This window comes from Ricinus communis, chromosome 8, assembly GCF_019578655.1.
Source record: "Ricinus communis isolate WT05 ecotype wild-type chromosome 8, ASM1957865v1, whole genome shotgun sequence".
NCBI lineage: Eukaryota > Viridiplantae > Streptophyta > Magnoliopsida > Malpighiales > Euphorbiaceae > Ricinus > Ricinus communis.
This window is the reverse complement of record NC_063263.1, coordinates 19712050-19856228: the sequence shown is the minus strand read 5'-3', so window position 1 is coordinate 19856228 and position 144179 is coordinate 19712050. Positions and strand designations below refer to the sequence as shown.

The following is a 144179-nucleotide window of genomic DNA, read 5'->3' as shown; positions in this document are numbered from 1 at the left end:
TTTCATTTTGATGGTTATGTTGACTCTTTTCTTTAAAACTGGTCATGTTCTAGAGAGTTACTGATGCTGACCTGATAGCATTGGTGTCAGATGAAGTTTTCCAGCCAGAAATTGTTTGGAAGCTTGGTGATTTGCAGGTAAATTTGAATTTGTTCGTCATGCTATTTTATTTCTGATTCAAAAATACGATCTACATTCAGTTGACATCAATTTGGCACCCAGGTCACATGTGGAACACTTGGTCTATCCACTGCAACAGTTAAGCTCATTAATGCTGATGGTGAAGAGCACATAGCATGTTCGGTTGGTTCTGGGCCTGTAGATGCAGGATACAAGGCTGTTGATCTCATTGTGAAGGTTCAATGTCAATATAATTTACTTGCAAGAATTTGCATTTGGCACAATACAGAAAAATTCACGTGGAAATCCTTGTCTGATAGTAAAGTTGATAATATTTATGCTCTAAGGGTTAGTCTGTTACATAGGATTGAATTTAAAAGCTTAGATATGTAACCTTGAGGTAATTTCTGTTACAATGAAAGTGAAAGTAGAATAAAGTTGAATAAAGTTGAATTGCACTTAAAAAAAAAAAAAGAGAAGAGAATTAATCCATGGCTTCTTTTGCGGAGGGAGGGGGCTGTAAATTTGAACAGATAGAAGTGAGTGTAGCCCCAAGTGGAACTGAATGGAGAAGGATCTATAGAGATGCAATTAGATTTAAATGGAGGTTAAGTAGAGGTAGTTACTCCCAGTTGTCATAGATCAGAGTTGTTGGGTAGTGGAGATTTCTGTGGTCTGACTGATGTGGACATAGCTAAATTTGAAAGAAAAGGTCTTAACTGAAGGTTTAATGGTTTCTGTAGGGGAACCTGGCTTTCTTTATGGTTTTGGATGAATGGGATCAGGACTACTCTTATGCAGAAAACTAACATCTGTTAGCTGTACCACTTACATTGGTGAGAGAGAGAAGCTAAAGAAGTGCAAGGAAGGACCCGATATCAGTTAATAGAATTCCATTTAAGAACACACACATGAGCCCCTTGGCATATTTTTAAAATTTAATTATGCTGATAGGATTGCTTTATAGTTTTGTCAAATTCTTTTAGGTTTATAGGTCTGATGAATTTATAATTTGCTGAGAGTTTTTTATGTGCTTATATTTTCTTACTGCTGGTGAATATCTTGTATGCGGTATCTTTTCCCACACTGAACATTTCTTATGCTTTTTGCTGGGGTTCAAGGATTAACTAAGTGGAAATTTGGTGCTTGCAGGAACCAGTTGAACTTCTGGAATACTCCATGAACGCTGTTACAGAAGGCATTGATGCAATAGCCACCACCCGCGTTCTAATTCGTAGGGAGGACAATCACACATCTACGCATGCTTTAACAGGCGAACCATTCCAACGGACATTTAGGTACATCACATAGTCATGCACTAATCACTTACACATGTACATTTCAAAGTTGGCATATTATATTTTGGAGTTCCCTAACAGATCACTAACATTTTTAATTTCATTTAATCTATTTCTTTTCTGGATGCTAGTGGATCTGGTGCTGGAATGGATATTGTGGTTTCTAGCGTGAAGGCGTATGTTGGAGCACTAAATAAGATGTTAGCCTTAAAGCAGCAATTTCTGACGAAAAGGGTTTCTTCTACAGATAGGACCCCTGTATCCGCATGAAGAAGCGCAAGGACACCATTGTGGAGTATGTCTTATTAGCCGTGTAAAATTGGTAAGAATGTTTAATAGAAGTGTTATTTTTCTTATGTATAAGAACTAGAGGAAAAAAAAGTTGTCTATAATCATAAGCATCTCCTAATAGACACTGGTTGTAGTTTCTGCGAACAACTTTTAATTGCACTAGTAAAGAGCTATCTTGTTCTTCCAGGACTTTAGGGCATCGAATACTTCCAAGTAAGAACTGCCCTTTTTATTATTTTTACTTTTATTTTTATTGTGTGCAAGTATTTTGACCATTTTAAACTGAGAGGTAGACTAAAGTTCAGGCCTTTAGAATCTTATGGGAAACTAAAGTTCATGAAATAATTGGAGTTACAATGAGCTTCATTGTAACATCTTTTGGTTCCCATCATTTAACTTGACTTTATGATTTTTATATGCCACAATTATAATAGTAACACCTTATCTACACTTCAATTATATGGATCAAATCAGGGATGTTAGGAAGTTGCGTGTAGCATCTTTTCTCCAGGAGAAAAATATTGTAAAAGTTCTGAATATAAATATTTGATAAAATAATTTTAGATGAACAAATGAAATCTTATAAAACTACATAAATAATAATTACTTCCATATTTATTTGAAACTATAAATTCTTTTCTAGTATAAAATCAATTAACTGTGGAAAATTTTTTGCTATTAATTTAAATTTTGATATCATACTAAAGAAAAGCAGGAACAATAAAATAAATAATTTAGTGGAAAATAATATATTTATAGATGTATTCTACTGATTTCTAGCAACTTTAATAGTAAAAACGTCTCTAGTCATAGCAGATAATAACTCCCAAAAGACACCATCTAGTAAATGCTTCAAAGGCAATGTGTATATTAAGCGTTGTCCTAAAAACAGTATAATTTAATAACACTCAATATCAAATGTGCAATCTTATACATAAATGAGTGTATATTTATTTATTCAGCTATAAAAATATTATGATCACATACAATAAAATTAAAAATATCATTCTTTGTTTTCAATTTTTATAAAAAGAAAATGAGGTTTTAAAATACATTTAAAATAACTAACTTTTAATAAAAACATTTACACAATTTAGAAGAATATAAATATAAAGAAATAATACATAACTAAAAAATATGATGTTATAGGTATATTCACTCACATTGTACGAAAAATTCAACCGACTGTACCTTCACTTAATTTCTCTGCTAATTTCTTCTAGATTGTTATTCGAGCTTAGAACCTTAAAGTTTCCCGCATAAACATACTTTAGAATTAATCTTAAATCTATATCTGATAATCTTTAACCAGTCTTTTGCTGAATATCTAAAATCTAATTCTACTGTTTAAGTTCTAATCTTATTTTAGTCTAATTTTATTAATTCTCTATCTATTCTAATTAATTAATTCTACCGAAAATTCGGTAGCACTTTCTCTATAAAACGGATTAATTCCTGTAAAAATAGGTCCAGGACTTATAAGAGAACTCGCACAACACAATCCACAAAAATTTCCATTTGAGATTTCTAAAAAAAAAAAAATTATTAAATTTACTCTCTCTTGGCAGACAATTTACCATCATAATGTCAATAATTATTTTTACCCTGCCTAAATATTTTCTAGCACATGAGTTTTTTTTATAATTATTTCCTTCTATGTCAATCAATAATTATTTTAATAATAATTATTATTATTCCTATTAATTTATTTTCTAATATTAATATTTATTTACTGGCCATTATAATTAACTTCGAATTTTTAAAATTAATAACTAATCTACCTTACAGATTAAGCATCATATCCAAACTATTTATTTTATACCAATCAACATTATTTATTGATTAGTTGATATTAATTTTGTTTATTTCCTCTAATCACTTAATATATAAATTTTACTACCTTTATTTATCCAACTAAATATAATATTCTTCTGTTAGTAATATCCATTATCTACTAATAATATAATTAGATTTAATTATAGACTAATTTTTTTTAATTAAGATCTCAATCGCGAATATGTAAATAAATTACTAAAATCTCTTGCAATCAATTTAAGGTCCACTAAATTATATATTCTAATTATTTAGCTTCACATTATTATAACTAAATATGAAGTCTTATAAAATTATCCCATTGCTCAAGTTACTCAATTTCAATAGTAGATATTTAATTTTCCAAGGATACTTACATATATATACCTTAAATTATTCCTCTCCAATTAATATATAATTTTTAATTAATAATTTTTAAAATTAATAGGTTAAAAAATTTACCTAGACGCTTTATAAATCAGTCGACTCGCCTTCGGTCACTGGAGTCCGATTAACGATCCGAACGTATCTACAAACTCGAAATAATTAGTAGCGAACGAGTCCAGCATATGATTCTCTGATCATCCCGAAATCTTACCAACAGTTTCCAATCGTTGATTTTCCTACAGAGTATATGATCGCAGTGAAATTCGTGTCATCGAAAAGCTTGTGATGCGTAGGTCTCGAATACGGTCTCTGATAATTTAAAACTCAACTACATTTGCTAGAAAATCTAAAAAATCCAAAACATCTCCACTTTCTCTCTCCACCACAACTCTTAGCTTTGGTCACCATTTTTAATATCTAATGCATACGAATAAAGTAAAGAATTTTATTTTTTTCAATTAGATGAATTATAAGAGATTATTTAATGAGACCATATATTAAATGTGGATTTTTAATGAGATAAAATTTAAAAGGGTTTATAAACTATATTTGATTAGTTTGATTAAATAGCATATTAGATAAGTGATTTATATAAAAGTAAATTATTACTCTTTGAATGTCACCCAAATTTTCTTCAGTATGAATATATATTTTTTAAATATTATAATTAGATGCTAAAAAGTATTTTCTTAAAGAATTTATTTAAGAAAAGGTAAATTTTAATTAGGAAGATGGTTTTCGATTTCATCGGAAATAGTAAACAAATTGATTAATTAAGTTAATTTAGTGTTAGGATTAAATTGAAATTTATATTTGAGATAAGGGCTAAAAGTATAATTGAATCAGTATGGGATTAAAATAGAAAATATCATGATTGATACTTTTATAAATAAGTATGTCGGTGGAGATATTTTAGTAATTTCTCCATTAAAAGCAAGCAAGGATAAATAACTAAATATTTTCAGTAATTTTAATTTGGCCCAAATAAGTATCTAGAGGTTTAATTGAAATATAAAAAACAGTTGGAGGGTTAAATATGAAGTTTTAGAGGGTAATAGTTATGAACTAGAGAGAGAGCTTGGGGCTGCCTTTAGTGGCAGGCAGAGGAAGAGGGCTTGTAGGAGGTGGTGCAGCTAACTGGAGGTGCAGCGGAGTCCAGCGAGCATGATGGCGGCAGCAGCAGCAGTTCCAGCAGCCGATGAATAGCGAGAAGGTTGTATAAATGGTAACCACTTGTTAACGTCGTTTAAGGAAATTCCGGCGACCAGTGGATGTCTATTCTGCACTTTCCTTTTTCCTCTTCTTCAATAGGTAAATTATAGTTAAAAGAAAGAAACCGAAGACAATTCTTTATAAAGCTAAAAATCAATCAAACATAAACCATAACCATCTTAAAATCAACCAAACGTTAACGAAACTGATAAATTCTAAAATAAATTATTATTATTATTATTATTATTATTATAAAAATAATTATTTCTTGGCTATGTAAGTTTGCTAATTCATGGCAAGTCAGCAAGTCAACTTTCAAAGTATTCATGACCAGTCCACGATTTTATTATTTTTTTCTTTTTAATTAGTTTTTGCATTAATAAAATAAATAAAAAGCAACCATATTCAAGCACAAAACAAGGTAAATTTAAATATTGAAATATATTTTTTAATAAAAATAACTAATTTTTAATATTTTAAATTTTTTACAATATGTAAATAACAATTAAAAAAAAAGAAATTAAAAATACTTCTTCATATATCTAAAAATCAACCAAATATCAATAAAATATCAACAAAATCATTTAATTGTAAAAAAAATAACTAAAATAAAAAAAAAATATAGTTGATATAAAAGAATCATAATATAACCGTAAATATAGTTCAAAAATTAAAAGATTTCAAAACATAAATAGAATATATATGTATGTATATTATAAAGAAATCAAAATAATTTCTTTTATATAAAGTTTTAACAAAAGCTAATTGTTTACTGAGAGTAAATCTAATAAATTTTAAGAAAATTTCAAAATGAATTTTTTTTTCTTTATATAAATAAGAGAACTGAAATGATAGAAATCATAAAAAATTGAGATTAAAAAAAAAACAATTCAAGAAAGAAAATTGAAGAAAATTTTTCATATATCCAAACATCAACCAAAAATCAAATAAGCATCAATAAAAGTATTCAATTACATAAAAAAAAACTTAAATAAATAAAGGATAAATATATATTAAAACCCTAAAATATTTTTCTTATTGCTTTATCATTTTTATTTACATAAGAAATAAAATATATTCTATTTTTCAAGTTAAAAAATTAATAACAAAAAAAAAATCAAGTGTAAGATCGAATAAATATCTAAAATGGTTAGAAAATTCAAATTATTTTATTCATTCTAAGAAAATAAAAAAATTGAAGCCAAACCGAGTAAAATTATATAATATGTTGATATTTTTGTAAATTTCTTTTATTTTTAGTTTTTACTTTTAGAAACAAGCTGAAAATTAGAGAAAAGAATAAAAATAAGACTATACTTGAATACTATCGTGATTTTTTTATACTTGAATACTTGAATACTATCATGACTATACTTGAATAATTAGACATTTTTTTTGAAATTAATTAATTCCACCCATATTACTTTTTTGTAGAAATATAGACTTCATAATTCTTTTTTTAACATTTGTCACATTTATGCAATCTCTAAATATTTTGAGGCACAAAAAGAGATAATTTGACTGAAAAATAGAAAGTTTGAAGGAAAGGTTTTTTTTTATTCTTCAGTTTTATTATTGATTTATTTTATATTATAAAAGAAAAATTTGTGCCTTACATGTGTCCTTATGAGAAGATTCAACGGCAGAAAGGCAAGAAAAATCTGTGCCTTACATGTGTCCTTATGATGGGCTTACATTAACAGTTAGATAGAAGACTCTAAAACAATACTTTCTTTATAATTGGAGACATGCAAGAAAAAAGAATATCAAAATAGAAACAAAAACATAAAAAACAAAAAATAAAAAAAAATGTAAAATAAGAGATATTTTTATAACTATTTTATAAAAAGTATATATAATATAAATTTCTTTAAATAAAATAGTCAAATCTTGATTAGACTTTCAATATTAAATATTATAGACTTATTTAAAAAAATAAATTGATTTGAATAGCTCAAATTTTAAATTAAATCTAATTCAAATAGTTTTAAGTTAATATCGAATAGCTGATTTTGCTTATTTAAATTTTTAATAAAAATGAGTAAGAATTATACATGAATTAAAAAATTTACAAATATATTAATTTTTAATCAATAAATTATTAAAAAGATTTAGTTTAATTAGTAAACAAATATTTAAATTGGCTGAGAATTTATGCAAAATGCCATAATTTTCTCTTATCGTAGTTCCTTATTCAAGATGAACCAATTTTGAAGAAAACATTACCTAAAAGATTTAGAATTTGCTTTTCTAACTTAAGGAAATGGGACGAAGTAAAATCACAAATATAATAACAGGCTTTCACTAGTCTCTTTTTAATAACTTTTATTAAAATATAAAATCATAAATTTTAAAGAAATAATTACTATGTATTTTTTATATTATATTACTTATTTTTTAATATTTTAAATTATATTTTATAATATAAACTATAAAGAAAATTTTATATATTATGCCTAAAATTAAAGAATAAATAGTATAATACCAAATCTAGTTAGCCGTTGTTTAATAGAAATTTTCATAGAAGGAATTTTTTTTGTATAAAATTATAAAGTAAAAAAATATAAGTTTTAAATATTAAAGAGTGATTAGTATAATATAGAGAAATACAGAAATAAATAATAATTACTCCATTTTAAATAATATTTTATAATATTTTAGCACTCAATTTAGTCTAAATTCAATTTAATTCATATAAGAAATTATTTAATCAAATTTTTTAGAAACCGTTTAACAATACTATGATTTTAGGTTAGTAATAGAAGATTATAACTGATTTAGTCTTAAATTCATGCTCCAAACTTTAGATTGAATCAAATTGAAACAACTGATCATGTATTATGATTCATATCTAATATAAAACTTATAATTTGAAAAAAATATTTTCTTTTATTTCAATCTTTTAATAAATTAACTGAAATCAGATCAAAAGATTCAACTCATATAATTCACTATCTCAATAAATATTAGCAAATTAAATAATGTATTTTCTTTTTGCATATTTAAGTTAGGCATTCAAAATTACTTTTTGGATAAAAAAAAGTTTAGAAAGTTAATATATGAAAAATAAATGTACTCTTTGATGGTATTCGAATTGGTTGTTTGATTTAAATTATGATTTTTTCAATAAAAATATTTTGATATGAAAAGGAATTTAGCCGAAGCAATGAATAAGAAATTAATCAATCAATATCAATTATATTCAAAATCAGACATAAGCCATATATATATATATATGTAATAAGTTTTTACTGAAAACTTCAAACTGTACTTTTGACATTATATTTGGTTAAGGGTCTACTACAACTTTAGAAGCAACAAATTCCAAGCACATTGCCATGGACACTTCAGAAGACAGCCAAATAAAACTTACAGATAAGCCCTTTAATTTTGACTGAAGCACAATTCAATTTTTAAATTTTTAAATAATTTAATTATATTTTAAAATTTTAAAAATAAAATAATTATATTATTAAAAAACTAACTCTTCTAATTTCATCATGTAATGATATATGATTTAATTAGGTTTAGGTAAATATTAAAAAAAAAAACGAATGGATATGGCTTCTTGAAATTAAAAAAGAAAAATCATTTTACCGCTTGAATTTTTATTTGATTCTTCTAGCTACCTGAATTAGTTCTTTTGGATCATATAAATCTCATTTTGCTATTTCTAAGAACGTGTATAAGACAAATGCTATGATATGGAATTAATTTGTATATATATATTAAAAAGAATACGACCGAATGCATATGTAACCCTTTGAACTTTAAAAAAAAAGTCATTTGACCATTTGAACTTTTATCTAGTCCATATAGCCTCCGCTCATGTAGCCTACACTTACAACCTTTGCTCCTGCTTTCTTGACCACTGACAGGAATACCTAATCTGCTCCTTTTTTCTTCACTTTTCTTTCTTTAAAAAGATGAAAAACTTATCGCAGCACCGCTCAAACAAGAAGTTTCGGTGAACTAGTTTTTTTTTAAATTCTAAATCTTCATATTTTTATGTGCTACCAGTTTTGATTGACATGTATTCAAACGTGGGCGATTATGTGAGATGAAATTCTCTAAAAAAATATTATAAATTAGAGAGTGGATACATTTAAAATGATAATAAAATTTTATAATTATTATAAGTTTATTGAAGCTGAGAAACAAAATTTAAATTTGGAGATTTAGGATTCTAAAAAGCATTATTTTGCTTTTCTAGCTTATTTATAGTATTTTTTAACATATGTATAAGTCAATTCTATATAAGAGTTCTTGTCCTACACATAACTCAAAAGAACTAGTTCAAGTGGCTATAAGAACCAAACAAAAGTTCAAATGAGCAAGTAATAATTCTCAAAAAGTTCAAGGAGCCACGTACGCATCGGCCTTAAATATTTATATTATACTGATTTACTTTTATTTGCGTGGATATGCACAAATTTATGTAATCCAAAAGAACTAGTTCATATGGTTATAAAGATCAAACAAAAATTCAAGTGGCCAAGTAACTATTCTCAAAAGTTCAAAGGGCCACGTATGCATTCCAAAAAAAAAAATTTTTAATTCTTTATAACTCATGTTTGTATGTAAGAAAATATTAGTTCTGCCTTTTAGTGATAAGAGTTATAAAATAATAATCTCTCATTCACTTTGGTAAAAATAACCAATACTATTATCATTAGTTAAAAAATAAATTAGCTCTAAGCATATAGTTGTTTTGTTTTTTCAAATCTTACAAATGTAATTGAATTATTTTAAAGTTTAGAAATTTAATTACAATTTGTTAAAGTTTAGGAGCTTATTGGTAACTCTTATCCTAATTTTAAAGCTGCCAAAAGTTTCAATGAATGGAAGACCAGCAACAGTTTACAGGTGGATGGAACTTGGAAGTTTCCACTTTCTACCTTGTTGGACATCATTTTGGGACCCTTGCTTTTGGAAGTTAGAGAAATTTATTTAGCCAATTAAATAGTCTGATTAGAATATTATAAAAATGCTAAAAATATGACCTTTAACATTTTTTAGTTAAATTTTACTTTCCTAAATCAAATACATATGAGACATTGATAATCCTTATGGGATTGCAGCCAAAAAAATTGAAATAAGTGTAGATACCTTCTTCAATAATTTATTTTAAAAATTGGTTTTTGCAAAGAAACATATAAATCAATATCTTTTAAAAATTACACTATCTTTCTTCCCATCTAATACTAATCTAATCAGATACTAAAATAACTAAAATAACTCTACTAATTTGTTATTAGAAATAGACTTTTTATTTTTTTCTTTCTATAGAAATTATGAATTTTTTATTTATTAAAAAATAAAAAATACAACTTAATCAATAACGAAAAATCACTACAATAAGAGAAGTACAAAAGAAAAATCTCACTTGAATGGTAAGAATATGTGTTTATATCTTTTTAACTGCATTGATAGAACTTTTCTAATTTACAATTCGGCGATCTGCGCGCTCTACTTGGTGGTTATTTTAAACCATAAATAGACGATTTAGTCTTTAAATGAATCCGATTATGAAAATATGAATAACAAAGTTCTTACTATCAATATTGCAGCTCTATGAAATTTCATGAATGCATTCATAAAATAATATTCAAATCGTATAAAAGATATTAATCAAAATCTCCACAAAGAGAATAAATAAATTTCATAAAAGGAGAAATCAAGAAATTTTAATAATAATAAAGAAAAAAATAAATAAATCTGAAAAATCTGTATTTATTGATCAAAATAGTAAGATATATATATATATATATATATATATATATATATATATATATATATATATATATATATATATATATATATAAAGACTACTACTGCCGATTTAAAAGATGATCGACAGTCATAAAATTTTTTTGATAACGAACAATAAAAGAAAAAAAAAGTAGTGAGACAGTTAGGGCTTCTAACCCCAACTGAATTTCACTTGTTGTTTTTTCGATTGTTCTTAATGAAGGTTCTCCTGTTAAAAAGCCCTGTCTATTGATGCCTTTCAAAATTAGAATTGGATACTGATGGAAACTGGAAGGCCATAATTTTAAGAGTAATCTACGGTTGGTGGAGTGAACATAGGGCAGTAAAACTTTATTAAAGAAAAAATTCATGATGACCCAATTCACTTTGCCTGGACAATATTATATATGTCTTACATTTCAACGCATACCCCACTTCTGAACAATGTATCGCATCTAATAAATCCTCTTCAAGTTTAATCCAATTAAAAAGTAAATTGTTTGATTGAAATTTTCTTTTATGAATTCTTTTAAAAAAAACACTTAATTCTTTTGCATATTGCTTAGGAGGATTAAAGAGCTTTTCAAGATGTGCAGAGTGATGATCAATCATATTCGTACCTTTAAACATTTTTGAATTTTGAGGGAGCTTTAATTTTCTGTTTTATATTTCTTATATCTTTCTATTTAATTACAATAATTGTTGGATTAAATATGTTAGACTAATTTCTGTAAGTGTTTAGTTTGGCTTTTTATATATACACGAATTTAATTTATTATGATTTTAATAAATGATTTCTTTACTTTTATAACTTTATTAGTTACATCTATTATTATTAGTTGACTATCATATCAATTTAATAGTAATATTTATTATGAAATCTTTAGGTTAAAAGTATTAGAAACACTATTATTTTTTTAATCTATGTTGGTATAAGAAACCTAGGTTGCATCATTAGCTTGAGTGGTTTACAAAAAAAATACATCACTATCTCATTCATTAAATTTGGGCTTAAGGGAAAATAAGGGGATTACAAAGTATAAGCTAGACTAAATGTTTTTTTATCATATAGTTTAAATTAATCTATCCATTTGCATATTTATTTTATGGTTAATCTAAATTTTTATAAACTTTAAATTATTCTTAAAACATTGGCTTAGAGTGTTTAGATTTATTTTTAGTGTTCTTGTGTGATAGTTGGTCTTTATAGTATATGCTCTATAGTTCCTTGTGAGATCAACTTCGTGGTGGACTTGCCCATACTATTATTTGATTCGTACACTTGCGAGTACTAAGTTTGAGACATTAAGTTTTTAGCGCTGTTGCCGGAAAATTGTGTCAATATTATATTGATTAATTATCAAGTTTTATTTCTTGTGTATTGAATATGTATGTATTTTTGTTTTGACTTTAAATTTTGATTTTAAGTTTTTTTTTTCTGAGATTTTTTCTTTGCTTTTGTATGCCTAGCAGGAAAACAAGATTAGGTGATTCATTAACTCAAAACCCCTACAACTTGATATCAACTGTTAAAAAAGCAGAAAAAAAAATCAAGAAATAGAGAGTGAGTTTGTACCTTCAAGAAGAGAAGAAGAATTGAAAAAAAAGTTAGAAGAAGAATTTGAAGAAGAGGTTAAAAGAATAGCTAATAACCAAAGACAAGTAATAGCTCAAAGACAAATGGCTATAAAGGATTTTGCTCATCCCATAATTGGTAACACTATTTCATGCATAGTTGTAGGTGATACATCTAGAAATTATGAACTTAAGAATATCCATTTTAATATGCTCCCTTCATTTTATGATATGCTTAGTGAAGATGCATTAACATTTATTAGAGAATTTTATGCTATAATTCATATATTTTCATTATCTGGACTAAATAAGGACAAATTAAGAATAAGATGTTTTCCTTACTCATTAAAAGAGAAAGCAAGGGCTTGGTTAATGACATTGCCTCCTAATTCTTTGGGAACTTGGGATGTAATATATCAAATAATTTTGAGTAAATTTTACTCATATTAAAAGATCAAAGAATTAAGGGATGGAATTTCCAACTTTTATCAAAAGGATACTGAATCCTTTCATGAAGTATGGGATCGCTTCAAGTCACTTTATCATTATGCCCACACTATGGATACCCACTTCCTGTGACTAACCAATCATTTTATGATGGTTTAACACAACAATATCAATGTATGGTTGAAAATACAGCTGGAAGTTCTATGTTAGAAAAAACTGCTGATGAAGTTTATGATATCTTTAAAATATTAGGAGCCAACTCACAATAAAAGAGTATGAGAACAAAAAGAGTAGGAGTGGATGAAGTTATATCTAATAATAAGATGGCTATGCAAATAGCTGAATTAACTAAACAAGTTAAGATACTTGCTTCAACTAAGAATGTACCAAGCAATGAGGTATGTGGTATATATGGTGTTTATAGTCATGGTGCTAATGTTTGCTCATCTTATGAGACTTATGCAGAAAATGATTATGAACATGTTAATTTGATAGAATTTTGTCAGCCTAGGCAACCAAGGAATAATCCATACTCCAACATATATAACCCAGGCTGGAGAAACCACCCAAATTTTTCTTGGAGAAATAATGACCACAACCCACCATATATATTAAGGAACCAAAATCAGCCCCAATATCAAAACCAAGAGCTTCAATATCCAAGAAATAAAAACTATTCATTCTTAAATTAAGGACAAGCTCATCAAAGAAAACCAAGTTTAGAGAAAACACTCCAATCTTTTATGACAGCTACCCATGATAGAATAGAGAGGAATAAAAAGAAAACTGATTCCATAGAAGCTTCTATGAAGCGATTGAAACTCAAATTGAGCAAATTATTGAAGCTGTATAAGAAAATAAGAAAGAGAAATTGCTAAGTAAACCTGAGCAAGTTAAAGCTATCACTATTCTAAAGGATGGTGAGTTATTTGATAATAATATTAAAAATCTAATTAAGAAAGATTCTTCTTATGCAGGTACATCAAAAGAAGGTGGACTAGTTGATGTGGAAGTAACTGAAGGAGGTATACAAAATGAAAGAAGAGTAGAGTCCAATCTTGGGCAAAAGAAGAAAGACAAGGAGGACTTTTTCAGGACTTGAGTTTTATAAAGCAGCTGAGCTTTATAAGCCTCCTATTCCATTCCCTAACAAAGTGAAAGAAAGCAAACAGGATAAGTAATTTTCTGAAATCTTTGAAATGTTTTCTAAAGTTAACATTAATTTGCTTTTGTTAGATGATATTAGAAGTATGCCAGATTATGCCAAGTTCTTCAAAAAGCTTAATTCCAACAAAAGAAGATATGAGAATAATAAAAAGGTTATGATATATGAAATAGCAAGTGCCATTCTCCAATAACAATTACCTCCTAAAATGAAAGATCCTGGGAGCTTTACCGTTGATATCACAATGGGAGATAAGAAAGTTGCTAAAGCCATGTTGGATTTAGGAGCAAGCATCAACTTGATGCTATACTTGATATATGCACAAATTAGCTTGGGAGAATTGAAACTAACTATCATGTCTCTACAACTAGCTGATAGGTCAATAAATTATCCAAGAGGCATAGAGGAGGATTTACCGATTCAGGTAGGAAAACTAATAATTCCTGTTGACTTTGTGGTTCTTGACATGGAAAATACACCAGCAAGGGATAAAGAGCAAATAACACTTCTGGGTAGACCTTTCATGGAAACTACCAAAACAATTATTGATGTGCATAATGGGAAGCTGATTATGATGGTCTTAGGAGAGACTGTAGAATTTAAAGTATTTGATTCTCTAACTCTAAACGTTGCAACAAAGAAGGATCATTTTTTCTCTTCCTTTTATTGATCAAATTTTAGAGCTTTTAGCAGGACATGGATTTTACTATTTTCTTGATGGACTTTCAGCTATTATCAGGTACCCATAGCACCTAAGAATCAAGAAAAGATAACTTTCATATGTCCTTTTGAAAATTTTGCATTTAGAAGTATACCATTTGGACTTTGCAATGTACATGCAACTTTTCAAAGATGTATGCTTTTTATTTTCTCTGATATGTTAGAAGACTGCATCGAGGTATTTATGGATGATTTTTCAATTTTTAGCTCCTCATTGGATGCATGTCTAAGTAATTTGAATCGTGTTCTTAAAAGATGCATTGAGAGTAACTTGACTTTGAGTAAGGAAAAGAGTTTTTTTATGGTTACGCATGGTATTGTGTTAGGACATGTGGTTTCTAGTAAAGGTATTAAAGTTGACAAGGCAAAAATTGATTTAATTACTAAATTGCCCCCCCTCCTATTCTAGTAAAGGGCATTAGAAGTTTTTTTGGCCATGCAGGATTTTACAAGTGTTTAATTAAAGACTTTTCTAAAATTGCTCGTCATCTAACTGAATTGCTGGCTAAAGATGTTAACTTTATTTTTAATTTTTTTATACTTTAAAAAGAAAATTGACTAGTGCATTTGTTATTATAGCACCTGATTAGTCTCTTCTCTTTGAAATAATGTGTAATGCATATGATAATACTATAGGAGCAGTTATAAGCCAAAGAGTTGACAAAACTTTACATGTCATATAATATGCTAGCAAAACTCTTGATGATACCCAAATAAACTATTCAATAACTGAAAAAGAATTTCTAGCTGTTGTGTTTTCACTAGACAAATTTAGATCTTACTTGGTGGGATCTAAAGTTATTATGCATTCAGATCATGCAACTTTGAGATATCTTTTAACTAAGCCTAATACTAAACCATGCTTATTAGGTGAGTTCTCTTATTACAAGAATTTGATAAAAGATAAAAGATAAAAAGGATAGTGAAAATGTGGTTGTTGTTCATCTTTCGAGGTTGATTTCTGATTTTAAAAACTTTGATTCTAAAAAAGTAATTAATGAGACATTTCCTGATGAACAATTGTTTGTGGCAAATTACGAGCCATGGTATGCTGACATTGTAAATTATTTGACTTGTGGTATTATAAAACCTGATTCAACATAGCAAGAAAAGAAAAGAAATTTATCTATATGTAGCCATTATTATTCGGATGACCTTTATTTGTTTAAACATTGCTCGGAGCAAATGATTAGAAGATGTGTTCCTAAAGATGAGCATAAAGCATTCTTGCTTTTTGCCATGAGATGCATTCTAGGGATCATTTTGGTGGTAAGAAAATAACCTATAAAGTTCTTTAATGAGGTTTCTTTTTGGCTTCGTTATTTAAGGATACTCATATTTTTTGTGCTAAATGTGATAGATGCCAAAGGAGTTGAAATATTACCAAAAGGAATGAAATGCCTCAAGGTTTTAATCTTGTAGTTGAATTATTTGATGCGTAGGGCATTGATTTTATGTGACATTTTCCACCTTCTCATGATTATGAATATATACTTTTGCTGTTGACTATGTGTCTAAATGGGTAGAAGCAATCGCTATTCGAACTAATGATGTTAAAATTGTATGCAAATTTATAAATGGCATTATTTTAGCAGGTGTGGAATGCCTAAAGCAATCATTAGTGATGGAGGAACCCATTTTTGTAACAAGGTATTTGGCGCCTTACTTAAGAAATATGTTATAACTTATATAGTCGTAACCCCTTATCACCCACAAACATCAGGACATATAGATGTTAACAATAGACAAATTAAGTTAGTAATTGAGAAATCAGTGCATCCATCTAGAAAAGATTGGTGTACACTTAAACAATCCCTTATAGGCGTATCGCATTACTTATAAAACACTAATTGGAATGAGTGCTTATAGACTACTTTATGGGAAAACTTGCCATTTACCGGTTGAATTAGAACATAGAGCATACTAGGCTATTAAGGTGCTTAGTATGGACTCAACTAAAGCCGGTGAAGAACGCTTATTGCACTTAAACGAGCTAGAAAAAATGCATAGTAAGGCATATAAACATGCCAAATTATATAAAGAAAGGACCAAGAGGTAACACAACAAGAATTTATTTCGTAAGTATTTTGTCCATGGAATGAAAGTTCTATTATTTAATACGCATTTTAAACTTTTTCCAGAAAAGCTTAAATCAAGATGGAATGGCCCCTTCGAAGTAATAATGGTTTTTCCCCATGGTGCGATGGAAATACGCAACAGTAAGACTTAAGAACAATTCAAAGTAAATGGCCATCGTTTAAAGCCATACTATGAAGGGATGGCTTATGGACATGAAGTGGAGTGCATTGATGCACAACCAATTTGAGCTCAACTCGACAATGTCTAGTTATAGACAATAAATTTAGCACTTGTATATTACATCTTTTATATTTTTATTATTATTCTATGTTTTAAGTTTTGGATTCAAAGTAATTCTATTATTGTTTTTAGGAACCTGCAAGAGATTTGAGCATCCTAGCACCTACATGATCATCAAGTACAAAAGAGAAACTTCATATGGTAACACTAATTTACTAGTCAATATTGTGCTTCAAATGTTTATGAGATTTTGTATACTACATGAGTGTCATTTATTTTTAATTATTGAGCATACTAGCTGAGATAACTATTTAGAACTAGGATTTATGTTTTCTTGTAGGATTAAGACAAATAATGAAGGAGGAAATAATGATTTTAGTTCCTAAAGACTAGAAATAACCAAATCGTAAACAAATTAGGAGTAAGGAAAACATTTTATATAGACCTTTCCCTTCTATTAAGAGCTACTTTAAACAACTTCTTTTCTTCTTATAACTCTTAATAGTAATGAACACTAGGCAAGGAAGCGTCAAATAGGAGATAAATTCTCTATCACCTTCACTATCACCAAATCACTCTACACTAAAGTCTAAGCCACTAAACTTAAGACTAGCCTCTAAGAAATCTGAAAAAGTTAGAAGGAGTGCACCTACACCATTCTATTCACCATCAATACCATCTAGTTCAAGATGAACTTCAAGGCGTGAGGAAAGAGCTAGAAGGACCACACCTACACCATATGCCCTCCACTTGGATTTTTCAAAAATTAGCACCCAATGAAAGACTTAGGATGTAGTACGACCTCAGGCCCAAAGACCATTGCCTTTTATGCCTATCGTAGAGCTTACCCAAAATCAATGGAAGTGCCATTTACTCTTGAAAAAATAATAAAAATTGAAAATTCTGAAAGATAGTATCAAGAGAAATATTTAATTGATGAGATCTCTTCGGGAGGAGAAGATTTGGAGGAGCATAGTATGAGTAAGTATGAAAAATAAGTGTAACATAACTACCTACTCAAAAAGAAGTTATGGGCATCCAAGGAAGTATGAGCACATCATACCCAAACCAATCATGCCAAAAGAGGTCAAGGACGCTCAAGGAAGGATGACACACCACCACCAACAAAAAAGGAAGGGAACGCCCAAGAAAATATAACTAGTCTAAGAATTAGTAATTTCACTTAATTTGCATGTCTTTAGTTAAGCATTAAATTTAATTTTTAGTCATCTTAGTTAGGATTTAGGTTTTTAAAGCTTTGTTTTCTTTTTATTTTTTTCATTTACATAATTAATGAAGTTTAATTTTTAGATCAATTTGCACAATCCTTTAGTTAAAGTTAATTCATTTATGTTTTAAATTTATGGCACTCAATTATATAATTACCATTAATTTAGAACCCTTGAAAATATATAAGTAGTTAAAAATCGTTTAAAAATTACTTTGAAAATTATTTTTGAAGCGAGCCACATTGCGACAACGAAAATTTCACACGGTCCTGTAGTAGTTAAGCAACATCAGCATCTGTGAGCTGTGGGAGTCTCCGCGAGCATGGCAGAAGCGGCAGCAAGGGAAGAAAGCGTCCTCTACGAGGTTGCGGAGTAGCCGCGAGGCGCGGGCCACTCGACGCAAGTAATGCAAGGCACGATAGCTTCCGCGAGGACAACATACACGAGCAACGACGATGTAGGATGCTAGCCGCGAGGTTGCGAATCATACGTAGGAAACAATTAATGAGGCACGGACGAGGCTGCGAGGTACACAATAGCACCACCATCACGCACGCCGCGAGCTTGTGGGGGAGCCGGCAAGTGCAGGAGGGGCTACACCTTCTAAAAATGATATCTTTTTTAATTATTTCTGAAAATTAAAAACATAAATTAATAAGAATTATATTAGTACTCAATGTTATTAATTTTTAGACAAAAAAATAACAAATTAAAAGTTATTTATTATAATTCAAACACACTACTACCAAACCCTAACCCCTCACATATAAATACATTCTTTTCTCTCTCTCACATCACCTTCCTTCGTTAATATCACCTTCTATTTTCTCTCTCTATAAATAACCTCAAATTTTCTTCCAAAATTTCAAGGCTTCTACCTCATAATCTCTAATACACCTACTCTAAAAGTTAATAGTGGCTCCAAAGACAAGAGCAAGAAAAGACAAAGGAAATAAAATAGTCACAAGCGCTCATGAGGAGGAATCAAGCTTTATGACAACTCATGGAGCACCTTTTGATATCTACTCCCATGAAGAGGGCAATCAATACTTTAGCCTTGCCTCAAGAGAGCAAATTTCATATAAGTTTTTGGATGCCACTTCTCTAGTTAAGTTAAATCTTTTTGAGAGAATGATGATCCTTTTTGGATGAAAGGATTTTGCTTTCAAAGCATTACCATCATATAGTAAATTGACATTAGAGTTCTTTCATAACTCTGCAATGTGATCCTTCAAATGATAATGAGATCAAGGTACGATTATTTGGACATAATTATACTATTGCTTATGATACTCTTGTCCAAGGTTTTAGTTAAAAAAAGAAGGTATTTGTAAGTAACATCATAAGTTTGATATTGAAAAATTTTAAAAAAAACTCACAGGTCAAGGCAAACATGTTGTTAATAACATGTCAAATAATGGTTTCAATGATCTTTGTTATTTACTTATATCAAAGTTTATGTGTGGAGACATATTTAGTAGGAAAAAGAAAAATAAGGTGACGAAGCACGAGCTCAATTTCTTATAATGTTTAGATATCCATAAATCTATTTCTTCGGCATATATATTTTATTATGTAAAGTTTACTAAAGACACCGGCTAGACCTAAGAACTGTATTGGATTAGGACATTATTGTTACGGGTTTGGCTATGTATCTTTGTAGTTTTATATGGAGTTCTTCATATAAGGCATTACACTCCACGGGCAATTTAAATATCAATGCTTTGATTAGAGCTAATTTAGTTAATTGTCGTGGTTGTCCTATTACTTTTAAGCACGAATTAAGTGGAGGTAGTAGTAGTGTGGCTAGAGATAAGCCACCATAGGGAGCAGGAAGTGGAGGGCAAGAATGGGATAGTCAAAGTTGGTAACAACTATTAAATCAACTACACACTATGAACACCAACCTTAACCAATGGTTCGACAAATTTGATTCTCACTTGGCTAATGTGGAAAGGAGTCAATACTGACAAGCATAAAAGCTCTATTACTACTTTGAATCAGTTGACTTTGATGCTCCATCACCATCATCATCCCCACTTCATTATTGATTTTAGTTTTGTATTAGGTCCTTATTTTTCTATTTTTAGGGCTTAGCTATCTAGCTATCGTAGGAAATTTCTTTTGTTTTTAGGTACCTTAGGATTTCTATGCTTTATAGCCAGTTAGGATTTCTTTTATTAATTTTTTTTGTAATCATAACCTTATGATTCCGTTTTAATTTCAGCATTTTATCTTAGCTAATGTGTTGGTTATCAGTGATAATTCTTTAAGCTTATTTAGGATGTCTATGAGATGATATTACTTATGAAAGATGATGACCGAGTGGCACTCGAATTTCACAAGGAAGTATTCTATCTTTTTCTCTATTATTTGTTTATTATATGCGTAAGACATTGAAGACAATGTCTAAACTAAGTGTAGGGGAGGAGAATTAGAGTAATTCTTTTTTTATATGCCATGTATTTAGTAATTTTTGATTAATTTTTGTAAAATTTTAAATTCTTTTGCTCAGTGTTTTGTTATTATTCTATAATAAAGAATCAATGAAAGAATGCTATTATGTTAACCCTTGAGTTCTTGAATTGATTTTTAAATATATAACTTATAAGTTAATTGCACTTAAATGATCAAGTGCTTATCTTTTGCATATGAACATGATGGGTAGTTTGACAAATTTTGAAGATGGATATAATTAGAAGTGCATGATTTAGATTATTATTTTCTTGTTATTATTGTGATTTACTTAAGTTTATGAGATATGATATAGACAAGTTAAAGCTTTAAGTTTTATATTCTACTCCGCTTATTTTAGTTGTTGAGTAACCGAGGATCTTATGACCAATATTGATTTTGGCTTAAACAGACAATTAAAATTATGAGTATGCAAAGTATCTTGATTTATGTTTTGTTGAGTATCCAGGTACATTCATTACTATCCAGGTACATTCATTACTTATACTTGTATTTGCATAAAAAGACATAATATCTCAAGAAAAAAAGAAACTCCAAATATAGAAAATTAAATCCAAGGGGTGTAGAGAAAAGCAAATAAAAGTAAAAGAGCTTGAAAAGCAAGTGAAAAATATAAATACCTATTGATCTCTTTTTGTGAATGAAGGTTTTGCCTCTTGAATAAGGTTATTATAATTTGGATTATGCATCATAATTATTTTCATTGATAATGAGTTAGGCTATTTGTTGTGAAACATGTGTAGAAAATGAATGCTTAAATCTTTTGACTAATTATGATTGAGTTTACATCTTTTTAAGAAAATTTTTATGATTCAAGTTTTCTTGGGTTTGTATAATTTCTGCATTAGTGAGATTCTTTTGAGTAATATTTTTAAGCTGAGTATGAATTGCTTCATTGTTTTGCAAAGATTAACTCTTAAGTTGCTATTTACTTAAGGACAAGTAAAGGTTTAAGTGTGGGGATATTTGATTGGTTCATATTATATTTAATGTATTTTAGCGATATATATATATTACCTTACTTTAGTCTTATTGTCTAATTTCAGGTGATAATAGCCAAAGATGGAGAATATAAGCTAAATATTCATAAATGAGCTTTAATTGAACCGCTGTTGCGAAGGCTTGAAATAAGAGCATGTGGACTACTTGTAGGACTAGCCAAAAAACACAAGGCCCGCAAGAAAAAATTAATTAGTTATTATGTAATTAAGGATAATTACTTTTAAGTTATTTATTTTGTTTAGAACAATTAAGAGGATAACTATAGAAGTATTGTGCTTGGAGAAGGACTTTGAAAGAGAAATCTCTATAAATGGTGGAGATCAGTTAAACAAGGGGGACCAGTTTATCTATTCTTCTTTCTGCAAATTCTCTACAGTTCATTTTCTAAAAGCACACTTAGTTTTTTTTGCATAGTTCTTTCAAAGATTAAAGAGCTTTTCAAGATGCGGAGAGTGAAGATCAATCATCTTCATAAAAGTGTTTAGTTTGGCTTTTTACTTGTTTGTGAACCTAATTTATTAGATTTCTTTACTTTCATAACTTTATTAGTTACATTTATTATTATTAGTTTACAATCATATCAATTCAATAGCAATATTTGTTATGAAAATCTTTAAATTAAAATAGTGGTATAAGAAACCTAGGTTGCATTATTAACTTGAGTGACTTAGGAAAAAGGCACATCACTATCTCATTCATTAGATTTGAGCTTAAAGGAAAATAAAGGGATTACTAAGTATAAGCTAGACTAAATGCTATTTTATCATATAATTTACATTAATTTATCCATTTGCATATTTATTTTTTGATTAATTTAATTTATTTTATAAATTTTAAATTATCTTTAAAATATTGGCTTAGAGTGTTTAAATTTATTTCTAATGTTTCTTGTGTGATAGTTGGTTTTTATAATATATGCTCTGTAATTCTCTGTGAGATCGACCTCGTAGTAAACTTGCCAGTACTATCATTCGGTTCGTACACTCACGAGTACTAAGTTTGAGACGTCACTAAAATTATTTTCAAAATACTTTTTGTAATGCATTTGTTCCTTTTATGTAGATTAACTTCTTCAATTTCACTTGATTCTGCTGCAATTATTGAATCTATACAAATGGTTTGTGGATTTTTTTTCTAGATTTGGTAGTCCTTTCTTTCTTTACTTTCTATTTCATTATTCATCTTCTTCTTTTGATTTTTAAAGAGAAAAAAGAAAAACACAACACTCTTTATGGGTAGAATATAGTTAAATTCTTGATTTTGTATGTTACCATATATGTATTAATTATATGATGATTTATTTTAAAGATGGATCTTCTTTAATTTCTAAGAATAGCACACATTTAATTTTTAAATAATATACTTAATAGCGTCAAGTCAAAATAAATTCTTTTACAAGAGGGTTAAGATAGGAGGCTCGTGACACCATATTGTTAAATAAAAGGGTCAAATTTCACTATTTTAAACATGTGGGGCATAAGTATAAAAAAAAAGTTAAATTTTAGGGGGCCAATTAAGCTTTTTGCCACTGTAAATCTCATATATGCTTTAATTTTCTAGTGATAATGCTAGTAGTTTTTTATTTAAAAAATGTTGGTGATAGATGGAAAAGCAATTAGTAGCGTTAGTGAGTTAGTTTTGGTGTTATATTAGATTTTTGGTAATTTAAAGAATTTATAACTATTTCTTAATTTTTGACTTAAGAAAAGAATAAAGCTCAACTTGTGCCTTCATCTTGTCACTTGAGTTCAGTTTGCCCCTTGAACTTTGCATTCATGCTCAATTTGGTCATTTTCTCACGCTCTTGTTATAGCACATGCAACGAACTTGCTAAAAAACGGCTAAATTGAATCTATTCGAGATTCAGAGATTAAATCAGTCATAAAAGTAAAAAAAGGGGTCAAATTGAACCTGACTGTAATATTCAAGAGCTAAATTGAATCTTATTTCTTTAAAATATAATTTTTAAGAAATTTCTTGATTAATCTTTATGATGTTAAGTAAGTACTTTTGTCACGACCCCACCCGTGGGCCCGTGACCGGCACTAGGGAATGGGTAGGCTTAAGGCCACCGAAACCCGTAGTAAGCCTGACACTCACTGATTTAAACAAATCTCATCTCAAATTAATATTATTAAAACCACAAATTATCTTAATAGCTACATTCCACATAAATACTTGATGCCGGAAAAACTAGGCGAGACCTGAAGCTCAGAAAATTTACAACTGATACATTTACTATTACTACTGCGGAGAATCTAAGATTTACCAATTTACATACCAAATCAAATACATCACCCGATGATGAAGGAGTCGGGTTACTGAATAAGAGTAGCGGAGAACTAACAGATCACGAATCCGAAAAAACATAAATGGAGACCGGTCTAGAGTGAGTTAAAATCAAAATAATCTAGGGACTATTGCTTCTTCTCAGAAAACATAGATTATTCAAATCAGTATATCAAACCATACTATAATCATACCTTACTATTTCCTTCACATAAAATATTAATCATTCGAATCAAAATATCAACCATGCACGTAAATACAATCCATATTATAATCATACCATAATAAATAAATAAAAATATATTTTTACTTTTACGGGACGAGTGGCTCGGTAGAACCCTAAACCCCAAAATCTGGTAGCCATTCGGCTCTCTTAATCCAATAAGACTGGCGCCCAGAGAGCAAGCTCGATCAGGGTCCTTACCTCCAGCCTGAACACTTGAATTCCAAATAAGCCGGCGCCCAGAGAGCATTGCTCGATCAGGGACCTTAACTCCGGCAATCAATCGAACTCGACCAGAGAGCAAGCTCGATCAGTGCATAAATCCATAATAACCTTATATCCATGATCATTACCGGTATGACGCGTCCCGATGTAACCCATCAAAGGCATGTTCTACAAGCCACATTTTCCAATTCGCAATCATCACATATAATAAATATCATTATCTGATGAACTCAACCAACACATATCGAAATAAAGATTAAAGATTTAAGGTAAAACAACGTGCAATTTGTGAGGGGAAAAATAATAACGCTTATCTTATTATAACATACTAATAATAATATTTATATTATTTCAAATTTTAATAATCAAGTGAAATCATTTATCTTGCGATACTAATAATCATATTATGCATGAACTTTCAAAATAGCATATTAAATCAGACTTAGCAATAGTGCAATGATTAAATGACTTTAACTCACAGGATTGGGCGACCTCCTAGCTCTGCTCCGATGCCTCGGTTGGAGCGAGCCGAATGTATGATCATCTAATCACGGAAAACAATTTATCAATACGCTGAGACAATCGATCATTAATCCTAGGTCTAGACTCCTAGGACTGACTGTCTAAGAATCTCGACTCGGGAGAATTCTACCGAAAATCCGACAGAACCTCCCCTACAACACGAACATTACCCCCCGTAAAAACGGGTCCAGGACCTGCTAGAAAAACACTCCAAATATCCAACAATTTAAACAACGGGAGTCGGGTCCCCAAACTTCACTATTTCCCGACTCCGCCACACAGCACAAAAATACAAGGCAGGCAACTGACAAACAATTATTTTTGACTCACAAAATCATCAAATACTCAATACCAATTTTCTCAAAATTCTTTTATAAAAACATCCCTTACAATTTCTATCATAATTTTCCAATATATAATTTTATTTATATAAATATGCATTTGGGAAAATTTGAATAACCAAAATATAATCATTTCTCAAATAGTTTAGTTGAATAAAAATAAAGCTAAAATTAACTTAAATAAAAACTCACTATTAAATATATAAAAAAAAATTCCGGGTGTTACAACTTTTTTTTTAATCATTACACTCTTTCAACATGTTTTGCTTTACTGAGATGATTAGCATGCTTTTTTTAGATAACTGTCAATGCAATCATATACTATGTAAAATATATATACGCTTATTTGATTAAACATTCTTCCAATACTATGTCTAGAAGTACCAAGTTGTTTATACTAGGCTTTTAAATATTAAGGCATTACAATATTCTAATATAACTACCTTCCTTCACTAATGAACTTATTATGATGTTATTATAATATAGTTAATGTCAAGGCAAGAAATATCAACATAAAAATGCATGTCAATGGGCCTTTTACATTTATTACGATTAGAAAAAGATTCCTCACTTAGATTAAATTTCAGTTCTCTTAGAAAAAGTTAAAGCAAGGAGCTTAACTTCCAAAAAAACCGAATGTCGATAATATACTTTCATTAACTAAAAAAAGTTACTATAAAAGATCTAGCAATATCAAATACCTAAAAGTTATTTAGAAAATCTAGATCTTTAATGATAAATTTAGATTCTAAAATTCATTTGACTTGGGTCATATTGTTAAGAAATAAGTGCTTATAAGTAACACATCATCTATATATGACTCATAATATGTGCTCTAATGGCTTTCCCGATGTAACTCTAAAGACACTTTTCTTGAAGTCCAACCTTAGATTATACCTCTTTAAATTGTTCAAGAAACTTATCCATAGCTCGGAAATGCCCTTTCGTCGTTTCTGACTTGAGCATCATGTTATCTATATGATGTTTTACCTTCTTATGCATGATACTATAAAGTATAATTGTAGCTATTTTCTGATAAGTTGCCTCCGCATATTTCAAACTGAAAGGCATTGCCTTATAGCTATAATTTTCTCACTTCATAATGACTGTTACTTTGAGCTTATATGCAAGAACCATCATGATGTTGTTTAAGTAAGCAAATAAATTATCTAATAACATATATATGTATATTTTTAATATTTAACTCATATTTGTTAAGGTTCATAAGAAGATCTCACAATCTAACTTCTTATTTATTTTTTATTTCTCTTTTTTTTTTTCCTTTATCATTTATTGCAATGGTTAAAATCAGACTTTAAATTTAAGAATTTCAAATAAAAATTATAAGAAAAATTCTGAAATATCTACTAATGAGTTAGCAATTCTATTACTGATCCATTTTTTCCTATCTTCGAAATTATAATCATATTAGCAAAAGTTGGTCAATAATTTCATCGGATACAAAACGAAATCAATACCAAAGTACAATACTAATATTGAAAAATAAATGAGTTAAATATTATTTTTGAGGTTTAGTCTAATATATAAGTCGGTCTTTGTACTTTTTTATCATATTAAATCTCCCTTGAGTTTTAATAAAACTAACACTATTCCTCCCATATTAGCTGAAGGACTAAACTAGCAATTTAAAATTATAATTTGATTCTTAAACGTATTATCAAGTATTAAACTCATCTAAAATTAATTTTATTTTCGAACTAGAGTAAATTCTTATTTTTAGTACAAGTCAGTTCTAGTGTCTAATTAAATAATTAATTTAATATTTCTTTATTTGCTTGTATCTTTTATTTTTAGCATAATACAATCCTAAAAAATTTAAACATATTAAAAACACTTATTTTTCAAACAATATTATTAAATTGTTATCTAATTTAGTCTTAATTTTTAAATAAAATAAGAACAAGTAAAAAACATTAACTAATTATTTTAGTTAGACAGTAAAATTAATATGTTCTGAAAATAATAACATTATTTTTTCTGATTTAATAATAAAATTAATTTTAGACAAATTTGATACTTGATAATAAGTTCAAGAATTAAATTATAATCTTAAATTATCAGTGGCTAATATGAAAAATAATAGTTAATTTTATTAAAATTTTAAAAAAATTTAATATGATAAAAAATACAAAACCAACTTATATATTAGATAAATATAAAAAATAAATAAATATTTAATTCAAAATAAAATATACATGCTAAATTTCATATTAAATATACTACAACTAATATAAAAGTAATACGTATATATAAATTTTTTATATTTTAATTTTGAATGATTAAACTATATTTAATTATTTAAAACTAATAAATATATGTCAATAATCTGTCGATTTAATATTTTAAAAAATTTAACATATAACAACTGTTAATAATAAAATATATTTTTTTTTATATTTTTATATTTATTAAAAAAGAAAAAGAGAAAACATAAAGGAGGTTATAACAGGAAAATATAATATTAATACATTGTAATATTTTTGTTAAAACGGATAATCTTACAAACTTTTAAAAGCAAAATACCATCTCATATGTCACCACATCACACCGATAATATTCCATTTCCGCCTCTTTCTCTCCTCTCTGTCCACCGCCCCACACGGCCGCACCCTTTACTTTTTCTTTTTTCTATTAGTTTTCTTTTTCCAAAATAATCATTTCAAAAAATAAAAAGCCAAAGGAAAAAAGAAAACAAAACCGTTACAAGTAAATGCTATAATATTATAAATTTCTTCTCCTTTGCGCGTTGTCTATCTGTATTTTCCTTTTTCTTCTTCTCTTTCACTTCTTTTGAAAGCAAACCCATCTCTCTCTCTCTCTCTCTCTCTAACCCAAAATTCTTAAATTTAAAACCATCAGTTCTTTTTTAAGACAGAATTCCAGTGAGTTAGAGAGAGAAAAATATTAAAAATAAAATCCACTGCAGGTATATTCTTATTTTTATTATTGTTTTGTCTATTTTCGGTTTCGATCTCTTCCGTTTTAGTTTTTATTTGTTCTTTTTGCTGTTTTTTTCTTATAATTTGTTATTGAAGTTTTTTTTTTCTTTTTTTAAACTGGGTCTTTCCCTTTCATTCATTTCATTTTCACTTTCTTTTGGTTTTTTTTTTTTCCTGATTCTCTCTTTCTTTAGTTGTATTTTGGAATTTAGGGTTTGAATTCTCTATTTTCTTGATTTGTTTGTGATCTTGAATTTCTTATTCCTGGAATTTAATGGGAGATGATTATCATCAGCATAAATTTGGGGTGAGAATTAATGGGTCTCCTTTTTTTCTTTTTCTTTTGTAATTGAAAGTTTTAGATAAGAAAAGTTTTATGCATTTCCTATGGGATTTGGAAAGAAGTAATGTTTATTTGGTCCATTTTTTTGGAATAATTGGATTAATGGGTCGCTCTTATTTTTCTTAAACACGATCAATTATGCTCCATTTTGCATAAATTATAGTAAACTATGTGATTGTAAATGTTTTGTGTTCTTCCTGCAGGTTAATTACACTTCATTTAATTATAAGATGTTGTAGCAGTTTTTGAATTGTGTTTTTCTCCATTTAATAAAAAAAGCACAACATAATTTTAGATTCTATGGTTTGATAATTGCTACATTCTATAGAAGAAAGGCACTCTTATCATTTCCAGGATTTCTACTCATGGGATTGTATATGCTTCGGATGGCAACCTTCTTTTCTACATTATAATGTATTCTGGTATTTGATTGGATGTAATTTGTTAATTTCTATTAATTTAAAGATTTTATTTTGTGGGTATGATTTAGGCACATGCGCCTTCTCCTGGTTACTTTGTACTGGAGAAACCAAAATCTGTAGACGATTTATCTTTAAGGAAGAGAGACAAGATGCGGAGGTGGCTCTGTTGCACCTGTCAGGTAGAGGAGTCATATCCCTCTCGTGAGAATGATCACCTAAGGAGCCCAAAACACTATGCAGATGGTACTTTTTCTCTCTCAATCTTGTCTTATACGGAGCAAATTGTTATAATTATAATAAGTTAAGGTGAATTTGAGGTTTGGCATTGTTGGACACTTATTCATGTTTATCATTAAGATTGTAATTTTTTCAGTTCACATTCGTGATTTAGTACTTAGTTTTTAGATGCCTCAGTGTGTTGAATTGTCACTCTTGGGATTTTAATGATATGAGAAAGAAAAGTATTTAAAGTATGGGAACTTTGTAGGAAGTCTGGAAACATGCTTTTAGCAAGTTTTTCTTCAATCTAATCATATTTTATTAAAAACATTTTCAAGAATTGAGACCTAAAGTTGATTGTTTCGCCCCACAATTGAGATTTAATCCTTTGTATAAACAATTTGGATTATGCCTCAGCAGAGTCTGGAGAGTTAATAACTCCATAACATTACTCCTGTGCCCTTGAACATTACAATTACCACTACCATTGCATGCAGTTGTATTGCCAAAATGCTTAAACTGATCAATGTGTTACTCCACTGGCAACTGCTGAATTACTGCAGGCATCTTTCTGCTGCATTGGTTTCTAAATCAGTTATTGCATTACAATCCCAAGGAATTGGTACTTGAAATTTGTGGGCTGGTTTTAAAGAAAGAGAGATGGAAGTAATTAATAACTTGTATTGTAGCTTTGCTGTCTCTAACATAGAGAATGTCGAATGAAGGGCGTTATAATATATGTTCATAGGTGATTGTTTATACCTATTTTGTTTTATGTTTGCTGTTTGGCCTCATGCCTTACGACCTAATTTGACTTTTTCTTTTTCCGTTTACTAGTACGCATGGTTCTTCTCATAAATGTCAATATCTGATCATCTTAATCTACCCTTTAGGCAACCCTGTGAAAGGCTCGAAGGTGTCAGCTCCGGTCAGATCTGAAGTGCAGAAGGAAGCACCACCTATTGAAGTACCTGCATTATCTTTGGAAGAACTGAAAGAGAAGACTGACAATTTTGGTTCAAAGGCATTGATTGGTGAAGGATCATATGGAAGAGTTTATTATGCCAACTTAGACAACGGGAAAGCTGTGGCAGTAAAAAAACTTGATGTTGCATCTGAGCAAGAGTCAAATGTTGAATTTTTGACTCAGGTACGTCTGCTATTAGGGGAATGAAAATATATCTGTTATTATTTCTTTTTGTTATGATTTTAATCAAATCTCTTTTGAATGATTTTTCCTTTTCAGTCTCTTAAGATGCCTTATGATTTTTGGTTTTTGATTTCAGGTTTCCATGGTGTCCAGATTGAAGCATGATAATGTTGTGGAGTTGCTCGGTTACTGTGTTGAAGGAAATCTCCGAGTGCTTGCATATGAATTTGCGACTATGGGATCACTCCATGATATATTGCATGGTGTGAGCTCATCTTGTGTGTTTTTATTTTACATCCACTGTATCAGTGAATAGAAAATCTTATTGGAAATTTTTTTTGGTTGGCCTTCATATCTTTGTGATGACAGGTAGAAAGGGAGTTCAAGGAGCACAACCAGGTCCCACACTTGATTGGATGCAGCGTGTAAAAATTGCGGTTGATGCAGCAAGGGGGTTGGAATACTTGCATGAGAAGGTGCAACCTGCTATAATACACAGAGATATCAGATCAAGCAATGTGCTTCTATTTGAAGACTTCAAAGCCAAGATTGCAGATTTTAACCTTTCAAATCAGGCTCCTGACATGGCTGCTCGTCTTCATTCTACTCGTGTTTTGGGAACCTTTGGTTATCATGCTCCAGAGTAATCCTTCTGTGACACTTCTTCTTGTTTGGTCGTAATCATGCTTAATAGTTCGCATGTGCATATTAATGCAAATTTTGTTACTAGGTGTTGTAAAACACCAGGAACAAGCACAATGATAAAAGTTTAGTTTATAAGTGCCTTTTGACATGAAGTCACAACATGGTCAAGATACATTACATCATCGATTTTATTGATAAGAGTTGCATTAGTAAATTAATGTTTTTAATGTATTAAGAACTTGAATTTTGAGTCATGTTTGGGCATGGGAATAAGGCCTTGGATGTGGAAACTAACTGGATATCAGACAGGTCAATTTTGTTCTCTGTTGTGATGGTGATTGACTTTGTAATTATAGCATTAAATGTCTAATCTGACTAATATTGGTGTGTTTGGGATAGCTATAGATAGTGAAGAAATTGTTGTAGTAATTCCCGAACTTGTTTTAAAAATTGCTTGGTTACCTCTTAAGTATATGTAGTGAACATGAGTGCGTATGTGTGTCATGTCCTTGAGTGTGGATTATGAAATTCAATAGAATTGTTGTAGAAGGTAATCATCTGGGACTTGTTCTTCCTCTGCTTCTATTGTTCTGAAACCCTGGTATGCTATTTGTTGGTTGAACTAAGTTGTTATTTAGAAGATTTCTATTCAAATAAACTAGGAGTGTTGTTAATTGTGTTTATAGGTGGTTCTTTTTGGTGGGTGTCCATATGCGATGTGTTTCTGTCTCTGCGATGTAGTTCAAAGGAGGATTTTGCTAACTGCCTTGGCCTCTTATACTGTTGTCACATTCAGTTTTCTTTCTCCAATGCGCTACTGGCAACTGCTTATTTGAATTATAATTATCTTCCAGATATGCGCCATTGCATTTTGTCCTTGATCTGTCATTATTACTTGAGGGAAATAGTTGAGTCCTTAACTGGCCTTTCCAGGAAGGGTTATACTATGTGGAGCTTCTACTGCTCTGTGTTTTTATGATGCTAACACTTGGTGTGAGTTATGTACTTCCATATATGAACCCCCATATTTTTTCGGTTATCAACTTTTGACTTCTTTGTTTCTTTTAATGTTATACTATTGTTGTTATTGTTTTCTTCTTTAATAACTATCAGTTGTTCTGGAGTGATATAACTGATATTTGAATTGTCTAACTGATCCACAGGTATGCAATGACTGGACAATTAACACAGAAGAGTGATGTTTATAGTTTTGGGGTTGTTCTTCTAGAACTTCTAACTGGGAGGAAACCTGTTGATCATACCATGCCACGTGGGCAGCAGAGTCTTGTCACTTGGGTGAGTTGTCTGCCTTGTTTGTCCCCCTTTGCATTAGATACACATTGTGACACAAAATTACTTTTTGCTAGGCTACTCCGAGACTGAGCGAGGACAAAGTCAAACAATGCGTGGATCCAAAGTTGAAGGGAGAGTATCCCCCTAAAGCAGTGGCCAAGGTATCACCTGTCTTATAAGAGAGCTATAATGTTAATCCCTTCATGCTTCTCTCACTCTCTTTTTCTGCGGCACCTGGATGCACTTTTTGTGAGCTACTGATGTTGTGATTGTTTGGCATTTCTTCCAGCTTGCAGCCGTGGCTGCATTATGCGTGCAATATGAGGCTGAATTCCGACCGAATATGAGCATTGTTGTTAAGGCACTCCAACCCCTTTTGAAGGCTCCAGCTCCAGCTCCAGCTCCTCCTCTTCCAGAGACCTAGAAGCAAAGAAACAGTTTCTCTAGTTGGGAAGAATTACAACTTGTGCACAGTTTGATTACTTTGCTTGCGGATTTGTTCGGTTAACACTATATTTTTTGATTGTTAGTAAATGGGATTGGATGTGTAGGTTGGAATTTGGCTTATTTAACATCACTGATTATCTCCATGTCTGTTGGTTGCTGCTGGTAGGCTGCTGATGCTTCTTTTTTTTTTTTTTGAGTCATAAAAAGATCAATGTTGGGGAATGGATTATGCGGCAGAATATGTTATTATTGTTTGATTTCAATGGATATACCCTTTGTGCTCAATGGAAATGGTGTTATAATATTTATAAATAATGTTGGGTCTCACATTATATGTGCTCCAAAATTAGGTGCAAATGCTAGTTGATCATCAGGGTCCTGCAAAAGTCTGATATTGGCTCATAAGCTTTAAGGTCCTATTTGAACTAAATTTTCCATAATCAGTAACAGATTTTCTGTTTTGATCCTTTGTAAAATAAATGGTCTTTTTCTTTTTAAACAACCAAAGGGAAAATCCGAAAAAATGCTTATAGAAAAAACACCACAAAAATTACGATTTAAATCCCTCTTAATAAGACCAAAACCAAATGAAACTCTCGGAGGTTCAGCAATCAATTATAAGTGTCAAATCTGCTTCCAAATAAATTTGGCAAAAACCACTCTTTCGTATAAGAGAAATTCTGGGGACGAAATGGCATTATTAAGAGAAACCCCGTAACACGTTTGTATATCTAAAGGCATTTTTGAGAAAAAAAAAAAAACTTAAGGGGCAATGTGATAAAACGTAAAAATTTTAGGGGTGAAATTGGACATCTTCTCTAAACTTTTTTTTTAATTATATGCACATATTTTTATCCTTAAATAACTGAAGTATATTTAATTATTTAAATTAGCGAGTATGTTTCACGCATAACTTAGTATATAGGATTAGACGAGAATTTTTTTTATATAATATTGTCACATTAATAAAATATTCTTTTAGCTTCAACGTGCTAAAGCTGTTACTTTCAGAAGCAATATTATAAAATTATTATATAATCTAATTTTAAATTTTTAAATAAAATAAACAATTAAAATATATTATATTTATTAAATACTAAAATTATAATAGAAGTAGGAATACTTATTAATATATATTTTATATTAATACCCAAACTTAAATTATATAGCAATTTAATAGGTATTGTTATAATTTCACTATGTTTAGATTTTACTTAAATTAAATTGTATCGAAAATTGGAAATTGAAGAAAATAAAAAATATTAACTAACTATTTTAGTCAGATACTAAACTTAATTTATATTAATTTTTTTTACTTTAATTTAATTATAATAAACGAATTTTATTCTATAATAATAAATTTAAGAATTAAATTATATTTTTAAATTATTAATTTAATCATTTAATTAAAAAAATTAAAATAGAGAAGTAGTAATTAATATTATTAAAATTAAAAATATTTTAATATAATAAAAAAATAAATAGATTAAGCCTCTGTGTTAAAGAGCATTTAACCCTTCATAAAACGTAATCATGCCATGAAGTGAAAATTAAAAGAGGGCAAATAAAGAAAATGAAAAATACTTTTCTTTTTGAAGTTTCATTTTTTATTTTTGATTTTCATATTCAAAGCTTAGCGGTCTTATGCGACAGTCTATATAATATATAAAATAAACATTTCACATCGTCTGTAATGCAAAACCCCTCGCAAAATCCTAAACCCCAATTCTCTCTCTCTAATACTCTCACTCTCAGCTTTCAATCTCCCAAACAAAACTGACTCTAATTTCCCATAGTAATGGCGGAGGATAATATGGATTCTGATGCATGCGTTGGGTCCAAACGGAGAATTTCTGATATTGGAGAAACTCCAGTTCTTGTTATTGAGCAACAACAAGAATTTTCCAATTCTTTCTCTACTGTTTCTCCTACTGAAGAAGATAATGATTCAAAAGAATCGTCTTTTATTGCTACTTTACCTTCTCCAAAAGAAGACCAACAATTCATTCAAGATATTCCTAGTCCCTCGAAGAAAGTTAAGTCCTCTTTGACTCTACCTGAACATAATCAAGAACTATTGGATTATTGTCCTCAAGAAAAAGCTGCTTTCTGTGATTTGGATTCTGGTTCTTCTGTATCTGATGGGAACGATGAGGATTATTCAAGAAATGTCGGGAATTTGGATGTGCAGTTGCAAGAAAGTGAACAGAATCAAGAAATATTGGGTTCTTGTGGTCAAGAAAAGGCCCTCCTTTGTTATTTGGATTCTGGGTCCTTTGCATGTAATGTGAATAGCGAGGGTTCTTCAAGCAAGGTAGGGAACTTGGATGATCAGTTGCAAGAAACTAAGAATTTCGTGTTTGTTGGTGAAGATAACCATGGAGAGATTGAAGAGACTAATAATGGTGTGAACAATGAAGTGGGATTCTCCGGAATTGAAGAATCTGATAAACCTGGAGTCCTTAAGGAGTGCAAAACTGTTGAAAATGAAATAAGTTTTGTCATTGAAGAGAAAAAGGAGACTTTGTTGGAAGCCAAGAAGAAGCAATTATTGGCAAAAGTTGAGGCTGGTTCAGTCTTTAAAGACAAAATTCATGTGGAAAACTCCCTGGGTTTTGACGCTACTGCAGGAATCTTGGGGGGTCTCAAAGGACTCAATGAGTCTGTTAAAAAATCACTGAAGGTTGAAGTGATTGATGATACAGCAGTAATTGGTACTGTTGTAGTAGCAAAAACTGGCAATGATGGTGCAAACAATGCAGAAAGGAATTTAAAGAAGAATGGGAAGCAAGAAGCTGATGGAAAGAAGGCAAAACGACCAAGAAGAAAGGGGAAGGATGTGAAGAAGGGTTTGGTGATCAATGGCGGACAAAAGAAAATGGCCCAAGCTGAAAAAGATATGATCAATACAATCCAAATTGGTCAATATCACAATGGTGATCAAAAGAATGGGGATCAAATAAGAAAGTACTCAAGGGAGGAGATGGAGGCCCTGAGGTTTGTGAACATTGTACAACAGAGGAAATTATGGAGAGTTATTTACACTGGGCTTGAAGACGCTGTTATAAAGGAGTATGATGACTTGGCAAGCTCAAGGCATCATCAGAAGAATTTTCACCTGGACTTTGATCCTCGGAAGCGGGTTGGAAGGAAGGAAGATGCCTCTGGAATTCTTGGTTAGTATATTTATTTTGAAGCTAAAGATTTCAAGTTACTTTTCAGCATCTTGAATCATACTGATTATTGGACTCAGTTGTAGAGTGCTGTTGTGAATACTTTTGAACTGTTTATAGTACTTATGTCATTGAGTCATTCTGAACTCAGCTGTGTATTGTTTCTTTTCTGCTGCATTTTTGGTTTAAACCAGACCGTCTCATGTTGAGGAAATGATATGTAGACATCTTGCTATAAATTGAATGTATTCTGGCTTGAGGAAGCTTAAACAGTACAGTATAATTGCATACTATGAGAAAAGAAAGGAGAAACATATAGTCTTGCAGGCAGGAATGATTTAGGATCTTGATTGGGCACTCTAACTTGATATAAGATATAAGTAGTATCCTAAGGCTTTCAAACAGTGATAATTGGTTTTCTTCTGTAGGAACAATTAAGCTTGATACTTGTTATGATCTGATTTGACTAGCAGGTAGGTGATTTTTCATTCTTGTTTGGGTCTGCCTTTCTGTCTTTTGAAAATCTCACATTCTTTCATTTTCTGTAGTCACATAGTTTGATCGTATTCTATTCTGCTATGTCAGCCAAACATATGTCTGGGTGGCTGGTAAATTATGCCAGCTCCACATAGAGGGAAGTGGGGGCAGTGGGGTTAACAAAAAGAGCAAAAATCAAGCAACAAGAAGAATTCCTGCCACTATGGAGTAGGGGTTTACATTCTCGATAGAGCCTTGAATAAGCTATATTCACAAATTTGAATTTTTCTGAGTTTTTGATTCATGCATAAATGGTCCAGGTAGAAACTTAGGTCCTCAAGTTACTGATATTCTTTGGCAGTAACAATAAGTTAGGAAGACGGAAAGGATATTAAGCTGTTTAGGAAATTTTATCCTTCCTAGTTTTCATTATGAATTTGACTTTGCATATTGTTATTGTATGTGAAGGAGTTTCTAGTAGATTCAGATTGAAACTGATATTGGAACTAAACAGTAAAACAGTCGATTTTCATGAATTTCCTAGTCTAGTTGATTTTGAAAACTCAGTAACTTTAATGAATTTCTCTGTGTATTGCTTTCCTGGTGTAAGGCGTAAACTTAATTCTTGCATTTTTCTTAATCATGTGTAATTAATTGGGAACTTCCTATCCTGCTTGATTTTACTTCATTTATATCTGACTCCTATTTTCCTTCTGGGTTTACATTGGAACTAATGAAGTGGACCTATATGAATGAGGTCATCCTCAATTCTTGTCTGAGCTGCACTTTCTAAATGACATGATATGCTGTAGCACTAGTAAAATAGATGTTGGGGTAGGTTTATAGGAAAGTTAAAGAGCTCGGGAACGTATGTAGGAAATTAAAGTTCTTAAAAATGGCGTAAATGAATATTAACCATGTTTTTTTGCTGCAGACCTGATGAAGTTCCTATCTCTTTTATGTGTTTTGTTCTAGTGAAAACATACCAATGGAGTAAGTGAAATTTTTTACAAAGGCATATTCAAAGTGTTATCATTGTCCACAGCCCGGTTTCATGTTTGAGATTTGAAAAGTTTGTCCATTGTAGTCTTTTCTTCCTCTCTTCGGCCATTCCCTTTTGCCCCATTGTGATCTTGTAACTGGAATGCTCAATGCTTGTTCTATTTTTCCCATCTTCAGTGTTGTTTACTAGAAAATCAGTGGTTCTTTTTCTTTTCTTGGCTTTCTTTCACCTTTCTCTTTTCTCTTTTCATTTTCTCCGAGTTTGTCTTACTCTTGTTTTCTTTGTCCTTCACTTGCTTTTTCTTTTTTTCCCTTAACCTTATCTCTTTCCTTTTTTCAAAATAAACCTGTTACTTCTTTTTTTTCCTTTATGAAGTCATCAAAAGTCCATCGAGTTTTCTTTTTTCCTTATTTTCTCCATCATTTCCCTTCTCGGCTCAGCTCTGACTTTGTCAATTTGATATTTTTATTTTTTTGTTGTTGACAGGTATGGTTGCAGCAAGGGGAAGATGGAATCATATGAATATTTTTGTGCATTGAAGAATGGTCTAAAGCAATCTGCAAAGTCTTTATTTGCAACATGTGCAGCTCATACCTCTTGAACTGTATCTGTGCAAATGATTGTCGTATTTTTTTGTGCATGCTAATTGTGTACAGTCCTTGTACATGGGAAGTTTTGTTTTTGACCAACCTAGGTTTTAGCTTTTGGAATAAACTTCTGTTGTACAGTATGATCTGTGACTTTTCTTTGCAATTGAAAGCTAATGAAGTGTTCTTCGGGTAGTGCTTTGTGTGTGGATGAATACATATGATTATACCTGCTCAGTGTTACTTGCATCTCTCTCTCTCTCTCTCTCTCTTTCCTTACTTCCCCCTGGTTGAAGTACCTTCATATTTAAATTATGAAAAGAACTTTAATTTTTCTGCTTAATTTCAGGGCAAGTGTGTTGTAGAAATTTGGACAAATTAGAAAACATGGAAGATGATGAGGTAGAAAATGTACATCGACTGGATCCTAGTTGTAGTGAGAGTATTGGGGGTGAAGATGCCTATGTGGAAGGTGAGTCCAGTGAAGGAGAGGACAGCGATGATGATTATTCTAGCATCCAAAGACCCGCCTTTCTTGTAGAAGGAGAACCGGACTTTAATTCTGGACCTCCAGAAGATGGTCTAGAATATCTTAGGCGAGTCAGGTACCGTCCTGTATCCCTGCTGTTTTCTTTTACCCTAATGAATCTGCATGCTTATGTGGTCAGGGTTATTTAATCCTGCCTCTTAATCTAATCTCCTGAATTTCATGATTTGGAGAATTGCAGCTATAAGTATCTAGTGATGCCTTGCAATGCTTGTACTTTATACATAAAACTATTCTGGTGCATTTCTAAATTTTTAGGAAACATAAGTTTAGTTATCCCATAATCAAAGTGTCAATCTGCTGTTTTTTTTTTTTTTTTTTTTTTTTTTTTTTTTCCTTCAAGTTTCTTTTTCTAGGAAGAGTAATTTTCAAGACAGAATAAGCTATAAGTAGGATTATTATGTTGAAGGAAAATATGACCAAATCTTTTAGCCAATTAAGTTTCTCCTAAATTTGCTGAGTACCACACTGTGAAACTATGACTCAAGTTAATTATACTGTACGGTGGTACTTCTGAGCATTCATCAATTTCATATGTGTTTGCAATACTGGAACTTAGGACGATCGACATACCATGAGAATGCCCTCAAGAAATCTTAAATCCACAAATTGATAATGAGATTCCTTTAGAATTTCTAAGCAGCTTTGAAGCAGGCTAGCTCTTCATTTAATGAAAACAGCAAATTTTTCTTCTCTCTCTCTCTCTCTCTCTCTCTGAGGATGAAGAGTTACCTATATTGAAGACCATGAAATTTTGTAGCTTCAAACCTGTTTGTAGGTCTGCGATGATTCATATGACCAATGATGATGCCATTTCCTTCGGAAAAATTCAAACCTTATTATCCAATGCAATTTTGATGATCAAGCGAATGGGAAAAGAATATCTCATGGGGAAAATTCCTCGCTGAACCTAAATTGCTTACATTATTCTCCTTCAACCATTCTCAATGTTTTGATGATTATGCAAATCATTGCTTCCGAGCTTTAACCTGTCTTCAAAAGATTGTAGGTCACAGTGTATTCATTGTATGTTTGAAATTCTATTAGCTTAAAAAATACGGCAGTTATTCGCAATAATTTAAACCTGAGACGCTCATAAAACCACATAATTTGAGTTAAGTGAATTGAATATAAATTCATTTTCTCTAAGTGAAATATGTTTGGAAACTATAAAGGGTTTATGTGAAGTTAATTAAAAATGTAATTGACATGATTTTAAGCTAAAATATATCAGCAATTGTCTGAGTTGCCAATGCATCTGCAAAATCAAAATTCTAGTTGAACTGCTCAATTACATAATTTCTATACATACTTTTTGTTTAAATTTGCACTGTGTTAAAGATCATGTAGATGATCATTTAATTAGACATTTATTATTTCTTTTCCCCAAACAACTAAATGGCATTCCTTTTCAATTCAAGATTATTAATTAATTCCATATATATATATCTCTTTCGATTGATCCCAACGGCATATACAAATAGGAAGAACAAGGGCATCTTGTCTAACTGTGGATATTTTTTTCTATGCCTAAATAACAGGCTCTTATGGCAACTTGTACTTGTTTTGTGGTGTTATTCGTTTACTATTGCTTTATTTGTTGCTAGAGTAGAACTGTGGTGAATACAATATCTCTTGATATGGTTGGCATTTGATAATACATTGCTCAGTCCATGTTGCAAGTATGCTGAAATTTAAGATGCAAGTTAGATCCTATACTAGTGGCCATTCTTTGGGCCGCACATTCTTGAACCTTAGGTTTACAATTTTGTAATTCATGTTTTTGTGCTAGATGTGTGATGTGCTGCCATCTTGGTGACTGCTATGTAGTGGACGAAGAAAAGAGGGATATGTTCCTCTTCAATATATATATAAGCAAAATGGGATCCCTCTAAACAAATCACTGACAGAACATTTGTAACCAAAACCACTCATATCAATTAAGTTTCACAGAAGATATTCCTTGAAGATTGTTGTACCATGTTCAAATCAGATTCACCATGCCATTTCCAAAACTTCATATAGAATCTGTTGTTTTATTTTTCTTTCTGAACCCCTAATTTGAAAAGAAAAAAAGAAAAAAATCCAGAAGTTCATGAAATGTTGCTCACCGCTTAGAAGTAAAAGGCCTGTAACACATTCCATGCACAGAGCAGTCCAGAAATGCTTGCTCACAAGTATTTTTACTTTGTTGGAACACATATATCAAGAGATAAAGCTCTATATACATCTGCAGTTTACTCGATAAAATATCACTCTGCTCAGTATGTGTGACCAAGCAGGCTCCTTGTCCCTCTAGAGAATAAAGCCTCTTATATGCTTTTCTTTTGGAATTCTTAAAAATTTGTGGTACTTGATGTCCTATTTCCTAGATGGAGATTCTTTATTTAATAGATTAAACAATTTCTTAAGAATGAGAGACAAGAAGGGAATGTGATCTTATATTGCATTATGATTTTGTACAGGTGGAGACTAGATGACTGTAGTGGACTATTATAAGATGTGATATCTTTTGCAGCTACCAATTTTGTCCAGAAACCTGGTGCAAAGCCATTTTAAACCTGAAAACCATAGAACGAGAAAATCGAAGTCCAATATCTGTTGAGGCTAACAATTTCTGACTGAAAATCTAACCCAGAAGCCCGAAATGACCAAAAATAAATTTGGGATCGCCCAAAAGTGGTCTGAATCATCCATAGGTTTAATTTTTGTATTGGCAAAATTAGGAAAAACCCAACCTATAAAGAAGAGAAAAGAAAACCCTAAAACCTAAGAAATGTCAAAAGATACCCACATCTTAAAAACTGCAAAATGAGATTGAAACAATTGTAAAGTGATCTCAGAAGTAGCCTGAATGACACTGAAATGAATGTCCAAGAGATGAGCCATTGAGAAAATTTTTGCAACAATCAAAGCCAATTGCTACTCTCTTCTAATTTCCATAGTATGGATTAGAATTGGGTTAAGTTCCTTCCAGTATGACTTGCTAACATTATAACCCTGAACACATCCCATAAATGAACCTAACTATGCTAAGTATACTGCCATGCTTATGTTTATTTGCTTTTTCTAACATGGCTTTAAAGCAAACACATAGTAAGACAAACAATTAACTTGTGAATGTATGAAAGTTTTGTGCAGCTAGCATTGTGAAGCTTCTGAGTCTTTTCGCTTGTTATCTCTTGTTAAAATACCAAACATCAAATTAGAGTCCTAGCCATGTTTTCTTTAAGTTTATTACTTTGAGCTTATACAATTTATATTTAATTTACATTAGATTTAGCACTTCCAATAGGGGACTTTTAGCATAACCTTGTTGAAATGTAATTTTGGAATCAAACTGATTTAATTGCTCTCTCTATTTAGGTGGGAAGCTGATCATATTCCTAAAGTAAAGGTGGCCAAGCTTGATAAAAGTAAAGTTAATAGAGAGCAAAGCATTTATATGCCTCAGATTCCTGAGATCGCCAAGTGTCCAGAACATTTCCTGCCATTGAAGCAGTGGGAGGATGCATTTCTTACTGATTTTTCAGAGCTAAGGATGGTATAGTTCTGGCTCAAGCTCTTGGCAGAGCGTCTTTATTACTTATATTATCTTTTCAAAAATGAACTTCTGATCGCTGTTTTGATGCTTGACAAGAATGGCAGTAATACTCTGTTCAAAGTTAATTATGAAAGCTTGATCAGCATGGCTTAAATAATTTGTACACTAGTGGTGTTGTTTATGTGGAGGTATCAATGCCTGTAGAAATGGAGCTTTAATTGGTCTCAGAGTAATGAGGGGAAATGATTTATAACTTGAACATCAGAGTCAATTTTTGTTGAATTTTATCTTTATCTCTAGCTCAAACATTCTTTTTGTGTTTAGATGTTTATAGAAGTCTGAAAATATTAGAAAGCGTCTGTCTGTTTTGCCTATAAGAGCTATATCTATTATAGCCATCACCAGAAAAAAAGAGAAAAAAAAAAGAAAGGAAAAGAGGAGGATGCTGTTTTGCTGAATGTTTCCATAATCTATGGAACTAACTTCATTATCTTCTGCTTCTCTTTGTGTTTCAGTATTTGTCTCGAACTGGGGATTCCAGCAGTGAAATTTCTTATAAATTGCAATCAATTGATATTGATCATGAGCAGAATACTTCCTCCCATCAGCTCGATGAAGATATTATTGTTGAAAAATTTGCTAACCTCAGAACTGATGAAGTCCATTCCTATCGACTGCTTGAGGATTCCTGCCCTGATAACATCATTGACCAGGCATCTGTGGCAAAGACTGGGGACAGTGATTCTTCTCGCAACTACCCTACAATGTCTGCAATTTTAGCAATGGATTCTGTTGCACGAGTTTCAATGCTGAGGAAGCGCATAAGCTTGGCAGAAACCATGAACACACTATCAAAAAATGACTGCGTGTGGCTTTTTGCTCTATGTGCGGCAGTTGATACTCCGCTAGATGCTGATACATGTGCTGCTCTACGTAGTCTGCTTCGCAAGTGTGCTAGCATACGAGCTGTGAAATCTGAGCTGGATGATGAGGTTATAATGCTTAATATTCTCATTGCCATTTCAGGCAGGTACTTTGGACAGTCTGAGGTGAGATGAAGGGGGAGACCATAGGCTAAAGTTGTGGCTGAGTTTATAATTACTCACCTTGCGTTGCATTGGATTCATAGTTGCTGGAGAAATTCATTAGCTATATTATGGGTGGGGGCTTCACTTCTTAGGGATAATTACGAGTTGCCTATGAGGTTTTCCATGGATTTCACTTTTAGATATTATATACTAAATTTACTAATTTCCTTTTCTGTTAGTCTTTCCATTGATATTGTTGCTGTTGAGTTAAAATGAAAGAAAATGACTAATTACCATTTTTCCTTAAAAGTTGGTTTGTTGTATTATATTAGTTAGTTCACTTTGTAAATGTCCCTATATATACACACACACTGCTCTATTGATCTTTTTATTTAATTTGACTTTTTTCTTTTACAAAAATATCTTATTTTGACCGAGATATTTTTTTTATATTTTAATATTTATATTTTCAATTTATAACATGAAGTTTCAAGTTTAATAACTATATAGACATTTTTTAATATAATTAATAGCTTGTTGAATTAATACAAGCTATTAAATTTTGGTAATTACCTTAATAATTATTAATAATCTATTTCAAAAGTTTTAATAATTATTAATAATTTTAGTAATCACCTTAAAAATCTTATATTTTTAAACATATCGATATAATAACTACTAATTTTACATTTTTTCAATTGTTTTTATGAATTTAAATAATCCAATTGAAGTATAAAACTTAACATAATATAAATGTTAATATAAAATTCTACTTTAACAGTCTTAATATTTTAGTAATTACCTTAAAAAATTAAGTTTTTAAACATATCGATATAATGATTACTAATTTTACATTGTTTCAGTTGTTTTTGTGAATTAATTCAATTGAAGTGTAAAATCAAATTAATATAAATATTTATATTAATTAATAGCTTATATTGAATTAGTATTTTCAATTTGTAATATCCATTTTCAAGTTTAATAATTAATATAATTAAAATTTTAGTTCTCTCTTCAAAATCTTACTCTTGTTTCAACCAGGAAAATTATGTGGATATTGGTATTTGTATTTTCAAGTTATAATATTAATTCCTTAAATTAAATAATTATATTTTTTAAAATTTATTAACCTAAATAGTCAATGATATGTATTAAATTTTATAATTTAACTGAATCCCGTAGGTCTATTAAAAAAATTAGAACATATAAATAAGTAATGTTTATGTCAATAGTTTTAGAATTTTAAATAAATTACTAAAATAATTACTATATTTAAATTTATAAATCAATTTACTTTATATAATATATAAACAACATTGATATAGGCTAATAGTTAAATATATCATATTCCAATAAGAAATTTGAAATACCCACTAAAATGGTAAAAATAAATAACGAAGATTCAAATTTTATTTTATTTTTCGAAATAAATGCTACAATGCCCTATATTTATACTGGATTAAAAATTAAAGACAGATTAATCCCTTCTCAATTAAGGGAGAATAAATATTATAGTTTATTAAAATATATTATAATTAAGACTAATACTACAATTAATTAAAATATTATAGTTAACATTATAATCTTGACTAAATTGGTGTAGACTAGGCTATAAGGTGCAACAAGTCAAAAGTCATCATGGAAAAAGTCAACTTCAAATTTAGGCAATCTCTTTGAAGTTTCCTGTGAGGGCCACATGTTTGCTATTAAATTTATATATCATCACTTTAGAAGTTTTAGAATCATTTCATATGGTTTCACTTTTGGTATTAATTATGTTATGGTATTATGAAATAATGTCTACTTAATGTTATGCACACTGTAAGAAATTCATAAACTATAAAATGAACGAAATTATTTTTTTTTTCAGAAATACCCATATTTTATTTTATTTTTCAAATTTATGATTTTTATTTTTATTTTTACTGTGTTAAAATATAAAAATATTTTTTTTAATTTAATTTTTAAATTACAGATTTGGCTATTTTTTAGTTTTTCTCTTGTTGTTTTTGGATAAAATAACTGAAAAAAAAAACAGCTACAAAACAACCACACCGTAAATTTAAAAAATTAAAAAAATAATATTAAAAAAGTTAAAACAGTAAAAATAATATTTTTTATTAATTTTAATATATTTTAAAAAAATCTACTTAAAAGATAAATTCCTAGGTGGTTATCAAATTATCTACATTTATATATTGTTCTTTTCTTTTCTCCTCTTACACCTTTAAGAGAAAGAGGACAGCCCTTAAAATCTAAGATTAATTATATGCCTATATCTAACACATATCTTATTTTCGAAGTTTTCATAATTTTTGCTAAATTTTTCTTCAAAATAAAATATTCTACTTTCAGACTATTACATGAAAAAATAATTGAATAATAAATAAAATATTAAAAAATAAATGCTATAATTTTCTATGATTCGATAATTAGACTCCTTTCAATTAAGAGAAAATGATATATTGTAGCCGATAAAAATGTTATAAAATGTGTTCTCCATAAAAAAATCTTATTTTCTTTTGGTTAGTCTCAAATGAAAATTTATTTTTTCTTTTAATTATAAATTTAGTAAATAATTATTAAAAATGCCCCTCTTTAATTAATATACATTGTATTTTTTTTATTTGAGATAATTATTCTTTTACTCTCAATATAAAGATAAAATTTTCTATTATTGAAGAGAATTAATGATAAAAATTTAATAATATAAATTAAAAAATATATAAATTAACAATAAGTTTTTTTTTTTTTTAAAGCAGAGAGCATTAAAGAGATGATGTAACCTTGTGTCGGCTCCATTAATCGGTGTAGACTCTGTGATGCACCAAGTCAAAGTCGTCGTAGGAAAAACATTATCTTCAAATTTTGAAGTTACTCATGTGGTGTCATTTCTCTCAATAATCTCTGCCTCTTTTTTTTTGTTTTTTCTTCTTTTCTTTTTGTGTTTGATCATCTGTTTCTCCATTAGTTAGTGATGATTATTAGAAGAAGGAACTTCTTTGCTGAATTATATACAGCCCTTCCTCTTCTGGTGCCATTATTCCAGTTACAAGATTGCTGTGCTAGAAATAGCAAATATCATTGCATCCCTTCTTCTTGTGGCAACATCCATAACATCAGTTACCCTTTTCGATTGACCACCGATCCAAAAAAATGTGGCCACAAGAAGTATACGCTCAGTTGTGAAAATAACCAAACAGTAGTATACTTGGATACTGCAAGATACTACGTTCTGTCTATCAATTACAATAACCTCACAGTTCGAGTGGTGGATGCTGATTTCCAAAAGGATAATTGCTCTTCTGTGCCTCCCCATTCTCACAACAGATACTATAACCGTTATTGGCAGGGAAATTGGCTCTACAATCAGAGTTTAGTATTCATAAAGTGCCAAGATCGAATAGTACCGAATTCATCGCTCTTTATAGATACGTCTCCCTGCATCAACAGCACACATGATTCTGGTTATTCTTATGTCAAAATTGGGCCTACTAATGTAACGGATTTGAGGGATTCATGTCGTGTAGAGCATTTTGTACGGGCTTCTTTTATGCCAGAAGAAGTGAGAAACATTTCGTATATGGATATTCACCATATTATGGCATTTGGGTTTGAGCTTTCATGGTCTTTAGGCTGTTGTACTGACAACCTTTGCAGCGTAGATTTTAACTCGTCTTGTTATGATATTTATGGTACGTCAAATTCTTTTCCTTCTTTCCCCCTTCGTTTTTATAGATTAATTAACTGAAAGTAAAATGTCCAAGGATACACAAATATTTAATATATTACATATGCTACTACACAATACTTCACCTTACATATTTATAATTATTAATTCGAGAGATTTAAATTTGATAATTCTAATCCATTATTTAGCTATTTAATTTAAAAAAGACATAGGGACAAAGCAAAGTTTTAGAACACAACGGGATATATAATTTTTTTACTTAACTTGATTGGTAAAACTCATGAACTTATTGGTATTATTGTTGCTTTTACAATTAGGCACGACATTACAAAATTAATTTCCCACATATTACTTCTTCTTCTTCTTAACGTACTGCTTTAAAAAATAATATACCTGTCAATTAAGGACCTAATATTTTATATTCACTCTTTTATATAGTTGACATTCTATATATATATATTAATGTAGTCTTTGTCAATGCAGGGGATTGGATAACCACATGTAAGGACCTTCTTCTTTAGCCTCGTTTACTATTATTTTGGTTGATTGGAGATCTTTGGATCAGGGTAATGGGTAGTACTCCTATCCTTCTTTAAACCCCATTAACAAAATGACAAGCTTTTCTTATATACAGACATAGAATTTTGAATTAAGGGAGCAAAATGATACATAAAAAATATAGAGAAATCTTCAATTTCTTTTAATATATTAAAATAAATTATGGATAATATTTCTTTCTAGTTTCATAAAAATCTCAAATTATCTTATTTTAAAAGACATTATGGATAATATTGCTTACTAGAATCATAATTAGCAAACAAAAAATATTGTATGTGATAGACTCACTCTAACATGTTATCTATAAATAAAATAATTATATAGTAATATATGATATTATCTATTGATTGTTGTTTTTGATTATGAGCTGATAATAGTTTTATCTATGGATTCATTGAGTATATCTAAATATTTATCTTTACATTATCTAATTTTAATAATAATAATAATAATTATGTCCATAAATAATTTATAAAGATGTAACCAATGTTATTATAATTAATAAAGAGTAATAAATCTAACAATTTTTTAAAAGGCATAAGGACCAAATGCTTTAAATACATAATAGACCAACTTAATAATCTTCTGTTCTCATATATTTCCGTTATTGATTTTAACTTGTAGTTTTGATTCATGTTATTTTAAATACAAATGCTTTTAGTATTAATGTTAAAAGAATAAAATAAAATGGAACTGAAATTAATTGTATTAAATTATCAACTAAAAGAAGGAAAAATAAAAAGAATATCAAATTGGTCCTTGAACTATACTAAATATCAAATTCTATAGAAATATTTTTTAATTGAATTAGAGCAAAGTATTTAATTTACATAATTTGATCTTAATGTCTAAAAACTAATAATTACCAATTATGATAACTAACAATTATAGTATTGTGATAGTTTATTATTTTTTTAAGAATTAATTATAATTGTACATATTTAGAAAATTAATTTATTAACGTACGACATTAGAAAATTAATTTCCCACACATTATTTCTTCTTCTTCTTCTTCTTAACGTGCTGCTTTCAAAATAATAAATCTGTCAATTAAGGACCTAATATCTTATAATCACTCTTTTAGACTTTTTATGTATTTGACATTCTACATATATATTAACACTCGTGTACATATATTAGGTACCTAATGCAGGAAAAATTACTCATTAATTAGGTACTTAATAAAATTCAATCTCACTACCTCATAGTCTTGTAGCTTAAGTTATTGGTATCTATTAACTAACTGATGAGGCTCTAATTTAGTGGCCAGGCTTTAGTTTGATAATTGAGATATCAAATTTGAGATATTTCTTTTTCAAAATATGGTGGTTTATTTCCACTTTATAAAAAGAATTTTTCTATTCCCTCTAACCTAACACATTAATATACTAACTATATCCACTGTTAATTTTTTTTTATTATTAGTAATTAAAGTTAGACATAATTATTCAATAAGAAAATTTTTACAATAATGCAATTTAGAGATGAGGGTATAATTTTAAGAGGTAATTACTATTTGTCCCTATAATTTTTCATATTGTATTAGTTATCTTTTAATATTTATAATTTCTTATTAAAAAATCTTTCGTCAAAATCTACACTAAAAAATCATTAACCAAGTTTAATTTTATATTATTTGCCCTCTAATTTTTTAAAGTAATACAGACATTACCTCTTATAGTTTGTTTACTATATTAGAATTTCTTTATTTTTTCAATAAAATTAACTATTACCTTTTCATCCAAAGTCAATACAGTTAAAAGACTAAATTGATAAAAATATTTTTTTAATTTTATCATTAAATTTATTATTAAGTATCAGAATAATCTAAAATTATCTTTTATTAAATTAAGATACACTTTTTATTAAGAAAAATCAATTTCAGTATTTGTACAAAAATAATTAACTAATACTCTTTTACTTGCTCTAATTTTTAGCATAATTTAATTCTAATAAAACTTAAATATTTTTAAAATACTTAGATTTAGTAAAATATTAAAATTTCATATAATCTAACTTTAATTATCAAAATAAAATAAATATTATTCTCATTATTAATTTTATTACGCTAAAATTATAATTTGATAAAAAGTTAAAGATCAAATATTATGTTTTTTTGAAGAAACTTAATTCAATATTCACTCTTATTGAATTCATCAAGTACAAGTATTTACATAGATCCTTCTTTATGAAACTCTTATTGCAATACAAAATAGGAAGAGAATAAATACTTCTAAAAGATAGAAACATATATGGTAAGAGATAAATACAAGAGATATATATTGTTTAAGAGATAAATAATAAATCACATATTTTACACTCCCCCTCAAATTAGTCCATAGGGATTCTGCATGCTCAACTTGTCTAATGTTTTAGTAAAAGATTTTACTTGATACTGTTTTAGTAAGGATATCGGCAAGCTGATCTTTAGATCGGACATGAGAGACTTCAATTATCTTGGCTTCTAATTATTTTTTAATAAAATATTTTCTTATCTCCACTTGTTTTATCCGATCATACTGAATTGGATTATGAGCTATATCACATGTGGCTTTGTTATCACAATATAATTTCATAAGACTAATATGTGGAACTCGGAGTTCATATAGTAAATTCTTGATCTAAAGTAACTCTCAAATACCTTTTGCAATCTCTCTGTACTCGGCTTCTGCACTTGACCAAGCTACAATACTTTGTTTCTTACTTTTTCATGTAACAAGATTTTCTCTAACAAAGATTAAGTAACCTGTTGTTGATCGCCTATCATGAATAGAACCAGCCATATCGGTATTAGTATAGCACTCAACAGATAAAGTTATCCCTTTGGTGAACATAATGCCTTTTTTCGGAGAGGATTTCAAGTACTGCAAGATACGAAGAACAACTTTCATATGATCTTTACTTGGAGAATGCATGTATTGGTTCATTATACTTAGAGAGTATGCCAAATTTGATATAGTATGTGTAAGATATTTAACTGACCTACACGTCTCTAATATCTTTCTTTATTCGTAAGGACTTGATCGGAAAATATATCGAGCTTAGTATGTTCACTAACAGGATTATCAAATGGTTTACATGCTAGCATACCGACTTCCTTAAACCAGTCTAAAGTGTACATTCTTTGAAATAAGAAAATACCTTGCTCAGATCGTAATATCTCAATCCCTAAGAAATACTTGAGATCACTAATGTCTTTCATTTTAAACTTTTTTAAAAGATAGTTCTATAAGGCTATCTTTTGATCAACATCTATGATAAGAATAATTGTTTTACCCTCCTTATGTTTGATAAGAGATACAAGTGGAACTACTCTATTTATAACAAAAGTACTTCATTGAACTTATAAACCTTCTAAACCAAGCTCTCAGAGATTGTTTCAATCCATACAAAGACTTCTTTAGCTTACAAACTTGCTTACTTTTTTCAACCTGAAGTTTACATTGTAGAGGTAGTTCCATGTACATTTTCTCTTGGAAATTGCTCTGATGAAAAATATTCTTTACATCAGATTATAAAGAGACCAATTCAAATTTATAGCTAAGGGCAGAAAAATTATGTCAGTGTTTATCTTGGTCACATTATCAAAAGTCTCTGTATAATCTATCCCATACATGTGACTATATCCTTTTGTAACCAGCTGAGCTTTATATCTCTCAACATTTCTTTCTGCCTTGTATTTAATGGTATAGATCCATTTACACCCAATAAGTTTTTTTCCCATTAGTAAATCTACAACTTCATAGGTCTTATTCTTTCGAAGAGACTTCATTTCTTCATTCCTTGCTTCCTTCTACCTCTAGTCTTTTATGGCTTCCTACACATTGTTAGGTGTATATATAGAAGATAGTTGATTTTCAAATTATTCACATGTCTTTGACAATCTATGGTAAAACATATAATTATTTATTGGATATTTAGGTCCCCTAAATCATCATAAGTTCATAACTTGATTTGGGCTTTCCTCGGGTAGTTCGGCTAGGGAGTGTTCTAATAGAGGGTTCATGAGTTAATTGAGATTTAGCTCGGGATGCATCATCAAGTAAAGGTGACACTGATTGTGGTGCTTCAAGCTCACTTTTATTACATTAACCCTAAATATCAAGCTCGAAATTCTCGGTTGATTCATGATTAGGAGAATAATGCTCAGGTTGTTTTTGTTCGGGTTGTTCAAATAGGTCTGAAGTTTCTATTGGAAAGTCTAGGTCGGGAGTTTCTGTTGAAAAATCTAAGTTGGGATTTTCTGTTGGAAGATCAGGTTTTATTTATGGAAGGTAGGGTTCAAAAAAATGTGTGTTTGAAGGTTGGGTTGCAAGTCAATATTTCTTTTTCCCTGACTTGTAATGGGTATAGCAGGAAAATACATATGATGTTTATTAAATTGGATGTCCATACTAAGATATATTCATTGAGTTGAAGGGTGATAATACCTATATCCTTTCTGATGAATACTATATCCAATAAAGATACACTGAATAGCACGAGGTTGAAGTTTGTAGTGTGTATGGTGAGGTAGGTAATAAAGGCGGTGTAACCAAGGACTTTAGGAGTAAGTTTGGTAATGATGATGAAGTAAGGCTTTTATTTAATATATCACGTGGGGTGTGAGAGTCTACAGTATGAAATAGGATTTGATTTATGAGGTAAGAGGTTGAGGATAAAGTTTCTCTCCAATATTGGAGGCATATTAGCTTCAAATAGTATAGCTCGTATCATTTTCAAGATATATGTTGGTTTTTTCTTTATGCAACCCTATTTTGTTGGAGATAATAAGGTCATGTGATTTGATGGACTGCATATATTGTTGGAGAAACTGCGTGAGTTCATGATTAATGAATTCACCTCTATTATCTATCTGAAGTACTTGAACTGAAGTTTTATATTGAGTTTGCACCATCAAATAAAAATTGTTGTATAATGAGCAAACATCCTGCTTACTTTTCATCAAGCATATCCACGTCATACGACTATAATCATCAATAAAGGAGACAAAACACCGAGCTCCATTAAGATCGGCGCCTTTGCAGGTTTCTAAACATCAGATTGTATAATCATAAATAGTGTTGAATTTTTATTTAAACTTATCGAAAAAGAGACTCGATGGATTTTTTGCCAGTTCATAAGTTTCACATTTGAAGCTCAAAGTAGATATTTTTGGAAAATAACTTAAGAAACAAATACTTTAAATATCCAAATGATGTATGTCCAAAGCACTTATGCCATAACCAGATCGTATTTTCTATACTTGAGGATACCGAACTGCTATTCTCCAAACTCGATTCAGTCAATGAACTTAAGCTAGATGGTGCAAAGTCAAGATAATAGAGCTTTCCTTTTCTAATACCACAACCAATCGTCCTCTTTGTCTTGATGCCCTTAAAAATACAATAATCAAGAATTCAAAGAGGTGGTTAGTAGAGATACAGACATTAAATTGAAATTTAGAAATGGAAAAATTAAAGCAAATTCTAAATTTAGATTATTAAGAGAATGACCCTTTTACCAACTAGCTTCTGTACCATTAGCTGTAAACACAACATATTTTTTCGATGGTTTTAGCTTGGTAGGTGTATTAAAAGACATGTGATCAGTTGATCCAGGATCAATAATTCATGTGTACAACCTAATAGTAGCAGAATTACAAAAAGATTTACCTAGTGGTTTTGAAGATATGTGTAAAGTAGCAACATCTGGCGAGGAAGGTTGCTCGGCTACAACTATTGATACTGATGCAGTTTTAGACTTTTAGTTTGGGGCTTTAGAAGAATCCCACCATTCAAGATATCTGATAAGGTCATAACATATGCTTTAAGTATGTTATATTGCACTATAATATGTACATTTCCTTATTGAATGGTCTATTTAGTGCTAATATCAAAGCTCCGAGTTGTATATTTTCGAACAAACAAATTATTTCCTTTAGCGAACTATATAGTTGACTCTAAGAAAGTTTGTTCACCAGTCAAGAATTTTTTTCTGATTTGATTCTCGGTATACATTTGCATATGTTCGTTAAAAGTCCAAACTCGAATCCATTCGAAGGATTTCTCCTCTCACTTTTTCAAACTGAGCATCAAGTCCGTTTAAGAAGATGTGAATTCTCAACGTTTTTATAACTGCTTTATATATAGTGAAGTCATCAGAATTCTTAACTTTCATTCGTCGTAGTAAGTCGAAAGAGATTTGCCAGACTGCCGACTTAAGAATGCTTGTTGATTAAGAGCAAAAATTTGTATTCCGTTCGATCCATCATAAAATACTTTTGTAAGAGCATTCTGGATTTCATGTGCTGTTCGGATACAAAGATACTTTTTAATGATTTCTGGTGTCATTAATGTGGATAACCATCTTTAACTTTCTGGCTTTAAATATACCACTTGGAATAAGAAGGATTAGTTGATTCTGGTTGAGGAGAATCTCCCATAATATTATTCAATTTCTTACATCCAACAATATGCATTTTCATGATTTGAGACCAAGCGTTATAATTGGTTTCGGTAAGGATTATTCCGGCTTTAAAACCAGAATTTTCAGAAGAAACATGAATAATTTGTGATGATGATACATTAATTAATTTAGTAGGAATTTCAGATGGAGAAGAAGACATGTTTTTTCAATTGAGGATTTACGCAACCTGCTTTGATACCATGAAGAAACTTAATTCAATATTGACTCTTATTGAATTATTCAAATACAAAGACTTATATAGACTCACATTTACAAGATTCCCATTACAATACAAACTAGAAAAAGAATAAATATTCTTAAAAGATAGAAACAAGAGATACATATTGTTTAAGAGATAAATAACAAATCAAATTTTCTATATTGTTATCAACATAAAAAAAATTTAATATTCACTTTAAAATGTAAAGGAATATTTTATAATGAATAAAGTATAGAGAATAATTTACATATTGCAGTTTATGAGAATAAGAACATGTGCAGTTTATGGTATTCTAAATTTATAATTATGTATTGAAAGAACCAAAAGAGTTGAAAAAGAAACAAAGATAATTTAGTCTTTGGCTCATCAGTTACATTTTTAAAAAAAATTTAATGTTGCAAATTGTAGACTATTATTGGTTAGATTCTATTTTGAAGTTACTCCATGTGCAGATTATTACTCACAAATTTCTAATTCTTCTACATTACATCTTTTTGTCCTTTTCTGATTGCTTTTATCATCTCTGATGTAATGCAGACACGTGGAGAGACATTGTACGTCAGTATGCGATAGGTGAGAATATTTATACCCTATAAATCACATTCATATGGCCATTTATCCTTCTTTTTATCCTTTTAATACTAAGGTTAATTTTATTTATAGTTCTTGAATTTATTTTCTTTTTAATTAATATCCTTAAACTTTAATTTTTCCCAAAAAATATCCTTAGATTTAATTTTTTGTACCTTTAATGCCCTTATCACCAAATTTTAGTTATAATTTATAGAAAATCTCATATCATGAAATAGAGGCAATATTGCATCATAAAGATTATCCATTATTTCTTTCTTGTTAATATCTCACAATTTCTTGCTTTTATCGCATTGAATCTCCAATAAATATTGAACCAAATCATATAGGTCTTATTCAATTCTGAATTTTATACTTTTTAATAATTTTATCTAATTATTTTAAAGTTTAAAAATATATACTCATGTTTTGAATTTACTTTTTTAATCAACTTGCCATGTCATCCTCCTCACCTTGAAATTATAAAAATTATCACCAATATTTTAACTTTCTGATCATTTTTTTTAATGACTTGCCAAAAGTGACCAACTTACAACCGCTCAAAGTATTTAACTCATAATAAAAATTCAATTTGGTCCTTAAACTATACTAAATATCAAATTCTATAAAAATATTTTTTAATTGAGTTAGAGCAAAGTATTTAATTTACATAACTTTACCTCAATGTTTAAAATCTAATAATTACTAATTATGATAATAAATAATTATAGTTTTGTGATAATTTATTATATTTTTAAAAATTAATTATAATCTTACATATTTCATAAATAATAAATATTAGAATTATAATAAAAAAATCTTAAATAAGTTATGGCATATTAAACTACTAACCGATCATGCACTATTCCAATATCCTTACTAGATCAAGATTTAAGGATTTGAAACGACTCTGATATTGAAATATTTATTAAATTATTTTTATTAGAAATTCAGATTAAATATTATTAAAATATAATATTTAACTCTTGTTTTATAAAAGCATGACTTTATATGATTTTGGTAATTTTTTTAATTAAAGATTTTCAGTAAAAAATATAGTCTAATTATTTTTGTTAAATATTAGTATTAAATTACGTTAAAATTAAATAATTTTACTATAACTCAATAAAAATATAAAAAAATTTATTTTTATACAATTTGATATTTAGCATGAAGTTCAAGGGCCAATTAAACTTTCTTTTTATAGATTAAATACTTTAATTGAGGTGAGTTGACCACTTTTAATAGTTGCTGGATAAATTTGCTAAAAAATTAAAATTTGAATGAACTGTCCATTGACTCCAAATTCATGAGGCAAATTGACACTTTAGCCTTTGTTTTTCAAATCTTGAGACCATTGGATAAAATTGTTAAGAAATGTAAAGTTTAAAATTTAATTTATAATTAGACCAATTAGATATAAGGGACTTTTAAGATACAAAAGTTAAAATCCAAGAATTTTAAGTGACATGGAAATTTAAGGACATATATAGGATGCACATTTTTCTTCAAAATTATTCATTACCAACAACAAGTTTGAGTGGCTTTAACAACACAATGTCATTAGGATCACAATTCATTACCGAGAATCTTTTTATAGGCCACATGAGAGGGAATACTTATGAGTTACACACTATCTTAATTTGGCTAAAACCTTAAACACTTAGCTTATGTCTTTAACATCTGGGATTTAATTCACACTTGTTATCCAAATAATTGTTTCTCCAGTGGGAGTCTCTTTCATACTCGATTTGAGCTTATTCTCCCTCGAATGGAAGCATGTTGCACTTTGAGTATTATAGTGCCACTAAGAGCTCAAATACTTCATCAAGCTTCTCTTCAATGTCATAAAAAACCCATTTACACTTGGAGTCACACTTCAATCCACAACTACTATTATTCAAGAGCCTTTTAATTACTTGACAAAACATCAAGATTCACTTAGCTTTACCATCCTTGTGATTATACTTTTAACTCCTTACTCATGGGTGGGGAACCAAAAACCTAGCGCCTGAAGGACCCTAATTAACTAGAGAGAACTTTTATAAATCATAATCTATGATTTGGACAATGCATATTAACACTGAATGTATGAGTCATCCTATTTAAATATTTCTTACTTAGCTTATGTCTTTCCGATGTGAGCTTTAAATGACTCTTGTTATCCCAATACAACAATGGAGAATGAGTTAAGTATTAAGAACCTAAAAAGGTTGTAAACCAACATGATAAAACAACTTCTTCATTGCACATTAATTTGACATGCTCCAAATTATACCCAAATAAAAAAAATATAAGAATTAATAGTGATATAGTACTTGTCAAGTTTCCATTTTACCACCTTCCAAAATGTTGTGCATATCAAATCCTGATTGAAGAAAAATTATAATAATTCTTTCTAATATTATCTTTGATTGAAATCCATTAAAAAATTTATTTTATTTAAGAAAAAGTATGAGAGAGAAAGTAAAATAGAAATAATAAAATTGAAAGAGATATTTTGATGTTATAAAATATATTAATTTACTTTTATGGAATTCATTTCAAAATTCTATTTATTTCATTAGAATTTGGTTTAGCTTTAACTAATTCTACATAAATTTGATTATGTAGAATTATAACTTCATTTAAAGTACATAAATTTTAGATTTGCAATTGAATTTTACAAACATTATGAATTTCAATCAAACACAAAGTTGATGGAATTCCTTCCAAAGTGGTGACGAGTGACCATTAAGCTAAACTGCTCTGACTAGGAGAGGCTCCTAGCAAACTTATAGGATTCATAAGGATTTGAGGTTTTCAATTTAGTTGTCTTTTAAGAGGTCTTTTAAGTATTGACCTCTCCATAAGGTCTTTGCGGTTGTGCCTTTTGAGAGATCTTTCGAGGATTAGCTTTTTGGTAAAATTTGTATGAGGTTTGCCTTTTGATTAAGTCTTTTTTAAGCATTGCTTTTTGAATAAGGTCTTTTTAGGATTGCCTTCCTTTTAAGTTTTTTCTAAAAAGATGTTAAGGTCTTTTGAAGATTGTCTTTTTGGTAAGATCTTTCGAGGATTACCTTTACGATAAGATCTTTCAACATTTGGTCCTTTGGTAAGGCCTTAATGGGATGTGCCTCTTGAGTAAGGCTTTTTTGAAGATTGTCTTTTCTATAAGGTCTTAAATTTTTATAAAATGCTTTTTGCATACTATTTATATGTAAAAGAGAATATATTATTTCTCCATTTAGAATTGTAATAATTATATGCAAGAATTTTATTTGATAGTTGATTGCAAATAGGTTTATACACATATTTATATATAGAATATAGTATTAATATTATTTAAAAATATACATATATTCAGGTCAGGTATGGCATTATCCAGCTCCATCCTATTTATAAATGGATTAGTTATATTATTCAGTCATTAGGGCAAGTTGAGTATCCAATGGGTTAGATAAAATTGCCATCTCCAAGAGTGTTATAAAACATAAAATATTCTCATCATCAAGAAGATAATTTATGATTTATAATCATTTATAGTTAATATAACTAAATTTAATGAACCAATAATGTCAATATTAATCGTTATAATACATAGGAGTTCGACAAGAGAAACACCAAAAAAAGGTCACAAATAAGGCAAAGGAAAGGATAAAAGTTAACTAGAATTTAGTCATTTGAACATGAAAAGGATCAGTAGAAATTATTGAAGATTATCATGCCTATAAAAAAGAGCAGTAACCATTATAGAGGAGTTTAGCTAATACCACCGAAATAATTATTCGCGGTCTAAATTAAGAGTGAGAGTAAGTTAGAAGAAATTTTTATTGCATTTTAGAATATCTAACAACTATAAGAAAAAAAATAGGGTAGTTAAAATATGGTAGTAGAATAAATGTTGGACAATTCCCAACTGATGAATTGAGGGAGGAAGCTATTTTATTTATATACAAAAGGAGGTTGCCCTAACAAGCAACTCATTACAATAAGACATGTATACAAATAAGATGAATGAATATCAATATTGGATAATGGACCCAATCATTAACTAAAAAATAATAACATAATATAGTAATGTGACATAAGTTGTGGCCCATTAATATTGTAACAATACTCTAGGTTTTTATTATAAACATCTACTACATCCTTTTCCCCCCTTCAAACTTATGAGGGGTGAAGTCTTTGTACCACACCAAGTTTGTCCTTGAGATACTGAAAATGAGAATGAGATAATACCTTTGTCAAGCAATCTGCAATCTAATCTTTAGAAGGGAAATATCTAACTTCAAGCTACTTAGCTAAAACTTTGTATCTAATATAATGCATATCAATTTCTATATGTTGGGTCCTGGCATAATAGACAGGATTTGGAGCTAAAAATCTATCACTCATGTTAGCACACTAGGCTATAGGAATTGATTTACCTTTCAAAGATAATTCCAACAATAATGATTTAATCCAAGCTAACTCATAGGCTACTCTAACCAAGGCCCTATATTCAAATTCATCAGTAGATAAGGAGACTATTTGTTGCTTCTTTGAGGACCATGAGATCAAGGCATCAGCGAGATAGACACAATACCCTACAATTGATCTTCGATCATCTTTGTAGCTTGCCCAATAAGCATCAGAGAATGCTTGTAGAATTAGATCCCTTCTAAGGTTTTATTATAAATTCCCATATCTTTGATTCCCTTCAAGTATCTTAATATTCTTTTAGCTTTCTGCTAATGAACAGTTGAATGCATAAACTGACTAAGCATACTAATAATAAAGGTAATGTTTGGTCTTGTGTTTGTCAAGTACTAGAGACTTCCAATGACACTTTTGTAAAGAGCTAGATTTTCCATAGGGTCACCATCTATAATTGACACTTTTTTCACAATTAATGTAGGAGTAGGATAGGACTTGGTGTTAACCATTCTAACCTTTTTCAGTAATTCTTCTATGTACCTAGTCTGAGTTAAATACATGCCAGTCTTATCTCTTCTTACTTCAATGCCTAGAAAATGATGGAGCTCCCTCATGTCCTTCAGTGAGAATAACTTATGTAGCTCTTTCATAAACCTATGTACTAAACTCATATTGCTTCATGTAATAATATTATCATTTACATAAATAAGAACCAAGATGATTTGTTCCTTGTTTCTGTAAAAGAATATAGATGTATCATATTTTGAGTTCTTAAATCCTAATCCACCAAGGTAATCTTCAGTTTATCATACCAGCCCTAGGGGCCTGTTTCAGGCCATGTACAGGCTTTTGAAGCTTGCAAACAAAACTGGGCTTGCTTTTGTCTTCAAAACTAATTAGTTGCTTTATGTACACTGTCTCTTAAAATGTTCCTTTTAGGAATGCATTATCAATGTTTAGCTGCCTAACTTTCCATCCTCTAGCAATAACTATAGTAAGAATAATTCTTCCTGTATATGATTTATGATAGGAATGAAGGTTTCAGTAAAGTCAATCCCTAGAGTTTGAGTGAAACCTCTTGCCACTAGCCTTTCCTTACATTTCTGAAAAATCTCATATTCATTGTACTTCACTTTATATACGCATTTATTATCAACAAGGCTGTATGAAGGTGAATAAGGAACCAAGACCTAGTTTTTATTTCTCACTAGAGCACTTAGCTCTTTCTGCATTGCAGCATGCCATAATTTTGAGCTCAAGGCTTCTTGGACAATAGTTGGTTCTATTGATGTGGTGTTGAATGTATAGAAGGTTTGCTACTCAAAGGGATATGTCTTTAGATTATAGATACCATGCTTGGACCAAGTGATCATTTGGTTACCTATATTATATGGCCCAGGCTCAGATTCCTGTGATTGAGCTGGAGTGTTTTCAGAACTAAAAGTAGCATTTTCAAAATTAGCAGAGCATAGGGAGTAGTATCACCTGAGTGTACAGAGTGAGTGTTTGGTGAACTAGAGAATGTTGAGCGATGAGTTGCCTCCCTTAAATCAAACACTCCTCTTAATGATGATGATGGATTACTAGGTAGAAACATGAGAGGTGGCTTCTGGTGTATGATGATTGTCAAGGGGTTGATGAAAAGGAGAGATTTTTTGAGGTAGGAAGTTTTAGGAACTAGTTTAATGTGTTTATGGCAATAAGATTTTTCTCTTCTGGTATTTACGAATCCATGTTAAAAGAGGAACTCTAGCTCATTAAACACAACATGTTTGGCTATATATATCCTCCTAGTAGAATTCACACATTTATAACCTTTAAATGAGTCACTATATCCAAGAAAGATACATTTTGTGGCGTGAAACTAGAATTTTAATTTTGGTAAGGTCTTAGACAAGGGAAATAGGCACATCCAAAGGTTTTCAAGGTGTTATTCCGGATTCTTATAAAACAACATAGCTAAAGGAGTTTTTCCTTTTAATATAGGTGTAGGCAGTCGTTATGAGGTAAGTGGCTATTTGAAAAGCTTCATACTAGTACTTTAATGGCATATGAGCTTAACCAAGGAGGATTAGTCCAGTTTCTACCACATTTTTATGCTTTCTTTATGCTCTTCCATTTTGAGCAGAAGTGAGGGCACAACTATGCCTGAGTTCTATTCCTTGTTGTTTCAAATATTCATTAAAGCTTTGATACTAACCCCCCATGTCTGATTGGAGACATTTAATGTACCTTTCAAGTTGCTTTTCTACCAATTTCTTAAGCTGTACAAATGTTATAAAGGCACCTAACTTGTTTTTTAAGGGAAACATCTAAGTATATCTGTTATAATCATCAATAAAGTTAATAGAATATTTGTATCATGAGGTTGGACAACCAAAGATGGACCCCATAGATCAGTATAAATCAACTCAAGTGGTTTAAAGCAAGAGAGGAAGAAGATTGAAAAGGCAGTAAATGAGAATTTTCATATTAGCAGGCATCACAAAGTGCAACTTCTAATTAACTTCTAACTTTTGATTATAACTTTTCATAATTTGTTCAAGTACACCACTAGAAGGGTGGCCTAGTCTCTTATGCCACCTTTCACTTAGGGAATTAACAGATTGTCTAGTCTTTTCTTTGTGTAGTTCTATTGTGTTACACCTATGTTGAACGAGATAGTTAGTACTGCGGTACTTCAGGTTTGGAAGGATTGGAGAGTTTGTAAGAGGTTGAAGCTAGTACAAGCCATCTTTAGTTCTCCCCTTGAGTAGCACCATTCCCACCAACTTGTCCTTGACAACACATCATAGAGAATCAAACTCAACAGTCATATTATTACGGGAGGTAAGTTGAGATATGCTAAGTAAATTCTTCTTGATTGTAGGAACATGTAATGTATTCTTAAGCAATAGTACTTTGTTATGATTAACATGCAACACAGAGTTACCAAATACGAGCAATAGAGACTTTATTTCCATTACCAATAATGAGAGTCTTTTTACCACTGTATTCTGTCTTGTCTCCTATGTGAGTTGCATCATCTGTGACATGTGTGCTAGCTCCAATATCTGCATACCATGCTGAATCATTAACAATTTCAAGATTGTCCATATAAATTGAGTTGTAATTGTTGGTGTTGTTAGTGCCTTTGTTCTAGCTTGGTGGGTTTCTTAGTAAGATTCATCAAACCTGCAGTAGCATTTCAGAACATTATGTGCAAAATGATTAGACACTTGGCAAGTGGGCCTTGAGTTGTTTTCTCTGCCTCTGCTACCTATTCGGGGTCTACTTCCTCAGCTTGCAAATTGTCTAGGCTCTTGACCTTGATTTTGAGAGAAATAGTGAACCTAGTTTCTGTTTGCGCTATTGTATGGAGCACCTCTTCCTCTGTTGGAGCCTCTTTAGCCACTTGAGTTTTTCACTCCAGCAAAGTGAGTAGAGACTTTCCAAGATTAATTGATGCAACACCAACATTGATCTGCTCTAAGCGTTTCTTATACCCCAACAGTATTGCTTGAAGGTCAATCTAGTTAGTTGAAGTTCTTTCATTGATTCGACACACCACTAGACTCCAGTGAATCCAATACAGTAAGCACTTAGGAGATTAAATCTTCAAGAGCTACAAGTTTTCTCTTTAATAGAGACCCAAAGCCTCTTAGAAGTTTCATCACCCATTACCTCTGATGCAACATTAGGTTCCATCGAATTATACAACCAACTGAGAAGAATCTGATCCCAAACAACCCAGTCCTCATACTCTGGATTTTCTTCAACAATTTGCTCATCCTATCCTTCTTCTGATTATATTATGAACTCAGTTGGGCATTTCCTTGCTCCCATGATGCGGTCTTCCATTTGTTTCCACGAATCACAAGAAGAACAAGATTCTTCCACTATATACAGTTTTCATGATTCAACTTAATAGAGCAATAAGACCTTAAGAGTTTTCCTTCTTGTCCACCAACCTTCTGAGCGCCAAAGGAGCTTGGACCCATGTCTTATTTACTTGCATTCTTCATTGAGCTTGAGCTGTTCTCTTTAGGGACGACATTTGTTGCTTTAAGTGTGGACATTTATGAGGCTTCATCCATGACGACTCTGATACCAAGTTAAAATATGGTAGTAGAATAAATAATGGACAATTCTCAACTTATCTACTGAAGGAGGAAGCTGTTGTATTTATATACAATAAAGGAGGTTGCCCTAACAAGCAACTGATTTCAATAAGACATCTTATTAATGTTGTAATATGCTCTAGGCTTCTGTTATAAACGTATACTACATCCTTTTCCTCGGTAAGGGTGACTTTTTCTTGTTTAAGAGACATGATGGAGAGGGAAAACAGATACATAAGAAAGAGAGAGAAAAAAAAAGGAAGAGAGAAGAAAATAGCGTGTGGAAACAAATTATTTCAGCCAAGGGAATTTCTATTTTAATAAAAAGGAACTTGATGAATTTAGAGTCAACTTGAACATTTTACAAAATTTGATAGAATTTAGATTAGAATAACTTTATGAATTTAACGAGATAAATTTCAAATAAATTTTCATTTAAATAAATAGACTCATTTAAGCCAATACACTAAGAACTTGTTAATAAAATCTTATAGAATCTGTTTATACAAATCACTCAGTCCAAAACAGAAATAATATTTATACTGCCCTTGTAGTTTTTGGTTTCAATTGACATTGAAGATTTATCTTGTAACTTTATTTATTTGTCTTGCAGGTTTGCTCCCATTTGTAATCCCATTTGGTAAGTACATTTCTATATTTCTAACAAATGGATCATGAATCATAATTTTTTGCTGAATAAAGAATAATCCCGTGATAAATAAAATCTAATAATTAACAAATAAAAGGTAAGAACAAAAAGAAAAAGAGAAAATAATTCCTTATGGTACAAAGGAGTGAATCAAACTGAAAAAGCAAATTAAAAAGAAAAAATAACATCAAAGCAACACACCATCACGAAACTCTCACTAGTCTAAGTCCTCTAAGCCAAACTACTATATATTAGTTTCTTACCCGTGAGAAATTCCAAAAGGAGCTCCCTCCAATTCATGCAATGCAAATCTCATGTTTCTTGACAAAAGAATGGGTAAATTGGTATTATTACTTTAATTTTTTCTTTTAATACCCGTATTTCTATTTTTATTTAAGTTTAGAGTATTTATAACTTTTCTGATATGCTTCTATTGACATAGACATCGAAAATGAAATATTCTTAATTGATTTACCATATTAGAAATATCAAATCATTAATAACTTATTCTGCTAAACATATGGAAAAACCTCTAATTATATATAGTATGGAAAAAAAATTAAAAATGGATTTCACATGCTTAGTAGAATAAATTATTAGTTAGTTGACATTACTAATGTAGCCAATCAGTTAAGAATTTTATATTTCCAATGGCTATATCAATAAAAATAGACTAAACAATTTATAGGTATCCTAACTTAAAACAGAAATAAAAGTATTGGTATCATAAAGAAGAAAAAACTGAAATATTGATACCAATTGTATATAGATCCAAAGAAATTGGTACTAACAGTGCAATTTACCTCAAAAGAGCAGACCCAAAATGAAATACTATAGACATGTAGTTCCAGAATTTTCACTAACTACATACGTTGATTCACTTGTTTTTGTTTCTTTTAGTGCTATATCGGGCACCAATATTCATCTTTGGATCATTGGGCGTTCTCGTCTTCTTAATCTATAAATGGCGAAGGAGGCATTTGTCGATGTACGATAACATTGAAGAGTTTCTTCAGAAGTATAATAATTTCATGCCAATTAGATATTCTTATTCAGAAATTAAGAAGATGACTAAAGGTTTCAAAACCAAACTAGGTGAAGGGGGTTATGGTTCTGTGTACAAAGGGAAGCTTCGAAGTGGTCAATTTGCTGCAGTGAAAATACTGGAGAAGTCGAAAGCTAATGGACAAGAATTCATCAACGAAGTAGCTACTCTTGGGACAATTTACCATGTCAATATAGTGCGCCTCGTTGGTTTCTGTGTTGACAAATCGAAACGGGCCCTTGTATATGAGTTCATGCCTAATGGGTCTCTCGAGAAATATCTATTTGCACAAGAAGGGATCAACACGATCAGCGTCAAGAACATGTACGAGATCGCTCTTGGTGTAGCTCGGGGCATTGAGTACCTTCACGAAGGTTGCAAAATGCAAATCTTGCATTTTGATATCAAGCCACATAACATCCTTCTCGATGAGAATTTCATGCCTAAAATTTCTGACTTTGGACTTGCAAAATTGTACCCAACAGATAACAGCATTGTGGCTCTCACTGCAGCAAGGGGAACAATAGGATACATGGCTCCTGAATTGTTCTACAAGCACATCGGAGGAGTGTCTTATAAAGCTGATGTGTATAGCTTTGGGGTCTTGCTAATGGAAATGGTTGGAAGGAGGAAGTCCTTAAATGCATTTGCTGAGCATTCTAGTCAAATATACTTTCCTTCATGGGCTTATGACCAATTCAGCAAAGGGAATGACATAGATTTAGGAGCTGTTTCAGATGAGGAAAGGCAAATAGCAAAGAAGATGGTTCTGGTAGCATTGTGGTGTATACAAATGGAACCTATTTACCGTCCTTCAATGCATAAAGCTATAGAGATGCTGGAAGGAGATGTTGAAAACCTACAAATGCCTCCAAAACCTTCTCTCTCGATAAACGATAGGGCAAAAGAGAAAGTCAAAATTGAGATAAATCCACAAGGATGATATATATAAATGGTGTGCATGTCTTTTAAGTAACTGTTTTTAATTGCTTAAGCTTATAGATTCTTGTTATATATTTCTTTGACTAGTTTCATTTGAACTCTTCCAAGTTTGTATCAGATGAAATATTATTGGTGTTCAATATTATGACTATAACTTAATATCTGTGTAATATGTTGCTCTTCTATATTTTAGTCTCATCTCGTGTAACATTTTTTGAGAGTACCACTGTAGCACTAAATCAATAAGACTTACTATTGCAGATAATTAATTAATTTATGATAGTATCATTTTATTATAATTCAGCTATGAGTAGATTACATAAAGTACTCATAAAAAATATCAAATATTTTATCAATTTAGATCCTTTTCTTTTTTTAAGAAAAAAATAAATGTAAGATATGCACAAAAAAAAACTTCCTGCAACCAATTGAATGTTGGCAGAACAATGGACATGGAAATAGATCCAACATAAACAGAAGGGAAATAGATCCAACATAAACAGAAGGAGATTATGTATGATTTTCACATATAATAAGTTATACTGGGAAACTAAATGAGTGTTCTTAATATGGAAATTTGTTTGAACGGTGAAGGATATTTGATTTTAGACCTGTTAAAGCAAGTAGTACATTTGCATCTGCTATTCAGATTGGTGATCCTGCATCAATTGATAGAGTTGTTTATGCATTGAGAAAATCAAATGGGATTGTTGAGGAAGCTACTGAGGAGGAGTTAATGGATGCAATGGCACAAGCAAATTCTACTGGGATGTTTATATTTCCACATACAAGGACGGCATTGTCAGCATTGATTCAGCTCAGGAATAGTTCAGGTGCCAAATTTATCTGTATTTGATGAGAAAATAGCTTGATTACACAACTACAAAGAAAAATTAATTTCTCTTCATAGGTAAAAACAACAAAATATCAACAAACCCATTTCACCTTCAGACAATAAATAATTCAATTAAAAGAAATTTAAAAAAAAAAAAAAAAGTCTCTTCTAAGGCAAACCCAAATTCACAATCCTTGTACATGATATAATGACAACATTTTAAACTAAAAGATTGCCATGAGAAATAACAACGAAACTTGTTATATATATATATATAGCCAATACAAATTAATAGAAGATCTGTAAAAGGGCTTAAAAGAACTCAGGAAAATATAGTAGGTTATTTAAATAGCAGTGGATCCTATTTCTATTATAAATGGGCTAGACATGTAACTAATTCAATGAAAAATAGATTGCTCTAATTTACATTTGTTTGAACTTCACTTATAATATTTGTTTTATGATCTACCAATTATTTATTGATTAAAAGTTAATGTGTACCCTTATTCTTATTTTGATAATATATCAAAACAAACTGTAATTTCTTATTTTTTTCTAATAAAAGTTTTAAAAGTTTATTTGTTCCTACTTCTAAGTATATGAATGATCTATTTTTTTATGGATATGGAAGTGAAATTAATATAATGCGTAAAAAATATATATTAGTATCTAAATGTCAAATAAAAAATAGACTTATGAAAAAAAAAATAGGAATAAGTAGATAAAAGTATTTTGTGGTTTCATTATTTTACAATTTTAGTATATGATTTTTGTAAATAAAAAAAGACTTGTGGTTACAAATCGTGACAGAAAAGATATTTTATCATTAAAAAGTCTCTATTTGTAAGAATTTAACCATATTTATTTCGATCATCTATCATTATCATATTTTTCATATTTGATGATATGGGTTTAGAGCTTAACAACTCAAAATATCATTTCTTTTTACTGTTAAATCGAGATCATTGGATTAATGACTTCTTAAATCGCCATTTGACAGTCAAATATTAAAATTATGAGTTATTAAGCTTCAAATTTGTGTTATCAAACACGAACAACATAATAATGATTGCCGATCGGCGTAAAGATAGTTGATTCCTTATAAATCAAGACTTTTTAAAAGTGAGATATTTTTTTTTTATCACGATTCGTAACTTCATTTCTCTTTTTATCTAAAAGAAAAATACATATATTAAAAATTATAAAATGATGAAACCCTATAATATATTTATGTACTGATAAAATATATTCTCCAAATGAATAACATTAGCTTCGCTTTTAACTAATCTTTGGGTGTTCAAATCCCAATTCTAACACAATTTCTCAATCATCTAATGTAGCTGCAGCAAGCTTAGCTAACTTGTGAGCAGCACTGTTTACTGAACGACGAACATGACCAAGATGAAATACTTGCAAAGTTTGGGAGATGTATCGAATATCTTTTTCAATTCATATGAAACATTTGCACTAACTGCAATTAATCAGATTCTATTTGTGCCCAAACTGTCTAGCCCATAGTCATGCTTCCTTTAAACATAGCCTTTAATAAACAAGTCAATCGAAGACATATTATCAAACACCTTACGTTATCATTAAATCACAACACATCCGAATAAACAAGTCAATCAAAGAGATATTAGCAAACACCTTATATATCCATCTTTAAGATGCTCTAGGATTACCACATTGTTTTTCCTTATCCTATTTTTTTTTCTTTTTTGCAGCAAATACAAATAAATCCAACACAAGTAATAAAACTCCAACAATAATACATCCAACTAGAAACTTTAACATAGATTACATTTCCGTGTCGAACACATTTCGAACATTGATACTCTCTAAAAATTCTACGAACATAGTTTGGAGATTTTAAAAAATATTTTCTATTATTTTTATTTATTTTTAAAATATCTTGGAAATATTTTTAAAAAATCTATTTAATTGTTGAAGAAATTTTTTAATTTATTTTCTATTTATTTTACTTTTGATTTATAGATGATTCTTAATTTTTTTCTATTATTTATTAATTCTTGGTTGCTTTACATATATACATATATACATTATTTTTATCTCGGTTTATAGTAAATTACTATTTTTTAAAAATCTAGTAAATATGGAAAAATTATAAATTTTATATTTTAACTTTTTTATTTTTTTATTTTTTTTTGGTATCTAAATAATTTTTTTATTCAATTATTCTTTTTTGTGTTTTCTGCATGTTTCCAGATTGTACCTTTCTGTCATGAGGTGTCAAGCCACGTGACTTTACGTATAGTTGCACGGCTTTACGACTTTACGTATAGCTGCACGAAATTGGAGCAAAGCCGTGCAATTTTGCATATAGCCACAAGGCTATTTACCCCACAACAGACTAAGTTCTTTTGTTTATGCGTTTTCTTATAATTTTTCTTGTATTTTTACCTTTTTATCTTTGTATTATATTAGTGAATTGTTAAAATTTGGGTCAGATCGCGCATGATAATCGAACCTATTAAGCTTATCCATATTAATATCTTTTATATTAATTATTATTATTATTATTATTATTATTATTAATTATATTTATTTATCAAGAATAGTTATTTTGTGTTAATAATTACTGTCTAGTTACTAACATAAAGGAAATAATATCCACGTTAATCTGCATATATAACTCTAACTCTTCATATCGATTGAAAAATTCCCAGAAATTTATAACAATATAATTTAGTACTTTGAATTCTATAATCATATAAAATTTGAATTCTTTTGAAAATTCTATAATCATTGTTTAGGGCAGTATTTTAGGGTATTATTTTTTTTAATCTTCTATGATTTGTGCCATAAAAATTTAATATTCTCAAAATAGATATGAGATCTTTAAATCGGTATATAGAATATAATTTTTAGAGTTATGTATTGAAAGGTATGATTATGCAAATTTGAGTCCTTGAAATTTATATTATGAAATTTTTTTGTACTCTCTTCATCTCTGTAGTCTTCTCATGCTTTTAGGTATTAAAAATCAAATCTAATTGCACCATTGAACTCATAACGTTTGAAAAGGAGGGGAGGGGGGTAGAAAAAGTTTTAGAGACTAAAAGACACGGCAAGGCGGTGCGTGCATCACACGCGCCACTCACTGCGTGTGGCAGCATTTGACTGATGATTGTTGTACAGTCAGCGACATGGTTCTTCTCCACTCGCACCTAGTGGCACGTGCGGGAGCATGTGGCGCCTTCAGGAGGTGGCTTTTGACACCGCCACCACCACTGGACTCCACATTTCATGCTGGTATTTTTGTTATACTAAAATTAATATTTCCATTTTGTAAAATATCTTTTTATTTTTCTTTTGTATAGAAAACCCAAACTAGGACTCTCTTTGACTAGTATAAAAAAATAATATAAATTTATTTTGATAAGAATAAAATCTAGAAAGATATGAGGTGTATTTAATTAATATATCTAAGGATGTTGAGGTCCAGTGGTAGAATAATTATTCTACCTATGTTTTTTAGTTATTTTGATAAATTAAATGACTAGAAAAATTTTTTAATTAACTTTACTTATAAAATTCATCAAATTTGTATGTATACATGTTGGAAAATCAAAATTATTCTATTATTTCTTTAAACATCGTTAATGACCTTATGGTAATTTTTATTTGTGTGTTGAGTTCTGATTAATGCCTAAAATTGTGTTCATTTTATACTTGTATTTTGCTTTGTGATTTTTTTTCTCTTTCTTTTCGACCTTTTCCATTTGATTTTTCCTTAAATATGTTTAAGGAATCATATATCGATTGAAGAGAATACGAGAGCTCAAAGATTATAAAAATAAAAAAAGAAATAAAAATATTTGTAGTGACAAATGTTTGAAAATCACTCTTATAATGCTAACGACTCAAGCTGCAAGAGAAAGGCTTAGAAGGTTGAAAGAAGTTATCACCACATATAGAATGCATCCGATCATTAACATTTTTGGACATATTAGAGTTGTCAATAACATACTTCAAAATATAACTCACAACGGTCATGTGTTAAATAGTGAATGAAAAGTATCATGCTTTACATGTCACCTTGTCGGACCATTTTAAAGAAAAATTTAAAAGGCTTTTTTAAGAGAATTGGATGAAGATTTTTAGACAAGATGCATATATTGAATGGAGAAACTAATATCTATGAGATTCTAGTTTACCTATTTTTGGATGAATACACTTGGAAGAATTTGAACACGTCTTCTACTTTTATTTTTAGTCTCGGTCTCAGGACTACTAGATTGTCTATTCTTAATTTTCCTTAGCTTAAGAGAATGGTCCAACTATCATGGATATAGAGAAGGTGGAAAAGTCTATTCCTAAAAAAATATTATACAAATGTACTTAAGACCCATTAGCTTATTTCATTATTATTACATTAGTTATGTTTAAAAACTTTCCTTTGCATTGCAATTTGAACATTGAATATATTTTGAAGTTTGATTAGTATTTTAGAAAACTTTTTTGATTCATAATATGGCATTCTAAAGATTGGTAGAATTTCAAATAAATTCTCATCTAGAATAATGAATGGCATAATTTAAAATTAAAGTTAGAAGAAAGTTTTTTTTCATTTGAATATTGATGATGATTGGGAATTTAGTGAACTTTCGATTCTAATTTATCTAAAAAATTTCAATAACTTAATTTTGAAATTGTAATTAAGTGATGTGTATATTGACATAATAAATTGATATTACATTTAAAATGCCCTTTTGTGGTTTTTGTGACTAACATGGCTTCGAAGAACATCATAGTTGAACTTAACAAGGGTGAGATCCTGAATGGATAACTATAACATTTGGCATCTAAAAATGCACGATGTCCTGAGGAGCAAGAAATTTTGGAGGCCATCAATAATATTATGGATAAGTCTAAGACTGATGACAAAAATGTTAACAAAGTGACATGGTTGCTTACACTGCACAAAAGAAAAAGGATTCCATCGCGAGGGGAATCCTGATCAGTTATATGATTAATGATCTCGTGTGTGAGTATCAGTAGTATCCTACTACTCATGCTTTGTGGGCCACTTTGTAAGAGAAGTTTGGAGGAACAACTATCTCCAAACTTAGGCTGGCTTTTAAGTTCGATACTTTTAAGAAGGTCCCTAGCAAATCCATGAAATAGAATTTGAGGGACATATTGAACATGATAATGGAGTTGGAAGTCAGCTGAATATAACTTCACTAATGAGCAACAAGTTCAAGTTGTTATTTGGTCTCTACCTAACAATTGCAAGCACATGAAAGTGACTTACAATGAGAACATCAAGATCTTTACTGACATTGCACGCCAATTGTCTCTTGAGGATGAGTGCCTTGAGGCTGCTAAACCCAATGCTTAAGCCTGTGTAGTTGAAAGCTCCAAGCAAGCTTCTAGGCACGAGCACAAGAAGTTTCATAAAAAAATGAAAAGGTAAGGGCAAGATGCATAAGGCTGGTCTGGGACCAAATAAAGGAAACAAACAGCACAAGTGCAAAAGAGGAAAGCACGGTGGGATAAAAGATAAGATAAAAGTGACCTGCTATAATTGTGCCAAGCTAGATCATTTTGCTCGTGAATACACTGAGATTTGAAGGGTATGACTTATCTTACATCCTCATATGAATATATTATCTTTGAAATTTTTGTTTCCGTATTGTTTTACTAATTGAATCTCAACCAATATGGACTATAGACTTAGGAGCCACAGACCATGTAGCTAGAGATAAAAATGCATTTGTGGAATTTCATCACATTCCAAGAGAAACAAAATGGATATATGTAGGCAATAATAGAGCTGAAGCGAAAGGAATTTGCACATGCAAATTAGATTTGCAAGAGGGTCGAATCCTATACCTATGTGATATCCTTTATGTTCCCGATATTCGGTGAAATCTAGTCTCAGTAGTTGCTCTACTAAAATTAGGGTATGGTTTATTTTATAATGACAATTTTATTAAGATTTCTTATGATACAATTTATTATGGTTGTGGATTTATTATGGATTGTTTTATAGTGTTAAACATTATATATTATCATAGTAACCGTAATTGTTTTTCTTGTTCATCGAATCTAGCAATCATGATATGGATACTTGGCATGCTAGATTAAAACATATTTGCAAGATAGAAAGAATAAACTAGCTTGTCATAGTCTATTAGGATCAAATGCAAAATTTGCATTACCCACTTGTGAATTTTTCTTATAAGAAAAGCCACTAGAAAACCATTTGAAAAAGGCACCCTAGCTAATTATCTTTACAACTTATACACTCAAATATTTGTAGACCAATGAGCATTAAAGCAAGGCATGGAGCCTTATACTTTATTATTTTTATAGATGGCTCACTCAATATAGTCATGTTTATTTGATCTCCCAAAATTCTAAAGCATTAGATTGCTTTAAAAGATATTTAAATGAGGTTGAGAATCAACTAAACAATAAAGTGAAAGCTTTAAGAACCAATCGAGGGAAAAAGCATATATCTTACCAACTCAAGAAATTATGCCATGGAAAGGGTATTATACGACAATTAACAATCCCAAGAACTCCATAATAAAAAATGGTGTTGCCGAACGAAGGAACAGAATCTTGCTAAAAACGTTTAGGTCCATGATGACTCAAGCTAATCTCCTAGTACAATACTGGGGCGATGCTTTATTAACAACAGTCTATATACTTAACCGTATATCTTCAAAATTAGTTTCTTCAGCGCCTTATGAGTTATGGATAAATAATAAATCTAATTTGAATGAGTTACATCCATAAGGATCCGCAATATATTTTATCAACTTTTTCTATAAATTTAGTAAATTAGGACCAAGAGGGAAGAATTGTATCTTTATAAGATACTCTAAAAACTCAAAAGATTATATATTTATTGGCGATGATTCTGATGGAAGGATTATAGAAATTGAGTCTCGAGATATCACTTTTCTTGAGGATAATTTTTCTGAAAAGGAAGATATGGATAAAGACTATCATCTATATAAGATGGAAGAAAAAGGAGAAGCTAACACAATTCAACAAAGAATTTTTCTTAAAGAAAAAGAACCTAGCCCTATTCTTGAAAATGGGAATGCACCATAACTACTTCCCCCATTTCAATTGAGTGGAAAAGTTGATGTTGAGTCCAAGCTAATTTCAATTATTGAAGACAATAATCCTGAATTATGAAGGAGTACACATTTTAAAACTCTTACAAGGCTCTTTCAAATAGAGAATGAGGCATGCATTATCACTCACAATGATGAAGAACCTAGAACAGTTAAAGAATCACTTGAATGACCTGCAAAAGAAAAGTGAAAAGTTGCATTGGAAGAAGAAATGAAATATATGAAAGTCAATCAAGTTTGAAACTTAGTTGACTTACCGCCAAAATGCAAAGCCATTGAAAACAAATGGATTCTTAAAATAAAATGTAAGGTGAATAGTTCCATTGATAGATATAAAGGTCACTTAGTGGCAAAAGGTTATACCTAACAAAAAAGTATAGACTATGACTAAACTTTTTCACCCGTTGTCAGATTTTTCTCTATTCGCTTAATCTTAGCTATTGTTGCATATTTAGATTTAGAATTGCATCAAATGGATGTAAAAACAACTTTTCTCAATAGAGAGCTAAATGAAGAAATCTATATGATACAGCCTATAGATTTTATTGTTGAAGGTCAAAAGTCAAGCTTTGCAAACTCTAAAAATCAATATATCGCCTAAAACAGTAATCCAAACAATGGTACCTCATATTTCATAAGCCATTTTGACTTATGACTTTAAAATAATTGACGATGACCACTGTGTTTATATCAAAACGTTAAGTAATAGATTTGCTATTATATCTCTTTATATTAATGACATTTTAATAGTTGAAAATGACGAGTATGTAATGTATATCAAAAGATGATTATCCATACATTTTGACATGAAAAATATAGGTGAGGATGACTACATATTGGGAGTTAAAATTTAAAAAAAAATTAAAAAAAACTTTTGGCTCTATCATAAGATAATTATATCCAAAAGATTCTAAAATATTTCCATATAAATAGTTGCAAGCATGTGGATACTCCTGTGTCAAAACGTGAGATTTTGAGTTTTAATATATGTCCTAAGATCCACAAGAACAAAAGAAAATGTCTATTGTACGATATGCTAGCTCTGTAGGAAGTATTATAATATGCCATGATGTGCACTCGCCCAGATATATGTTTTGTTATTGGGCTAGTTAGTCGGTATCAATCAAATTCCAATCGAAAGCATTAAAAGTTGTAAAAGGATATTGAGATATCTCAAAGGTACTATGAATTATTGTTTGTCTTATCAAGGGTCAGAATTGCGTCTAATTGGGTATTATAATGCTGATTGGAGAGGAGACCTTGATCAATGCAAATCAACTTCTAATTATGCTTTCTTACTTAGTAAAGGTGTTTTTCTATGGAATAGTAAGAAGCAGACCAACATAACCTTGTCGATTATGAAAGCTAAATTTATTGCATGTTCAGTTGTTGTGCAAGAAGTAATATGGTTAAGAAGATTCTTTGAAAATTTAGATTTTCAAAATGATTGTGATGGAGCCATTACAGTCTATTGTAATAATCAAGCAACAATTGCTTTCACGAAAGATTCCAAATACCATAGCAGAACCAAACACATGGAGTACAACCACGTTACAGATATTGTTGTTAAATGAGAAGTAGTTGTACAATCTATTTCTACGTATCAGATGGTGGTTGATCCCCTTACTAAGCTAATACCAAGAGATGTTTTTCTTGCATATGTTAATTCTCATAGATTGTATAAAATTTAGATATTGATTGTCAAATATTTTGAGCTTATATTGTACTATTTAAATAAATGAAAATCATTATTATGTTCTTGAATATTTATATTCATTTCAGTAGCATAACATCACATATTGCTTTATTGAAAAAACTCAATAAAAAGAATATAACACAGATTTTATATTAACTGCTCATACAAGTAATCGCCTCTAGTGCTAAATTGCAAGAAGAGATGAGACATTATGTTAGGATTATCGCCTCAAAAGAAAAGGAGATGAGATTGTATTTATGAACACATTATATTTGTATTACCCACGTCCAAATGACCTATGAAGTCAAATTTGAGTTTTCAGTTTTAACCTGCGAAAAGAGAAGAGAATTCAAGTTAGGCGCTAAGTAGCAACTAAACTTAGATTTATACAGTATTTTATTAAATATCGTAGAAATAGAAAATACTATAAGACATGATCATACCATGTGTGCTTATTCGACCAAGAAGGTAACGGGAGAATAATCTATTACTTCTCCACTATGTGAGACCTTGAGGATAGCTAGTATCCTCATATGTATACCCTTATACTCTTATACTGCTATTTGTATTTTATACTTGGCATTTTGTTATCTTAGCATGTTTCCAATAGTTATGGATGATTCGGCCTATGGAACATGTCTAGAAAAGTAGCTAAGTATGAATTACAAATCTCGAATGAAAAAGAAAGATCTTATCAAGTATATTTGTTGGCTAGCCAATCTTGTTGCTTAATATAAGAATGACTCATATGAATATACATAATTAATATAACATGCTCTTTGAGATGATATAATAATTTAATCGGATAAGTCTATGGCACCGCAAGAATAGTTAATTATTTTTATTGTTTTATTTAGGGTTGAAGCTACTATGTTATTCCTAACATATGCATAGCAATAAGCTCCCAAATATAAATCTACTCGCTATGTCACACGGCCAGTTATTAGTATGAAATTTTGTATATCATTTAAATTTAGAGTCTCACAATGAGTCGATCTGTCATGTGCAAATAGAAAATGTTAGAATTTAGAATGGATTGCCCATAATGGGTTGATCTAAACCAATCAAACTTACCCATATTAATATTTATTATTATTATTAATTATATCTATTTCTCAAGGATAATTATCTTATGCAGTTATCAACACAAAGAAAACAATATCCACATTAATATAGACATATGAGTAGTTAACCAAAAGAGTAACTCCAACTCTTCAATGTCTTCATATCGATTGTTGAAAAATTCTCTGAAAATTACAGCAATATAATTTACTTTTTTAGGTTATGAAAACATCAATTAATTTCTTTATAATGTGTATTAGATTTAGTAATAATCAAGAAGTAAGTAATCAATTCCACATAAAAATAAAACAACATACTATAGTAGAATATCTTTTTTTTTTGTTGCTTTTAAAATTAATCTACATAAACATTAGATACTTTTAACTGCTTACTTATATTAAATTGGCAAGACAATAAGAAAAGATGATAAAATCTAAAATGGATAAAAACAAAGTAAATTTTGGTAATTTTGATGGCCTGTCTTTTTCATGATTATTTATTAATCTTATGTAATTGTACAATTATTTTATTAAAAGAATAAGTTATTAAAAAATAACATTAAAGGCTAAATTACATAATTCAGGAAGTTGGTTTCTAAATTTAGATTTTGGATGTGGCAATTAATATATTTAAGAATTCTAAACTACCACAAAATATTAGAAAAAGTATGTTAGTGACTACTCAAATGGCAACTCCATTCTACACGCTAGCCTTATGATATTGTGATCACTGAAGTACAATTGAGTAGGAATTACAATAGATAGGGTACTCGTTCATTTAAGGATATTTGAACTCGAACTCGGTTAAAATATACATACTTGAAATACCCATTCTAAATCCATTTAAAAAATTACTTTTGCTATCTGAACTCGTCTTAAATCTAAATAGAAATACCTACATATTATCCGAACCCGATAAAAACCCTATTACATAAATTTTATGAATATTTAAATAAGTAGTGGGTACCCTACCCATTAAATACTCATTTATATAAATATTCAAGTAATTAGTCGAATATCCATATGCAAACCTGTTTATAATAATTAAATTTTAAATGTATTAATAAAAATTAATAAAAAAATTATAAAATCTAAACCATATAATTTTAAATAAAATTTTATAATTATAATTATTTTTATTATTTTATTTCATACACATAATATATATGTATGTCATTTAAATATATATCAGATACTAGATTCTGGTATTTTATACTCGTATCCGTTTAAATAACTGGATTCAGATAGTGAATATCGAAAATTTAAATTTAAATCTGATCCAATATAGATATTAAAATTCAATTTCAAACTCATTTCAAATCCACTTATAATTATCCGTATTCTTCCTATCAGGGTTGGATCGAATAGATATGCAAGAATAATCGCATAACTGCCATCCCTACACTTAAGTGCATATCTGATCATACCTACAATTTCGTCCAAATTAGATCATTTTAATCTAATAATAAAAGTTTATTTTTGTACTGTTTGATAAGTTTATTTTTGTACTGTTTGATATTTAATGTGAAATTCAAGAATTAAATTTATTTTCTTATGAATTAAATACTTCTACAATTGGGATGGCTACTTCTGAAAAGTTATTGGTTTTCAAAGTGGCTAAAAAGTTATAAAAACAAAACTGAATTAATTGCCTAAACTCGATCAGTTTCAGGTTAAGGATAATCACATCATATATTAGGATAAATGGTAAAGTGTTTTTATTAACTAACCATTGTAAAGATAGGATAACACTAAAAAAAACCCTTAAAATTTTCATTATGTTTATTATTAGGATAAAATATTATAAATTTAAAATTTAAGCATAAAAAAATAGTTAACTTATTTTTTAGAAGAAAATATAGATCTTTTATTCATGAAATCTAAATTATATATTTTCATATGTATAAATATTACAAGCAGCTCTGTAAAAAATATAAAATAAAAGACTTATTGAATTTAAAATTTATTAAAAAAAATTAAAATTGATAAATATAACATATTTCGCTCGATTAATTTCTTCGTCTCTTTAATGAATCGGATTGTATGAAACATTTAAATAATTTTTTTTAAATAAAACTTCCATATTAAAAAATCAAAAATACTTACAATCATATGATGGGGATTAAAAACACTTTCATAAAGAAAAATCTATAAATTTCTATTCAAATTAGTATAAAGAAACCAAATATAAAGAATTTAGAGAAAAAGAACCTAAATATCACCAATAAAATATATCTAAAGATCTATTGTCATTTCACACGAATAAATAGAAAAGAAAGAGAAGAGAATAGAATAAATAAACACAAAGTGGGCTGCCCCCAGACAACTAAAGAAAATTAGGGAAGAAATATAAACATAGTCAGAAAATTGAAGAGAATGAAGGGAAAAAGGAAAAAGAAGATAAGAAATAATTAACTTAATAGCAAAATTATGAAATTTTTGGTAACATAATTCAGAAAAAGAAAAAGAAAAAGAAATAGTCGAAGGTCTCTTATCCCAATAAGAAGAAACGAAGCAGCACTTTCTACACAGGATCTCTCGAACAAAGTTTATAAAGGAATGCAAATGATTCCCGCCCTAAAATGAAAAATAATGTGGAAAGGCGGGAGCAGCGGCAGAAACCAAACAGACCCATCTTCACACCATTCTCAGTCTGATAGGACACCCATCACTCCTGCCTCTTCCTTGTCTCTCAAATCTGTAAAATATAGATCACGACTCACTTTCTCTGTTAATCTTAAGTTATTAGTCGTTGATTTTTACTGTTGTTGTTGTTGTATTATTTGCTTTGTGCAGGTGTTATTGCACGATTGGTGGCTACTCAAGGCTGACAGCAGGCGGATTTCTGTTGCTGGCCTCGCTTCAAGACAGTATGAATTTTCTTTACTTTTCTTTTTTCTTTTTTTCTCCATTAAAATTCTTCCTTGATCAAATTGATTGTCCAAAATTGCTGGTTGTAATAGGATCTTTATAATTTAATAGCTTAAAACGAGAATTCGGGAACTTAATTGATTTGCTCATTTCAGTCTCCTTCAGAAGACCCAATAGTATATAGACCATGTTCACATGATTACTCGAGATTTCTCATATGGATTCTCATTTAATTTAAGAACCCAGTGAGGATTTTCAGTAGAATTTCTCATTTTGGTTTTGCATGGTTAAAATTGTTGTGACTTCTGACTGGATATGCTTTCTTTTAACCGCTTAAGTTTAAAATGCATTATGTCTACAACTGCTGAAATTGATATAATGTGTTTGTTTAATTGATTATGTCTTAGTGAGATGCATTATGTCTAGGACTCCATGTTATTTTGTTGTGGTTAATGGAAATATGGCATCCTTCTAAAGGCTAATTTCACCCTTGGTTCTTTCTTTCTGTTGGCGTAGCTTTGCTATTTACAGCTTCTTTAGTTATTTAGAGTTAATTCTTCAATGATTTATAAGGAATTCACTATTTGTTCTTTTACTGGTTTTCATACCGCAGAAGATTAGGAAATAGAGTCTTTCTCTCTGCACCAATTTCTAGGAGAATTGATGCCACCACTCTTGAGACCATAGATGGCATCACAATTACAATCAGTGGATTCATAAATAGGTCTAAAACACATCAAAATGGCATCTCATTTCTGGTATGTGTACCTATTTATTTGGTTGTTATTCTTCTTTCTGTGTGATAATATCTTTGTCCCATCTCAATGTTGCTGTTCCGTTTGTGTTGTAAGTCGATAGTAATATTCAGTTGAGGCATTATGTAAGGCTTTTAGTACATGGGAAGAAGAAACATGAACTAGAACTACTTAAATACTTAATTAAGTTATTAGCGGTTTCCTGAGATGAGAAATGCAAAATTGGATATACTCTGCTTGGGGTCAGAAAAGCATATTGTTTCCACCCTAAAGCAGTCAAGTTCAATTAAACTTGAGGTTGTATTCCCTCAATCTGTAATCCCCTTCTCCCCTCCTTATTTTTTGAATCAAACCCCATCAATTGTTGATCTTGATAGGTTTGCAATCAATTCAAGCTTGGGTTTCCATACCACTGGGAAGAGTGTGTTGCTCAATTTTATGGTGAAGAATCTGCTAAACAGGAAGCTCCACATAGAAATTCTGGTTTTATTGAGCATAACATATCTTCAGGCACCAACGCAATGCCGTCTACTTTGGATGATCTTCCAGCAACAAGACTACGTGATCTTGTTATGCACCTTGCTGAAGATTCTGAAAATTGTCTTTGTGATGTTATCCTGGGAAAACTCAGGGGCAGTGCTTTCCAACATACTCCAGTGCCTCCCCATTTGAACTCTGAGAAGGGTAGCTCATTTGTGATTGTAAATAACGAAACGGGTGAAAATATTTGGAACCATAAGAAGGCTAAGACAAACAAGATGCACGAAGACAATATGGATGCAAAAGATACAAAGAAAGAAGAAACCATCCAAAGTAAAGGTGTTGTCACCAGAAGTATGTATAAATCAAGGAATCTTAGAAGCAAGCAGGAAGATAATCTTCTATCCAATTCCTCAATCGATGGCCAGAATTTAGGAAAGAAGCCGGAAAGAAAATTTTCTTCAAACTATTCCATTGATAGTGATATTAGTACTCTGCTTTCAACATCAGTAACAGATAAGAACCTTTCTGGAGGTGTTTCAGATGCTCCAAAATCAAGTTCCAAAGCAATATCATCTAGACAGGATAAGGAAGTTGCTGAAACTCCTAATAGATCTATAGTCAGAAGTTCTGGTAGGCTGAAGCTTCGGAAGAACTATAGCGGTATGGCTGACTAGTTGATATGGGTAAAAGCTGAAAACTAGCTAAGCAACCATAATAGATTTTGTTACATTTTGCTGAAATGTTGGTCAATGTTGGTTACTAGACTTTAGTTATGCCTGCTAGGCAGTGGATAATTGTACATTGATTATGTTGCTTCAGTTCTTAAAGTAAGATTCCAATCGGGTCAAACTGCGGTACCTATATGTATAGGTACAATACAATCTCAAGCATCCATTTTATTTAAAATAATTTCAGTCATTAATTTGTTACCTCGTAATTTATTCAATTGGTTACATTTACTTTTCGCCACATTTACCAACATGTTAAATATCATACTATTTTTTTTTTCATTTTCAAGACAAAAAGCTAAAATTTTTTATGTAAAAAGCAATAATATAAAAATTTGTTTGGATGTTCTCAAATTAAAAGAAAGAGAAATAGTGTTCAAAGAAAAGGTTTAATTCAATTTGTACAACTTAATTGAGGGATAAAAATTAGAAATAAATACATAAAAGCATTATATAGTTTCATTATTTTATAATTTTTAGTATGTGATATTTTTCAGATAAAAAGAGGTACGTGGTTATGAATTGTGATAAAAAAATTATATTACCGTTGAAAAGTCTCGATTTGCAAGGATTCGACCCCCATTATGTCGATCAGCTATCATTATCATATTGTCTGTGTTTGATAATGCAAGTTTGGAGCTTAACAACTCATAATTCCAATCTTTGATTGTTAAATCGCGATTTAAGAAGTCATTAATATGATGAAATCGATTTAACAATAAAAAAAAATAACGTTTTGAGTTATTAAACTCTAAATCTATATTATCAAATACGAGAAATATAAGAATGATGGTTGATCAGAATAAAGATAGCTAGATTTTAGCAAATCAAGACTTTTTAACGGTGAAATACCTTTTTTATCACGATTTGGAACCACATGTCTCTTTTTGTTCGAAAAAAATTACATACTAAAAATTATAAAATGATAAAATCACAAATTATTTTTATATACTTATCCCTAAAAATTAAGAAATCAAGACAATTTATGATCTCAAAACAAAAATTAAGGCACTAAAATGATCTAAAGTTATATTGGTCAATGTTTAAGACATTGAGATAGAGAGGATCCGACACTACCAAAGAAAAATCAAGACACCATGATTACTAACAATGGAAAATTTTATTGATAATAACTGCAGGAAATTTTATAGTTAATAACTTTTAAATTAATTTAGTGTTATTTCTATACAATTTATTTTTATTTTTATCAAATAATTGAAGTGCTAGTTTAATAAAAATTAACAAAGTCTTGATTATTTTCTTGACTCAATTTATAATAAAATTAGAATTATTTATGGAAGCCATATATTTTATAAAAGAAGTATAAATTGAAGTATGATTTATAAAAGTATATTCTAAACCTAATTGTTTGTGAATTATCTCGTTTAATTCAGACACACATTACAACTCAAATAAGTTTTTCTTATATTGTATTTAATAAAATATATATTTCTACACTAAATTAGAATTTTGGGACCATATTAATGATGTGGCATGCAATATTATTAATAAGAAGTTGATCTTAACTAAATTAAGATTAGTAAAAAGATTGTAGATACTATATTTGTTTAATTTTAATTACATCGAGAGATTGGAAATCTGATGAGTTACTATTTTTCTTTTATTAACAAAGTGATGAAAAGATAAGATAAGTAGTCTTGTTTGGAATCAGTTTGGTTAAATTTAGTAATAGACTGACACACACGTTTGTAGTTCAAAGTCAATTAAACATTAATGTAATCCTTTAAATTTTATTGTTAAAGAGTCATTATAAAGTTGGTCATCCATCAAAAAACAACAAAAACAAATAGATCAAAAATGAACATTCAAATGAGTGAATATTTAAAAAAGGAAAGAGATCGAATGAAGCCATGATGCATATTCACATACAAAGGCTATAATTCAACAATCCAGAAGCACTCTCACAGTTTGTAAAGCAGAGAAAATAGACAAACCATCAGTGACCCATCCGAAACTAAGAACCAAATACATGAACCAAAGAAAAAAGAAGCGAGATTTTTGTCCTGAACATACCTGGAGGCCAATCAGGAAGAGAAGCAGGGAGAGAGTAGGTGTCTGATTCAGATGGTAACAGATTGTCTATTCTTTTTCCAATGGAAACATTTGCATCCAAATATCTCAAACATCTCCCAGCACTAAATGTTTATCAGAGAAACATCAAACAACAAATATTCTCCAGAAAGAAACGTGTAATCTTGAGTGATGGAGAATAATGGACATGTGTAACTCTAAACAGTAATCGAACATATTCCAAGTTTGGAGGAGGAGTGTTTCGTGTTGGTTGAATTGCTGGGATGTCGTGGATTTTATGTCGATAATAATAAACAGTACTGCCATTTCAAAATAAATAAATAAAAATTGCTGCAACCAAACTGTTTTATTTATTGACTGAAATTAACACTTAAATTATATTTATATGCAAATAAGTTCTAAAACTTCACCAGAATTTAAAATTGGCAAAAGATATAATAAGCCCCTAAACGTTTGACCAAAATATAATTAAATTTTTAAATTTTAATGTAGCTCAATTACTTTTTAATAATTATATTTTAAAAGCTAATTCTTTCAACCGATGTTAATAGTGCTGATTTTTCTTTATCAAAATAAAAAAGAAATTATCATTTTGTTATTTATATCTACTAAAAAACGGAATTGAAAAGAAGTAACATAGTGGGTCTTATATCATTTCATGATAAAATGGATAGAAATAGCTTCAAAAATATAATTATTATATTTTTTAAATATTTAAAATATATACTTTGTTAAGAAATTCAGGACTTATATGTACCTTGGGCCTTTAAAATGTCATTATGTATTTTCTTTAACAAATATTTTATCAATAAAACCAGTAACAACTTTCCTAATATAATGGTACGGTTACTATATCTTATTTCTTTATTGAACTTTTCATTTCCTATTTGTTTAATTACATTTTCCGAAAATTTGACAAAGAGTTTTAAAAACTTTACTTGCTATCATTCAGAAAGTAACTGAATTTTGTTATTCACAAGTTAACTAAAGTTTGAACTCTCTGTATCAATGTCAAAATTTACTTTTTTGCACTTGGCAGGCTCAACAATTGATACATGTCCACTAAACACACAAGAATAATCCACCTAATCAATTAACACTAGAACAAAAAGAACAATATTTGAATCAAAGGAAAATTCCCAGTCTCCAACTAACAAATGTCCACTTTGCACAAATGTATTCTATTCAAAATGAAAAAAAAAAAAAAAAAAGTTTGAGTACTGGCAGAGAATGAAATAGCATCCACACTCATGCAATGGCAGAACAGAAACGACCAAAGAATAATATGGATAAACTGAACAAATTTCTTTTCTTTTCTTTTTTTTTTTACCTTTAGAAAGACAGAAAAAGGCTCGTCACAAATGAATAGAATCTTTCTACATTCAGCAAACAGAACCAAAAAGAAAAATCCTGGAGATATTTTTTTACAAGGACTTAGAAATGGACCTATATGCAGCTTGGTTCAACCTTTCTTCAATCTCATAATTGCACAGCCACCCATCCCTAAACCCAAAAATATTAAAGGGCTGGAGCTAGAGTATTCTTCTTTTTTTGTCTACAGCGCTTACACGTGGACCTATTCAAAGATTAGTTGTACATCTCGGAGTATTTAAACTGGAACTCTTCTGCCGCGATAACGATCCATGACCTGCACATAATTATGAAAAGAAGAAACCATATCCATATTTAAATAACATCTGAAGAAGATTTAGACATGAATATAAATCAGGTTCTCCCTTTTCTGATACAAGCAACGTTTTTCTAATTTCAGACTTTGTAAGCAATCCCAATCACAGAAGCCCACGTTAAGATTAGAATTATTAACTAGTCTCTCTACGAGACATATACTAATGCTTGTGCATAGGCATACTTGCTCAGCCACAGTTTCACTTAGATTTGAATTATATAAGAAACGATATCAAGCCTTCACCAAGTCTTAGCATATTCACCCAAGACTACTATTGCCTTCTACGTATTTGTCATTTGCCCAATAATCCTGGGTATAAAATTCACTAAAGCAAGCATGCTTGTCAATCAAGTCAATCAATAAGTTGAATCCTCATGCTACATTCTCAATCTCACACAATATTAACATTAAGAAGTCGGTTATTGATAGGCCACAAGAAAAAACCAAATCCAAATTGAGTTCATTAAATTAGTGATTTCAGACAAACAACCTTCAAACAAGATAGAACAACTACAAACCACCTCCATGGTAAGGAGTCGATAATATGAAATCAGGTACCTCATCAGGTTAGCCTTTCAATAAAAGTATATGCTGGAACAAAATCTATAAGCCCTCCCCAAGTCCACCTTCAAACTTAATACAGAAAAAGCTTATGCTGTATGTTGATCAATTTGGCACTATAGTCCAGAGTATAATTTATTTGTTTTGATTTAACATACTAACAATTATATATAACATATGAAGTGTCAACTATCAACTCAAATAGTATAGAAGCTCTAACCAACGTGAAATGGTGAGAGCAATATTGCAAAGAGATCTTTGTGCTAGTAAAATACAACATTGTGTTACAAAACGAACATACCGATCTAATAAAAGGTTGTTGGAACACCCAACCAAGAATAGGTATCCTCTGCATAAACACCGCCAGTGTAGGCCAAAAGCCACTGTACAAATTTCCCATCAGCATCTTCAACCGCACAAACCAAACAGAGTATCACAGTATCACTTAGGTATAAATTAAAACTTACCTGAAGAGCACAATGAACCCATATGATTCCAGAATCATGCCGATAATTGGCCATCCTATGACAACAAAAAAGAAGCCCGCACCAAATGAGATAGTTCCCTGTATGCACAAGTGGGTGTTAGGAAAGTATGAAATGCATGTAACTGCTGCAAAATCAAATGCACATAAGAAAGCACACACACACACACACACACACACACACACACACATATATAAGGAAAAAGAGATGGCAGAAAGAAATAGTACACCTTAAAATTTTGACGTTTCATGAAGAATTGCATGGTGGATTTTGGTCCGATGGTCAGACTCACTCCTGAGATAAAGAGGATCTGAATAAATTCCACGAGAGAGAGAGAGAGAGAGAGAGAGAGAGTAAGAATGTTACACAATCACAGAAAACAGAATAGGTAAAATTTGTTACAGATATTCATAGAAAAGGCACTTACATTTCCCATGGCAAGTAATCCCTTGTCAAAGAAGAAAATAATTCCCATAAATGAGAAAAATATGCCAAATCCAGTCAAGCCTAGGCCAATCTCTGTTTCATTTCATAATAATAGGGGAAAAAAAGGAAAAGAAAATCAGATGATTGAACAATCAGCAAAAATAAAGACCATTGCTGTCCATAAGCTAATTTGGAATTTGGAATCAGCACATGAAAACCTTTTCATCATCAATAATAAGAGTAAACAAAAGCAATTAGGCAAGAATTGTGAGCCTCAAGAAGATGGCAACCAAAATAAGTTTAATAAACTACAGAAGAGCACTTGATATATCATAGTGGCTTATATGACCAAGTAGAATTAAACACTTTTTCTTTTAACTGATTGCATCTACATGGCAGCAGTAGAAGCACCGTGGCAAAGTTTCAGAAACTGATAGAAAAGACTTGCAGACACTTGAGGAGTCAGATTTCTAACAAGGGAGGCTAACATAAACATAGTGTTTGGGAAGTCTAACAGAACAAATCGAATTCTACTTAATCAATTTTCCTATCTGGAAAGGTGATAGTTGCTAGAACTCAATTCTTTCAACTAATTAAAAATAAAAATAAATTGAAATGGAAAAAGAAAAACAAACAAAACAAGTCATTCTATCACATAGTTTCTGCAGAGCACACAACAGAAATAACCAAGTAGATTTTTACAGTGATAAACAAGAGAAATTAGAAATTATCTTAGTATAACAGTTAGAGAAAAGCAAATATAATTTACTCAAAACAAATAAATAATTAAGAAAATACAAAGTTTGACTTACTCTTGCGGTCATTCATTTCAAAAGAAACCATCGCGCTGCTGATTTTTTTTTTTTTGTGTCAACTAGTTTTTTTATCACCTGAAAAAAAAAAACAGAAGAAACTAGGTCAATTAAAGACGATGTTAGATCTTGTAAGATCCGGACATGCTGCGATGAGATTATGGAGTTAGTTTCTACCTTATTAGACAAAATATTATGGAGAAAACGGAAGCCACTGATTCTCCGATTGAAAAATGATCTGCAATTATAAGGAATTGATAGTTACAGGAACTGTAGATCAAAAGCTCCGCTTGGAAGGAGACAAAACTTTAGCCCTAAATTGATAAAAAAGCTTATCATCAAACAAACAGAATTCAGAAAACTAGAGAGAGAGAGAGAGAGAGAGAGGACCTGCAGCGATGCGTGGATTGCGAGATATGCAGAAGAGTGACGGATTTCGGCCAATAGAAGGCTGAGTTTTGGAATTAATGAGTTTCTCTTCTTTTACCTTTCCTTTTACTTATTCTTTTCTATATTATTTTTGAACCGCGTGAAAAGAAAAAGCCTGGGAAGATAACCATGTTTACACCAGAAAGAAAGGAAGAAAAAGACTTTGAGTTTTCGGATGTGATTTAATTAGTTTTCTTTTCTTTTATCAACTCTTGTGTTGGTTTCCTTGAAAATTAAGGAAAAGATAAAAGACATACAAATAAAAATATGAGAGTCGAACTTTAAAATTATTATTTGAAGAATTCTTTTAATTTTTTTTTAGTTCAAATTTAATAGCTAGCTTACTCAGTTATGTTAAGAAATTGGTACACACATAAATCATCAGGATTTTCAATTTTTCTTGTAAAATAATGGAATGTCTGCTCCTTAAAATAGTAAAAGATGGTGACTTTTACAAGAGGTGGCAGATACAATTAGCAGGCAGCAAAGCTCATCTACAACAGCTAATCACAAACAAAACATCCTGCTTCTGTCATTTATAAAGATTAGTATCCGGAATCCCCTAATCTATTGTACTGCCATGAAAAGCTTGTATAAAAGAACAGTACACGTCGTTAATATTTGTTTATGAACCACAATCAAAAAGAGTTCAACAATATTTATTCAGTATAGTAAAACTAATTATATTAATTATTAGCCAACCTACACTATTGGAAATACAGGTATAATCACCAAATAAAACCAGAAAAAGTATTTTAAGCAATTAATATTCCTATAGCTTGCTCTCCTGTTCGTCTCCCGCGCCTCTAGGTGAAAGCATCTGCAATGAAAAAGGAAGAGGATGAGCAAGTCACTCGTAACCCAAAAACTTGCACCATTTTGGTTGAAAAACCTGAATTTTCTTTTCAGATCAAATAACAAACTGTTCTATATTTAGGTGGGCCTTTTCAGATCATCGACTTCAGTATTAGCCCGAAACATATGTGAATCATACCCACAGCATATACTCTGAGTCTGATGAGAAAACCTAGATTTTGAGTAATATGTACATTAAAACTAATCAATCTAACCCAAAAACCGAGATAAGTGGCGAAATACTTAAAACTGTTGCCTCCAGTTCATACTGCCTTCATTTACAAGAACAAAGCGCTTTATTGGATTTGTTTTAAATCTGCTTTGGATGATTTTTATTTGTCTCTTAACATAGGGATGGGATTCCAAATAGTCCAGCATTCACTTGAAAATAAATCCAGCAGAAGAAAGAAGTGTAGTTCTATGACTCACCAAACCAAGAGCATCTGCTGCACTTCTATGACTCTCTTCACCACAAACCGAAACAAACATATTCATTAAAAGCTCCCTCTGCTCCACTTTCAAGTTCTTTCCTAGACCCCGAGCAACCATCTCCATTTCAGGCTGCAACAACACAGCCGATCAAATATTAAATGAGATCAAAAAAAGGAAAAATGATTTCCAAACAATAAAAATGCCTTTCTCAATAACACTCCTAGCAAGCATTAGTCCATGAACAATGCCAAATTATAGCACCGCCAAATGTAGAGAGTTATGAAAAGGTATGGTAACTACCTTGAGAATCAATCGACACATAGGAATCCAAAACAGGTATTGATAAACAAGGAATTCTACTTCTTCCAAAACTAATGGCTGTGAGTACTGTGTGACAAAATGAAATAGGTCACTTGTAGACAGATTGACAAGGTAGTGTAGCCACTCCTTTTTTATTATTTTCCTATGGGTTTAGTAAACATCTCTTTAGCACCAAGCTGCTAGCCAAAACAAACTTGACATGGTAGTGATACCATGTGAAGTCATGCACATAGATGATAGAACACCTAAAACACCATTACCAAGATCCCTATAACACTGAAGCCTAGTAACCAATGCAATTATCAGAAAGACAAACGATTTAGAGAGAGAGAGAGAGAGGATAACTTGTAAAGGAAACTACATAGCAACATGTGGAAAACATACAGAAGATGCTTCAGGAGGAAATGTTCGGAGAACAACGCATATCTTTGACAGTTCTTGTGCTGCTTCAGAATGTTTGCCTTGCACTTCCAGAGCCTGCACCAAGTGGACAAGCAGTTCGAATATCAATATGATAAAAGATTTAACAAAAACAAAAACAAAAGAAAAACAAATAAAAAAAGTAAGTAAAATTAAACACACATTAAATTCTTTATCCTAAAAGTACAAGGTTTAATTTTCTTTCTTAGGCAGGCTGCAAATGTGATCGGACATGTTTAACAGACAGGAAATATTCAAAAAAAAAAATCAATTTATTACCATAATAAAAATCTAATTAGAATAATTTTGTTATGCAGAAATAATCCAACATATGCTTCTAGTTCAAGGTAGTGCATCTGATCTGACAACAAATGTTAGGCCCATTTTAGTCCTATATAAGCCTCTCTATGCACTGACAACAAATGGCAGGCCCATTTAGTAATTACAAGATCAATCCTATATAAGCCTGCACCGACTTGATCATATCCTTCTCTGTGATTCTCCATTATTTAGATAGGTATCACTAGAAAAATAGTCAACCAAATCCGCCACTTCAAGTACACCTACCAAATGCAAAGAAGCTGTCTACTAGCAGTTAGAACAGGCATATATAGACAAGTCAAATTTACAGTTATTTTTGGACCAAATTACTTATCGAAGGAGAAGAGGTGTCATCAATCCCTAACTCTTAAGCCCCCTCACATAAGATTTGCCTCTTCTATAATCCAAAAGAGTTGCCAACGTACTAGTGTGATGTTGTGTCCTCGGTGTTGTAAAACAGATACAAAATATCTAAATTTGTTAGAAACTCCTTGTGACATCAGTATAATTCAAGGTTCCAAAGTTTAGGCCGCAAAAGCATCAATGCCACAAAAATGAAGTCAGTAAAATTATAGTTTGTCTTTGTCCAAAAGTTAGTACACACTGTGAATAGGATCATGAACTACAAGGAAGAGTAGAAGTATTACCCACGCCTGTAAGAAACACGAACGAGTGCGTGCAGCAACAGCTGCAGACACCATTCTTGCAGCACGAACATTCTCAAGACCAATGTTTGCCGCAAGCCCAGCAACAAACTTCTTAGCATCTTCACCATCAATCTGAATGGACACGGAGTAACTTGATTCCCTGCAGGCTTGCAAAGATAGTAACAACAGCAAGAAATAATAAGCACAAGTAAATGCAAGAATTAGCAACTAATAAAAATGTATTCAGCGAGCCTAGGACACAGACCTGCTGCAAACATTTATAACATAGTCAACTGATGCACGGTAGAAAGCATCCCGTGTATTTGTTGTGTCAAAAGAAACTTGCACTCCAGATGTCCTGCAGATTCGTCGTAACTGCTCACACAAACAAGCAAGGAAAAATTCGTTGCATATAAGAATTAGCTATTGCAACCAAAATATAGTAACCATATTTTTGCATTGATATAAAACGTCCAACTTGCAACTAAAATACATCTAACCAAAGGGAAAACAAGTGCAAACTTGAGCAAGAAGAAGAAGTTCTTAAGATCAGACTGAAAGATAGCAGTAAGAAACACGACCAAAGGCTAGCTCATAAATCAGCTTCCACACATGTTTCCAAAAGGAAAAAAGAAAACACGCAGCATCAATGGAAGAGCAATAAAGCAATTCCCATTCCCTTCAACCAAATCATGGAATATCACCTTATTTATAGTATGCATCATGCTAATTCTTTTTGAAATTTCATCTTTAGGGATTAAGTAAACAACCTCTCAGGTAAAATGGAAATACAGAGAGAATTAGGGACTAGAAGGGGTGTGTGACAAAATCACCAAAAGAACCATTCCTCTGCCTAGACTGGATATCCATGTAAATCTAATCTCAATAAAAACCTTCCTGACCTCAGACCAAATTAAGTAACAGAAACCTTCTAAACATCAGTCGGAGCATACAACTGTAACCATATATTGCTAAACAAAAAGCCCACTTAAACTCTAGTGACCAGTTACATATGTTGAGTCCAAAAATAATGCATCATTATGACAATCAAAAGGTCAAACAGCACTGACTTGAATTATGTCAAACTCTGTAACATCCTTTCCGCTTGTTCTATAATCCGTGATTGCTGGAAATCAAGTTGATGAGTTGCAACTAGCATAAAAATGATGAACATAGCATTTATTGAAATTTCAGAAATGTGCATCTTTTACCTACAGCAAAGACAAAGGCAGACAATCAAATACAATTATACTAATGTCATAAACACAATGATACAGATATAGAATAAAAGAAGACAATAATCATAAAGATTCATGGATAAACACATTCCAAATGCAGTAAAGAATATCTGCAACCACAATGAATACAGTTCAAAAGTTCAAGCCAAATTATCTCAATAAAAAAAAAGAGGCATTGTAAGCAAAAGTAACCTCGCAATGATTATACCTCAACAATATGACTTTGGCATACTAACCCATAAGATTAAAGAAATACAAATAAGCAAAACTACACCATGCCATGTTTAGGTTAATTTCATAATGCATTCTAAATTTAGATTGTTATACCAATTTCAGTCCTAAACTTTAAAACCATCTCAACGGAAAATTATAACCAGATTATATCATGTAGCAAACTGCTTTTCTCATGTTTGCTGTTAATAGAAAAAACATAAAATGAAAAATTATACCTACTACTAGCTGAATATTAAAGAAACTGGAAACACCAACCTCGAATTAATCGGTTGGCATCCCTCTGGTACTCCTGCTTATCAACCACCACCATATCCTCCTGCTCCGGCCCCACTGAAACCGACCACCATTTGGGCAACCTGGAAGCACTCCTTACTCTATAACTCCTCCAATCATCTCTCTCCAACCCAGACCCAAAAACCCAACTCGGATTGTCAAGTGGATTATCCAAAACCCCAAACCTTTTCCTCTTCACATCTTTTGGTCTCTCCTCCTCCACTCTCCTGGCTACAACAACTTCTTTCCCTCCAAGACTCCTATCTCTACGAACCACAACATCCTTATTTTTCCGATTATTCCTAACCCTAAACAACCAACTCCTAAACCCTAACCCTAATTTAATCAAGACCCTAAAAGCAGAAACCAAAACAACCCCACAAAGCAACACCCCTCCAGTGAATTGAACAGTCGATTTACGACATGTAAATACAATCCGGTTGTTCTCATCTAATGAAATCAGGGTTTTTAAATCGTAATACGCGTCTTTACCTAAAGAAAGAAAACGATTGAATGTCGACGAGGTTAGATACGTAATTTGGTTGACGTCGAGGACTAATTGGAGATTATCATTGTTGAAATCATTATTGCCGCTATTATAATAATTATTATTAGAAAGTAAAGACCGCTTGACATCGGAGGTGCTGGGGGTGGTGGTTTTGTCTCGTCGGGAATTGCGAGAACGGCGTCGTTTAGTAGAGAAAGAGTTCTGAGGGAACTTCGGAAGGTTGTGGTTAGTGAAGTGGAAGTTATGGGCAAAAGAATAAGGAGAAGAAGAAGAAGCGTAAGTAAGGGTGTGAATAGGGTTCATTGATTTTACATTCCCAAGAGACCCACAAATGAAACAGTGTAAATGAGGAGTTTGCTTACTTGAAGAGAAGAAGAAGGAAAGAGGTGAGACTGCCGGAGACAATTGAGAATCTATGGCTTAAACTTACTCATCTTCCCAGTCTCACATATGACAAATTTTGTATTATTTAATACTGTGCATGATGCACTTTTGAACCCACCTCTGCTGCCTGGAATTTTATAAATTTGATTTAATTGGTCCTTATATTCCGATTTTGTTTTAAGAAACTACTGAAATTTCATTTTTTTTATACTTCGGATCCTTTTCTAATAGGAGACTCAAAATTACTGGCCGCAGTTAAAAAGTAAAAATTATAAAATAATTTTACCACATGGGCGTAATTCTAATATTATGTGTACCTTTTTCATATAAGCATAATACTAACGGACCATTTTTATATTTATTTAAATAATTATTAGATAAGTATAATATACTAATCAAAGTATATGTTTCTAATTAAGTAATAATTTTAATTTTGTAATATAATATTTTAATTAATATATTACTTTTTTAATTCAAATAATTTAAAAATATTAATACTAATTTATTTTAATATTAATTTATATAAATATATTAATATATTAACTAATAAAGGTTTCTTATTTTATATGAGATGTTTTCTATTATTTATTTTATTAAAAATTATTATTATATGTATAAAATTTTCTAAAACATTAAAAATTTTAATTAAATTATGAATAAAATGTTTATAAGTTAATATAATTAGTAGGGGATGGCTATGACGCGATAAATATCCTCTAGAAAAAAAAAGCCTTTTAAATAGAACTATTTTTATGTCCTAAATGTAAATTTTTTTATCCCTTAATGATTTAAATTTAATGTAATTTATATATATATAGTACATGAGATTGATATTTCAAGAAGAGAGCTTATCCTCTATTACTAATAATTTTTATATTATTATATATAAACACTCTTTATTAAACTTATAAAGGTCTATTCATATATACAAAATAAATGAACTAAAATTTTTCATGGAGCTTGAGCTGAATTTAAGCTCATTCTTAACTCTCCTATTATTTGCCTTTAAAACATGTGTTTTTAATTTGGTGTTTCTGTCTAGCTATTAATACGCCTCAAGTTTCTACTTTTTGATGTTTTTATAAAAATAAAATCTAGATAAGTTTCGCTCGAGCTTTCATAGAGTCTCAAAGATCTTTGAAGCCATTGTAAAAATAAAAATCAAAGTAAAAATACAGTTATTATGTATAAGCATGTTAACCTTCTTATACTATTTGATTACAAACAAATGAGGAAAAAAAAAAAAAAAAAAGCAAAAGCAAAAGCTTATAGTTCAGTTTTTGTTTTCTGTGTGGTCTTAAATAAAGAAAATAGATTTCCAATTTACCAATTTTACATAATAATTATGAAATGGTACAAGAATTGCTATTCTCATGTCCTAATTTATAATTGTAAGAAAAATTAAGAGGTGCAATGAAGAGGGTAACACCCTTGATTACACACTTCAATTTTATTTTATTTTTTTCAAAAATAAGATTTCATTGATTGAAAAGTACCAATTATAAAGAAGCAAGCCACACTATTTGAGTCTGAAAATCTGAGCCCAGTTGCAAGCTTTACTAGCAAAAATAAAGAAAAATATTGAAAACTCAAAGTAAAGGCTAAGACATCTTCAACAATGGTATCCGCTCCTAAGGGCATAGCAGTAGTACCATTGGCTCCGTCGATTATAACTTTAGCATTGCCTTTAAAAATTGGATTGGTTATGTTTCAACTCCTCACCGAGAAGACTGCCTCTCCGTAGGCGAGGTCTTCCAAAACATTAAGGGAATTGCAAAAAGGAATTCTATTTGTTGAGCATCGAAGAAAGCTTCCCTAGGAGTCTCTTGCCATAATTCTAATTGCTTTACGATTCTTTTTTACGATAGCCATTGCATCGAAATTCACCTTAACAAAAGGAGCAGTTGGGGCTAACTGGTTGTTCTGGGCGAGGCCATTTGTAACATGAACCTTGATCCCACCCTCCTAACACATCATGCCATAGAGAAACAGTGTTATGAATGATATCATTTGGGAAAGTGGAAACATTATTGAACAAATACCTATTCCGAGTTTTCCATAATTCCCAACAGAGAATACCAGCCAGTGTCAAACACTCTAACCCCTCCTTCTAACCTGCCTATACTTCGGCCAACACTTTCCACTTTTCATGAACATTATCCCTTTGAATCATACCAATCCACATCCCCAAAGGTGAAATAAGCTAGCTTGCTCGAGCAACAAGACAAGAGAAAAATAAATGTTGAGGTGATTCCAATTCCCCACAGACCTTGCACCGCCCATCTACAGTGTTCGCTCGAGTTCAAAGGTCTTCCCCTGTAAGCAATCCTTTAATCAACATTCTCTAAACAAAACTCATGACCTTACTTGGAGGCTTCAATTGCCACAACTTACTCCGTCACCTATTCTCAGATAGCGCAGTTCTTATATGCTCTCTGCTAGACTGATGTTCTTGTCAAATAGACTGGGCCAATGCATATCTTGACTTTACTTGGTAGTTACCATGCTTAGACAGAGTCCATACCAATTTATCCATTGAGACTGAGAAGCTTATTGGCACACTAAGGACAACTTGGGCTGCCTCAAAAGAAAATACATTTCGCTCAATTTCCACTTTCCATTGCTTAGTCCTTCGATTAATGAGGTCACTCACCGAGACCACTTTACAGTTTGGAGAGGGATCTGAAGCGATCTTTTAAGGGTGGGAAGTTAGTAGCAGGGGTCATAAGAGTAAGACATATCAGACCCGTTACGAATTTGCCACCTAATTCGTTTTTCGAGTCGAGTTTTTCCATGTAAAATGCTCTTCCATCCCCATGAGCCATTATTGTGATGACCTGCAGTGAGAAAAGAAAGAGGTAAGGGGGGTATTTTCCTTTGAAGATCTTGTAGAGGAAGGAATTAGGTCTGGATATAAAATGCCAGCCATGTTTAGCTAGTACGGCGGTGTTGAAATCTTCCAAGTCATGAAATCCGACCTCACCTACGTGCTTGCTTAAGCACATATCTTTCTATGCCACCCAATAAGTTTTTGACTCATTGTCCTTATTGCCCTACCAAAATTGGAATATAACTTGTTGACCTCTTTACAAAATGATCTAGGCATTTTGAGCAAGACATACAATACATTGGGATTTATTTATGAGACATGTATTGTGAATTATTTAAATATATATGTGATTTGATTATGGGTCCATCGTATTATACTCTTTAGAGTGTAATTTATAATGAATGTTAGTGTAATGGAAGAGAGATAATATGATGATGGGATGATATATGAAGTATAAACCATTGTGGATGCCTTAATGGGATGTTTAGTTGTAGAATTTTTTAATTTTTATTTTCTAGTTTTTAAGAAAAATAAAAAATTTATAAATTACATGCTATTATATAAAAAAAAATTATTTTTTTATTTGGATAGTATTTTAAGTTTAAAGGATGAATCTTGAATAAATAAAATGAAATTTTTTTTATTTTTACTTAAAAACAAGTGACTTATTGTGAAACATAAAACACATGTTAAAAGCTTATTTTCTAAAGTTTTCTAAAGTTTAGTTATACTTTAGAAAAGGCCTATTTGTCTAAGAAATCCAAACATTTGATGCTTTTGAAAAAATTGCCCAGTTTTTTCAATTTTGATAAATTTAACCAAAATTGAAAAAATTTCGACAAATTTAGCCCAAACCCAATGTTGGTCAAAATTAAATGATATGTCATCTGATATATTTCTTGCTTGATATAATCCTTAATCATCGCTTTTTTATACTTTTGAGTTTCAAGTTTGAAGAAATTTATTTGTGTGTAAAGATGTAATTGAAGTCATGTATTGTTGATAAATGAAGAGGAGGTAATTTGTTAAAGAGGTAAAAGTTAGGTTTTGAAAGTAACAAATCGAGAAAGTGAAGGGAAAAATCGAATTAGAGTTATTTGAGATTTAATTTCATGCCTTGGTGTATCAATACAGTAAAGTAATTTAGATTAGAATAAACCATCTTAGTTAGTGTTAGATGATGTGTCAATGAGGTGTAAAGTGGAACCTACATATTTAAAACTATGTCTATCCCACATAAGTGATTTGCCAAAACGTTTTCAGTTCTGACTAAATTTGTAAATATTAAAATTATTGGTTAATTCTATCAAAAACGGTAAATATTTGAATTTTTTAGAAACTTTTAGAAAACATGAAAAACTATTTTTTATTTTTATTTTAAAAATATAACACAAATAAACATAAAACCTTATTTTTCTGTTTTAACCTAAAAAAAATTTAAACAGAAACTGGCATAGTTTTATAAAAGTAAACACAGTGGCTGTTATCATCAAACACTCGAGGCATTCTACTTGAGATTCGTTTGCTACAGGGACCAAAATGTTTATTATTTCAATAAGGCAAAATGTATAGATTAGTGTCTTAACTTTTTGCTGGAGCATAATTAAACTCTTAAATTTTACAATAATTCAATTACACTCTTAAAACTTAAAAAACAGAGCAATTACATCATTGAAATAAATTCTATCTATTTCACTATGTAATGTAAGGAGACCCAAGTAATTTTAGACGTCACGCTTTAACTATTTCCAACTGTATTTTGCATGTAGAAAAGTAAATGCGTATAATATTAATACTATTATCATTAGTTAAAAAAGAAATTGGTTCTAAGGATATAATTATTCTATTTTTCAAATTTTAGAGGTGCAATTGAACTACTTTAAATTAGAATTGTAACTGAGCTGCTTTAATATTTAAGAATTTAGTTACACTTTGGCTAAAAATTTAGAAACTTATTTGCACCTTCGCCTTTCACAAGTGGAGGAAAAAAGCTTATACATATCAGAATCTCTTGAAAGTTTTTCTACAAATTTTCAGGAATTTAAATAGATACGCAAAAATTTTATGTTGGATTCGAGCCATTGCTTGCTCTGAAAATTGATTCCTGCTACATTTCTTTCCTGAGGGCAAAATAATATATAATACTTTCCATTATGATAATGGCTTGTAATTGTAGAGCAACTAGCAACTATCAATATAAGAAAACATGAAACTCAACACCAGATTCTCTCTTCCTTTCAACCTAAAGGAGGAAATGGAAAAAGGGACTGAATCCATGTTCAGATACTATATTACTTGGAAAGAATACCACTATATTTTTCCTTGAATTCAATTATCAGATGTATTAAATGTAAGCTGAATACATTTAAATAGCATTCTCATTCTCACTATGAAGATAAAGGAGCATTTCTCTCACATTCTTTTTCTTTTTTTGACTTTTCTTTTTACTGTGGCCTCACATCATGATCTGTGCTCTAATCCTATATAAGAGATAGTAAAAATTGAAATTTGCAAAAAGGGGTAAAAGAAAGAAAAAAAAAAAAAAAACTCAGCTGTTCTAAGATAAAGAATACAAGTAACACTATCAATAGCACACTGGTAGACTGAACAAGGCAGGCAATATATCATGAGCCAGGTATCCAGTTACCAAATGTTGCTAATCTTTATCTAAGCCACTAGAAGGGAAACCCAGATGACTCATGTATCTGTGTGAAGGAAAGCTTGTAGTACCAACAAGGGAGGAACCAAAGGAGCACGAAACGGATCTTAATTGTGTAAACTAATTTCTTCGAAATGGATTTTTATTTGTGATTCTGACAACTGACTTATCCATGGTCCAATAAGTCCTGCCAAAAGAATTCCTTCCAAGAAAAATTCCTGAAATTAAGTTGTGGGGAAAAACCTTCAACATTTAGCAGACAAAAATTGGAAAAGCATGAAGCATGAATGTTTTTGTAACATCACCTTTCTAATGTAAGAAAATCGACTAAACTCTCTAGGTGGGAAGTAGGGGCTGTCTCTCGTCATGCCCTACACGATGACTTGTCTGGAAAAGAAATAAAAAAAAAGAACTGCTAGTCAGATTCTAGTAGAATGCTAAGAACTAAGTCCCGGAAAGGGAATTGAAGATTGACATCACCTCTTCATTTGCTCCAGCTGCCATATTTATGAATGAATCTTTTGACCTGAATACAAATCAATACATTAAGTAATTGCAATGAAGATGACAGTTGAAAACATCCATCATTCTTTGCACAAACACAGCATTCAGTACATTTGGCAATTAAAGTGATAGATTAAGCTCCTTTGAGGCATATTCAAGTTAGGAGAGCAACTGATAACTCAGAGTTTTCCTAGGACCTCAGGAGGAACACAATTAAACCGAAAGCACCAAAAACAAAGGAGCAGGAGTGCTTGCAATTGCTAATAGTATTGCTGCTTATAAGATTAACAGCAGAAGGAAAGAGGGGGCAAACCTGTGGTCATCCTGAACATCCATCAGTTCCACCGTCCCATTCTGCTGTTCATCTTTGGCTTTTGAAAGGGAAGAAAAGAACTGAAAGAGAAATGAAGACAAGAAGAATGAAGATCATAATTTTTTTCCTCAAAACGTTGATGATTCATAAACTTCTATAGCTGTCTTCCAAAGTCACCTGGTGCATCGAGATGAATACAATGGAAATTCCCAACAAAAAATTCATAGTCAAAGTATGACCAAACAGTGCTGCAGATGCAATGCCTGTGAAGATTGTGGCGACTGTTGAGGAGTACTTCTTCAAGATTGTATCTGAAAACACCAATCCATGCAATTGTGGATTCAGAAAATTACTGTGCCTAGTTCATAAAAGCATAAATATACAGGACCGAAATTTCTATTTATGATTTTAGTAAATTCTACATCAAATGTATCACATGTGAAGGGCATCAAGGACAAAAACACAGAAGTGGACCTGCGTATTTGAAGAAAAAAGAGGACAATATTCCTTGGGCAGCATTGTTGCATATTAGAAGCATAGTAGCTTTTGAATGACCTTGCAGGATATCAAAGCTACTGGGACCTGCAGCATTAGTTACATGGATGTCAACACAACTTATAAGTTTGATCTAACAATCCCACAAAACAAAAGGCAAGAAAATTATATCAAGGTTGCACTTAAATGTCATGAAATTTTCAATACCAAAATTATTTTCCATTGATGATGAAACAACTTAATCAGTGGGACTTCTGAAACAAATAGCAGTAATATTACTAATTGTTTCAGTTAGAATGGAAATGTAGGAGAAACTATAGTGATATGGTATAATCATAAATGCATGGAAACATGCACTCAAAAGACATGATATGCAATACATTAAATGCAAAATGAGGCATAAATGTTTTCAGTTTTGTATACTAAAAACTCCCATTGCTTTAGGATGTTCTTCTGAATTATCTAAATCAGAACACGAAACAGGAACTAATTAAAATAATGTCTTTAAAGATATGGCGTTACAGAACCAACAAGCCAACATGTCTTTTCTTGGCTAAGCCATCAAACATCCACAAAAGAATAGCCCCTTAACAAGAGATGGAATAATGACACTGTTAATGTACATCTAGGTTCATTCTATTGAGTTGTTGGCCTACTGTTACTGCATAATTAGAAATGGTAGTAATGTAGATTTGCTCATGGTATTTTGTAAAGCTAGATGAACAATATGTATCATACAGGAGCCATTTCTTAAGAATGATAGTTTAAAACTGGGAAGAAACTTAGAGTCATACACAACCCCATAATTGGAAAGGAAACAATAAATTAGTAAAACTTCCATATTTCCTACCAACAAAAAGCAAAAAGCAAGATAAATAAAGCAAAGAACATCCAACACTTCCACACAACCATTTCTTTTGGTACATGCAAAAGTATTTACTTTGAAATATGGTTCTCTCAGCTGAAGTTTACAAAAAACTCAAGCACCTTCTGCAATCCCTATTGACCATAGATATGATGCAAACTCTAATGGAAGTGGAAAAATTTATGCATTCATCCAACTTATAAAAATCAAGTCTACAGCAGGTAGAAATAAAGTTCTCTGCAGCATGGTCATGTTTAAGTATTTTTTTGTTTCAAAATTCAAAATAGTGTGCCCTTTCCAATAGTCACAAGCAAATGGGTCAAGTAGAAAGCTGAATCCAAATACGCACAAACTCCATGAAAAGCAGCCAAAACGGTGGAAGTATATTAAAACAAGATTGAAGCACAATATAGTTTGTCCTAAAAAATAATGCAGATTAATGCCCATACCTTTGACAATTACAGTTGCCAATATTCCTAGGAAATTGAAGATAGCACCATACCCGTACAGGAATAAGTTCTGAAAGAAGAATATAATCAGAGTTAGGCTCTTACCGAAATCAATTATCAGCAGTTAAATTAAATGCTTCAGGTTCAACATAAGCCTAACTGTGCTTTCTTAACTAGATTTCTCCTGGTTTCTGGACTCCAATACAAAGAAGTGGGCTTAAAATTTTCAAGCCAAGCCCCCAGTAGGCAAGGCAATTCCTCATTAGTGTACGTATACTTACCGAGGTATTCTTCAAGATTAAAGGTACAAACCATTAAGCATTTTGACATTAAAATATATGTAATCGCAGCAAAGAATTTGATGATAACTAACATGATAAATGAAAAGACACTGACACATGTCAGATAAAGCTAAATATTTTCCTTGTTTTAACATAAACTCATTCCTGACGTATCACCTGAAGATATATGCTCGTCTCATATTGGCTCTTCAGCGCATACTCATTGTAGACCGAAGCCAAAGACGGAACAGTTACCTGTAATTTCACAAGTAAGAAAGAAAGTTTTTTAGTAGGAGAAAATATTATGTGAACAAAACCATTTTGAATCCAACCTGCTTGTATAGACAGCTCTTGAGGGTGCTAAAAATGCAGGTGAATTAATATCATAAACAACGAATACGTAGATCACTTACAAAGACCAATGTATACACGTATGCAATCGTTGCAAGAGGAATGCCCGTAGCAGTAGCACCTTCAGGCAAAGAACGCAGCTGATTTACACTAATCCCAATGAGCAGTAAAGCTAGAGCTTCCCACTGTTACGAAAGAGTAAATGAGTTGTGTCTTAATGACTTTGCAAAACAATAAAATGGAATAAAATATTAGATACTCAAAAGAGTACCTATAAGCAAGAATTCATGACTTAACATCAACCTATTAATTTCCATCCTGGTGATTAAAATTTCAGTTGGAATGGAACTAACCTGAAGTATAGAAAACCGGCGCCTCATTATTATCTTCAGCAAAACAGCAATCACCAAAACCTGTAAGAAATTTATTAGCCTATAGAACACAATGGAAAAAGAAATTCTCCCATTTGGGCAGACATTTTCATGTGAGGCTAAGAAATGGTTAGACTAAGGAAAGCCACTTGGATAGTCTTCAAAATAGCCTTATAGTCTCTAGCATATCTGCACACATGTGATGTAGTACCCATTTTCTTCCACAAATCCAGCCAACCACATTGAACAGTTGATTAACAGAGATTGACATGCAACAAACAAGTATGCCAAAAAGTTTGTAAGGCAAATTTCACCATCAATGTATTTTCCATTAACATTACCATTTTAGGCACAATTATCCACATCTAAAGTTCCTATTCATATTGACACACAGAAGAAAGTCCTATTCACAAACTAACTATGCCGAACCTTAGAAATTTAGTCTATTTATTTATTTATGTAATCAAGTTCTAAAATATCATTAACTTTTGGAATTCAAGTAAAATAACAGATATATGTCCCTTAGCAAAATAATCATATCAAGCTGCATATTACCATGAAAACTGCTACATTTTTCTCATAAAATGGTAATATGCTAATACTGTATAAGAAATCAACAATGAGCTTCTAAAATGAAGCCAAACAGTAAACAGAAAATGAAATAAAACGAGAAGTCCACCAGAGATCAAAGAATTAGTGCTTATGTGGTAAGAAAATATCTAGACACAAGTTACCTACTACATCAAGTAATATCACCAAGTTACTGATAATTAAAATCAAGAATAGCAAATTACCTTCAGATTGCTTAGCATTTTCACTGTTGCAGGATTGAAATACAGCTGCAAAATAGATAAATATAGTAAAGATAATCCACTATAAACAGGCAATTAACCCTCAATCCTTGTAACCATCAACTATATAGTATGAACAATGACTGATTGTAAGAAAGCTCATTGTAAGTAACCAGAAACTGCTGAAAGAAAAATGCTACCAAGCTAAGTGGTGTTTGGATGCTGAAAAAGTTGGTTCACTTGGACTGAACCAATCTTGAAGTATAAGATGGAATTCAGCATAAATGTACCAAACTAAAGAAAAATATTAAATGATAGTTTTTCTACTCAACAATGCCTGGTTTCAGCAGTTTCCAAAAAAATATTAGAAAGAAAAAAAAAACATTTAAAAGGGAAATGAAATATTTAGGAGCCAGATGCTAGCCAGGAAAGATGCAGTACCATACTGGTACTTGACATGCCAATATAAAAGCACTGAAATGTCAACAACATAATTATTCAGAGAAGTTTAGCTTGTTCAAATGAAAACATTGGATAGAGCCAATAGTTGATGAGAAATGGTTAGCTTTTGTCATAGGAATTCCAATAGAATAGGTTCTTTAATCAGATCACTAAACTTTTCAATGTAGCTAGCAACACCCTTATCCTTTTAGGCAGTAAGGGGGAGAGCACCAAAAGGAGAAATCAAATAGATTAAAGATACAGTCTTGGTTACACAGATAGAAAAAGTAAGCAGCTAAAAAGTTTCACCAACTGTCAAAAAGTTCACTTTCTTAAACCAGTTTTCGCTCATGGCCTTCTAAACTCAACCTAGCACAGTTCTCCCCATGTTTTTTCGCCACTTGGAGCAGAACGGATGTCTAACCCATAGACCAATCTTTATAGTATACTGTACATGTAGATGTGTCGTAGTGATTGCCTATGCAAGCATTGATATGCATTGATGCTCATCTAGTGGTAAAGTGAAATCTATAATGTTGGACATAGATAAAAAAATAAAAGATATTCTATAAGGATCATACCTGCATGGTGAACTTTAGGTAGTTATTGATAGCATAAAGAAAAGCTGGAACAGCGAGAAGAACATTGTTACGGGCTGCCTGCAAAAAGAATCAAAAATCATGCTAGGATAATGACCTAGTGAGATCAATCATTTTATTTAGTCACTATACTAGACGGGCAGAAAGGAAGGCAAAATTATCATGCATCTCAAGCGCCTGGCTGTTAGTTCACCAATCTTAAGTTTAATATCTCATGGTTTGGTTTTTGGCAGTCAAATGTCATGCTGTCAGCTAAATAGCAACATACTAACGCTAGCAACAATTTAGCATGAGAAGGAAGTGGGGGAGAAGAAAATTACACAATCTCTTATCCGGAAGCAACCAAGACTATATGCATGGAGTCTAGGAGAGTTTTTGAGTATAAATCCTCTATTATGAGTCCAAAACACCTTTTTTAAATTGACTTTCTTAAATAGGATACTCTTCCAATATAAATGCAGATTTTGCAATGATAATTTTAACATCAGTCAACCCAAAATGAGAGGAAAAGGCATTTAATTTTCCAAACGGACTGTAACTTCATCCCACTGTTAACAATGAATTCCAGAAGATAAGGCAAATGGTTAACATTTAAGAAAGCTGATGCAATTTTGCTTATAAAAATTCAGAATCTGCATTTACCACAGCAACATATACATCCTGCTAATTCAAGATGCTACTCAATATTTGCAGGCAGTAAACAGTACCTGTACAAATGTAGAAATGGAGAGAAGAGGCTTCTCTCCAACTTTCTGGCTTCTTGCCTGCATAATAAATTAAAGAAAGAAAGATCATTTGAGTAATTTCACTATTCCAACCTCCATGTATGCTGGGTAATCTCATTTTAACATGGTTATTGCTATAGGCTAAGCAATGACCTGACAATCGATGCATCACATGGTTGAATAATGAAGCAAAATATAAAATGAATCATATCAGTGGAAAAATAATTAAATGTACCTGGAGTAAAAGCATAACAATTGCAAATAAAACCTTTGCAGCCTCTGTCAAGAAGTTGACACTAACTGGGCTAAAATTGAATTTTCCATCCACCTTGGACATATAAACCAAAATAGGCTGGCAGAAAATGTAAAATGAACTGGTGAGGTGAGCAACACTACGAATAAAGAAGAGAACTAACAGCTAAAGCAATCATCTCATTTCCTAGAGCACTCTAAATAAAACTAGGATGATATCTCAACACCAAGAAAACATTAGGACATAACAATATGTACAGGACAGGATTGGGGAAGTTTAACAATTAAATCAATGGAATGAGTTTATCAATCAGCAATCAAAATATAAGTTGGCTATGCATCAAGGATAGCAATAACTAGGCTAAAACTTAAACAGTCTGATAACAGCCAATCTTTCACTTAATCAACATGTATAGGACAAGAATGAACTATTACTTCACTGTAAGGCTAGTGTTTCCTCATACTTGAAGTTGTGAAAAACAAATAACTCTCAAGTAATACTAACTCCATCATCCAAATCAAACATCTAAAATTAGATGAATCATCAGAGGATAAAATTCTTAACATATGTGTCCATATAGAAAGTATTAAGAATGAAGACAAAATGAGTCAGTTACCTGTAAACCAACTAGGATGCAATCACCAACAACCAGAAATACATTAAGGGCACGGAGCTTCGACGAGACTCTACTCTTATGTCGATCATAAGCTCTCGAAACTGTTTTTGCACTTGGCGAAACCAATTTTGAGTGGCAAACACTGCATTCTATCATCCCGTTTTTCATTCTCCACTCTCACACTCGCTCTTCAGAAACCTGAAAATCTACCAACCAATGAAACCGACGCCCATTTCCAACTCAAAATCAGCTACAAACTTTTTTTAATAAAAAAAAAAACTGTAATTAAACACAATATTACGATAATAAACGATACTCTTCAGATTAATAACAATAAGAAAACAAGCGTGCTCTTTTTCAGTTGAATCATCTCTGATTCATTTATAATAAAAGAAGATGCGAAACATAATAACTCACAAAAATCTAAATCAGAAAACACCAGTTCACGGATCTAAATACTAAAATATTAAATAGTATAAAAAGATCAGATCTTGCAACTATATTAAAGAAAAAATTCAAGTTGTAATTATTACCTAAATCAAAGAACTCGCTATTAATTGAGCATTTTCCAAAAACTACCTTCGCCGCCGGTGAAAATATTCCGACCAGATCCGAATCTCCCGCCACCAGAATTGAACTTTCTCTCTCTCTAACTCACACAATTTCGTCCTGAGAGAGTCCAATTCTACAAAGAATTTGAATTCCTTTAGATAGTTTATAAGAAAATTAAAATTAAAAAAAAAAAAAAAGAGATGCGAAGAATATGCAGGGAGGGAGGGAGGGAGAGAGAGAGAGAGAGAGACTAGTCTTTTAAATGAAAAAAAAAGAAACAAAAAAAAAAATTGTATATAAATGGAAATGGAAATTCACTTTGCTTTGAATTCAATTTACTAAGACGGCCTGGAGGGAGAGAGAGCTTTTTATGTATGCCATTTTATTTATTTTCATTTTATTACTTTGGTTTCTAGTTAACGGAAAACGACCCTTTTTTTTGGTTGAAGGTGACGGTCCAATAGCCTGTCAGATTTGCATATGGAGTTGTGGAGTCAAAGCTAATGTGAATACTTGCTGTAGCTTTTGGCCAATCAGATTTCACCGTCTGATTTGGTGATGTGGGTGGGTGCGGGTGATGGGGACGATTGTCATGTCTTCCTCTCTATATACAAGTTTTCTTTTTCTCCTCAATTCACAAAAAAAAAAAACGTTTCTTATAAAAGAAAAGAAAAGAAAAAACAACTAAAAAATAAAAGAGGTTTCTTTTGGTCGGATGTTTCTTTCAGTTGAAATTGTTGTTGTTGTACGAAAGAGAAGGGTATGAAATTGTTGAGTTTGTTTCTTAATTAACACCTTTTTATTTTACTCCATTAAACAATTTTTTTAAATTCGATTTAAATTTCGACATTCACTTTTAAAATAATTTTATTATATATTATTTGTTTCGCACTTTAATATTATAATTTCTTACATATATCATTTAATAAAGGAGATAAAAATATTTTACCAAATTAGAAAGATGTACTTAATATTAAGTGGCCTGGTTGGTAAGTAAATATGCTTTTACAAAACCAAATGTAAATTAAATACCATGTATGAAAACTGAAATTGGATTTACATACTGCATTTGGCAAAAAACATATACATTTAGCATGAAAATAATGTTCTTGACTTCCCATTTTTGGCACACAACAGCAACTGAGGTGCAATGCATGTGAATTGAGGGTGCAATTCTGCTAATATTTTCTGAATGATATCTAATATAATTAATGAGTTCCCAATGGAACTCTGATTAAGGATAATCCTTTTAGAAAATCTTATTGGGTTTTCTGTTTTTGCTTTTCATTATATAACTTGCCATATTTTGTCAAAGACTAACCATTGGCTTTTGAAAAAGAATTCTTTTGTAACCTTTTTTGCTTGTTTTTCCTTAAAAAAACTTACCATATGATGCAGAGCCTAATCTCAAAAGTTTTCAGTTTCTTTTCAAAAAAAAAAAAAAGAAGAAAAAGAAATTCAGTTTCTAACTTTGGAGAATTTTACTGATTAGCCCATAGAGATTTTTAAGTATAATTTAGTCAATCAAAAATAATTATCTAGCTCTGACGCTATATATATTATTATCTTCTGACATTCGGAATGCAATTAAATATTGAAATATTAATTCCAAAATTATATTATTATTATTATTAATTTTTGTTAGCTCAATATATAAATATAAAATCCATCACAGTTTAATTTTTAAATATGTTGCAAGTTTTAATGTGTATATAATTATTAGATGCATAGACTCCTAGGATTTGTAACACTTTAAGCACAAGAGTCTTATAAGCAACTCATTGTAATACCATGTTTATTTATTTATGGGTTTAATGTTGTACAAAAGTTTTGATTCTAAAAGATTTTCTAGGCTTAGAAAAGGAAAAGATTGACCAGTTATGACCAGGGTGATGAACCAACCGAAGATAGTGAACCTAAATTGATATTTAAGTATGGAAGAGTTTCTAAAACTTAAATATGAACCTAACTGTTAGGTAAATAAATTATAAGCCGTAAACATAAAAGAAAAAATAATAAAATTATTCATATTTTTTAATTTTTTATCAAAAATACGGTGTAAAGTTTTTCTTTTTATTTTATTATGTGAAAATATCAAAAATATATAGTTTTTTAATTTTTTTCAAAAATACAGTATTGATTTTCTTTTATTTTTCTTTAGTTAGTTTTAAAAAAAATAAGAAAAACTAAAAATCAACGACACCGTATTTTTTGAAAAAAAATTACACTGTGAAAATGATATTTTTTATTGATTTTAAGAAGAAATTATTTTAGGAATGAACAAATAATTTAATCTCAGTTTAAGAAAAAAAAAAAAAGAGAAAAGACAAGTAAAAACGAACTTTTAAAAAATAGCTCGAAATTTTGGTTTTCTTCTTTAATCAGTTGTTGATAGTTATGAATTGATATATTATCAACTCATCCATCCTCTTGAGTTATAAAAAAAAAAATTATAATTTAACATCCGATTAGGTATTTTATAACCATAATAAATTGTTAAGATATATACCTTTTTTTTTAATTTTAGTTAAATTTAAGAAATAATTTCTTAAATAAAATCTTAATGTATTTATGAATTCTACGATACATTGTTAGATGATACATTCCTTATAAAATTATAATATAGTGATAGTTCATGTTAAATACATGTAAAATTATATAAAATAATAATAAATATATAAATATATATCTAAAAAATATAAAAAAAATAAAGCACGTAGTACTTATTTAATACAAAAAATATTTTAATCCCTCAAATAAAAAGGCGTTAAACTGCAGAGCAATTTTTAAATTTTTATCCAAAAATATTAAATAATCTCTAATATAATTTATCATATTTTCATTTGTGAGGTTAAATGGTGCATGAAATTTTTTAAAAAAAGTATTTAAGTTAATTAAACCATTTCTTTCACATGTTTAGTTAGTGGATATGAAAGTATATATAAGAATAAGTTGGTGGATTATCATTCAAAGAATTTAACTAGTGTAGTGGAGAAACATGGAAATCCAATTTGTACTTTGTATTATAGATTATATATTTGCATGAATTCTATATTGGCTAAATTAGGTTTAATTAGAATATTATGCTCTTATGGGACTTTAATTATTAAGCCTAATTGCCCTTGAGGTGTCTATTATATGTTAAACTAGAGAGAGCGTGTATAACTTCATGAAATATTTAATCTTTACACCATTTATAGACAAAGCAAATTGTAGAAGTGAAATGCAATATTATTTATTTACTAATTATTGTAATTATATTAGATAGCTTAAATAATGAATAATTAATGTAATATATAATATAAATACTAGATATAATATTTAATTAAAAACTTTTCTACAAATAATATAGACATTAATTTTTTATATATATATAAACCTGCAATGATACATTGTAGTAGAAAAGGCAATTCATTTGGGCTCTAGGAAATCTGGATGTGCTATAAACCAAAAAAGGAAAACAAGGGCAGTAAATAAATAAATATTATTTTATAATCTTATATTAAAAACTTTTGTCAAAATTTCTGTTAGGAAATCGTTAATTAGACGGAAGTTCAACAATTAAAAACAATGGAATCAGTTTATCAATCAGCAACCAAAACATAAATTGGTTATGAATCAAGGATAGCAATAACTAGGCTGAAATTTACACTGTCTGACAACAGCCACTTAATCAACATGTACTGGACAAGTCAGGCTGTTAAGAATCCAAATAGTAAAAGAAGGACAAAAATCAAATATCAGTAATAGAGAAACAGAGATGCAATTATTTAGTTAGAATCTGAGGAGGCAACCGAAAAACATGTGAATATAGAGAGACAGAGACTTTGAGTTGAAAACATCCACTGGACACAAAGTCATCACCGGGAAGCCAATCTAAGACAGTATTAATGAGCATATGACTTTTGCTATAATAAATCATTAAACAAATTATCAAAACTAATAGACCTTATCAGACATCAACTAAACAAAACTGAACTACAAAATCAAGCAGAAACTACATGATTGAATCTAGTAAAGTTAGGCCACACAATTAAACAATACTAAGTTATATGATTGACAGAATATGCACATTTTATATTATAGTTTTGAACCTCTGCACAAATTAGCTTCATAATACCCAAATCCTAACAGTTACTTGTAACAAATCCCAAAATTGTTTTAAGAGAAATAATCATATTCTCAGCAAAGGCATCAAAGAAACATCAGCAGTCCTAGAAATGCATGCCATTCTGCCCTGTTTGAGAAGCAAAATCAGAATCGGCTCGTTGAGATGATGTTTGGATGTCAGCAGAAGCAACATTTCCTTGATTAAACCTTTCAACATTCCCAAATAACTCATCATTAGAAACTGAAGAAACCATGGAACCATAGCAGATCATTGACAACTCGCTATATGTGCTATCATTCTCAAACTCATAACCAGCATTAGCAATTGAACCATACTCTGGCAAGTCACGACCACCCACAAATCCATTATCCTGTTCAGCAACAACAATGCAAGCCTTGTTGGAATCAGATTCTTGCCCAGCGACTAGAACTGTGCTCCGATCACTAGTCTTCAAACGTTTCTCAAAAGGAACAATCTCAGAGTTAGGACATTGTTCATCCGCCTCAGCATTCTTCCCATTAGATGAAACCCTCTCCAAAACAAGCACACTGTTAACAGAATCAGAAACATGATTATTCCTAAGGCGGCAAAGCACCCAGTTGGTGCTGACATTATCAAGACTAAACTCATGCAGAGTCCAACGACAATGGTGAGCAGAATTCTGATTTCTATAATTAAACCTTTTCTTAGTTGCTTGTATCATCAACTGTTTAGCACTTCCAACATCAAGTAAAACGTTCACAGGCTCTCTTTTATTCTCACCATGCCAAGTACCCTTTCCTACTCGACGCGAAATTCTAGAGCTTTTAGGTTTTTTCTTTAATTCAGTGAAGAAATAAAGATCGCCATTAGTAAACAACTGATTTTGGGAAAATTGATCCCATAACTCCCATGGTTCTTTATCGCCGTACAAGTCGCAAACAGGGACAATCATATTCTCGACGTCAGATAGGTTAAGATTTTTGGTTTTCTTGAATAGATACATGGCGACTAACTCTTCATCGGTTGGGCTAAATCTACACCCAGTTGGAAGTGTAGCAAGAAATTGATCCATTATTATGAACAAATCAGTCAATGGATATTCTTGAATTTGGATTAAAGAAGGGAGACAATGAGTTTAGGGTTTATTTGGATTTCTTGGGACGAAAGAATGAAACAAAAACAGAGACAAGAAGGAGTGTTACCGTTAAACTGAAGAGTTGAGTAAGGAGCCATTTTATAGGCAATTATGTAAGCAGTTTGAGACTATTAAAAAGGTTTCCTTTAGACAATTTTAGGATTTTAGTAATTATATATTAAATTAAATAATTGATTATTTTTGCATAATTCAATTTGGACAAGGAAAGAACAAATCCGATCAAAATAGGGATAAAGTAACAAAAATTATTTAGTTATTACTAATTTGATACTAAATTAATTTAGTTATATATAATTCAATAGAAATAAGGAAATAATGAATATGTTTAGGATAAAAAAAATAATAAATATTAAAATATTTAGTTATTTAAATGTATTTAAATTTTTAAAAAAAGTATATTTAATTAAAATAAAATTCTAAAAAACAATTACAATAAATAAATAACTTGTAGCTTCCATATTTTCTCTCTTTTAGAGTGGATTAGTAATTCGACGCTTTAGTTCACTTATCTATCTCTCCCAATTGAAAAAGATATTTACTATGTTATATTGCTGAAGGTAAGGCTTGAGAATAAAAAAAGCTTTTTCTAACTTTTTTTTCTTTATTTTATTTTATTACTTTTTTTATTTTTATATGAAATATTTTATTTAATTTAATATATTAACTTAAAATTTAAAATAAAATTAAAAATATCTTATTCGACAAAAAATTCATTTATATACAATAATCATATAGTAGCGGATATAGTTTAATGGTAAAAATATAATTTGTTCCATTAATTTTATTAATTTTATAATAGTCTAACAAAAATAAAGAATAAAAGTTAAGGAGACAGAGTCCATATAAAGGTGCAAGAAATGAGCTAAAGAAAACACAATTAGTGATGGTCATAATGATTATTTTTGTTTTAGGATGACAAAAATTATTTTAAAAATTTGTTTAAATTATGAATAGGACATGTTAAATATTTACTTAAAATTATTTTCAATAAATTCTAGTTCTAAATCAGTCTATTTCACTCACCATAAATTCTATATATTAGAAATTTAGCCATTTATTTTAATTATTTTATAAGGGACTGGTTAATTACAGACTTAGTTTGAAAATAAAAATTTAAATAATATATATTTACATATATACCAAAATATAAGATTTTTTTGAGGAAAAAAAGGTGAGTAGATTTTCTTGGACATCCTATGAATAAAACATCATATTTACTATCACTGGTATGTTTTAATTTTATTTATTTCAACTTTTACATAACAAACTTGATGCTTTCAACTTTTTTCTCCGAAAGAAGAGGAAAACAAATGGCTGAAAATTCAATGCTTTATTATTATTATTATTATTATTATTATCTTTCTGTGTTGAGGAACAAGACCAAAGCACAACCAGCAAGGACCAACAGTCCAGGACCTCCAGAAAGAACCAACAGCCAAAGACTGTTGGTCATGGCCTCAGACTGGATCATCACAGGTAACCAGATCATCACAGGCATCAAAACAGGGAAAAGGAGAAATCTTTCTTCCCTAAGAAAGAAATGTCACTTACACCCTTCCCGAGCTAGAAAGGAACATTAGAATAGGATCATAGATAGCAAAAGAACCGTTGCAAGTATACATGTATATAACAGATCACACATGCTCAATAATTTCAGAATTCATATCAATAAATCATCATAGATTAATATTCAACTGTATTTCCACATGGTATCAGAGCATGAGTGATCCTGTCATCACCTACCCATACAATCTCAAATCCAACCGATCAAATTTCTTATCATGTCTCAAAACGATCTTGCCAAAGTCACCAACATCACACTAACAGGCAATCAAAATTACTTTCAATGGTCGAGAGCAGTATACATCGGCCTCAGTGGTAGAAAAAAAATTAGGGTTTATTACAGGGACCCGAAAAAAGCCACAACCAATCGATCCCAATCAACCCACAAAAGAGGAGATTGAGGCAATCGAAGATTGGCAAACGACTGACCATATGGTCATGTCGCTTCTGACCAATACGATTGAGCTTCAGATTGCCAGGCTATGCATGCTGCTAGCATCATCACAGGCCATATGGGAAAAGTTAAAAAAATTATATGGTCAGGAACAAAATTATGCGCACATATTCAATCTGAAATAGGAATTATCGCAAGTAAAACAGGGGATTCGGTCCTGCGCACATTATGCAACTGAGATTCTGACTCGGTGGGAGGAGCTACAAAGCTACCTCCCACCCACTACAGACCCCGAAGAAATAAGACAGAGAGCGGAGCAGGACCTTGTGTTTACTTACCTCAGCGGGCTCGATTCGAGCTCCGAAGCAGTTCAGTCGCAAGTGCTATTGTCCAGCAAGCTCCCTAGTCTCGATGCAGTCATCGCCCTTGTTCAACAAGAGGAGACCAGGCGAGCCACTATGGGAACAATAACGAGCCAAGGCAACACAGAAAACAGGGCCTTCACTTCTCACTCACGAGAGCCGAGAGATGTGACCATTGCAAAAAGCAAGGTCACACCTCCGAGCGCTGCTGGCATCTTCATCCGCATCTTTGTCCGACGTCTAGCCGAGGAGAATGAGGGAGAGAAAGGAGAGACAGACGAGAGGAAAAGTTCTTTGGCGGCGTGGGTATGCTGAACGCGTCTAACCCTAAGGGTTATAATGCGTTCATCGGGTCGGATGTCGAAAACAGGTAGTTTAATTCCACCCGACTCGACTCCGCGATCTACATTGGCATCGAACTGTTGGGCCAACCCAATTGCCCTGCTTGGGCCACTCCATCCGGCCTAGCCTGCATACCAAAGAACTCCCCGGGCCAATTCCGACTCTAGGCCCAACCGGCTAGCCCAACCAACTTCTGGCCCAATAGAGAATCACAAAGTTTCTCAAACTTTGTCTCAACTCCAGTCTATTTTACAGCTTCAACAGTCCTGTGGGACAGGTTTAGTATCCCAAAATTATAAAAAATATTCTAAATGGATTATTGACTCCGGTGCAACCGATCACATGACTTGGGACTCAACAAAATTACACAATTTTGTTCCTACCGACTCTCAACATGTGATCGTTACAAATGGAGGCCGAGCTGAAATCTCTGGTTTTGGATCCTCAAAATTGTTACATAACACTAATTCAATTTATGACATTCTTTTATTACCTAATTTTACATCTAATTTATTATCTGTTGGTAAAATAACTCATTCTTTAAATTATAATATAATTTTTTCACCATCTTCTGTAATATTTCAAGATCGCACCACCCGGAAGACGATTGGTGAGGGATACCTTGAAAATGGATTATATTACCTTATTGACCCTATCAATCAATGTCTTCTCTCCAAATCTCTCGACCACAGCATATTACTTCATAGGCGGTTTGGGCATCCGGCTGATAAAATTTTAAATCAATTATTTTGTCTAAAAATAAATTTTGGTTGTTGTGACACTTGCAAATTTTCAAAGCATACTAGATTGCCCTTTCCTGTATCCTCCACCACTTCGACCAAAATGTTTGACTTAATTCACTCTGAGGTTTGGGGACTTGCCCCCTGTATCTCCTACAATCATTTTCGTTATTTTGTCACATTTATTGATGATTTCTCTCGCCTTACGTAGGTTTATTTGCTAAAAGGAAAAAAATGAAGTTTTCAAAATTTCTACAACTTCATTCAAAACCAATATAATACCAACATTAAGATCTTCAGATCTGATAACGGTACCGAATATATCAATAAATAATTTTCTGATTTTTCTCCACTACAGGCATCTTGCACCAAACTACCTGCATTTACACTCCTGAGCAAAATGGAGTCTGTGAAAGGAAAAATCGTCATCTTCTTGAAGTCACTAGATCCTTACTTTTTCAAAATAACGTTCCTACAATTTTTTAGTCTGATGCTCTCCAAACTGCTGCCTACCTCATTAACTGCCTCCCTAGTCCAAAACTCAACAATCTTATTCCTCTTGAAATTCTAAAGGGTAGAAAAATTGAACTAGGGCACATTAGAGTTTTTGGGTGCACCGCCTTTGTTCATGTTAAACGTTCTCATAAACTGGAACCTAGTTCTGTCAAAACAGTATTCTTAGGATATTCTTCAACAAAAAAAGGGATATAAGTGCTATGACCCGTGCATCCACAAGACCTATATCTCTAGGGATGTGTCCTTTGATGAATGTACACCTTATTTTACTAACCCTCACCCCTCTCATGGGTCCTCCTTGTTATTTTCAGATAATTCTTTGTCTTTTGACAGCTCAGCCCTTCCACCTCCACCATGTGAGGAGACAGCTTCCGCAGTAAATCCCGAGGCCAACCTTTCAGGGGAAGTCAGTACCATTCCCGAGGACACTTTTTCAGGGGGAGATAGATCACTAGTTGAAGAAGTCGCCCCACGCAGATTATCCAGACTCTCCAGACCACCAGTCAGACTTAGGGATTATGTGTCCCACAAGGTGATGTATCCTATTCAAAGCTTCACTAGCTACCATAACATATCCAACTCATATAGGAACTACCTAGATAAATTCATCTCCCATACTGAGTCATCTTCCTTCTACGAGGCTAACACCGATCCTAAATGGTGTCAGGCCATGAAGGAGGAGCTTCGGGCCTTGAAAAAAATGACACCTGGACATTAGTTCCTCTACCACAAGATAAAATACCTGTTGGGTGCAAATGGGTATATAAAATTAAATATAAACATGATGGAACAATTGAGCGATATAAGGCTAGATTTGTAGCAAAGGGGTTTACTCAAACATATAGGGTAGACTATCAGGAAATCTTTGCGCCTGTAGCAAAAATGAGCACCGTTCGCATTTTATTGTATGTTGCTACTAACTCAGGATGGAGCCTATATCAAATGGACGTAAAAAATGCTTTCCTCCAAGAGACTCTCGAAGAAGAGGTATATATGACTCCACCCCCAGGTTATGAGGCCACCACCAACCAATCCATGGTATGTAAACTAAAAAAGGCCATCTATGGATTGAAACAATCTCCAAGAGCATGGTATGCCAAGCTAAGTCTTTTCCTTTTAAAACTCAATTTCATTAAAAGTGCATTCGATTCTTCTATGTTTGTTAAACATACTCATTTTTGCACCATCATTATTCTCATTTATGTTGACGATATTATCATAACAAGCACCAATAATGAAGAAATTGAGGAAGTAAAACAAAAATTAAAAGAGGAATTTGACATCAAAGATCTCGGACAACTGTCCTACTTTCTTGGAATAGAAATAGCCAAATCCTATAAAGGTCTATTTCTGTCCCAAAGAAAGTACGTCCTTGATCTATTAAAAGAAACAAGGAAACTAGGAGTAAAACCTGTAGATTCACCAATGGAGACTAAAGTTAAACTTAACCTTGAAGACGGTAATCCCTTAGACAATATGGGGCACTATCAACGACTAGTAGGGAAACTAATCTATCTCATGGTAACCAGACCTGACATCACCTACGCTGTAGGTGTGGTAAGTCAGTTCATGCATGCACCTCACACTAGTCATTTAGATGCCATCAATAGGATCCTTAGGTATCTTAAGGGGACTCCTGGTCAAGGGATTTAGATGAAAAATAACAGTTCAAATGATATTATTGGCTTTTCTGATGCAGATTGGGCCGGAAGCTGTGACAGAAAATCAACCTCTGGCTTCTGTACATTTGTGGGTGGCAATCTAGTAACTTGGAAAAGCAAGAAACAAACTGTAACTGCCAGATCCAATGCAGAGGTAGAATACAGAGCAATGGCATCAACAGCCAGCGAATTAATATGGATCAAGCAAGTTCTTACAGATATAGGGATTAAGATCAAAGAACCAATAAAAATGTATTGTGATAATCAAGCAGCAAGACATATTGCCTCAAACCCCGTTTTTCACGAGCGCACTAAACACATCGAAGTAGATTGTCACTTTATAAGGGAAAAAGTTCAACCTGGAGAAATTGAAACTATATTCATCAGGAGCAATGAACAATTGGCAGATATCTTTACTAAGGCTCTAGACAAATCTCATCATCATAGGCTTCTCACCAAGATGGGTTCCACTAATTTATTTGAACCCACCTTAAGGGGGAGTGTTGAGGAACAAGACCAAAGCACAACCAGCAAGGACCAACAGTCTAGGACCTCCAGGAAGAACCAACAGATAAAGACTGTTGGTCATGGCCTCAGACTGGATCATCACAGGCAACCAAATCATCACAGCCATCAAAACAGGGAAAAGGAGCAACCTTTCTTCCCTAAGGAAGAAATGTCACTTCCACCCTTCCAATGCTAGAAAGGAACGTTAAAATATGATCATAGATAGCAAAAAAACCATTGCAAGTATACATGTATATAACAGATCACACATGCTCAATAATCTCAGAATTCATATCAATAAATCATCATAGATTAATATTCAACTGTATTTCCACATTCTGTCAATCGTATTTGTGCTACCCAATTGTCTAGCTTTGCTAACGCCTTCGCATTAAATATTCTAATATATGTCGCACAACATAATAAGATCCAAAAGAAACTACATATTAGCAAATTAGTTATCCACTCAGTCAAAGTATCAAAACTGTGAATTTTTATATAGATACTAAAACACCTTTTTTTTTTTTTTTCTTCTTCGTCTTTGATAAAACCCAGAAAAATTTGAATCTTTACAATTAAAATTCTAAAACAAGACCCTGAATCCTATAGACCCCTTTCCATTCCCTACTCCAGTTGTTAACTTAAACGTTCCATGTGCAAGCTTTCAACCTCTATCATTTGCCTATGCTATTGGGCAAATGCAACCTTTTATATATATATATATATATATTTTATGATTTAACATTGGTCCTTAGTCAAATAACAGTAGCAGTCTCATTTGTGTTAGCATCATTGAATAAGAACAGAAACTCTTTAGTCTCTGCATTTCACCGGGCTCTAAGATTTTCCAACATGATGGAGAATAAAAATGTTGATCTAAGTTGGAGAGAGATCAAATTGAAGTATCTGTGAACCCAACTCATCAATCAAATATAAGATGCACCCATTTTATTTACTTTCTTCTTTCTCCCTCCACTGATATTAAGATTAATATCAGAAGTATTATGATGATAAGATTGTTTCATTCAAATAATGCACCAACATCCCATAATAAACAAATGTATTTGTTTAGTTGAACTGGAATTTTAAATGCCTCTGGACACAAAGCCATCAATGGGAAACCAATTTCAATATTAATGAGCATATGACTTAGCTATCATAAACCATTACCCAAATCATCAAAACTAACAAAGCTTATCAGACATCAATTAACTGAAAAAAATTTAAGCATACATGGGCATTACCAAAATCAAGCAGATACTAAATAATTGAATCTAGTAAAGTTAGGCCCATAAACAAAAAATACCAACTTATATAAATGACCAAATATGCACATTTTATCCTGTAGTTTGAACCTGTGCACAAAGTATATACCTACACAATACCCAAGTTCTAACATTTACTTGTAACAGATCCCAAATTTTTTTTAAAGAATTTATCATATACTCGGCAAAGGCAGCAAAGAATCACAGCAGTCCAAGAAATCCATGCCATTCTGCCCCGTTGAGAAGCAAAATGAGAATCAGCCGGTTGAGATGATGTCTGGATGTCAGCAGAACCATCATCTCCTTGATTAAAGCTTTCAACATCATCATTAGAAACTGCAGGAACCATGGAACCGTAGCAGATCATTGACAACTCACTGTATGTGCTATCATTCTCAAAATCATAATCAGCATTGGCAATTGAACCATACTTTGGCAAATCATGGCCACCCACAAACCCATTATCCTGTTCAGCAACAACAATGCATGCCTTACTGGAATCGAACTCTGTCCGTGCAATTAGATCTGTACTCTTATCACTAGTCCTCAAACGTTTCTCAGAAGGAACAATCTCAGTGTTAGGACATTGATCATCCGCCTCAGCATTCTTCCTCTTAGATGAAACCCTCTCCAAAACAAGCACACTGTTATCAGAATCAGAAACATGATTATTCCTAAGACGGCAAAGCACCCAGTTGGTGCTGACATTATCAAGACTAAACTCATGCAGAATCCAACGACAATGGTGAGCAGAATTCTGATTTCTATAACTAAACCTTTTTTTAGTTGCTTGTATCATCAACTGTTTAGCATTTCCAACATCAACTAAAACGTTCACAGGCTCTCCTTTATTCTCACCATGCCAAGTACCCTTTCCTACTCGACGCAAAATTCTAGAGCTTTTAGGTTTTTTCTTTAATTCAGTGAAGAAAAAAAGATCACCATTAATAAACAATTGATTTTGGGCAAATTGATCCCATAATTCCCATGGTTCTTTATCACCGTACAAGTCGCAAACAGGGACAACCATATTCTCGACGTCAGATAGGTTAAGATTGTTGGTTTTCTTGAATAGATAAATGGCGACTAACTCTTCATCAGTTGGTTTAAATCTACACCCAGATGGAAGTGTAGCAAGAAATTGCTCCATTATTATGAAGAAATCAGTGAATGGGTATTCTTGAATATGGATTAAAGAAGCGAGAAAGTGAGTTTAGGGTTTATTTTGGCTCTAGAAGGAAAAAGGGGCGGGAATGTTATGTTAAACTGAAGAGTCGAGTAATTGGAGTGTCTCTTATTTTTTGGTAAATGGTAATTGGAGTGTCTTTAGTGAATGCAAGCAGCAGGCAGCCTTTTTATAGGCCATAAATTATATGTTTAAATCAGGTTATTATAAATATTTAGTAATTAATTTTTAAATTAAAATAATTAATTAGTTCTTACATAATTCAATTTGGACAAGGAAAGAAAGAAGGATTTCGATTAGAATAAGCAAAGAGTAAAAGGAAATAGTTAGTTATCACTAATTGGATATTAAATTAATCTGGTTATATATAATCCAATAGAAAGAAGGGAATAATGAATTTGATTAAAATACATAATTCAGTAAAAATTAAAATAGTTAGTTATTTAAATTTTACCAAAAATAAATTTAAATAAAATAAAATTCGAATAAATAATTACAATAAAGAAATAACGGCTAACTTCTATGTATTCTTTGTTTCACAATAGTTAAAAATAAATAGAAGGCTTCCCACACAATTGATTTTTTTTTTTAATAAAAGAGGTAATTACTATTTTTTATTTGGCTTTTCCTATATTGTACTAATTGTTTTTTAATATCTAAAGATTATAATTTTATACCTTTTTACTTTTCAATTTTATACTAAAAAATTTATATATCTAAAATTAAAATAATTAAAAAAAATAATTAAAAAAATTTGATTTAATTATTAAATTTATTGTTAAATATTAGACTCATCTAGAATTATTTTCTTTTGTCAAATTGTAATAAAATTTGATATTTAGCAAAACATAGTATTTTTTTTGTCAATGCACCAAACAAAGAGACTATGTTACTATGGGAAAACAAACAAAACTTATAAATTATAAAAGAGTGACAAGATGAACTCTTAGCACTAATGAAAATAACAAAACAAAATCTGTGCAAGCTATCTAAAAACAATTAAACAAATTTTAAAATTGCTTTTAACAGCTAAAAAAGATGTTCCTAATTTTATCTATAGACTACCATAATATTTTCTCATTATACATTTTGCACTAGAGAAGGCTCGCAAAGAGTTAGACTGTGAATAAATATATATTTCAACTTATATAACATTTCAATTTTCAATTTTTAAATTAGTTTATTTCATTCACCATAAAGTTTATATTTACAATTTAATCATCTATTTTAATTATTTTATAAAAACGACTGGTTAAAATATATTTTACAGGTTGAAAATAAAATTTTAAAAATATATATTATATTATTAATATTTTAAAATACATATTAAAATTTTAAGTAGATTTTGTTATACCTTTTCTCTTTCAATTATTTCTGCTTTAAGGACTGTTTGAGTTCCATTCTTAGATTTACTCTGTTTTCCAGTGATATTATGAAAATATTTAGTTTAGAGGTTTGATGTAACTAATAATTGTTTCTTACTAACAACAATACTAAAGCGTCTGGTGAAAACTTAAAAAATCAACTTATAGTTGATTTAGAGTATGTTTGGTTTACAGATTTGATACAGCTGATAGTTGTTTCTCATTAAACAACTATATTAAAGCGTTTGGTAAAAATTTAAGAAATAACAGTTGATAGCTAATTTTCTCTCAATTAGCTACTGATTGTATTAGCTCTATTTTAATATTTTTTTCTTATCAACTCTTAGCTGATTTGATATTTTTTCATTTGTTTGGATATTATTATCCTTGATAAAACTTATTAAAAAATAATTATTTTTAAATTGATCTCATATAATTAAATAATTTATTAAAAATAACTTACTTTAAATTATATCATATAATTAAATTTTTTATTTTATAATAAATAATTAAAATATTTATAATTATGGTATTTAAAATTAAAAATTTTATTATAATATTTATAATTATAGTATTTAAAATTAAAATTTTTATTAATAGAATTTAAATTTAGATTTCTACTTTTAAAATTATTTTTATAAATATTTTTAATAATAAATAAAATTGAGCTAAAAATAATTATAATATTTTTAATTATTATAAATTATTTTCATTTATTTGTATAATTGAATATAATATAATAAAATAAAATTTATTTAAAGATAAATTATACTCTCAATGGTCATTTAATATACTAACAACAACTGCTAATAAATTTTTATCAAACGGTTTAATTTATTAGTCATCAGCTACCGACTACGAGTTATTAGCCATTAGCGATCAGCTATCAGCAACCAGCTACCAAACAGGCCCTTGGTTTGGTTGATCAATGAAACTCGTGGCTGATAGCTGATAAATTAAACCGTTTGATAAAATCTTATCAGCGGTTGTTTGTCACGACCTGATCTGTGGGCTCGTGACCGACATTAGGGAATGGGTAGACGAAAGGCCACCAAATCCCATAGTAAGCCTGACCATTCTCTAACTCAAACCAAATGCAAATTCGGGCTCTAACAATTGACACATTTCTACAATTAACTTTTAACCGTTAGATACTAAATTTAAAATTTTGTCTGCTAGCATAAATAGGTAAGACCTGAATTTACATAAAATTTCAAAATGAAAGTTTGGAATTTCTACTGCGGAGATTCTAGAAGTTTAAAAGTCAAACATACCAAAAATTAGTTACATTAACCCGAAGATGAAGGACTCGGGCTGCTAGAGAAAAGAACTGCAGAAAAGCTAACAACACCTAAAAAACAGCAAAATTAAGACTGTAAGTCTCGAGATTGAATTAAAATCATATATCTAAAACATGAACACAAACACTTCAAACACATTTGTTTAATTAAAATAAAATATTAAGTCATACAAAAATAAGTATAATGTCATGCGTCTATAAAATAAATTTTACATACTACGGGACGAAGTACCTCAGTAGAATCCTAATCCCTTTTACTAAACAGTTTTAGCCTTTCGGCTTTGTCATTGCAACAGAACTGGCGCCCAAAGAGCGAAGCTCGACCAAGGTTCTTAAATTCAGTATGATCATTTAAATTTCTAACAAAGCCGTCGCCTAAAGAGCAATGCTCGACCAAGGACCTTTACTCTGGCAACTCACTCTAATCAGTCCAGAGAGTTAAACTCGACCAGGGCAAGTCCTAAACCATTCTTCTATTACCTGACTCAAATTCATACCGGTGCACATACAGTCCTGATGCAATCCATCAAGTGGCATGTTCTACTGTCGTCTTATCCCGAATCAACATGCAATCACAATAGCCATAATGCAGAAAATGAAACATATATAAATAGTAATTAAATAAATAATTTAAATCTTATGTAGAACTTAGCATGATGCACAAGTATAGTAGATATATGATTTTAACTCACAGTTCTGACGACCTCCTAGCCCTGCTCCGATGCCTCAAGTGGAACAAACCGAACTGATGGATTTATCTCATCATAGGAACAATTCAATCAGAAAAAATAAAACATTTAATAAATAACCCTAAGCCTAGACTCCTAGAATTAACTGTCTAAGAATTTTGACCCAGGTAAGTTCTCCCGAAAATTCGGCAGGACCTCTCCTAAACACAGACATTTACTCCCCGTAAGACGGGTCCAGGACCTACCAAAAAATACTTCAAATATTTCAATAATTTATTTAACGAGAGTCGAGTCACCAAGACTTCATTATTTTTTCTGACTTTGCCACACATCATAAATCACGACTATTGGCAGACGGTCCGACAATTTATTATTTTAACTAACAATCCTCAAAATATTTCTCTAATGCTCAACACAATAATTAATCACATAATTTTTCTCAACAAACTCTAAAATCTATGGACTAGAGAATTACCGAGACGCTTGATCACTCAGTCGACTCGCCTCCAACTGCTGGAATCCGATCGACGATCCAAACGCGTCTACAGACTCAATACAACGCGTTGATGATGATTCCAGTTTCCGATCCTCCGATCCGACCCCTAATCATCCGAAAAATTTTATAAACGATCTCGGCCATCGATTTTCAAACGGAGTCTGATCGCCACGAAACCGGTTAGAAGCTTGAGCTGAGGGGAGTCCGTATATGCCCTCCGATCGACCATCCCTCGCCGGAACTCGTCGAAAAAGCCCAAAATTTCGGCTGCCTTCACTTCGCCGGAACTCTTTCCTCCGGCCACAACGCCGAAGCTGCTACCCCAAAAGGAAGCCCTCATCTCACCGGTCATAATCAGACCAATCTCGCCGCCAAAGAACGTCGGAAATGCTCGAAATGGCGCGAAAGCCGCTTCTAGCGCTCTCCCCGTCCGGAAGCTTCGGCCCCACTACACCTTCGGCCGACCATGATGCCTCTGGCCGCCACCACCGTCTGGACAACGCAGCCGCTTCTTTTTCCTTCTCCCCCGATTCTCTTCTTCTTTCTTTTTCTTTCTCTCTATATTGATATTTGGTCCCTGAACTTTTTTTTTTACTATTTAGTCCCTCAACTTTATTAATTTCTAATAATTTCGCCCTGCAAAATCTCTGTTTAGTCCTTCAACTTTAATTTAGCTTTTCAATTAAGCCCCTAACTGTATACTTTGGGTCAAATTACAATTATTAAAAATATAGAATTACTCATTTACCATTGCTTCTAAATGTGAAATTACCAAAATACCCTTACCGACATATTTAGTTATAAAAATATCAACCATACAAATTTTCATTTAAAACCCCAAATTAAAACAATTATATTTTTAATCCTTATTTCATAATTAATTGTCAATTTAATCCTAACACTTAATTAACTTAATTAATCAATTTACTAACTATTTTTCAATTAAAACCAACTCTATTAGCTAATTAAAATTTGCTATTCACCAATAAATTCTTTTATAAAAATATTATTTACCAATTCTTTCATAACTTTCAAATATAGAATTTAATTCATGTATTCATATAGGGAAGAAATTAAGTAACCAAAACATAATTTATTACCCAAGAAATTTACTTAATTAATTTCTTGAAAATCATACTAATTAGATATAGAAAAATAACTCTCTTATTTTTTATCTAGCATTGAAATTCTATTTTAAATCATCCGAATTAAATCAATTAAAAATAAAGTAATATTAATTTAAATAAAACTCATTATTAATTATTACTAATATTATTATTATTAAAAGAAAAATTTCCGGGTATTACATTATTGTTGGCATGTTAAATAACCATTGAGGATATAATTTATTGTTAAATATAATTTATTTTATTATATTATATTCAATGATACAAATTAATAAAAATAACTTATAATAATTAAAAATATTATAGTTAATTTTCTTTAGCTCAATTGTATTTAATACTAAAAATATTTATAAAAATTATTTTAAAAATAGAAATTTAATTTTAATTTCTACTAATAAAAATTTCTAATTGAAATACCATAATTATAAATATTGTAATTATTTAACTATTTAAAATAATTTCAAAATAATAATAATTTATTATAAAATATAAAAATTTAATTATATGAAATCAACTTAAAATAAATTATTATTAATAAGCTTTAATAAAAATTATAGTGTCCAAATAAATAAAAAATTAAATAAACTATAAGCTGATAAAAAAAGCTCTAACATAGAGTAGATATAATAAGCAACTGATTGAAATTAGAAGGTCTTGCTTAACACTTTTTTTTTTGTAAATATTTACATAATCAACAAAAATTATTGTAATTAAAAATTGGTAATTATATTGTATTTTAGAATCACAATTAAAATATTATGCCTTTTTATAAAGAAAGAGTTGATAGAACTATTTCTTTTAAATTGATTAAAATCATTAAAATCTACAAAGTTTTGGAATATTTTTGGTAGTTAGACATACTAAAATCTATAAACTAGTGTACTCTATCGATTTTTTCTTTTTAAATTTAAATTTTTGGTAAAAAGCATAATTGGCCTTTGAATTTTAGCATTTTCTATAACTAAGCCCTTCATGTTTGAAACGATGGATTAAACCTTTTATTTTACAATTTGGTGTCACAAGCTCCTTATCTAAATGACCTAATAAATAATTATTGTCTTAAATTGACGGCGTTAAGTATATAATTTTAAAAATGGTTGTCATTTTACAAATAATAAGAATAAAAAAATAAAAATGGTTATTAAATAAAAATTTAAAATTAAATTTAGGGTTATATCTAAATTTGGGGAAGAAAGGGTGTGAGACTAAAAGTGAAAATTTCTCTTTCTAATTCTCACACAATCTCTCTATGGCTTCTCAACATTCTCAACTTTCCCTCTTTTTTTTTTTTTTTTTTTACATTCATGGTCCACTGTATAGATTTCTTTTGTGATGAAAGATGTAGTCTTACCTCCAACTATTCTAATCTTTCATACAAACATTTGACACATAGACCTTTAATATAAATGGGTTTGCGTTCATAGGTTGGTTAGTTTAATTTGTCGATAAGAAAGATATTCTTTTATATTTCTTATAGTTTTAGGTGTTCTAATTTGTGGATATTAGAATTGAAAATATTTTTGTTAGTGGATTTGTATTGTTGTTGTTGTTTGTTTATTTGATCGACGAGAGAAGAAGAAGAAGAAGAAGAAAGATAAGAATGGCTATGACGAAGATGAAAGCAAAAGCAAATATTTTTATCAAGTATTGAGGTTGAATAAAGATGGCAAAACCTATTATTAAGTCCTTAATTTTTTTTGTTTTATTTTTGAGCCCTTACATTTTTATTTTTGATTTTATTAGGAACTTTCTATATATATTTATGAGACTTTTGTTTGTTTTATTGAGCTCTTATACTTTTATTTTTGTTTTTGATCCTTCATTAAAGTAAAAATAAAAGTATAAGAGCTCAACAAATAAAATAAAAGTTAAATGACTCAATAAAATCAAATTTAAAAATTCAAGGGCTTAAAACACATTTTGCCAATAAAGAATGCAATGTGTTGTGGCACTAAATTGTAAGATAAGAGAGTTTGATTCTACTATTTTAAACATGAGGGCTTAATTATAAAAATAAAAGTTAAAGTTCGGGGCCCAATTATATTTTTTGCCATCTTATTTTTATTATTTTATTATGGGATAATTATATATTTGATGTCTAAATTTATTAAAAAATAACAATTGAATAGTTAAATTTTTTAAAATAACAATTAAGTGTGGCAAATTGTAAAAAAAATAACAAAATGGTATTTTTAGCAGGTAACTCATTATAAAATACTAATGTAAATTTCTTATGTTAAATGAGATGAAAAATAAGAGTAATATGGCAATGAGATGTTGTAAAATAATGAAACGAAAAATTCTTCCATCATATACTAATGTATTTTTAATAAGTCATTAGAGTTCAATAGTGCAATAAAACATTAAGATTCATGAATTGAAAATTAAGAATTAGAATTACTAAATTAGAGATTAAAATAGATTTCTATTAGTCCATAACGCTTTTGACATAATGCGTTTGACACAAGTAAAGATCAATATAACTCTCGTAGTCTTTTCCTTGCGATAGAAATAAAGAAAGCAAAATTAGAGATAAAGGAAATAAAGGTTAGAGAAAAAAAGTTGAGGGAAAAAAGTTCTAAAAACATATATGAGATAAAATTTACTCTAATGCCATATCACTAATAAATTTACTTCAGTATTTGATGTGTTCAACAAATTTTGCTATCTCATCCAATTTTATAAGAATTTAAGAGAAGCTTAAAAGTCACTTACTAAAAATGCCACTCTATTATTCTTTTATATGTCACATTAAATTATTAATTTTAAAAATTTAAATACTCAATTATAATTTTTAATAAATTTAGATATTAAGAATGTAATTTTTTTTATAATTAAATAATTTTTACAAACGATTTTATCAGTACTTATAAATTACACATAAATATCTATTAATTTATAATTAGTAATATTAAATTATAAAATAAGAGAATTTAATTTTACCGTTTCAAACATGCGAGACTTAATACAGAAAAACGTTAAAATTCAGGATTTAATTATATTTTTTTACCTAATTTTTTTGAATAATAATGGATTAAAATAAGATTAATTAATTTTTTTACCATTAATTATTAATTCGATAAATTCTGCAATATAAATAAATATGCCATTATTATTTGTAGAAGTGGCACTTTTGAAGGCTCATATAAAAGAATTGTTCATGGAAAGAGAGCATCAGTTCATCGATTCTAGACCAAATCATCCTGTATTCTGTTTCTCTTCAAGAGCTTCGCACCCAATACACACCAAATTCTTCAAAGAAAACCCTAATCAGATTTTGCTTTTAACATATGGATTTCAGTCGCAGATTAATTTCGTCGTGAAACAGAGGTAGACCACTAAATTTTTATCAGAGCTTTATGTGGTCTTTGTTTGATTGATTTCTCTTTCCATTTGCTATGTGGGTATATATCTTTTAGGATTTTAAGCTGGGTTTTGTTAGTTTACTTAATCGGGTCATTCGTTTCTTTGGTTTCCAGTAATCCAAACGAGTGGTTAAATTCTAATGCAAAAATGGCATTAGCATTCATGTATAGTTTAAAAAACTTATGGCCTTTATCAATTCTGAAGTATGATGATTTAAAAGCATCCAATGAATTGGTTAGTAAACTATCAATACCCGAGAACACGAAAAGATTTGTTTATGCAGTTCGTGATCCAGATTCTCAATCTGTTATATACATGCTCTCTGTTCAGAATTTATCTCAAAGATCTGCTATAGATGCTGACTGTCTTATCAGGGCAATTCGTCCTGAAGCCGTTGTGGCTCAGGTGTCTAATTCTGCTATGAGTGAGATTCAATCGGATTATATTGAATTCGGAAGCAATTTGGTAGATAACCTGGTTCCCACTTCGTCTTTTGGAGTGATTAAAAGATGTTTTATTGATAAAACTAGTAAGGATAAGTATGAGACTGTGGCTTGTAACTTGGTTTTGAAGGAAATATTTGGGGTTGGTTTTTATGGTCATATTATGGCTGCTAAGAGAGTGGCTAAAGAGATTGGTTCTTCGTTTATGTTGCTTGAAACTCCAGTGGTTCAATCATCTGCTATGGATAATAATTCTTCTAGTGAAGTTGATGCTGGGAGTAAGGTTCAAGGTTTAGTTAGTAGTTTGGTGCCAAATAATGCAGGTTACTTTGTTTCATCAAGTACAAAGAGGTTTCGTCTTACTGATGATGTCCAATCACAGATGGTGAAGTTATTGTCTTCCTATATGGATGCATCTTTAAGGAAATTAGGTCCTTCAAATCCTGTTTCAGAGGTGGCTTCTAAAGAAATTCATGCAGGCAATGCTCATCAGGTGCCTCCATTTGCTCAATCCATCTACCCATTACTTTTAGATCTACATAATATATTTGTTGATATTTCATCAATATCAAGGGCTCTGGCTTCTTCACAAAAGATGTTTTATGACGTAAGCAGAGGGGAATGTGTAGATATTGAAATTATATCTGAGGTTTACACCTTCCGGATTGCAGTTGAGGGGCTGAGGATTGCACTAACTAATGCTGGTCAATTACCTATCAAAAGCTTAGGGAAGGCTAACAAGACCAAGGTTGAGTTTTTGGAGCTTCCAGTTGAAGATAAGTCTTGTGCACTTCTTGCCCAGGCCCTTCAAAGTCAGACTAGGAAGTTCAAGAAAATAGTAGCTTTAGTAGATTCTAGTAGCTTAGCAGGTCTCAGGAAGCACTGGAACACGTCTGTGCCTCCAGAGATACAGGAGTTGGTTGGGCAGCTTGCCAGTGATTGTGATACTGATGAAGAATTTACAAATCAAACAGACAAGAAGTCACTATTTTCTAATAAACCTGTGATGGCAGTTGGAGCTGGGGCAACAGCAGTTTTAGGAGCGTCGTCACTATCCAAAGTTGTACCCACATCGACATTATTGAAGGCTTTAACATTTAAATTGCCTGCCCCTCTTAATTTTGTGCTAACCCAAACCCAGAAGTCAATGGCTGTAGCTCTGGGCAAGACTCTTGGTTCATCAAAAGTGGTTGCCCCAGGATTGGCAAATTCCGGGGCCAATGCAACATCTGTCTTAAAAACAGCTGCTTCAGCTGAGAAAATTAGGGCAGTGGTCCACAGCATGATAGCCTCTGTTGAAAAGACCAGTTTTTCGGCAATGAGAACTGCATTCTTTGAGATAATGAGAAAACGGCGTGTACAACCCATTGGTTTCCTACCTTGGGCAACATTTGGGTGCAGCATTGCAACATGCTCAGGTTTGCTTATGTATGGAGATGGGATTGAATGTGCTGTAGAATGTGTTCCTGCAGCCCCTTCAATTGCTAGTTTGGGTCGTGGGATTGAAAATTTGCATCAGGCATCTCAAAAAGTGAGCCAAACAGATAGAATACAGAAAGCTATAGAGTTACTGATGTACAGGTTGAGGAAAGTAAAAATTCAATAGTGTATGACCCTTTCTCTTCTTTCTATACTAGTTGATGCTCTTCACTAAGTGATTGTCCCTATGTTTACTGAATTCTTCTGTACATAAAATGTATCAGGGTGTTTTTTTTTTTTTTTTTTTTTTAAATTTTTAATCTCATATGGTTAATTATCTTATTCTTTTTGAAGTCTGATTTTTAATCTGTACAACTCCTTTGTTATACAACCAAGAAAGCTTTTTACAACTCTTCCTTTTTAGCCCCTCTATGTTTAGCCTCAAATAATAGTTTCTCCCTTCACTTTATTGTCTTACCACTTTGATTAACTGCATATGGTAAAGTTTGAAAAAATTCTGTTGCATCTTATGATTCTATTCAATGCAAATTGATTGTCTCAAACAAATTTCTTTTCTTTTATTTGGTATTTGAGTTAATGTAATTCATTTGAGTGTATTCCTTGGTTCCATATTTCTTTCACTTCTTTCTCTGTTAAATATATGTAGAGCTTCATGTTTGATCAGATATTGTTGCTACATTGAACAATGTGTAGTTTATTTTGCAAGGATAGAAAATGCTGCCTGTTTCTTTTAACAGTTGAGAATGTGTATTTGAGAACATATTTGGTTGATTAATTGTTTAGATCTTTCCAAGCATCCCTGGGAATTTGTCAGGATAAACTTAATCTTGAACTGAATACTCATAATTTGAACCTCCTGCAGTTTATGAGATATAGTAATATCAGTGGGATTCAGGAACTGCTTCATGACTGAGAAGCTGGAGGAATAATATGGCCATCAGAATGCGAGCATATGAATAAGCAGGGGTAAATCATATATTAACAAAAATTAAAGGAGTTTAGAAAAAAATACAAGCGACAGGTGGAAGCCATGCATGCCACTCTACATATATGTGAAGCATTATGAGACAGTAATTAAATAAAAAGGAAAATCATGTATACTTTTGTTGCCTAAATCATGTGTAAGCACAAGTCCTCTCTACTTGATACCAAATCCAAATTTGCTATCACTAACAAAATATGAAATTTGTATAAATAAATGTGTATACAGAACAGAATCTATAATCCAATACTAAATTGGACAGTTAATCTATATTCGATAACATAAATGAAAGCATGGAAGAGAACCTTAACTTCCAATCTTACCCCTGTTATTGCTACTGCAAGTGTGCATGCATACTTCAAAAGAGTTTTTGGATAGGCTTTGATTACTCTGTTTCTAAAATAGCCCCCAAGTCATGTTCAACATATCTTTGAATTCTTGCATTCATTCTCCTGGGATTCACAGAGCTAAATGGATTAGGAGGTACTGATAAATTGTCTCCTTCCCCTTCTAACATCTGAATAACACTTTTCATGGTAGGACGATCCACTGGATTCCACTGACTGCACCATAGTCCCACAATTGCAAGTTTCTTTGCAATCATGGCATCTTCCTCTTCCTCAAACTCCAGCCTCAAATCTTCTCCTACTTCCAAAAGATTATAAATCCATTCTGGAAAGTATATATGACCTTTTTCATTTTTCCCATCTACGCTCTTTCGTCCCCCAACCATTTCTAACACCAGCATTCCGAAGCTATACACATCTGACTTAAAAGAAACATTGCCGAAATTTCTTGAGAACACTTCAGGAGCAATATAGCCAATTGTTCCTCTAGCTGTCGTCATGGACACTGCACTTTGATCCTTAGAACACAACTTTGCAAGGCCAAAATCAGAGATTTTGGGATTGAAGTTGTGATCTAGCAGGATATTCTGTGGTTTTATGTCGAAGTGGAGGATTCTTTGATTGCATCCCTGATGGAGATATTCAATGCCTTTGGCTGCACCAACAGCAATATCTTGCAACCTTTTCCAGCCAAGAAAATGGTTCTTGGCATCTGCTGAAGATATGAATTTCTCTAGCGAATCATTCGGCAAGTATTCATAAACTAGAGCTCGTCTAAATCCGTCAGCACAGAAGCCTATAAAGCGAACAACATTGGCATGATGAATTCTCCCTATCGTTCTGACTTCATTTACAAATTCTTCTCCATTCCCTTTGGAGTTGTTAAGGACCTTAACTGCTACCAGAATTTCATCAGAGAGCTTTCCTTTAAACACAGTTCCATAAGCTCCTTTGCCTAATTCCTCCTTGAATTGATTTGTGATCCTCTTGATATCAGAATATGAATATCTTCCAGGCTTGAAAGCTTTGTAATCATCCAAAAACTTTTCTATCCTGGATTGATATTCCTTTTCTATTTTATCAAAGATGTAGATGCGGTAAAGTGCAAACCCCATTAGCACTACAAGAAGCATACCAAAGATAATACCTGCAGATAAGAACATTCCTAGTCAAGACCATTTACGCCCATAATATCCACTTATGTGAAGCATTAAGCGACTAACCTGTAACAAGAAACTTTGGTGCTGCCCCTGTAAAAGGTATTCATTCACATTATTAGAAAATCTCATGAGGAAAATATTAATTAATCAAGATATATTGCTTAACAGAATAGACTCAAGTTGCATATAAAAATCCAGACCTTTAGGGTCTGAAGATAGATATCTGAAAAGATTATTCAAAACTAAATTTGAAAAATAAAGCAGAAGTATGAGTGTGGAAGAGAAACGTACATGTTATCCGTTTAAGCTCGCCGGAACATTCAGTTTCGGGTTGAGTATTGTTAGCCTTCAATCTGCAATATTTGCCTTGTATTGCGCAAGACCCACAACTTGGATTAAACCAGGTCAATTGAAGAACATAATCATTACTGAAAATCATGTTTTCTGGAAGTGAAACGTCATACATCTTGGTACAATACATTAGGTCCGGGCTATCAATGCGAATAGTACTAGAGAAGATATAAACTTGGTAGTTAGGAGCACTCAGGCAAGGCACCTGAAAGAAGGGATTTTTTCTCCATGTACAGTTGAACAAGACATGACTCTGTGTGTTTTGGTCCAATTCCAAATATTGGAATGGAGAAGCAGATAGATTGAGGTTTGAAAGCTGTCTTGGGAGGCAATTCTCAGGATCACTTGCATGAATAACTTGAGATGCATAATCTATCGTTTTGACCAACAATTTAACTGAATTTGGTAGCACAAGCACCGTCTCCTTCTTCTCTGTACAAGACAGATCAAACCCAACTTCAGGATAAGCGCAGTGGTCAGGTTGCAGGCCCTTGATTCGGAACGGGAATCGGATAGCTGGACCGTGGCGGCTGCATTTTGATTCTTTGCAGTCATCTTTGTTAAGGCCTAATCCACGGTCTACAAAGATGATTTGAATGAAAAAGAAGGATACCAAAGCATTTCTAATGAGGAAATTCATCTTATCCTCTTTCTCTTTTGGCATTTTCAAGTTACATATAACCTTCAAACGATCAAGAATGCCTTATTAAGTTTTTGATGAAAGTGTTGGGGAAAGGCTATCAGAAAGCATATCTTTCTTTCTTTCTTTTTTCATTTTTTTATTTTTTTATTATTTTTAAGCATAGATTTCTAGTTGCTAATAAAGAACTATATTATAGTTGAAATTACTACCGTGAATAAAACGGGACCCGAACTGAAATTTGGTCCTATTTAAATTTTTAAAAATTAAAATTATTTCTTTTCGGTTGAAAAACAGTTTAATTCGATTAAATAAAACCAGATTTTTTTACATCTATTAGTAAAATATTTATAAAGTTCTATTAAAAAAGTAGATTCTATTTAAAAATATAAAAATTTACTAAAAATTAGAACTGAACTTGAATAGTTCTGTTTGATTTATTTAATTTTATTGGTTCAGTCATGTGTTTGGGTAAACAAACATATAAGTCAAGTCGGTTCCATTTACATTTGGGGGCCCCACTCCATGTCTCTTAGTCATGGAATGGACCGGTCCCAGTTATTCCTATATCTCGTTTGTATCTTTGACTTGTCTTAGCTTTACTACTAGACCGGGTCAAAGGTTTAAGCCAGTCATGAATCGGTTCTAAATCATGATTAGTTATATATATAATTACTTCTGATACTAACTTTCTTGATATATTTTATTTTTAATTAGAATTTTAGAAAATGTCTTTTGTAATATGCTATCTAGGTTTTTAATTTTTTTAAATTACTTTATAAATTCTTAATCATTAAATAAACTAATTAGTTTAAATTTATATATATATTATTAAGAAATATAAAATATTAACAAATAATCAAATCAAAATATTTAAACAAAGAAATAAATCTTCGCATTTGTTATCTTATAACTTAGTTTAATTTCTATTTATATTTTTTAAATAAATAAAAATTGTTTTATGTTCTATTTATGAGGAAATATATTTTGAGACTGAAATAAAATTATATTTTAAATAAAAAATAATTAATAATTTTAAGCTTTTAATAAATGTCAATGAACTTAATTAATAATAAAAAATTGTTAAATAGATTTTAACGTTCACACTATTTTGGATTTTAAATCTTTTAAATTATCAACAGAAGTACTTTTGTATGTAAACTTAATAATTAAATTAATTATTCTTAAACTTAATAAATTATTTTTAGTTTCTCTTTTAATTTTTAAAGAAAAATTCAAGATAAATAAAAACGATAGTTCAGCAAAGAGGTGGCCATGCAGATGAGGCAGAAAATGGTCTACCATTAATATATAAAATTTAAACTTTGACTCTTTAACTAAAAAATTTATAAAAAGAAAAATTAAATATATAAAATTTTACTAGATAAGATTCATAAAATCAAATAAATGAATTTAAAATTTTCACATGATAAATTTATCTAAAATCCAACATGAAATTCGAAGCTTCCTCAACTAAATTTTACTCGAACCTGAAAAAAAAGTTGGGCTATAAAAATACGAACCTAGCCTAACTCGAACTCAAAAAATAGCAAAATCTGAAATTATCCAAACTCGAGAAACTCCAAACTTGAAATGGCTAAATCTGAAATGATTCAAAATTTGAAATTATCTCATTTGAACCGGACTTTAACCACTAATTTGGTATCTATAGTTTAGAGGTTGAACTGTGAATTTATTCCTTCATAGGAAGTTTAATTTATGATTAAGGGTCGAAATAGTTCTGTGCTGGTCTATAGTTCTAGTTCATTAGCATTCTATATATGATCTAGTCCTTATTTGACCTGATTTAAATTGTAAAACATTTAAAATTTTAATTGAAAATTATAAAAATTATATTTTATAATAAATATAATAAAATTATATTTGTTTATTATATATTCTTATAATTTTTGTTATAATAACTGCATTTTTTAATAAAAATTAAGAATTATAATTTAACTTAGTTAATTCTTCTATGAACATCAAAATTAAGATGTAGTGAGATATGAAGATTCATATCAATTCAATTAAAATCTGATATTTTTATATATAGTCAATATTCTCTTATATAAGTAACTGGAGGCATAAAAACCTTCTAGTTGGGGTTGAAATCATTTACAAATCCACTTGGATTATTTTAAAATTCTAAAAATTAAAATTATTTATTTTCAGTTTAGTCTCAAGAAAAATGTTTTTTGGTTGAACCAAACCAAACTTTTATATTTATTAGTAAAATAAATTTAATATTGAATAAAATTTAATTTTTAAAGTAGGTTTTTATATAATTTAAAAATTATAAACAAAATAAAATATTTCACTGTCTTATACATCTAAAATTAAAAGATAGTACAGAGACAAATGCTTTGAAAAACATTAAAAAAAAAATTAATTCAAAAATTTAAAAAGAAAATAAAAGGAAAATTGAAAAATGAAAGAATCAAATGTAGTTCAATTAGATTTATATTTACATGAAATTTGGTTTATTTGATTCTAAAGCTCACCGTATATTAATAAAAAATAAGTATATTATTTCTCTTACAAAAATTTTCAACTGTAATGATTCTATAATATAATATATATATATATATATATATATATATATATATATATTTGGATATTAATAATGGTTTTATAATGAATAATTTTAATTTTTATTAAAAATCTGGTGATAAGTAAAATTAATAGCAATTGGACTTATAAATGACACTTGCTGAATATAACATGCAAAAGAAAAAAAAAAAAAAAAACTCCATGAACTATTAAATTGACAAATATTATTTAATTAAATTTTGTAAAATTTTTAAAATTAAATTTAATAATATTTTCAATATTCTTTTTATATAAAAAACTACTTCTTTTTAAATATAAATAAAAAAATTTAATTTCATTTATTTTAAATCTACTTTTTATACTTAAAATATCACCCGACTAGAAAATAAAAAATTTTATATAAAGTAAATATGTTTTATAAAATTTTTATAGAATTGTAAAGCTTTTTCTAGCTCTAATTTTTAAACCCTAAGTTCAAAGTCCCCGTAGCATAGCAGAATAGACTATTGACTTTGATGGACATGGTGCTCTAAGGCCAGAAAAATGGTTTATGCAGAAAGAAACACAACTCTTCCTTCTTTTATTTTACCAGAAAGACTGCTCTCTTTCTCTTGCTTTTTCCTTCATCGATCATGCTTAGAATGAACCTCCTCTTTGCTACGTACACAGCCATTCCTTTACTGCTACTTCTCCAAACTTGCACTGGAGATGACAATCTTTGTACCCCATCATCTTGCGGCAACATTCACAACATTAGCTACCCTTTTCGACTAGAAACCGATCCGAAAAACTGTGGGAACCATAGATATACCTTGTCCTGTGAAAACAATACAGCAATATTGTATCTGTACGCAGGAAAATACTATGTTCGAGCAATCAACTATAGCAACTTCACAATCCGACTGGTGGATCCTGGCGTTGTTAAAGATGATTGCTCCTCCACTCCTCTTTTTCCTTTAACTGAATATAACTTCAGTTTAGAGGATCCATTTACCTTGTTTAAACCCAAATGGAATGGGTCAGAATATACACCAAAAGTATCTCAACTGATGATTTTCATGAAGTGCCCCTTCCCTGTGGTCAACTCTTCTCTTTATATAGACACTGCTCCCTGCATTAATGATGATCAGGAGTACTATTCTTATGTAAATATTGGTGGGATGGATTCCACGGACTTTATGAGCATGTGCAGCTTAGAAATGATGGTTATGTTGCATGATAAGGATTATAAGGACATGTCCTTTGTTGAAATTCATAGAGAGATGGCATATGGGTTTGAGGTTTCTTGGCACAATATCTACTGCGGCAAATGCAGAGGCTGCTATTCTGACGAGACAGACAATATTCGATGCATAAGTGGTGAGTAGAGAATTTGCCTATTCTGAGTTTTTCCATCATCCTTAATTTTTCTTGCACAAATTATTGTTGTTCATATATTTTCCTTTTTAATTTATTTCTTTCAAGGTTACTTCAGAAGAGTTTGCTATCTCAACTTCGGAATTCAGTGCATCTACTTATATGGTACATAATTTCTTTTTTCTGTTTTTGGGTCGAGCAATTATGATTTTGTTACTGATTTACTGTTTACATTTACAATGAAGACTCTTCGGACATATACGCACAATTCTATAGAATTAAATGTGAGTGCTCTGTCTCCATCTTTTTTTATTAATTCTAATGTTTTGTTTCCAATTTAGAATGTCTTCCAACTTACTTTTCTTTGTTTCTTGCAGCATCAGTTCCTACTGTATTTGTTCTCCTTGGTAAGAGTTCCACCGCTTTTCTTTCAATCTGTATGAATCCTGAAATTTTTTCGTTTATTTCTCAATACAATTCTGGAAGGATACTACATTGTCAGGCATCTAACAAGTGCTTCCGTAAACAAAATAGGATGGATTTTTTTGTTAAGAGTTAGCAACAGATCAAGTAAATAAAATCATGACCACATTTACAACTTTGACATAACTCTGAAAGCTACTAATATTCTTTCATTTGAATGTATGCACAGTCATATTCCATTGTGTCACAAAGACTTTATGTGGGACTCCTTTCGTGTTTGCATTTCTGATCTATAAATGGCGAAAGAGACATTTATCAGGATACACCACAATTGAAGATTTCCTACAAAGTCACAATAATTTGATGCCAGGAAGGTATTCTTACTCAGACATTAGGAAAATGACAGGAGGCTTCAAGGAAAAATTGGGTGAAGGAGGCTTTGGTTCTGTGTATAAAGGAAAACTTCGCAGTGGCCATGTTGCTGCAATTAAGATGCTGAATAAGTCTACAACTAATGGGCAGGATTTTATCAATGAAGTTGCAACCATAGGGAGGATTTACCATAACAATATAGTGCAACTGATTGGATTTTGCGTTGATGGATCGAGGCGTGCTCTTATATATGACTTCATGTCTAACGGATCTCTTGATAATTACTTACGTCCTAGTGAAGGATTCATATCCTTAAGCTGGGAAAAACTATTTGAAATTTCTCTTGGAGTGGCTCGTGGAATTAAGTACCTGCATCAAGATTGTGATATGCAAATCCTACATTTTGATATCAAGCCGCACAATGTTCTTCTTGATGAAAACTTTGTCCCCAAGATTTCTGATTTTGGCCTTGCGAAACTATGTGCAACGAAAGACAGCATTAAGTCTCTCACTGCAGCAAGGGGAACAATAGGGTACATGGCTCCTGAGTTATTCTATAGAAACATTGGGAATGTCTCATGCAAAGCTGATGTCTATAGCTTCGGGATGTTGTTACTAGAAATGGCAGGGAAAAGGAAGAAATTGAATGCATTGATAGAAAATTCAAGTGAAAGCTACTTTCCTTTCTGGGTTTATGATGAAGTCTCTAGTGGAAAGGTTGTCGCTGGTGGGGACGGAATGGAGGAGTCAGATAAAATTGCTGAGAAGATGGTTGTGGTAGGATTATGGTGTATACAAATGAAACCCAGCAATCGCCCTCCGATGAACGAAGTAATAGAGATGCTTGAAGGAGATTTGGAAAGTCTGCAATTGCCTCCAAGGCCTTTTATATATCCAGAAGAAGTCATAAATGATGGAGAAGAGTCTTCTTCCATGTTAATTGATTCTTCAGAATCAAGCAGCTTGATTCAAAATTCATGTTGAGTGATATGATATGGATTACTTTTCTCATGTGTAAGATCTGCAGTGAAGAGCTAGATGACAATTTCTCCCATTGAGTGAAGTGTTATTTGTTCATTTATTTATCAAAATAGTTAACAATCTCTCAGTGTTGAAAGTTTTATTTGTAAAATTAAACAATTATGCTGATTTGTAAATGAACCCAAATAAGCTGATAAGAAGTCTGAAATCCATGAATTGTAACTCAACAGAGAGAAAGGAATTAGTGCAAAAATTGAAAAGGAAAAACAAAAAAACAAAAAGAAAAGAAAACTATGCTATTAGTATTAGCTTAGAGCACCATTGCTCCATTAGTGCTTCAAACTTAAAATATCAAGTTTTGACTTGGGTGAAACTAAACTCTCCACAAATTTAAATGCTCCATTAATCCGATTCTTGCAGATTCCAGTACTCTTGAATTTCTTTTCCTGAAGGTTTTGTGGAAAAGATTAATAATTCTCATTAACGAAAACAAGAAATAAAATTGCTTATATACAAAGCTAAGTTGATTAAGCTAACAACTTAACTAACTCCTCTAATGAAACTTAGTCAGGTGTACACAAATGCACAGCATGCTAAACTGACCAAGATAAACAGAAAAAACCATAAATAACTAAAGCTGTATTAGCCCCCCTTAAGCTGGAGTATATACCTTGTGTATACCCAGCTTGGAAATAGAATTGGAAAAAGAAGTAGAAGGCAAAGCCTTTGTAAAACAATCTGCCAATTGATGAGAAAAGCCGATAGGCATCAACCGAATCAAACCAACAAGCAGCTTCTGACGAACAATGTGACGATCGATCTCAAAGGTTTGTTGGTTGTGAATGAGAAACTTGAAGGTCTTGAAGAAAAAACAGTAGCCACTGCAGGTGACAGATGTTAGGGCATGATACTCGGGTCCGAAGGATGAACGAGAAATTGTATTCTACTTCTTGGACTTCCAAGAAATGAGAGAATCACCGATAAACTATTGAGATATGATGCCATAATGTTTGATGCAAGTACTGATATAATAAAATATTTTATTATTTTCCATATCATATTAGGTAATATTTTAATTAATATTTAGTGTAAAATATGGAGGAGTTTATTTCTAATTTATTTTTTATAGACAAACTTCCTTAAATCATGAAAGTTTGGTTAACAAACCTCTAACATAACTCCTATATAAATATGTTATATTAGCTAATGAAAAAAATGAGAAGAAAAAAATAAAACTTCTGCTCCATGCCAACAAATGGTATGAGAACTTTCTTGATCTTGCAGAACTGTGTGAGTGTTTAAAGAGAAAACTAAAGATCATTTTGTTTCTAGTTGATTTGCTTCATCTTTTCTCTTTTCCAATGATTTCTAGCAGCACTTCCCTTGCACCTCGTCACTTTAATGGCAAAAACTATCATGTATGGGCTGTAAAAATGAAGGCTTATCTTAGAAGTCTTGGACTATGGCAGTATGTAGAAGAGGATAGAGCTATTCCTCTTCTGAGACAGAACCCTACATCAAATAAGGCAGCATGAAGAAGAAGTTGCCAAAGCTCCAAAGGCCCTATCCTACATTCATGCAGCTATTTCAGATTCTATATTCACCAAGATCATATCTTGTGAATCAACACATGAGGCTTGGGAGAAATTGAAGAAAGAATTCCAAGGATTTGATAAGACAAAACAAATGCAAGTTTTTAATCTGAGAAAAAAATTGAGCTGTTAAAGATGAAAGATACAGAGAAGGTAAAGGACTATGTGGATAGAGTTGAAAGAGAGGAGAATTGTTGAAAAGGTAATGGTGACTCGTCCAGAAAAAATTCGAAGCAAAAATTTCTTCTCTTCAGGACGCTTGGGACATGTCTTAAATAACTTTGCCAAAGCTAACAAATGCTTTACTAGCTGTTGAACAAAGAAAAGCACTTAGGGAAGAAGAAAGTTTAGGAGAAAAAGCACTTGCTACAAAAGATGAGTTCACAAGAAGGAGGATCAAAGAACCAGACTATTCACAAGAAAGGAAAGAACAAGAAAATTGGAAGATGGAGAGGCAAAAAGGATAAATATCCACCTTGTCCTTACTGTAAAAAATCAAATCACACAGAGAACTATTATTAGTTTAGGCTTGGTGCTCAGTGTCAGATTTGTAAACAATTTGGTCACACTGAGAGGGTATGTACAACAAGAAATGACCAGTAGACACAAGCAAAACCAGCTCAAACAACAGAAAATAGTGACTATTAAGAGGAGAAGTTGTTTGCTGCCACTAAAGTTGAAGAATGTGGTGTTTCATCCGAAAGTTTTGACGTATGGCTAGTTGATAGCAGAAGCACGAACCACATGACAACAAGCTTAAAAAACTTTGAACTACTCCTTAAAAGTCAGAATTGGAGATGGAAGACTTGTTGACGTTAAAGGCAAGGGAGCAGTCCGTATGCAAACTATCTCAGATACAAAAATTCTTACTGATGTTCTCTTTGTGCGTGAGATAAATCAAAATTTATTATTACTTGGTTAGTTATTGAAAAATAATTATATGCTAGTGTTTAAGAATGGAACTTATGATATCAGTAGTCCCACCGGCATGAGAATGTTCTCAGTTAAAATGAACAAAAGAAGTTTTTCACTGACTTGGAAAACAATTAAGTTTGAATCTTGTCTCAGTCTTAAAGAAGAAACGTCATTATGGCACCAAAGATTTGGTCATGCAAATCTTAAAACACTCGGATTAATTTACAAAAAGAATTTAGTCTTGGAATGCCACAAGTGATTGAAAACACCAGTGTATGTGACACATGTCAGCTTGAAAAACTCAGCCAATTGCCATTTCCTGCCAGTCAAGCCTGGAGAGCTTCTGCAAACCTTGAACTGATTCACACAGATGTGTGTGGACCAATGAGCACTCCTTCCTACAGTGGCAGCAAGTATTTTCTATTGTTTATCGATGATTACACCAGATATTGCTGGAAAAAAAAAGTCATAAGTCTTTGAGACGCTCAAGAAATCCAAAGCCTCTATTGAAGAACAATTTGGTTTTTTAATCAAAACTCTGAGGTCCGATAGTGGAGCTGAATATATGTCTAACCAGTTCAAAGAATATTTAAAAGAGGCTGGCTTTCATCATCAACTAACTATCACTTACAAACCTCAACAAAATGGTGTGACTGAAAGAAAGAACAAATCGGTGATGAACATGGCAAGGTGTCTTTTGTTTGAGAAAAATCTACCAAAAATCTTGTGGGTTGAAGTAATAACACTACTATGTACTTGTAGAATAGATTGTCAACGAAGGTTGTGAATGGAAAGATGCCATTTAAAGCATAGTTTGGAGTCAAACCCACAGTCACACACCTTAAAGTCTTTGGCAGTGTTTGTTACTCCCTTATTCTTGAAGTAGAAATAGGAAAGCTTGATCAAAGAGCAGAAAAAGGAGTATTTGTGGGTTACAGTATTGAATCTAAAGGCTACCGAATTATGAATCCCACTTTTCAGCAAGTGTATACTAGCAAAAGCATAAAGGTTGATAGAGTGGGACTGGAACAAAATGGAGTCTTCTACTCTTGAACAACCTATCAATTATGATCAGCATCAATAGTTTCCAACAGCTAATCATGATGACTCTAAATATGAAAATGAGCATGTCGTTAGAGGCATAAGAACTTTAGAAGACATATATAATTGATGCAATATTGTTTGCTTGAAGCTCACAATGCCAGAAGAAGCTTTGAAATTTCCCGAGTAGAGAATAGCCATGGAGGGGGAGTTCAATATGATCATAAAAAATAAAACATAGGTCTTAGTTTCTCGACCGGTCAATAAACAAGTAATTGGAACAAAGTGGGTCTTCAAATTGAAACTGAATCGAGATAGCTCCATTAACAAGTACAATGTTATAAAAGGGTATGCTCAACAACAAGGAATAAACTTCATTGAAACCTTTACACCAATAGTAAGGTTTGATACGGTAAGCTTAATCCTTGCATTAGCAACATGCACTGGATGGCAAGTATTTCAGCTTGATGTGAGGTCTGCCTTTCTTAATGGTTTATTGGAGGAGCAAGTCTTTATTGAGCAACCTGATGGTTTTAATGATGGTAGTAACAATCTTTGAGCAAAATGGTTGAATCCCTTTTCTCTGAAGATCTTTCTCTTTAAATAGGAAAATAATGTACAGCCTAAATTAGGCAAGAAATATATACAGCTAATGTCATTGACTATTAGCTAACTATTCTAAGTAATATGTACAAATACATGGTAAGAAGAATAACTTAATTGGAGCCACAAATCTTGCAAGTAATTTCTAAATTAGTGTCACAGATTATTGCCATTAATATCCCCCTCAAATTGATGCTGGATGATTGTGAAGCATCAGTTTGTCAACCATAAACTGATGACGGTCTCTGGAAAGAGCCTTCATAAACAC

At 31.0% G+C, this 144179-nt stretch overlaps 13 protein-coding genes and 1 non-coding gene across 22 annotated transcripts in view; 7 read left to right on the top strand and 7 right to left on the bottom strand.

The window, feature by feature from the left end:
- The window catches only part of LOC8269745 (2-isopropylmalate synthase 2, chloroplastic), an 8021-nt gene extending 6126 nt beyond the window's left edge, over positions 1-1895 (top strand). The window contains exons 9-12 of the mRNA XM_002530503.4: positions 54-137; positions 223-357; positions 1273-1418; positions 1550-1895. Coding sequence (XP_002530549.1) covers positions 54-137; positions 223-357; positions 1273-1418; positions 1550-1688 — 504 coding nt within the window. The 3' untranslated portion in view covers positions 1689-1895. The remainder of the gene's footprint in view (positions 1-53; positions 138-222; positions 358-1272; positions 1419-1549) is intronic.
- Positions 1896-12905: 11010 nt separating this feature from the next.
- On the bottom strand, positions 12906-13012 carry LOC112536580. The gene has a single exon (XR_003080572.1). It is a non-coding gene; the product is annotated as a small nucleolar RNA R71 (small nucleolar RNA).
- Positions 13013-28179: 15167 nt separating this feature from the next.
- LOC8269747 (PTI1-like tyrosine-protein kinase 3) lies at positions 28180-33167 on the top strand. 2 transcript variants are annotated; one of them, XM_015726212.3, is made up of 8 exons: positions 28180-28350; positions 29197-29371; positions 30241-30497; positions 30634-30760; positions 30867-31140; positions 32306-32438; positions 32510-32596; positions 32725-33167. In XM_015726212.3, the coding sequence occupies exons 2-8, from the start codon at positions 29278-29280 to the stop codon at positions 32857-32859; spliced, it is 1107 nt and encodes a 368-aa protein (XP_015581698.1). In that variant the 5' UTR covers positions 28180-28350; positions 29197-29277; the 3' UTR covers positions 32860-33167. The 2 variants fall into 2 exon arrangements, with proteins under 2 accessions (XP_015581698.1, XP_002530551.1); XM_002530505.3 differs by lacking the exon at positions 28180-28350 and adding an exon at positions 28483-28670.
- Positions 33168-34561: 1394 nt separating this feature from the next.
- LOC8269748 lies at positions 34562-43479 on the top strand. The gene is made up of 4 exons (XM_015726211.3): positions 34562-36058; positions 38472-38727; positions 42036-42213; positions 42729-43479. Exons 1-4 carry the CDS (start codon positions 34681-34683, stop codon positions 43269-43271), a joined length of 2355 nt encoding a protein of 784 aa, XP_015581697.1. The 5' UTR covers positions 34562-34680; the 3' UTR covers positions 43272-43479.
- Positions 43480-46097: 2618 nt separating this feature from the next.
- On the top strand, positions 46098-66020 carry LOC8279629 (rust resistance kinase Lr10). Its single transcript, XM_048378112.1, has 5 exons — positions 46098-46936; positions 47416-47433; positions 54695-54730; positions 63839-63865; positions 64775-66020. Exons 1-5 carry the CDS (start codon positions 46219-46221, stop codon positions 65860-65862), a joined length of 1887 nt encoding a protein of 628 aa, XP_048234069.1. The 5' UTR covers positions 46098-46218; the 3' UTR covers positions 65863-66020.
- A 12786-nt stretch (positions 66021-78806) lies between these two features.
- LOC8279628 (protein EMBRYO DEFECTIVE 1674) lies at positions 78807-81609 on the top strand. The gene is made up of 4 exons (XM_002529725.4): positions 78807-79271; positions 79368-79441; positions 80056-80200; positions 80575-81609. The coding sequence occupies exons 1-4, from the start codon at positions 79164-79166 to the stop codon at positions 81352-81354; spliced, it is 1107 nt and encodes a 368-aa protein (XP_002529771.1). The 5' UTR covers positions 78807-79163; the 3' UTR covers positions 81355-81609.
- A 3137-nt stretch (positions 81610-84746) lies between these two features.
- LOC8264309 (vesicle transport protein GOT1) lies at positions 84747-87902 on the bottom strand. The gene is made up of 8 exons (XM_015725714.3): positions 87822-87902; positions 87609-87669; positions 87432-87509; positions 86621-86712; positions 86423-86503; positions 86176-86273; positions 86010-86091; positions 84747-85108 (listed from the first exon to the last, which is right to left on the bottom strand). The coding sequence occupies exons 3-8, from the start codon at positions 87460-87462 to the stop codon at positions 85070-85072; spliced, it is 423 nt and encodes a 140-aa protein (XP_015581200.1). The 5' UTR covers positions 87463-87509; positions 87609-87669; positions 87822-87902; the 3' UTR covers positions 84747-85069.
- LOC107262095 lies at positions 87607-93587 on the bottom strand. 2 transcript variants are annotated; one of them, XM_048377879.1, is made up of 8 exons: positions 92584-93587; positions 91927-91982; positions 91122-91231; positions 90857-91016; positions 89853-89945; positions 89145-89276; positions 87822-88680; positions 87607-87745 (listed from the first exon to the last, which is right to left on the bottom strand). In XM_048377879.1, the coding sequence occupies exons 1-7, from the start codon at positions 93410-93412 to the stop codon at positions 88633-88635; spliced, it is 1428 nt and encodes a 475-aa protein (XP_048233836.1). In that variant the 5' UTR covers positions 93413-93587; the 3' UTR covers positions 87607-87745; positions 87822-88632. The 2 variants fall into 2 exon arrangements, with proteins under 2 accessions (XP_048233836.1, XP_048233835.1); XM_048377878.1 differs by having other exon boundaries at positions 87607-87669.
- Positions 93588-98614: 5027 nt separating this feature from the next.
- LOC8264308 (CMP-sialic acid transporter 2) lies at positions 98615-107020 on the bottom strand. 6 transcript variants are annotated; one of them, XM_025159210.2, is made up of 17 exons: positions 106907-107020; positions 106616-106721; positions 106037-106242; positions 105403-105519; positions 105150-105206; positions 104425-104502; positions 103406-103450; positions 102594-102653; positions 102303-102425; positions 102067-102144; positions 101609-101678; positions 100274-100381; positions 99977-100110; positions 99800-99879; positions 99463-99508; positions 99288-99369; positions 98615-99200 (listed from the first exon to the last, which is right to left on the bottom strand). In XM_025159210.2, the coding sequence occupies exons 3-16, from the start codon at positions 106202-106204 to the stop codon at positions 99319-99321; spliced, it is 1215 nt and encodes a 404-aa protein (XP_025014978.1). In that variant the 5' UTR covers positions 106205-106242; positions 106616-106721; positions 106907-107020; the 3' UTR covers positions 98615-99200; positions 99288-99318. The 6 variants fall into 6 exon arrangements, with proteins under 6 accessions (XP_025014978.1, XP_048234196.1, XP_048234194.1 ...); XM_048378239.1 differs by having other exon boundaries at positions 106037-106234; XM_048378237.1 differs by having other exon boundaries at positions 106570-106721; positions 106907-107019.
- A 3782-nt stretch (positions 107021-110802) lies between these two features.
- Positions 110803-111753, bottom strand: LOC8264307 (NAC domain-containing protein 102). Its single transcript, XM_002529722.2, has one exon. The coding sequence runs from the start codon at positions 111751-111753 to the stop codon at positions 110803-110805; it is 951 nt and encodes a 316-aa protein (XP_002529768.2).
- A 7364-nt stretch (positions 111754-119117) lies between these two features.
- LOC8264306 (protein ATAF2) lies at positions 119118-120448 on the bottom strand. The gene has a single exon (XM_015725720.2). It carries the CDS (start codon positions 120335-120337, stop codon positions 119315-119317), a length of 1023 nt encoding a protein of 340 aa, XP_015581206.2. The 5' UTR covers positions 120338-120448; the 3' UTR covers positions 119118-119314.
- An 8025-nt stretch (positions 120449-128473) lies between these two features.
- On the top strand, positions 128474-131846 carry LOC8264305. 2 transcript variants are annotated; one of them, XM_015725723.3, is made up of 2 exons: positions 128474-128679; positions 129090-131041. In XM_015725723.3, exons 1-2 carry the CDS (start codon positions 128510-128512, stop codon positions 130762-130764), a joined length of 1845 nt encoding a protein of 614 aa, XP_015581209.2. In that variant the 5' UTR covers positions 128474-128509; the 3' UTR covers positions 130765-131041. The 2 variants fall into 2 exon arrangements, with proteins under 2 accessions (XP_015581209.2, XP_002529766.2); XM_002529720.4 differs by adding an exon at positions 131461-131846 and having other exon boundaries at positions 128537-130765.
- Positions 131673-134535, bottom strand: LOC8264304 (rust resistance kinase Lr10-like). Its single transcript, XM_025159207.2, has 3 exons — positions 133379-134535; positions 133151-133177; positions 131673-133074 (listed from the first exon to the last, which is right to left on the bottom strand). Exons 1-3 carry the CDS (start codon positions 134100-134102, stop codon positions 131966-131968), a joined length of 1860 nt encoding a protein of 619 aa, XP_025014975.2. The 5' UTR covers positions 134103-134535; the 3' UTR covers positions 131673-131965.
- A 2436-nt stretch (positions 134536-136971) lies between these two features.
- Positions 136972-139968, top strand: LOC8264303 (rust resistance kinase Lr10). Its single transcript, XM_025159208.2, has 5 exons — positions 136972-137987; positions 138093-138149; positions 138230-138268; positions 138362-138391; positions 138637-139968. The coding sequence occupies exons 1-5, from the start codon at positions 137261-137263 to the stop codon at positions 139761-139763; spliced, it is 1980 nt and encodes a 659-aa protein (XP_025014976.1). The 5' UTR covers positions 136972-137260; the 3' UTR covers positions 139764-139968.
- The last annotated feature ends 4211 nt before the right edge of the window (positions 139969-144179 follow it).

Coding starts and splice junctions, on each gene's coding strand:
- LOC8264303 (XM_025159208.2), top strand. CDS start 137,261: ATGCTTAGAATGAACCTCCTCTTTGCTACGTACACAGCCATTCCTTTA. Junction 137,988..138,092: donor CAATATTCGATGCATAAGTG/GTGAGTAGAGAA, acceptor ATTTCTTTCAAG/GTTACTTCAGAAGAGTTTGC. Junction 138,150..138,229: donor TCAGTGCATCTACTTATATG/GTACATAATTTC, acceptor TTTACAATGAAG/ACTCTTCGGACATATACGCA.
- LOC8279628 (XM_002529725.4), top strand. CDS start 79,164: ATGTGGAAAGGCGGGAGCAGCGGCAGAAACCAAACAGACCCATCTTCA. Junction 79,272..79,367: donor CTTCCTTGTCTCTCAAATCT/GTAAAATATAGA, acceptor TGCTTTGTGCAG/GTGTTATTGCACGATTGGTG. Junction 79,442..80,055: donor GCTGGCCTCGCTTCAAGACA/GTATGAATTTTC, acceptor TTCATACCGCAG/AAGATTAGGAAATAGAGTCT.
- LOC8264305 (XM_002529720.4), top strand. CDS start 128,863: ATGGCATTAGCATTCATGTATAGTTTAAAAAACTTATGGCCTTTATCA.
- LOC8264309 (XM_015725714.3), bottom strand. CDS start 87,462: ATGGTTTCTTTTGAAATGAATGACCGCAAGA. Junction 86,713..87,431: donor TGAAATGAATGACCGCAAGA/GTAAGTCAAACT, acceptor GAAATGAAACAG/AGATTGGCCTAGGCTTGACT. Junction 86,504..86,620: donor GATTACTTGCCATGGGAAAT/GTAAGTGCCTTT, acceptor GAATTTATTCAG/ATCCTCTTTATCTCAGGAGT.
- LOC8264308 (XM_025159210.2), bottom strand. CDS start 106,204: ATGAAAAACGGGATGATAGAATGCAGTGTTTGCCACTCAAAATTGGTT. Junction 102,426..102,593: donor GCCGGTTTTCTATACTTCAG/GTTAGTTCCATT, acceptor CTTTCGTAACAG/TGGGAAGCTCTAGCTTTACT. Junction 99,370..99,462: donor CAGCTGGAGCAAATGAAGAG/GTGATGTCAATC, acceptor TTTCTTTTCCAG/ACAAGTCATCGTGTAGGGCA.
- LOC8264307 (XM_002529722.2), bottom strand. CDS start 111,753: ATGGATCAATTTCTTGCTACACTTCCAACTGGGTGTAGATTTAGCCCA.
- LOC8264304 (XM_025159207.2), bottom strand. CDS start 134,102: ATGCCAAAAGAGAAAGAGGATAAGATGAATTTCCTCATTAGAAATGCT. Junction 133,178..133,378: donor CGAGCTTAAACGGATAACAT/GTACGTTTCTCT, acceptor TACCTTTTACAG/GGGCAGCACCAAAGTTTCTT. Junction 133,075..133,150: donor ACCAAAGTTTCTTGTTACAG/GTTAGTCGCTTA, acceptor TCTTATCTGCAG/GTATTATCTTTGGTATGCTT.
- LOC8269747 (XM_002530505.3), top strand. CDS start 28,638: ATGGGAGATGATTATCATCAGCATAAATTTGGG. Junction 30,761..30,866: donor ACTCCATGATATATTGCATG/GTGTGAGCTCAT, acceptor TTGTGATGACAG/GTAGAAAGGGAGTTCAAGGA. Junction 32,439..32,509: donor AGCAGAGTCTTGTCACTTGG/GTGAGTTGTCTG, acceptor ACTTTTTGCTAG/GCTACTCCGAGACTGAGCGA.
- LOC8264306 (XM_015725720.2), bottom strand. CDS start 120,337: ATGGAGCAATTTCTTGCTACACTTCCATCTGGGTGTAGATTTAAACCA.
- LOC107262095 (XM_048377879.1), bottom strand. CDS start 93,412: ATGAACCCTATTCACACCCTTACTTACGCTTCTTCTTCTTCTCCTTAT. Junction 91,017..91,121: donor GTTATAAATGTTTGCAGCAG/GTCTGTGTCCTA, acceptor GCAAGCCTGCAG/GGAATCAAGTTACTCCGTGT. Junction 88,681..89,144: donor CAGCAGATGCTCTTGGTTTG/GTGAGTCATAGA, acceptor TTTTCATTGCAG/ATGCTTTCACCTAGAGGCGC.
- LOC8269748 (XM_015726211.3), top strand. CDS start 34,681: ATGGCGGAGGATAATATGGATTCTGATGCATGCGTTGGGTCCAAACGG. Junction 38,728..42,035: donor GAATATCTTAGGCGAGTCAG/GTACCGTCCTGT, acceptor CTCTCTATTTAG/GTGGGAAGCTGATCATATTC. Junction 42,214..42,728: donor ATTTTTCAGAGCTAAGGATG/GTATAGTTCTGG, acceptor TTTGTGTTTCAG/TATTTGTCTCGAACTGGGGA.
- LOC8279629 (XM_048378112.1), top strand. CDS start 46,219: ATGATTATTAGAAGAAGGAACTTCTTTGCTGAATTATATACAGCCCTT. Junction 54,731..63,838: donor TGTACGTCAGTATGCGATAG/GTGAGAATATTT, acceptor TTTGTCTTGCAG/GTTTGCTCCCATTTGTAATC. Junction 63,866..64,774: donor CCCATTTGTAATCCCATTTG/GTAAGTACATTT, acceptor TGTTTCTTTTAG/TGCTATATCGGGCACCAATA.